This window comes from Carya illinoinensis, chromosome 11 (assembly GCF_018687715.1).
Source record: "Carya illinoinensis cultivar Pawnee chromosome 11, C.illinoinensisPawnee_v1, whole genome shotgun sequence".
NCBI classification, from domain to species: domain Eukaryota; kingdom Viridiplantae; phylum Streptophyta; class Magnoliopsida; order Fagales; family Juglandaceae; genus Carya; species Carya illinoinensis.
In genome coordinates, this window is record NC_056762.1 from 3,971,642 (window position 1) to 4,115,820 (window position 144,179).

The window sequence follows — 144,179 nt, forward strand, 5'->3', positions numbered from 1 at the left end:
AGAATGTTTGTAGCTGAAGAGATGTGGATTTTTGAACAAGGAGACCAAAATTTAATGTATGCTTAAGGTAACGAAGTAGTCTTTTGGCAGCTTGCCAATGGGACATTTTAGGATCATGCATGAATTGAGACAACTTATTTACAGCAAAAGCAAGGTCTGGATGGTTTAAGGAGAGGTATTGTAGATTGTCCACAATACTTCTGTACAAGGTTGGGTCAAAAAAATTTAGGGCATCAGTGATGGATAAATAAGAAGAGGCAGACATGGATGATGTAATACCATTGGCAGATAGCATGTTGGTGCAAGAGAGGAGATCACGAATAGATTTCTGTTGGGAGAGATGGATTCCATTGGATAGGTAAGACACCTCCAGACCAAGAAAGTAGGACAATTTTCATAGATCCTTTGTTGGAAACATAGAAGCTAGAAAATTAATAAGGTGCTCAATTTGAGTAGTATGAGAACTAGTGACAATAATGTCATCCACATACACGAGAACATAAACAAGAACTGAGTTAAAGGAATAAACAAATAGAGAGGGATTAGACTTGGATGGAAGAAAACCATATTCACACATCTTGGAGCTCAGCTGTGCAAACCAAGCAAGAGGTACTTGCTTAAGGCCATAAATGTCCTTTTGTAATTTGCACACGTAGTGAGGGTGGTCAGGGTGAATGAAACCAACTGGTTGGAACATGTAAACCGTTTTAATTAAGTCACCATGGAGAAAAGCATTTGAAATGTCTAGTTATCTCAATGACCAACCAAGAGAGACAGCGAGGGAGATGACTAACTGAATGGTTGTGGGTTTCACAACTAGGCTAAAGGTCTCTGAGTAGTCAATGCCTTCTTGTTGATGAAAGCCCTTGGTGACAAGTCTCGCCTTATGACGTTCAATAGAGCCATCCGCTTGATGTTTTGTGAGATAGATCCACCTGCAACCAACAATGTTAGAGAAAGGGGGAGGGGGAACAAGGGTCCAAGTGTGATTTTGTATGAGGGCTTGAAATTCTGAGGTCATGGCGTTGTGCCATTCCGTGAATCGAGAAGTTGTGGTGAAGGACCTTGGTTCCTCAAGTATTTCAATGGAGGAGGTTAGAGTGTGACATGGTGTGACGCCCTCAAATTCCATTTGGGATTGGACGGACATTTGAAGCGTCGAGACATGCAACACAAGGTTACCTGCCCCCGTTTATGACATATAAGATGCAATATTCCTAATATGCATCTAACAATATGCAATATTTGCAGCGGATAAATTTTTTCTTTAGCAATACTATGCACCAAATTGAAAATATCTCAAATACTTAAAACATACTTCATACATAAAAATCCATTGAACAACTAAGATCACAACACTAGTCCAAAATGGTTATGATCCAAAAAGTACTAGAGATGCAACTCAATCGTACAAGTAGTAATTTACGTTAATTACTATATTAACATTTATGTCGCACCGTTGCTTAGTCAACTGTGTTTAGTTGATCAGCTCCTGATTCTCCTTCAGATCCTGTAACAAGATCTACCATTCGGGGGGAATGGTAGTTGAGACTACCAAAGTGAGATTTGATTATAAATCTCAATAAGTTAACAAAAAACTTCCACACAAGCTAATAATGCATGGATGACAGTAAAAGCATAAATGCATAATCAAATTCATAAGTAATTAAAGCATAACTTGGTGTACAACATAGCATAATTGACATAACTTAAATTGAAACATGAACTGAACTTAACTTGACATGAACTTGATCTGAAACTTGACTTAGCATGAACTTGCTTTGAAACTTGAATTAACATGAAAAATACATACTCCACAGTTGTTGTGGCCCCATGTATTCTACGTGTAAATACATACTCCACAGTTGTTGTGGCCCCATGTATTCTACGGAAACTTATTCTTTAACTGCTTAAATACATACTCCACAGTTGTTGTGGCCCCATGTATTCTACGTGTCACAATTGCTGTGTCTCACGTAGTGTATGCGCCACAATTGCTGTGACCCACGTAGTGTATGCGCCACAATTGCTGTGACCCCATACATAAGTAATCAAGATGAAACGTGACTGGAATACGAAATGACTGAAGTCCTGACGTAACATAACGTTACTTGAACATAACTTGAAATACATGTCCAACTTGAGATAGAAACATTTCGTAACATGGCATAATATATAATAAACAACATATTTAACATGACATACTTGCAACAATGAATATTACATGACTTGACATACATGTAATAAATGTCATACTTAGCATGACGTACTTGTAAGGTACAGTAATACATGACAGAATATATTATGTAACAGATAAAAAATTGATGACAGAATAAATTCTCTATAATAGACAATTACGTGATAACTTGACATGGCATGACATATATGATAACACACATACATACATTGTAGTTCCTTTACTTAGCACACATACACAGTAGACTGCTAGTAAGTTAAAAGTTAACTTACCTCGATCTCCGCGTTTCTTATAAAACTTCAAGTGCGATCACGAGGAACTGTAATTAGTGATTCTAAAAGTTAGAACTAAATCACTAATAATTTGAAATATGGAAAATACTAACTTAAAGAGTAAAATTTTCATTTTACTCTCTACATGTGGGAAAATGACCGTTTTACCCATAACTTAAGGATTTTGCATACTAACTCCAAAAGTTTTCAAAATTTACATTCCTCATGTAAATTTTGTCCTAAACTTAAATATCAACTCAGAAAAATTTAAAACAAAACACAACTATGAAGAACACACTATGGCCGAAACATCCATAGGCCATTTCCCTTGATTTTTGTTGCAATTCCTTCCAACTTCAAAACTCATGCTTAAACCAAAATTTTGCAACAAACATCTTCCAATTCTAAGTTCAAAACCATACTTAAAACATCCATTTAGAAAAAACTAATAATTAACACCAAACTTTTTTGTAAAAAAGATCCAAGCACTTGAATCACAAGTTTTGACCTTAAATCAAAACATCTCCAAGAATTTCAAAAATCAAATATTACTTCTAACATATTCATAATATCATCCTAACATCAACCATGCTTTAAATCATCAAACTAAAGTCACCAAAATCACAAAATAACATTTGGAGTTTTTGGTTTTACACTTAGTCCAAAAACAGAAACTTTTTCCTCAACTAGTTTTGATAAATCTCTTGATCTATGACTTATAAATATATGATCTTCAAACCAAACCATCACATGGTTTAAAAAGATGTCCTAAAACATATATAAGCTTATAATTCAAGATCACATGGTTAGAAATTAACCAAAACATAAATTTAGCCAAGAATATCCACACTTTGGCTTATTTGAATATCTCTTTGCATAAAATTTTATATCTTTGAAACTAACATCAAATATCTTCAAAATAATAATATAACATGTATATAAGATACTTAGGATCCTCTAATAAAATTATTAAAAACATTAGAATAGGTTTAGACCACCAAAGAATTAAACTTTCTCAAAACAGAAACTGTTTTTCTTCTTCCAGTTTCTAAGTTTCTAAATCTAAGAAAAGCTTTCATCAAAACCTTTAATCATGCAAAAATACTCAACCAATAGTCACATATACATGTTAACAATACTCTATAAAAATTTCGGACCAATATCTATCCATTAGCTTGGTCAAAAACTCCAAACTATAACATATTCTCCAGTTTATCTCCCAGAATGACCTTTTTATAGTTTACACAATATTTAACTGACCAAATGATCTTCAAATGGGGCAAATAAGATATCTATGTAAACTAGACTCAAAAAAGAATAACTTATATGAAGGAAACTTTATGATAAAACACCTACAAAAGCTTCGAAATGGGTGTGCAAAAGATCTCCTAAAAGCTGTCCGAGAGAGAGTGTTTGATATTCTTTCAATGGAAAGTGCAAATGAAGATAATTTCGTGGGGAGAGGTGGCTGGAGATACTTATGGATGAGATATGGAAGAGATGAGGCTGGAGTTGAGAGTTGAGTGTAATTTTCTCCTACCCAAAATATCTATAAAAGATTATCTCATAATATTATATCCAATAGTATCTACAAAAAAATCAACTTAAGATATTTTTATCTAATAATATCTATAAAAATCAACTCAAAATATTTTTACCCAATAATATTCATGAAAATTACCTCAAGATATTTCTTTTTATCCAATAATATCTACAGTTTTGAACAGACGTTTTGTCCGAAAATATGAAAAAATGTTATTGCGCCATAAGACTTTAAATAACCCTCCGAGTCTAATGGCACAAACCATAATACATTTTGACACTTCTAACTATCTCCAATAATCAAAAACACACTTCTGATACCATAGTAAATAATAACACTAACTATGTAGTTAGACAAAAACCTATACGATTAATGGATTCGTGAAAACTTATGGGGTTTTCACGAGGTTCCTAAAGTTAATAGAAATTTCACAATTGAATTTCTAGCGGGCTGTTACACATGGTGGGGGGTAAGTGATTTGATCATCTGCAAATAGTTTGGGATGGGAGGAGTTGGTCTTGAAGCGAGTAATAATGGGTGATCGAGGGAGTGGGTGCGATCGAGTAATCTGGAGAGGCAGATTGTCGTCTAGTCGTGATCTGGTCGTGGGATGGATGGTAGAAGAAGAGGAAAGCATGAGAGACGATGGGTTTTGGGTGGTAAGTGGACTTGTGTGTGGGCTGTGTTGTATGTTGGTGTGAGATGGGCTTGAAGTGTTGTGAGTGTAAGACGTGTCTTGAGTGAAAATGGGAAATAACGTGCAGGTGGGCTGAGAGTTTGATGGGGTGAGGGGGTGAGTTTGGCATATGGAAAAGAGGATTCATTAAATAGTACATCACGTGAGATGTATACTCGGTCAGAGACAAGGTGTAGGCATTTATATCCTTTATGAATGGGGCTATAACCAAGAAATAGACACGGTAAGGAATGAAAAGTGATCTTGTGATTATTGTAAGACCTGAGATTGGGCCAACACTCTGAGCCAAAACCTTTTAGAAAAGAGTAGTCGGGCTCTTTGTTGTAGAGAAGAAGATGGGGTGATTTATTTTGGAGAGATGAAGAGGGGAGAAGATTGATTATATGAGCAACGGTTTGAAAGGCATCGGCCCAAAATTTGTAAGGTAGAAAGGCCGTGGCTAGAAGGGCAAGGCCTATTTTAACTATATAACGGTGTTTCCATTCCACTACACCATTATATTGGTGGGTGTGGGGACATGAGAGGCGATGAGTGATTTTTAAGATTGGAGAACACGGGTGAGGTGTTTTTCATCGAGCTGTTTGGGACTTGGATTCGATATTGAAAATGCATGCCCATTTCTTGTACCAAATCTCTCTAATTAAAGCACTATAGTCTTGTTTAATTTGCTGACTAACTAATTATTTCTACATGGAAAAGCCTCTAACGTGTACTTGTTTAACAAAGAATGAGAATCTATAGACAACAGTCTCATCTGTTGTCCATGTTTGATCCTCCGCCGCGGTTCCTGATGTTATTGTCATCTTTCTTCGCTTGAGTTTGTTCTTATATTCCTTAAATCTACTCCCAGCATTGAGCGTTAGCAAATCAAAATGTCTTTGAACAGTATTTTTAAGTGTTAAAGTATCTAGAGGAGCTACAGAATCTTCAGCTCCAGAACCTTCAGCCTCAGATGAAGGCTTGACTGATGGCCCCATTCAAGGCCATATACAACTGGACAATGGAGCCTTAATCACTGGCCTGGACAGAAGGCTACATTCTTGGAAAGATAGACCACGATGATCAAGTCCTGTTTCTATATCAATCTGCTAATTAATTGTAGTTAATTGTAATTGATTTAGTTGACTTATTTACTCTTTCCTAATCATAATTATATACTTTCCTTTTCTTGTAATCTTCTTATTTAGAAGAGATACTAGTATATATACATCAAGCTGTATTGTAACAGATTTATCGAGTTAATAGAAAATATTCTTCCCTTTTGGTCCATTTTCTTCATGGTATCAGAGCCCCTCAGGGGCTAACACCTTTCTTCCTGGTTTCTTCTTCCCAGTCACTATGTCAAATTCTAGTCAGTTTTCCAACTCCTCTTCTTCCTCCACTCTTTCTCTACCTAGCATCACTCACTTTATTTCTATCAAATTAGATAGTAACAATTATCTCAACTGGGTTTCCCAATTCCTACCTGTGTTGCGCAGCCATGATTTAATGGGAATTGTAGATGGCACTGAGCCATGCCCACCAAAGTACCTATCTGATGCTTCAGGGACTTTGGCAACTGAAGTCAATCCCAGTTTTCTGGTATGGCAAAAGAAGGACCAATACCTTCTTAGTTGATTCAATACCACTTTATCTGACAGTGTTTTATCATCTGTCTAGGTCTGCACACCTCTAGGCTAGTGTGGAATTCTTTGGCAACACGATTTGCCTCACAATCCAGGTCTAGAGTGTCCTATTTGAAGCTACAGCTTCAATCTTTAAGCCAGGGTTCACAAACCTGCACCCAATACCTTGGTCAAGCCAAGACTCTAGCTGACCAACTCACTGCATCAGGAAAGGCAGTGGATGATGATGACTTGATTTCCTACATTTTGAGTGGCCTTAACCCAAACTACACTGCCTTTATCACCTCCTTTCACTTTGCCACTAGAGAGTCAGCCATGTCCTTTGAAGATTTTCAAGCAGAACTGCTTAACCATGAGATTCTTTTAGGAAATCAACCCAACCAACAGAACACTGAGTCTCAATCAGGCAACTTTGCTCTCTATACTCAAAAACCCAAATATTTTAATTACAAAGGGAAGAACACTGGGCAAGGACAGCAGAGACAACCCTTTGCCTCTAAGAAATCTGAAGGACAAAGACCTAAATCTGAGTCCAATCATTCCAATTCTCAAAGAGGACCTTGTCAAATCTGTGGAAAGTTAGGACACCAAGCATTGGACTGTTACAACAGAATGAACTACTCCTATCAAGGAAGGCATCCTCCTTCTCAGCTGGCTGCCATGGCTGCTAGGATGAATACTACAGTCACTGAAGCTGATGAGCAACCATGGTTTGCTGACAGTGGTGCCAATAACCATGTTACTGCTGCTTTGGACAATCTCACATTGCAAGAACCATTTAAGGGCGATGAAGAAGTGGCTGTGGGGAATGGTTCAGGTTTATCAATTCTAAACACTGGTTCATCATTCCCATAAACCTTTTAAGCTCAATAACATTCTGCACTGTCCTAATGCAGCAGCAAATCTTCTTTCCATTCAAAAATTTTGTGCTGATAACAAGTGTTGGTTTAAGCTTACTGACAGTCATTTTTTTGTAAAGGACAACCTCACAGGCCAGACTCTTATGCAAGGACAAAGTAGAGATGGGCTCTATCCTATTCAACTCTCCAAGTCAACCAATAAAGTCAGGAAATTCACAAGTTTTCTTGGAATCTCAGCCAATGCTACTATTTGGCATCGTAGACTAGGACATCCTGCTTTTCCTGTCTTGAATAAAATCAAAGAATTTGCTCATATTCCTATCATTGAGTCCAATAAAAATGTTGTCATGTGTGAAGCTTGCCAATTGGCTAAAGCAAAAACACTTCCTTTCTCTGATTCTGTCAATGTAACCATGGAACCATTAGAAATAATACATTCAGACTTGTGGACATCTCCTATTTTTTCTACAAATGGTTTCAAATACTATGTTGCTTTCATTGATAATTTCTCTAGGTTCACTTGGATCTATCCTCTGAAAAACAAGTCTGAAACTTTTGAATGTTTTGTCAAGTTCAAATGTTTAGCAGAAAATCTGTTGTCCAGAAAAATAAAGGCTTTTCAATCTGATGGTGGGGGTGAATTTCTCTCCAATCAGTTCAAAGAATTCCTCCTCTCTAATGGCATAACCCATCGTATTTCATGCCCTTACACAGCTTAGCAAAATGGTCTTGCAGAAAGAAAACACAGGCACATAGTTGAGATGGGCCTTGCTCTTCTAGCTCAGTCCAAACTTCCAAATACATACTGGGTTGATGCCTTTAACACCTCAGTTTACCTCATAAACAGACTTCCCAGTCCTGTGTTAAACAACAATTGTCCCTATTTCAAGCTACTCAATAAATTTCCTGATTACTCTCTCCTTAAAATCTTTGGTTGTGCCTGTTATCCCCTCCTCAAGCCTTATAACAATCACAAGCTCATGTATAGATCTAAGAAATGCATCTTCTTGGGTTATTGCTCAAATTACAGAGGATATAGGTGCCTTGATCCCTTGACTGGAAAAATTCTAATCAGTCAAAATGTAGTGTTTGATGAGCAATCTTTTCCTGCTCAGGACTGGAAACCATCTCTACCTATGCCTAATGTAAGAGTGCTTCCTCAACAGGTTAGACCTTTACATTTTAATGATGTTACTTTTCCTTTGCACCACACTGCATCAACACAAATTTCTGTGTCTGAAAATTCTCTCATTGCTGCACCACATTTACCTTCATCACAAAATCATACACTTAGCAATTCCCTTCCAAAATCATCACAAGAGGAAGAGTTAGCAGTCTCTTCAGTACCTGAGCCACCTCAAATCGAGGAAACAATCACTGTTGTTCATCCTCCTGAACCCACAACAGCACCTACACATCATATGACAACTAGGTCTATGGATGGTTCTAGGAAACCCAAGAACTTCTCAGATTACAAAGTTTACAAAGCCACTAAGCATCCTCCCATGGCCTTACATACACTAGCTTCAGATATCACCCTGCCAACCACACCTCATCTTTTTTCTCAAGCTATCAAATCACCACACTGGACACAGGCCATGCAAGAAGAATTTGAGGCTCTTTTGGCCAACCAAACCTGGATCCTATGCCCAAGACCCTCTCACAAGAATGTTATTCACAATAAATGGGTTTTTAAAGTGAAGCAAAAGGCTGATGGCTCACTTGACAGGTTCAAAGCTAGACTAGTAGCTAAGGGGTATGAACAAAAGGATGGGATTGATTATACTGAGACATTCAGTCCAGTGGTTAAGGTGTCAACCATTAGAACCATTTTGGCTATTGCTGTCCATTTCAGCTGGCCCTTGAGACAGCTTGATGTTTCCAATGCCTTTCTCCATGGCACTCTTGAGGAAGAAGTTTACATGGAACAACCCTCTGGTTTTGTGGATCAACAATACCCTCATCATGTGTGCAAGCTGCAAAAATCTATTTATGGACTTAAGCAAGCCCCCCGAGCCTGGTTTAACAAGCTTGCGAATACTCTCATTGCTCTTGGTTTTCAAGAATCCAAAGTGGACTACTCATTGTTTATCTTTCATCAGTCTAACATTCACTTGTTTCTACTGATCTATGTAGATGACATTATTCTTACAGGCAATAATGCTTCAGCTATGACACGATTGATTCATAGCCTCAAGTATCACTTTGCTATGAAAGACCTTGGCTCCCTCAATTTCTTTCTTGGTGTTCATGCTCAACACATGCCTAATGGCATGCTGCTCTCACAGTCCAAGTACACACTAGATCTTCTCTCTCGATTCAAAATGACAGAAGCTAAACCTGCAAAAACACCCCTTCCAGCAGGATCACAACTGTCAGAACATCATGGAGATCCCTTAGAGAATGCTATTGAGTATAGACAGCTTGTTGGGGCATTACAATATCTCACTTTAACAAGACCAGACATTAGCTTCTCAGTCAATCAACTGTGCCAATTCATGCACAATCCCACATCTGCACACTGGACAGCAGCTAAAAGGGTGTTGAGATATCTCAAAGGCTCCCTCAACCATGGTCTCATGTTTACACAAGGATCTCTCACCCTCAATGCCTATAGTGACTCAGATTGGGCAGGAAACCCAGATGATAGGAGGTCTACAACAGGCTATGCCATATACCTTGGGCCATGTCTCATCAGTTGGAGTGCAAAGAAGCAAAATGTAGTCAGCAAATCCAGCACAGAAGCTGAGTACATATCACTTGCACTTACCACTGCTGAGCTATTTTGGATACGAATGCTCCTTCAAGAGCTTCAGGTCCCTATAACTACTGCTCCTACCCTCTGGTGTGACAATTTGGGGGCATTGTCTTTGGCAACTAATCCTATTTTCCATGCAAGAACAAAGCACATAGAAGTAGATTATCACTTCATCAGAGAAAAGGTTGTCAACAGAGACATCACAACTAGATATATTTCAACAATTGATCAAGTTGCAGACATCTTTACAAAGGGACTCACCACAGCACGCTTCCTGTTGCTAAGAGGCAAGCTGAAGGTGACTACTTCACCCATCAGCTTGAGGGGAGATGTTAAAGTATCTAGAGGAGCTACAGAATCTTCAGCTCCAAAACTTTCAGCCTCAGATGAAGGCTTGACTGATGGCCCCATTCAAGGCCATATACAACTGGACAATGGAGCCTTAATCACTGGCCTGGACAGAAGGCTACATTCTTGGAAAGACAGACCACGATGATCAAGTCCTGTTTCTATACCAGTCTGCTAATTAATTGTAGTTAATTGTAATTGATTTAGTTGACTTATTTACTCTTTCCTAATCATAATTATATACTTTCCTTTTCTTGTAATCTTCTTATTTAGAAGAGATACTAGTATATATACATCAAGCTGTATTGTAACAGATTTATCGAGTTAATAGAAAATATTATTCCCTTTTGGTCCATTTTCTTCATTAAGAAGCACATAAATTTTTGGCTTTGTCATATTCTAGATAATCTAAACACGTATGCATTGATGGCCAACCACTACATGAGTCTCTTCCAGAATTAAGGGGTGGATTGCATCATAAGCAAAGCATCCTCTTTGAGCTCTGTAGAAGCCCAAAAAGAAGAGGCATCTTCTCGTTCTTTTTTAATGCTCCCGTCCCTCTTTAACAACTAAAAAAAAAAAAAAAAGGATTGTTATGAAGTTGATGGCCATGTCGAATCTTTCTCGATAACCCGATATTACTTGAAGAGGCTGTACTGTGTCACAACATCATCTCAGACCGCTCTAGAAAGCAAATAGCAAGAATAGGCATTCACTCCATAACTTATTTTGTTTTTCAGTTTTTGGCTGTCTTTGCGGGAGTGTGTAGGGAACAATGTCATCCACTTCGAGGGAAAACAGGAGAGCAGCAGAGGCTTTTTGCAATGAGATTGTACGCCGGATGGTAAGCCTTCCCAGGAACATTATAGCGGGTTTTTCAAGAGCAATGGTGGGTAGAAGAAATCAACATCTACCATTGAACCATCCAGCACAACATCCAGAGGAGCCCATCGTCGGTGCAGAAGAGTGGGAATTCCTAGCCAGTTTCGAGCAGCAATATGGATCCTACCATCCCTTTTTCTACGCTTGTCGGTTCATGGCAGCTCTGAAGTTAGCAGAAGATGATCACAAGTTCATGTTTATGTATCTCCACTCACCAGAACATCCTTTCACGCCCCCTTTCTGTAGAGAAACTTTGTCTTCTGAATTGGCGGTACAGTTTCTTGATGCTAATTTTATTTGCTGGGGAGCACTGGCAAACAGAGGAGAGGGCCTGCAAATGGCTACAATGTTGATGCCTACCAGCTTCCCATTCTGTGCTGTAATAGCTCCTGCCCCTGGTGATAGCATAGCAGTGCTGCAACAGGTTAGTTGGAATTCTGGGTTACATTCCTCTTTCATTTCTGTACAGAATCTGAGACTTTTGTTTCTTCGTGCTCATTTGACCTTCCAGAAGAAGCAGTAGTAATGGAAATATATATAAAAATAGAATAGTAATTGGTAGTGGTTATAGCAATATATAAAAACTGAAAGGTTGCAGTCATCAATGATAGATCACTTTTTGGTTGTGCTCTAGTAGTAGCATATAGTGGGGATGAACTCCTATCTCTCAGCTTAGTGCAAATATAGAATGTGTGCCATGGCTCCGTCGCACACACATTTTACATTTTTATGTTCCTGTCTGCCGCGTCTAATTACAATATATCCAATGATCGGTATGATGCTTGAGCTTCCTAACTGTTCTGTCCAAGTTTAGATGGAAGGGCCAATTTCACCAGCTGAACTGGTGGGGATTCTGCAGAGGACTGTGGAGGAGCAAGGTTTGGCTTTTGGCAGTGGAAGGGCCAAGCTGGAAGAAAAGATGATAGCAGATCGTCGCCTTAGAGAAGAACAAGACGCAGCGTATATGGCATCTCTACAGATAGACAGGGTGTGTATCTATTTAATATGCAATTAGGCCCAACTCAGTCACAATTCTAAGGCATCAAACTGACAGTTAACCCAACCTTCTTGCCCATCTTAGGAAAAGGAAAAACTCAAGAACTTACGTCCAGGAGAAAGAGTTCAGAAACCAGCAGAAGCTCCTACCAGAGCAAGTTATGTCAACCTCAGGAACAGTAAAAAACAGAACGGTAAAGTCAAGGAGGTTGCCATTACAAAAGAAACCCACCATAAAGAAGTTGCAAAGAGGGGAAATGATGATCCTCCTCAAGCTACCCAGGTATATACTTGTTCTGGAAAAATATTTATTCAACTGAATAGAGCGTTAATTAGGTATAATCATGCCTGTCATATTCAGATTTTGATTAGGTTTCCGAGTGGAGAAAGAAGAGAGCAGAGCTTTGCAAGCACAGACAAGGTCCAATCAATATACAGATACATAGATTCCTTAGGCCTTGCTGGTATTGGAAACTACAGATTGATATCAAGCTTCCCTAGAAAAGTTTATGGTGTGGATCAGATGGGCATGACTCTCAGAGACTCTGGCCTCCATCCTAGAGCAAGCCTGTTCTTGGAACCTCTGTAAAGATCAGCCAAGGTCAGTGCATGTACTGACCAAGAACTTATCCAGTATTTCTTTTCTAGACAATATGCTTTTCTTCACTTTTGTCACCTCATTGATGTTCTTTTGTAATATGGGCATTGCACGAAAGTCGAATAAGTGCCAAAACTGCTGATCACAGCTACAAAGAAAAAGTTCACCTTTAAAACAAAGGTCCTAGCCGACAATGAGGTCTAGGTGACATCATATATGCAGTCTATGAGGGGATGATAATCCCACCATATATTTAGTTTTATAAAAGAAGTACTTTCTTATATAGTTTTGAAGCTTCTAATGATTTGTGCAACATCTCACTTGCCCATTGAGGTTAGTCTTGACTTGAGATTTCTAATGATTCGTCCAACATGCCTTCTAATTGAGGAAAACAACCAAAAAAATAAGAACTAAAAGAAGTTCTTTATTGTTTAGAAAGAAAATAGCGTAGTTTTTTTCCTAATTTGGCCTCAAGGGCAAGAAAGAGATACAAACCAATTCTTCAGTCTTATGAGATGAAGTCCCAAGCATTTAACTAATTGTAAAGATTTCTTTACTTGCTTAGAAAAATTCAATCTAAGCTCAAGAGAACTTGTTCTTTTTTTTCAAAATAACTTCTTCAACCGAGCTGAAAGAAGAATCTCCCTTCATAAATAACTGATTTAACAAGCAGATATATTAATCTGTGATAGAGCTAAAACTTATTACATGGACATAAATCTCGTCCAGAAAACTGTTATCTGTACGAAGAGCGGCGCATGAACCTTTAGGTTCCATAGCATTGTGGTTTATCGCAACAGTTGCATCAATTATGAATTGTTCTTCAAAGAAATCTCTGTTTTTCTCTGTTCAGTGGTTATCAATTATGAATTGTGATTGGAGCTATGACTAAACCCACATGAAAAGTAGAAGGGAAAAAAGAAAAAAAATATCAGCCAACAAAATGGAACCAGAGTGGGAATATGAAGAATATAGATATCATCTTTTTTTCTTGTCTCTAGAGGAACATAAATATAGCCTACAAAATTAAGCAGAATGCTCAAACTTTCCTAGAACGTAGAATTTCACCATCACTTTGATGAATGCATCGAAAGCCGCACAAATGAACTACTTGGAATCCGCCAGTTGTTGTGGGAATCCAAATGTTATTCATTTATTTATATTTATGGTCTTCCCAATTAAAAGGCAGTAGAGATAGGAACTCCAATCTGTAGGGCAGGCTTTCGACATAGAGATGAGAAAAATGCTACGTGCCATCAATTGATATTAAAAAATTAATTTCTTTTCATGTGAGTCCTACATTTATTAACTTTTTTTCAAGATGATTGCATGGCGCTTGCGTACTCACGACTGCAACTATCATTTCTCGCCACCAATTTTCTTCACATATGCCAATACTTCTTCTAATCATAGTAGTTTAGGGTTCTTTTGTTTTAAACAAAAATTGATGAATTAAACTCAAAGATCCTATTATGTGACAAATAATAATTACAAGAAATGTTTAAGAAGGCTCCATAGAAGCCTAGAGGGCATATTAACAAGTGGCAAACCAAAATATACACATACCAAAAAAGAGCCGTGTCTACTGCACAAATGTTTATTGATACATACAGACAGATAGTTCAAAACACAGTAACTTAATTTACGTGTCATTAGCTCCAACCACATAGGGGGGAAACTTGAGCAGTCATGCCCACCTATGCCACAGTTCAGTATGTAGCTAATCCACTGGATTTACAGCCATCTAATCCAGATGCATCAATATCCACCCAAACCTCATTTACACGCCCGATTATGCGGAATGGGGAATTGTACTGTGCAATCGAGTAGGCATTACTTCTCTCAGAAGAAGTTGAATTTGCCCATGGAGATCTGTTCAAGCTAATGCCAAGTTTCTCTGCCTCTTCAACAATGTTATTATCCCTAGCAAATCCAGAGAACTTCCTAACAGCAATACAACGACTATCCCATGAACGTGGTCTCAGGTTCAGCTCTGAGAGCGGGAGTGGAGGGCTAGCTTGGAACTTTACGGGCAAGTAAAATCGTACGATATAGGCTGATGAATGTAGGGGGCCAGCTTCTCGGACTATGCTTGTCAAAACTGGAGCTGTCATTGCGATCCGGGAAAAATTCAGATTGGCACCTTGGATTTACTGGAACAGCCTGTAAGATGAACAACCAGTAAATATCTAGTAAAATGAAAATATCCAAAACTAGAATAAACAATACAAAAGGATTTTAGAACATAATAATGAAATGGGGACCCAAAATCACCATCAACACTAAAACTGTAAACCTGCACTCTCATAATACCTGCAGGACATTTTTGATACCATGTTAGAAACAAACCACATGTTCCCTATTGATATATTCTATGTTCATTCTGATGTCACACAAAATCTGCACAATTAAGGTATCAATTCGGCTGAAGTAGGTTGTATCTCGTTGTTATGACTAGGGAAGAGGCTGCTCTTGACAGCTCCAGTCCTGGTCATGGATAGACGAGAATTAAAATGCCCATAGTCACCATTGAAGTAGGATATCGTCACCGTCATTTTGTGTGTCCTTAGGACAACATTTAAAACCATCTCCAATTAGCTTACCTTTTGTTTCAGATTTCTAAACCAAACAAGTACATATAAAATGCTTGTTCTTTCCCCAAGTTTCTGCACCATAAACTTGGCTGTTTTTAGGGTTGACTTGGTTCTGGCCAAAAACAAAAGGTTGGACTAGCAATTTGAATTTAGTCAAGTTTGAACACAGTGATAAAATGGCAAACTAACCTAAATAACTTAATCGAGAAAGCTGCAACTCTACGGCTAACATGGTTCTCAGTAGCTACAACATTCCACAATTTTGGATGTGGTTAAAAAATAATAATTTTTGAATTTGTTACCATCCCTTGTCAAGTTTCAAGAGCCAAGAGCTCATCATCCGGGAGTACCAACAATAATAAAACATCACAGGCTAAAAGACTGAGATTCCCTAAATATAGACACATATGGCGCAATCAAATATACAAAATGATATTGGCGAGAGAAACATATAAAACGATACATAAAAGATGAAATTGACATTAATGCTGTGAGAGGCACGCTTTAACAGTTTTTTCTTTTGCTAGTAAATAATTTACAACTACTTCTTTGGTTTCCGAGAAAACCGAGTCAGAGAAAAGGAAAGTAATTCTTGAATTACATGACTTATCATTGATTGGGTCCCTGAAAATTCAAACCTTATATCTAGACGAGAATTAAGATTCAATTGAGAAACCAAAAACTCAAGTCAACCTACAGAACGACAAGGAGAACTACAGAAACAGACGGAATTTCCTCCCAATAGTTATATATTCCTTAATCTCCATCAGCAACCAAAGAAAGGGAATTAAAGTAATCACCTATGGAAACCCAGTTTGGTGGCCTTCCGGAAGGAGATGTCTTTAACGGGAGCAGACATCCAAGTGGAGTCTCTGTAGAGTCTGATCTCGAAGTCCGATTCCGTGTGAACCACCGTGTACTGCGGCGATTCGATTGCGTTGCACAGACCCAGAGACACCGAACAGAGCAACAGTACCATCCACCTCCGGATCTCCATCTTCCTTTGATTCTCCAACACGACGAAGTGAACAGAAGCAGAAATATATGCGTGCACTGTGTATAATGCTTACTAAATCCGATATATTGATCAAAACGATCTAAAACAAATAGAATAAATTGTTAATTTAAAAAAAATTCAAAAAAAAAAGAAAAGAATAAATTATTGATCATTCTAATACACATTGATACAAAATATTTTTTTAATGTTTCAATCACAGAAAATAAATTAATAATTTATGTAAACAATATTACAGACCACAATCGGAACTGTTGAAGTGAATTTTTATTACAATTAATTTGATATAAAAATTATTTATCAGTAATAGATATGCAAGTCAAATAAATGAGTAAATATGATATATATATGTAAAAAAATTAATTTTTTAATAATAATTTTTTTTTTTTTAAATACACCGACTTGCACACACACTAAATTTATACTTAGTAATACTCTAACAATGAATATATTGGACTAGTTTGATTCAAAATTAACTAATTTTATACTTAACTAATTTGAGTAAAAGTGATCTATATTGGACTAGTCAAAATTCAAAGACTCTACTTTTGAGTTATATTAAAGTCATTTCTTTCTCTAAATTTGGCCAGCTACTATTTATTTTTAAAAGAATATTTTATTCTAAAAATATTATGTTAGATAATTAGATTGAGGAAAGAAATAGTTGTGAAACAATAATTTTAAATGAAAAGTAAATGCTTGATTAATATATGAAATGTATTTATAAAATATAAAAAATAATTATTAAAAAATATTGTTATTAAAATATATAATATTATATTATTATTTTAAATAATACAATATATTCTAATTTCTTCAATAACTTTCACTTTAACAAAAACCCCATATTTTATTTAAATTTTAGATTTGAAAATAGTTAAACTATTATAAATGCTCATAGCACTAGCATTGACTTCATCAAAAGTCAATGCATTTTCAAATTTTAATAAATTTATTTAAAATGAATCTATATTAGATTCATCAAAGAGGTATTTAGAAAGTTTTGAACTACAGTAATTATTACTTTTTTTTTTTCAAATTTAAAGGTATACTATTTCACATTTCAACTAATATTTTATTCTAATTTTAATAGATAATGATTTTATTTTATTTTATTCTAAATTAGTTAAGAATCAATTATTTAAGTACTAAATTAAACTATTAATGTCCATATAGTTAGTATAATTACAAAATATGAAAAAAAATAAAAATATTGTTATTAAAAAAATAATATTATATTATTATTTTGATGAATCTAATGGCTAATCTAATGTAGAATTATAGATATGAAGATTTTAGATTTATGAAAAATATATACTTTTTATCAAAATTTAAAAATAATGATAAATGTATCTCATGTTATATAATAAAACGAAAATAAGATTGTGGTATGGTATATAGAATTTTTCTTTAACAAAATATTCAAAAACTCTCTCTCAAATACATTTCTTGCAAAAGCTTTTAGATATGCAAAATTAAGTTTCAATAGGACTCAAAACTTTCATAAAAAATTCAATAAAACATCATCTTCAAACACTTCCCCATCCAAATAAAACTCATGATATCCACGCATGCCTATGTTTCGCTTGGTTAAGCAATTAAATCATTTAGCTCCCAAATAAAGAAACCTTTTTTATTTGAGAAAAATAGAAAGAAAATTAAAATCACTTAGATAAAATGTTGTGCTTGAGTAAATAAAAGGCATATGAGAGAGGATAGGTGTTGTCCAACTACCGTGGGAATGGCGATGTGCTTGCACTTAGCCATATCAAAGACATGTGTTAGACCAAACGAGGGCCATTGGTTTGTGGTTTAGAAGGATAAAAAAAAAAATGGAGGAATTGTGACGACCAAACACAGTAGAAATTGGTTATAGGAATGAAATCAAGCTTGAGGAGCTTGTTTTGAGCCATACATGGCTTAGTGGAGTCTACATACATAAGGGTAATCCATATAGAATTCTTAGTGGAACTATCAATTAAGTTAGGGAGGATCAGGCCAACCATTGATGGTAGCGTTTGACAATATTATTTGAATTATGACCGTCTTTTCCATGGGATTAAAGGTTTCATCAAAATACACAGGCAGTGAAATCAAATATTCCCTAAATTGTTGCAGTGAAAGTTCTGGGACAAGTATATAGTTTTGTCTCGTTCAGTTTTGCATAACTTTTCATCTCATATTATTTAATTATTATAATTTTTTTAATTTTTCACACAAAATATAATAAATAATTCAACTTTTTTAAATTTTAATATAAAAATAATATTAAAACAATATATTCCAATAATATTTTATTTAACTTTCGATTTTGATTTCAACGTATCTTATCTTATCTTTAAATACAAACAAGGCTGTATGAGAGTTTGATGTACTCTCTTTAAAAAAAAATTGGGTCTATTATTTACAAAAATTTTTTTTTACGTATATTTAAGATTTATTTATTTTTTTAAAGAGAGTGTGCGAGATTTACGTAATGTAAGAATTTCTCTTAATAATATTACTTCATAAAAATAATGATTTTTTTATTTAGTTTTTAAATTTTATATAATTAAATTATATCTAGTAAATATAAAAGTCTTCTAATAGGATTATTTCGATAATATTTTTTGGAATCTTTTCTTTATTTCATATTCCTTTAATTACAAAAAAAAAAAAAAAAAAAAAAGTAGGTTTGATCTATATTTCTAATTTAATTTTGTGAGAGTTCGACGTTACTGTCACGGGCAGAGGGTGATACAAATTAAAATCCTCGAACTCTTCCTCCTCCAGCTCTGTTCCTCCCAGAGTCCCCTTCTCCCCCGTCCCCCACTTTTTTTCTTCGATCTGAAGCTTCTGTCACTTTCAACTCTCTCAGAGATCTCTCTCTCTTTCTCACTCTCTCTCAACCTCTCTTGCGATCTTCACCAACGAGCGAGGCTCCGATCGTGTTTTCGTTTCTTTCTCCTCGAAGAACTCAAAATCTTTTCTCGGATTTCCTTTCTCTCTAGGGTTTCTTCGACTCACCTGAAACCTATCTTCGTATCAGGCTAGTCGAATTCTCTCCCCTTTTTTTAGTTTCTTTTTATCGATGCTATTTTATGTCCATGTTCTTTTTTATTCCCGACAAATCGTATGAGAGGAAAATTGCACGCTCTGGCATAGGAATGGAATAGATAACTCACTGACTTTATGATACTATCATTCTGCGAAATGTGTTACGAGATATTCTCGTGTTCTTATTTGGGTTTTTCGTGTCTCGTATGTACCCTCTGCTTCCTCGGCAGCTGAGCGGACCATTCCGGGTTTTGCTACATGTTACTTTGGGATTACTTTTTCTTTCCAAATCAGGATTATCGATTAATTTTTGGTTTAGATACGTATATTGTGTTAAACATGATATGTATTTGCGTGGGAAATGAGGGATTTTGTATGCATGGTCGGTAGGTTTTTCTTTTGGAGGATTGATTTCGTAGCTGAGTAAGAATCACGACTGGTTTAGACATGTTCTTTGTTTTTGTATTTTTTTTTGTGTGAGTGGTGGTGTGTGGATCAATTTATTAGTCTTTTTATAATTGTAAGGGTTGGGATAGTGATCAATATTGTAAAGGTGTTTGAATAAATGTTTCTTTTAATTATCTTATGGTTTAGTTTGGCGCTTTAAAATTTCGTGCAGTATGGAATGTGAGTTTCAAACTGGGAGTCTGTTAATCACACTGCTAGTAAGTATCTCTTGGCCATAAGAAGAAATAAAATTTAAAAAATGCTAGCATAGATGATTACTATTATATAGGTTCAATTTTTTTGAAGGTGTGGGGAAAGACCATTGTACGGGAAGTGATTAAGGACTTAGGGTAGAGTTTAAAAGAAAGGTTAGTCCTGTATGAAGCGGAATTGCTATACACAGGGTTTGAGATGAACCTTGTATGATGGAGACTATTGTTAAGTTGAGCTTTGTCTAGCTAAAAGGATGTTGGAATGAGATATTAAATAGGAGTCCAGGGCATAGTTGTTTATGCATGACTGGGGAGGCCGAGATTGTAATTGTGTGCCCGCCAAACTGGATTGAAAAGAAAGTTGTTGCTTCTTCAGTTGATCAGTTGACTAGAATGGGGGGAATGATTTTGAAAGTAATTGGGAATTGAGCTGAACTTAGAACATCATATTCTCGAATCATGTTTAACATTTGAAATGGTATTGAATCCTACTGCAGCTGGTTAAATTGAATCCTATTGCGGCTGGTACTTTTGAATATCAGAATAGAATTTTTCGTTTTAATGTGTGACACCCCATAGGATAAGGATAAGGGTAGGTGGTGTATGAGATCCCACATTGTTTGGGAAGGAGAAGTTCTTGCTCTTTATAAGGTTCCAATGTGGCTCCAATTGTATTATTGACTAGTCCTCTTGGAGTATAGGCCATGTGCTTTGAGCCTTCCATTTGCGTTACACAATGATATGTAATATGATAAATAAAACTATGTATATCTTTTGGCCCAATAGAGCATCTAAATGGTATGGAAATCTTTTAGAAAGTGGGGCAGTTTCTGGAAGAACTGAATGCCAATGAAGAATTTAATGAATATTTAGCTCTTGGCTTACATGGAGGAAGCCTACCTTAACTAGTTTTCAAGACTATGGATAGAAATCGTTCTCACTACAATGGTTTCTGCTTTAGTTGAAATTTGCTCATATAATAGGAAGAGTCGTAATTTATGGATGATGTCTATAAATATCCATGTAGTTGCTTTAATGAGGTTTATATGTATCCCTGTAAATGCTTTGAATGTTCTTAACTTCATATTCATAATTGGACCATCTTATATTGACCAATCTGTTTTTCTCCTTTCCTCAGGCTGAATCAAATTGTTTGAATGATTGTGCAACAGCAGTTAGACCATGACGTCAAGTATGTTGAGTGGAGAGAGAAGGTATCATCTTCATCTCTGCATCCTGACCACTTTTGCTATGGGACCAGTGGGATCTTTTCCCTTCCTCTTAATATTGTCAGCTTTCTGTTTCGAGGATCCATGTTGCTCCAAGAATCCCAGACATTTTAGCACTTCTTTAATATCATTAATGGGTGAAAGTGCAACATCAACTGTTTAGGGGTGAAATTTTGGCTATTAACTGTTGATAAGAAACAATATACAGTTAATGGATTATATATCTTTAATGCTTTTTTGTCAAAAAAAAAAGAAAGAAAAGAAAAGAAAAAAGAGAGAGAGCTCTTATGCTTTTTACATATATATGATGGATGGGAATAGGGTTTTTCAGTGTAAAAAGGATTGGGAAGATCCAGTAAATACTCATTAACCAGGGCTGTGCTTATAGGAGTGACAGATGGTAATAGCTTTTAAGTTCAGAGCAAAAAGCTTCTCCAATTGTTTGAGATTAATAGTCTCAAACCTCTGCCAAATTTGTATCATCAATTTAAGTTGCTATTTGTTTATTCATTTTTGAGAGTTTTGTTTCTTTCTTCAAGACATGCATGTCAATGGGTTTTATATTTTTAAATAAATCTCCACGCTAATGTTCTTTTTTGTGCATATATAATATCTTGTTAGATCCGTCGGGATGCAACTTAGTATTAAAATAGTGGGCTTGGTATGAGTTGTAGACCCTTACATCTTGGGTTTGGTTCTGCACAAGAAGTTTTATTGGATTACTTGATGCGCAGTTTTGAAAGGTGGAATTATGCATTCGGGGTTTTTTACCCGAGGATGGGTCCGAAAAGGCCCTACCTTGGTGAGTTTCCACCTCGTCAATAAGTATTGTTAGAACAAGGCACTGGGCAATTTAGTTAAGTTTTTTAGGCATAATGTTTTCAAGGCCTCTTCATTTTAGCATTGCTTGCTTTAAAGATGAGCCCGTTTTGCTGTTTTTTTTTTTTCATGGATTTTGTTGTTTCCGTTGTTGTTTTGGTAATTTCTTTTTTGTTTTTTTGTGTGTGTGTGTGTTTATTCATCCTGGCTGGTTGTTGAAAAGAAGAAAGTGTGTTACAATTGTATCTATTGTATTTATTTTATTTGTATGGTTTGTTTATCTCTCCCTCCCTCTCTCTCTCTCTCTCTCTCTCTCTCTCTCACACACACACACACACACAATTTTGCTGCCCGATTTCAGTATAATGTGTCCTTTGTATCCCATTCAGTGTAATTGATTAGTCGGACTAATTTTTTGGTCTGCTTTATGTATTTAAAATCAAATTATGCAAATTGTATATGCCGTGCATGCTTGAGAATGCTTCGGACAAATTTGGTTCTCAAATTGTTTGACACTGTAACTGACGTGTATCCTCAAGTTGTCATCTAATGATCCCAATGCTCTTGAAGATGGGCTACTTCTACAAGAAGAGGTGGCAAGACGGTTTTGGGGAAAGTTGCAGTTCCAAAACCCATAAACTTACCGAGTCAAAGGTATTTGTTTGCCGCCGCCTTCTTTATCGTTCTCTTTATATGGATGCATGGTTTTTTGCCCTAAATTGATTGTTTTCTCTCTGTTGATTTAAGGTTGGAAAATCATGGTCTGGACCCAAGTGTGGAAATTGTTCCCAAGTAAGTTGTATATCCATCAGCCTAGACAACCTGACCGTATGTGTTTGAGTTATGATTTCTACCGCATAAAATTATGATGCTGTTACTTCAAGTCTTGATTATGAATTCCTGTGTTACTTGACTTCATTTTATGCTTAACAGGGGCACCCATAGCTGGGGAAGTAGACCATCTTCTTCCACATCAAATGCCTGGGGGACAGTGTCTCCTGGAACTGAAGGTGGTACAGGTTCACCAAGCCATCTTAGTGGCCGTCCTTCATCTGGCGGAAGCAACACAAGGCCATCAACTTCCAGTAGTGATAGGGCTCATGAACCTAATGCTAATGCATGGGGCCCAAACTCTAGACCATCATCAGCTTCTGGTGCATTGACTTCTAATCAGACCTTGCTGACATCATTGCGCCCTCGCAGTGCAGAAACTAGACCGGGTAGCTCACAGTTATCCCGGTTTGCTGAACCATTGCCTGAAAATACAGGGGCATGGGGTGCTGCTGGGACTCCAGAGATATTGGTATATCTTTTCATAAGCTCATTGTTTGAATCTGTTTATTACCAATAATTAAAGATAAATATGTTTACTTGTCAGTTCTCCTACTGTAGGATATGCTGCAGCAGCAGTATATCATTTCCTCATTAATTTATGCACAAAAGTTTGGACGTTAATTTATTGAGCATGTTATATTGGCAGGTTGTGTATACAAATCATTTTCAACACCCTTCACTGAGGTTGTAGATCCCCAAAAGAATTTCCAAAGCAACTCATATTTAGGAATTCAATGTGAAATAAATAAAATACATTTTATATAAAATAAAATTATCTAATAACATGATGACACGTTTTCACTATTAATAAAATAAAAAAAGAAGTCGGATGGTTTTTATGAATGGGCATGATGCCTCTTTTCTTTTCCTCTGCCGTCTGCACGCAATTTTACTGGTAAACGAAAAGTTTTTTCCTTGCAATATGCCAAAAGGCCAAAAAGACACTTTAAAGCTGTCATCTGCTGCTCTGCAGCTCTTCTAGAGACTACAGACCAACAGTTACATACATAGGCTCAGGTGTGACTTGTCTCTTCTTCTATTTTTTGTTCTTTTTTTGTCGATTTTCTTCTTCTTCATATATATGTATATAATGGTATTGAACTATTGATGTAGTGTTATTTGGATTTTTTTATTTATTTATTTACATTTCCCCTTCTTTCATGTATTGATGCAGTTGTATTTTTGTTTATAATTCTTTTTATTTTTGAAATAGATTGATTACTACTTGGTTTGGCTTATATATAATTATGTCTATTGAATGGTTATTTATTATGTCTATATTGAAAGAGAAATAGCTAAGAATTTAGATTTAGATTCAATACTTAATGCTTTTGTTTCTTTAAAAGAATGCAAGTTACAATTTTAGACATTGTGTTTCTTTTGTTCGATATATTTGTATGAGTGTCTTTATATTATTTCAATGATACATTGTTCTTGACACATGATATACTTTTTTAATACATAGGTTATATTAAACGTTTTTTATTTTTATTTTAGATCTTACTATCTGATTGTTCTATATCGCAGAAAAAATTGTATAGAAATAGAATAAAAAAATCTTAATTATATTTTTAGCTTTACCTGGCCCCCCTTGAAACAAATTCCTGGTTCTGCTACTGGCCCTCAGTGGTGAGGAATTGTTCAAATCCCTTTTAGAGACATCTGTTATTGTCTCCCCCACCATCGCCCTCTAGGCCACCGTTGAGGGTTCCTTGGCTGGTCTCGGAACAAATGAAACCTTTGCCAACGAGTTTGCCAGGCTCCCGCCGGTGGAGGGGCCTAGAGCACCAACCTCTCTAATTCTCCACATTGGTTGGGTCCTTGGCCTCCATCCGTTTCCCTCCATCTCTTCGGGTATGAAAATAAAACTATGCCTGTTGCCAACCCCATATACCACTACCGCCAAGTAATGACCATGAGCATTTGAACATCGCTGTGCTATGAAGCTGCAATTTCCTTCCCTTGCCGTGGTGTAGAAGTGCCTTTTTTTTCACCTTTAGAAAGCCCTCTAGTGATTTAGCAAATCACTGCATTGTGGACAACCCCATCCTCAGCTCATTCACCACCTTCCAGCTTCTCTTGATTACTAGCAAGAGGCTGCCATCCTTTGCTAATGAAAAACTTTTGATTCTATCACTAAATGTTTTTATAACCCGATTCTATCAGTCACTAGACTCACCCTAACAAACACAACACTCAACCGTAACCTCGCCATTAAAAACCACCAAGCATCATCGGAGAAAATATTTTCCTCATCTGAGTTATGGATGTACGGAGAGAATATAATAGACACACACACACACAGACTGCCTCTTTTCTTATTTTGAATATATTCTTTGACTTAATCCTTTTTTCCGTGACATCAAGAAGTCAATAACCATATCATCATTAGCCAGAGGTGCATTGGGAGATCGTCGAGGATCACTTGAGTTGTGGAATATTCTATATGAATTTACATTCTACTGGTTAGTGTCAAAATTATCATTGTGAATATATTCCGACTTAATCCTATTTTTCCGTGACATCAACAAGTCAATAACCATATCATCAATAGCTAGAGGCTTATTGGGAGATCGTTGAGATTACTTGAGTTAACTCAATTAGTAATTTAGTATGGTGATCTTGATTTCTTGTTGGTTATATATTTTTCATTTGTTGGTCTAGACTTATTGGAGGACCATTGAGGATATCTCAAATTAACTGTTATTAGTATGGTGGTCTTGATTATTCTTTGCTAATATGTTTCCCTTTATTGGATGCTTTCTCTCTCTGGCTGATGCCATTTGGAGTGGCAGTAGTTTGAGAGCATAAATTATGAGATAGTCTCACACTGAATGGTAGGGATTCAATATTGGGCCACATTTTTAACACTACATGCTCTATCCATAGCCAGTCTGTGGCTTAGTTTTATTTTTTATTTTTTATATCTCTGTTTATTCTCTCTCTCTCTCTCTCTCTCTCTCGGATAGTCGGATATATAATTTTTATCTACTGTCATACATGCAGGGGGCAATGGCATCCAAGAATGATGGGTTTTCTCTGTCTTCTGGAGATTTTCCTACACTGGGTTCAGAGAAAGATAATTCTGGCAGGAACATTGACTCACAAGGTTATTTTTAACTTCGGATGGCTTTTTTAATTTTTATTTGGTTTCATGTTTATGATTTTTAGTACTTTCATGACAGGTAGGGAGAGTACTTTTCTCTATTTTTAATTGTTTTACATCATGCCTTTACCTACTGTTTTAAAGCTTTAAGAATAGAAGTATTTTTATTTCATCAAACTGAATTTCATGGAGAATTTCAGTCATGTTGGTTAGACAAGTTTTATTTAAATCTTGCCTTGTTCGTGAGATGCCTGGCAGATGACTTATTCTCGGTTTTATGTTATTTGTTGCTTTAGTAGAATATTCAAGTGCAATGCTTTGATTGCTTGGCCAACTGTTGATTACAGACCACAGTTCTCATGGCCGACCTGTCTCATCTTCTGGTGGAGTAGCATTGCCGAAAGAGGGGAACGGGGCTTCTATAGTTGGTTTGTGTACATTCATTCAATTCACATGCTTTTCATGAATATGTTGAGATTCTGTTCCTTACGCCAATTTTTGTTCTGATGTCTAGCTTTGTCTTATTTTATATCAGGTGATGTTTCTGTAGATGCAAATGTGAAAAGTGGTAATGCAAATTCTTGGAGAAGAGATAAGTGTGAGGACGCCGTCCCGTCTGGTGTGGAGAAGTGGCAGACTGATCCCCAACCGTACCCTAATCCTAGTATTCCTCATCATTTTGAAGCTTGGCATGGTCCTCCAGTAACTAATCCTCCAGGTGGTGTTTGGTTCAGAGGACCTCCAGGAGGTCATCCATACGGACCTCCTGTTGGTCCTGGTGCATTTCCCATGGAACCATTTCCTTATTATCGTCCTCAAATGCCAGCTACTACTCTTGCCAATCCACAGCCAGGGCCCCCACCTGGTGGTGGACCAAGGGGACACCATCCTAATAATGGAGATTTGTACAGACCTCATATGACAGATGCCTATATTCGGCCAGGTATGCCAATCAGGCCTGGCTTTTACCCTGGTCCAGTTGCATACGAGGGTTATTACGGTGGTCCGATGGGATACTGCAATTCAAATGACCGAGATGTTCCATTTATGGGAATGGCAAGTGGCCCCCCAGTTTATAATAGGTACTCGACCCAAAATGCTCCTGAGCCTAGCAGTTCACAGGGAAGATCTGGTGGATATGGTTCTGCTGGCAAAACAATGGTTCCAGAACACATGGAATCTGGTCGTCCTCATGATACACGAGGACCATACAAAGTTCTTCTGAAGCAGCAGAATGGTTGGGATGGGAGGAATAAAGAGAGAAAATGGGAGGGTACAATTTCCACTGATGCTGCATATATTGAGAAGGCAGACCAACCAGGAATGTCTTCATGGGAGAATGACTGGAGGTCAGATTACAGAAATGATGTGGAAATCAGTTTAAGACAGATGACACCCAGTCAAGAAATTTCTAGTCAGACTTGTGATGACCGACGCTCTTCTGTACCTGTCAAAGTCAACTCCCCCAAAAGTGTGGGAAATATGAAGGTAAGTGATGACATTCCAGCAAGTAATTTGGAATGTGCATCCTCTGGTTCACCAGAAATTCCAGGTTCTGTTTCAGCTGTTCCAAAAGATTCCACTCTGATTAAGAAAATTGAAGGACTAAATGCAAAAGCTCGGGCTGCTGACGGACAACATAATATTGCATCTGTTTCTAGTTGGGAGGGGCAAAAGAAAAAATTTTCGGTTCATAATGCCAAGGCTAGCCATCCTGCAGATGAAGGTGGTAGGGGTTTTGTGTATGCTGAGAGAATCCATGCCACTGGAATCACAAATCCTGCCTCTCGTGAAACTGGTGTTTCTGTTGGAGATAAGAGCCTTGAATCTATGGCTGCTGGTGGAACAACCATCTCCAGGTTTCTTATGCTTCTTGTATACGTCCACCAAAAATGTATTACTTATTTCTGATGTTTGTAAAAGACTAATTTGCAGATTTGCAGATCTATCCATGATATGCAAGGCAGAGGGGGTAATCATGGTAAGGGAGGGCACAATGGCCTGGAGGTTGATGGGTGGCGGAAAAAGGCTCAAGTGATGGAGACTAGTGTTGTATCAGCTTCACGGTCCGACACTAATTCTACCGTTTTTGTTCATGACCACCATACATCTTTTGAGGCTTCTAAAAAGTCTCTGCAGTTCCCTCGAGCAAGGGAAGAGAGAGAATCTGCTCCTCCTGTGTTTGATCCAAGTGATAATCAGGCACAGGTGAAATTTTTGTTTCATTTATGTTCCTGCTACTTTCTATTCTTTCAGAGATTTATGTTTTTGGTGTATTCTGTCAGCATACTAAGTTGAGAGAACTTGAGCAACGTGCCAAACAACTAAGGGAGGAGGAGGAGGAAGAACGGACAAGAAAGCAAATGGCCAAGGTTCCTGTGTTTGATCCAAGTGATAATCAGGCACAGGTGAAATTTTTGTTTCATTTATGTTCCTGCTACTTTCTAGTCTTTCAGAGATTTATGTTTTTGGTGTATTCTGTCAGCATACTAAGTTGAGAGAGCTTGAGCAACGTGCCAAACAACTAAGGGAGGAGGAGGAAGAACGGACAAGAAAGCAAATGGCCAAGGCTCCTGTGTTTGATCCAAGTGATAATCAGGCACAGGTGAAATTTTTGTTTCATTTATGTTCCTGCTACTTTCTATTCTTTCAGAGATTTATGTTTTTGGTGTATTCTGTCAGCATACTAAGTTGAGAGAGCTTGAGCAACGTGCCAAACAACTAAGGGAGGAGGAGGAAGAACGGACAAGGAAGCAAATGGCCAAGGCTCGTGCAAAACTGGAGGATTTGGATAGGCGTAAGCAATCAATGAAAGGGCCAACTCAGAAGTCAGAAGCTTCAAGTGATGCCATGCAGAGTAGCGAGGGCAGTACCAGCAGAGTTGTACAATCCCCTGATTTGTCCAGTGAACTACCTCCGGAGAAACCTAAGAGTGTTAACAAGGAATTTGTAGTGCAGAATCAATCCGTGTCATTTCAGCATGGTGCTGATAGTGCTGATGTTACTCGTCATAATAATGCTCCCCACATTCAGGATGGTGATGCCCCAAGGCAGAAGCGTAATGGCTACAGAGAAAAGCAGAGTCTGGAAAAGAACTCTAATGTAAAGTCAATTTCTACAAGCAATAACGAGGCACCAAAAAACCATACTGATGCATCGGGTAAGATCACAGTGTCAGTTGGTGAAGTTGCCATTGAAATTGCCCCAAGCTGCCAGTCAAACTTGCCTCTGAACTCAAATGCAGTGCCTGGGTCCTCAAGCTTTCCTATGAATGCAAATGCAATGACAGAGTCGTCTGTTTCACAGAGAAAGAAGAATAACAAGGGTGGCAAGAACAAGCACAAAGTGGAGGTAGCATCATCTGTAGCTACTTCACAATCATTAGAAGCAAAAGAACCAAATCTTGTGAATGCTTCTCTTGAACTTGGCAAGCCAATTGTTTTTCAGACTGAATTGGATTCTAACTCAGTTCAGTCAGTAACCATTTCGAAGGATGAAAATCAGTTATTTGAGCATCAGTCATCTTTACCATCGGAAGATTCGCATGGTAGAGCGAATAGCCAGTGGAAAGCTCAGCATTCTCGTAGGATGTCAAAAAACTCACAACTTAATAGATCAGCAGAGAAATTCCATGGGGATGCTGTCTGGGCACCCGTAGGGTCACAAAACAAAGCTGATGCAGATGAAGCCAGTCATAAAAATGTAGTTGAAGCCATTACTCCATTCATGAAGATTGATCATCAAGCGCAGGGAAACCCCAAAAATAAGAGGGCAGAAATTGAGAGATATATACCAAAGCCTGTAGCGAAGGAAATGGCTCAGCAAGGAAGCATTCAACAACTGGTGGCATCTTCAGGCAATCAGACTACATCAGACGAGGTCATTGAGGGAGCAGATTCTTCTCCAGGCACCAAAAATAGTCAACCTGCTGGCTCAGCTGTGGGAAAAGTGGGGCTTGCCTTTGAGTCCCGGAATAGGGATGGTAGACAGAATAAGCAGGGAAGAGCGCATGGGTCATGGCGGCAACGAGGTTCAACAGAGTTGGTTGGTGTGCAGAGTTTGCAAGATGGACCTTCATACCCTGGTCAAAATGTTCAAAACCCTGTCAAGGATTACCAAACTCAGAAGCTGGATGTAGGTTTGGTGAAAGAGCAACAAACATATTCTGATGAATGGAATGCCCCTGATGGTGGGAACATTCCCGACAATTCTGATTCTGTTGCACACGTTGCAGTTACTGCCATAACAGATCAGGGAGTGACAGGCAGAGCAAAACGCCTTCCACTCAAGGGGCATAAAGGTATGGGGAATAATAATGGTCTTGATCAGAAGGAATGTAGTAGTGGCGACGCGGACAAAATTGATACCCAATCTTCCTCCCTTGAGATGAGTCACATACACTTGCCTACCACTTCGAAAGATAATCGAGGTACTGGGGAACGCTCAACAGCTCATTGGCAACCCAAATCTCAAACATTTCCTGCTAATAGTCAAGGAAGCAGAACCAATAGTGTTCGAAGTGGAGGTCCTGGAGTTGTTTGGACTAACAAAAAGGAGTCTACTCCCCAGGGTGCTACTGTACCACTAACACCACTACACGACAAGAGAACTGGTGAAGGTGTGTCCCCACCTTGCCACGATCAATTTCCCTCTAAAAAAGTTGATGCAGAAGAAGCATTAGGTGCTGGAGGGCATCGAGAGGCTAAAAGAGGGAAAAAAGTAGGTTCCCTCAAGGGACGTCCCCACTCCCCGAACCTAGTTCCTGTCAGCCCAGTTGAACAAGCTCCTGGAAGTATGGATGTTAGACAAGAGCAACGGTCATCATCTGGATTCCGGAAGAGTGGAAACCAAAATAATAACCGTTTCAGCAGGTTGCATGAATCTCGTGGAGATTGGAACTCATCTGGGCATGATAGCAAACATAATAACCCATCCTCAAACTGGGACAGACAGAGGCCCAATTCACATTACGAGTACCAGCCAGTTGGCCCGGACAACAATAACAAATCAAACATTGCCGAGGGACCTAAAGATGGAATCCCTAATACAGGTCCAAGGTTCAGGGAGAGGGGTCAGAATCACTCGAGGCATGGTGGGGGGAGGTTCTATGGACGTCAAGGTGGCACTGATAGGGTAGATGCCGACTACGAGTAGTGGGAACATAAATTCTGCAGTGGTTTTTGTTTGGTGATAAACGACTCAACTCAGCAGTGTCTGGATCCATGATGTTTTCAGGTAATTGTTGTATTTTAGATGGTAGTATCTCTAACAGAATATTCAGTCGTAACGCTTGTAAATGTTTTGATTAAGATTTCAATTATTTTGGGTTTCAGCAGTCAATTATCAATTCATGGCTTGTGTACGTTGAGCAGGGCTTGGAGACAAGGTGATGACGATGGGGCAAAATATTCTTGAGATGGTGGTACTACTCGCATTTGGTTAAATCTTTCTCATACTTTTGAAAATATATCTTATCTACCCATTGTAACTTGGTCACACGGTTGGTTTGCCGTGGAACCATTGATACCTTTCTTTTAAGCCCTGTATTGTAGTGACCGTTTATATTGTTGATATGGAACGCCATAAAGGAATGAAGTGAGGTTTTCTGGTTCCTCGTGTATATATCTCAATTTCTGGTTTGGGCTTTGCTACATACAGTCGGGAAATGCAGTCGGCGTGCAGTCGACTGTACGGAATGAATAAAAAAAATTATAAAAAAATTGTTTTATATTCAGGGGGAACTACATGAATTATAAAAAGTTATAAAAATATTTTTTTTTTTTTTTTTATATAGGTCTCGTATTAATTTTTTTTTTACAGCCGACTGTACGCCGACTGCATTTTCCGACTGCACAAATCATTTCTGTTTCTGGTTTTGTATTGTGACCTGTTGTGCCAAAAATTCGGTTTTCAATCTGGATTTTTTTTTTTATTTTTTATTTTCTTAGGTGCAATCTCTTGTCAGTTACATTAATGATGAGGCTTCGGTTTGGAGATCTAAAAGTTAGGGGTTTGCGGCAGCTGGACGGGGGCAACCGTCCTCCCATCCCCCACCAGCTGCACCCTGCTTGGTCGGCAATGCACCCTAGGCCGTTAATTGTTGGGGTATGGGCCCCTTCCCTAGGGGGAGTTTGGTCCGGTCCCGGGAAGTTTTGTGACTGGACCGGACCAATTCGGTCTAGGGTTTTTCTATTATGGACCAGATAGAGCATACTAAGGACTAGGTCAGTCTGGTCGGTCCATTTAGTTCAACATTTTTCTTCTTTTATATTTTTTGATTAATTGATTGATAAAATTTTTTTATTTAAAATACTAAATTAAAATTAAGTAACTTATTAAATGCAAATTTCATAATAAATTGTACAATTATGATACTAGTATTATATATTATAGTTATAGACTTAGTACCAATATTATAACTAATAATTATACTAGTAGTATTACTAGTATATTATATGTTAGTGATAAATTGGTAATATTATATTAAATAATACCTTATATAGTTATAGTGATTTAATATGTTAGAGGTTAACTATATTAATACCATTATAAATTTATACATATATTATAATTTATACTATAACTCTTATAATATATTAATATATTAATATATACTAGTACTATATTATATAATTATATATGTAATATTGTGATATATTAATAATTAATTATATACAATTATTTATATAAATAATAAAAAAAATATTTTTTCATTTTCCTTCAGTCTGGTTCGGGGTGAAAAACTTTTAGACAGTAGACCGGATCGAATGAATTTGGTCTTATATAATTTGGATCGGACTGGATTGAATTTTTTCGATCCGAACCGGCTAAATCTCTCCCCTACCTTCCCCACACCAGAACACATGGGTGGGGGCACCAAAACACATGGGTGGGGATGCGTTTTGGTGCGGGAAAGGGCCCACATCCCACCCTTGCCTGCACCAAAACCTTAGGCTTCCTCTGTCTGCAATTATATATATATTAAAAAAATTATTTTCTTTAATAAATCACATTGTTTTACTTTAAAATAACGTTGTTGTTTTACTCTAAAATGACGTTGTTTGGAGTTTAGCCAAGTATTATACAATGAAAATGAGACTCTGAAATGCTGTTTGGATAGCGAGTTGAAATAAAAGTTAAAAAAATATTATTATAATATTATTTTTTAATATTATTATTATTTTAAAATTTTAAAAAATTGAATTATTTATTATATTTTATGTAAAAATTTAAAAACGTTGTAATAATGAGATGTGATGAAAACGAAACTCTAACTTTCTATCTTCCTCTCTTCTCTTGCTCCCTCCGCCGTTCTCTCTTCTTCACCTCCTCTTCTTCTCCATTTTTTCTTCTTGAAAGGCTAAAGCTTGTAAAGTTGAGTGGTGACTACAAGACACCGACAGAATGTTTCAAACACCCTCAAGTCATGGGCCACGACATGGTCGTGGGTTTGAGGTTACAAATGGTCATGGGTTTTGCAAAGAGACCTATGACCATTTGTGGATGTGGTTTTTTGCTCAGACTCGTAGCCACACTTTGGTCTTGTTGGAGTTAGGGCTGTACAGAAAAACCGACAAATCGGCCGGAACCGATCAGACCGGCCGCCGCCGCACGGAACCGGCCGAAACCGTCAGAGAACCGGTCGGCCGGCGGTAGGATTTAAGCCAAACCGACGTCGGCCAGTTCGGTCGCGGTTCGCCCAGGGAAAAACCGCTGAACCGGCCGACTATATTATTTATATTTTTTTTGAAAATATTACTTATCTAAACGGCGCCGTTTCACTCATTTAAGTGGAACGGCGCCGTTTAAATCCTGTGCATTAAAAACATCACCTATGGAACGGCGCCGTTTAACTTAAACTTAAGTGAAACGGCGTCGTTTTAGGACTCAGTAGTTGAAAAAAATAATAAAAGGAACAGCGCCGTTTAACCCTAGGGTTAACACAGCGCCGTTCCTCTTCCCTTCGTCTTCTTCTTCTTCTTCTTCGTATCTCTCTCTCTCACCAGCCGCCGCTCCTCTCTCTCTCTTCCCTTCGTCTTCTTCTTCTTCGTATCTCTCTCTCTCACCAGCCGCCGCTCCTCTCTCTCTCTTCCCTTCGTCTTCTTCTTCTTTGTATCTCTCTCTCTCACCAGCCGCCGCTCCTCTCTCTCTCTCTCTCTCTCTCTCTCCCTTCGTCTTCTTCTTCTTCTTCTTCGTATCTCTCTCTCTCGCCAGCCATGCAGTCACCGTGGTCTCTTGCTCTCTCTTACGGCGCACACAGCCATCGACGACGCCGACGAACCGATCGGAGTTACGCCAAGACCGAGGACGACGGTTTCCTCCCCCTTCTCTGGCCGGTTTCGGTCGAGATTTTCATCAGTTTCATGAGATCGGTTCGGTCTCGGTTTTTGTCCAAAACCGAAACCGATATGTCGGTTTTCACCCCTAGTTGGAGTAGTTGGGTTTTTTTTTTTTTTTTAATTGTTGTTTGTATTTATTGGATGATGGATTTGTAGATTTTTTGTTGTCTTTGGTTGATTTTGATTTTTTTTTTTCTCAATTTTGGTTTTGCATTTGTAGACTTTTTCGTCTTTGGTGGGCGCTAGATGTGGAGGGAGGGGGGACTAGGGGGCCAATTTACGCCTGTCAGCCAGAAAGAGGATCCCACCCACAAGGTGTGAGGTCGGATTTCGGGAGGCAAAACTCCTCGTCCATTTTGGTGGCGGGGTGCGAGAAGAGGGCACTCCTAACCCACACCCTTAATGAAAGTTTTGTGAATCACATGAAGATTAGCACATTAAACACAAGCCCAACAGGCTAGATGTTTAGCCTAATGATTATCTCCCAAATTATTCATAAAAGGGAAATTATTATATTTGTTGATCATCCATATACATACATACATACATATATATATATATATATATATATATATATTTTAATATTTTATAGGGCATAACAAGGGTAGGAGATTGCAATTGGAGGTGACCTCCAAACTTGAGTGTGAACATATATTAGTATCGTATCTACTAGGAGCTTGACATAAGGGATTATAATATACTCTATTTTCATTAGAAAACTTAGCAAATCTTTAAACAATTAATATGAATAGTTTAAGGTGAATCCTTAAACAATTAAATAATACCATTTACCATGCTGTAGGGAAATGATAATTGGCTCACCAAATGACAATCCTCTGTTCAATTTCTTTTTTTTTTTAGATTTTCTTAAATATAATTAATTTCTGTAACTAATTTAAAAAACATTAACAAAAAAAACAAAGAAAATTATATCAAACAAGTGGCGCGATCTTTTTCAAAATGACCTTCTTTTTAAATTTTACTTTAAAAAAAAAAATTATTATTATTATTCATTTAATTTTCTCCCCTTAAATTTACCTGCCTTTATTTTTTTTACCATTAAATTTAGGGTCAATTCATAAAGGCCACCAATTCCTTTTTCGTTTGATTTTTATGTATTTAAGTATTACAATTTTCTATTTTTAAAAAAAAAAAAGTACTTAAATTTGCCATTTTAACCTCTTTCCTAACCTTACTGTCTGGTTCTATCCAAAAAAAAAAAAAAAAACCCTTACCTTCTGGTCTGGTGATTTTTTTGTGCTTCATCAGCATATCCTCTATAAAAACCCTAAATTCAATCACCCAAAAGTCTATCTTTCTTTCGTCTCTTTCTGTTTATTCCATACGTAGAGACTCAATTGGGGATAAAGATAGAAGGGTTTGTTATTCATTCCCATAATTACACCAAGTGAGGACTCTAGAATGAAGAAGATTTGGGTTTGAGGAGCTAATGAATTCACGTTATCAGGTTAGTGAAAATTCGTACCTTTTCCGGTCATTATGATGCTCTCTTATGGAATTTAAGCCTATTTTGTTGGAACTTGTGGTTTTTGCTTTGTCTCAGAGGTTTGCTTCCTTTTTCTTTTTCCGTTCTTTTTTTTTGCTGGGATTGTATTTTACTCTGTTTGGTGGCCAAGAAAATTGAGGTAAAATGGAAGGAAACATATTAAGTGTTACGTGTTTTGGGGTTTAAGCCCAGATTTCGTTTCTGCTTGTATAATGGGCTTGGATAGACGTAGGATATACCTGATGCCATGTTGCCACCAATCCTCTGTTGGGTCCTCGAGTGGTTTTTTCCTTTTTCTTTTTTGCTTTCAAGTCAACGTTGGGCGTTCCATGTATTTTGCTGACTCCAAGTTTGTAATTTTGTTACAGATTTTAGAATATGTTACTTTGAATGATGTTTGTGTTACTTCAAATGATGTTTGCTTTATACTGTCGAGATTGGCTAGTGTTAATTATGCTTTATGTAAAGCCTACTACTGGTGTAATGATTTTGGGGTTGTTGTGGTGAACATGGTTAAGTTTTCGTTTTTATTTTTATTTTATAAAAGCTGTTTTATTCTATAAGTTGTTTGTGAACTTCGACCTATTATCTTACCTCTTGGGATTAATCCAATGTTTGGTTTTCTCTTGAACTAGGCCCTGCTGCATAAATGATATGGTGGCTAAGGTTGAGACAATGGCATTGGTAACCTATCAAATGCAGGTAATTGAGGAAAACCTTGACTACTACATTTATGTAATTGTATGGGTTTGAGAAGAGTGCCACATTAGTTCCACTCTTTCACCATGTATCCTTCTTTTAACTAAATGGATTTCATAAACCCAGCATGTACAGCAGTTTTCTATTTTTATATTCTAAACGTATACTTCACGAAGGGAGTGTAAGCAGCCCAAGAATGCAATTCTATTGTTTCAAAGAAGGGTGGATTGCAGTACCAAATGGAGATGGGACCCAGTTTTATGCGGGTTCTAATTTTGAAGTTGAAATCATTTATGTTGGGCATGTAGAAAAACTTGCATCAGTCAATTAATTTTGGTTTAACACATTTTGAATAAAATTTTACACTAATTAACATTTTTTAAGACAATAGGTTTATCCACTTGGTAAACATGACAAAAAAAAATTTCAAGCCATGATTTGTTATTTTCCTAGTTCATGGTTTGATTAAGCTTCTGAATCCCTAGGTCAGTGGTGATGCTTGTGTTTTTATTGGTTATCAGTTCTACCACTGGTGTCTCCTTTACTTTCTGTCTTTAGGCAGATCCCATTTAAGCATTTGATATTGTTGTCTTGCATTAGCATTCTATGCACCATTGCTTGGAAAATTTGGATTCTTGTTTTGTTCTCACATGCTAGATCCATATTATAAATTTGATGCATACTTTGTTGATGTTGTTTTGTTTATACGTCTAAGGTTTCATATTCTACATTCTACTCAAGACCTCTATCATGGGACAAAAGGTTGAAGTTGAAGCAGAGTGTTAAAACATTACACATGGTTGGGAAAACAGATAGGTGTTTCTTATTAAAGCGCAATGTTCGTTTAAGGTGAGAGTTTTCCTTCATAAGTCTGCTGCTACCAATCCAGAGTATAATTTGATACATCACTGTTCATACATTTGTTGATTTAAGTAGTCTGTCTATTTAAATTGCTAATTTGTTGGGTTTCGCACAATGGTTATGAGATTTAGAGAAACTTTTATATTTCCTGTTATTTTGATAAGGGTTCACCTGGCCAACAATAACCTTGCACTGCTTAAGGTTAGAACAAGATATGTGATTCTGTCTCACCTGTTCAAGATTCCAAAGGTTAATAATACACGTTGCTGTGGGGACCTTGGTTGAGCTAAGAAAAGCATTGGCTTTTTAAAGTATATAATTTAAGGACATGTATGGAGGGAATGGCACAATCTTGGCAACGAGATGATTTAAATTGATTGTAATTTTAAAACATATGTATTTAGTTGAGTTAGAGATTCTCATTAGCAAGAAAATATAATATTTACTTTCAAGGGCTGAATTTTTTTGGAGGAAGATCAAAACACACATATAGACATGCGCGCCAGACATGTACTTCTTTAATATTTTAATATATAGTTGAATTTTACTGTTGTTCGTGAAGTGAATGTCATAGCCGAGATTCACTGTGCCACTTGCTTGAAAACATAATATTTGAAAGACCACTTTTACTAGATGGTGGTGATAAAAGCTGCTTTGAAGTACCATCCAAGAAAAGAAAAATGAGTCAAGAGTCCTCTCCTTCTTGCATCATGTCTTGGTGCAGATAGTCATAAAAGTTTCCTAGAAGGCTGGACCTGATTAAGTGAAACTTGTTTTCTGTAATTAGGAATATGCTTATTTTAGTAGTTCTTGCTGTACTGGGAACACTAGCATGCATGGAGCCCGCCTTAATGTCTGTTGCACACAGTGTGCAATGCATCAGTTTTACTTGCCATCCATTTTACCCCTGTTCCATCTTATGTATCTTTGTATTGACAATAGATGTTTTGTATGCTTCGACGTGGTTGAGTGGTACTTGTTTGCAATTTTGGGGGAAAGAGATTTATTTCAAGTATTTTTTACATACGGATGCTTAGTGGGTGGTAGGCTAACCACTTCTCCTCTCATCATCACATGCAACTGCTTTAACCAGTCTTTGGACAGTCTATGGAATTTGAACAATTCCTTTGTGTTTTGCATATTTTGAAAATAAGATGCAATGTTCAGCATTATGCACAATCGTATTCCAATATACAACCCATGGTTGTTTTTAGATATTGAGCAATGGAGATTTTTTTTATATATATGTATGGCAAGGGAGGTATAGATGCTTTTTTGAATTATTTTGGAGGAAATAGTTTTTACCTTTTAAATTTTGTGGTTTTCTCGCAGTTAGATTTTGTAACTGCTACTTGTTTGTGTCCATGAAATTCTCTCACACAAATATAAAGTTGTGATCTCACCCTCACATAAATTATTTATTTATCTTGGTCATTTAAATTCAGAAAACTTGTTTCCACAGTGTTGGGGCTCCTTGCAATCCTGGAAAGCTTAAGCCTTTGAGAATTTCAGCTTTCAAAGGCAGTGCCCAAAATGAAGAATCGGCAGGCAGAGCAAATGGCTCTAAGGTTCCGAAGAATTCTGTTAAACTAAAAGAGAGTGGGGACACAGCAGACTCTCCAAAGGCAAATGACATTCCACTTTCTTATACCTCCGAGGCAAAAGAGAGCATTGCTTCCTCCCCTGCAATTCATAATTTATTTATAAAATTTTTGACCTTGCTCCGCACACAATCACCACGGCAAGTAGTGAATGGAGTTTTGGGAGAAGAACCACCTCTAAGGGAGATATCAGAGACAGAAACTCAACATGGTACTGAAAACAAAGAAAGAGGTGAGATTCTAAGGGCAACTTGGTGCTACTTTCTGGGTCTGGATGCAACAGTAAAGATTCCCTTACTGATATTGTAAGTATATTGATTTTGCCTGCCACTCTATATTCAGTCTGCATGATTTGTGAGATATTCTCACTTATCTAGGATACTATTCAGTCTTATATGGATTCACTTGTGTTACAGCAGATGTGTTTACTACCGGACGTGTGTTCTCCAAAGTTTTTCCACCTTTTTCATTTTTTTCATTAGCCATATAGCACACACGATGTGTTAGCACAGCTTTCCAGGTTGGAGCAAAGTGTCCTGCAAAATCATTCATTTCTACAAGACCATTTATATTATACCAAAGGACGAAAAAAGGGAATGAAACACCATTAGGGTTCTGTTTTCTTCCTACTTAACAATGAATGGATGTGTACGGTTTAATCAAAATTTCTTAAGTCCATCTGAGTTCTCAACTAGTCAAATTTTCAGTCCAAAGAATTTGGTACTCTTCACTCGGAGCTTTTCATTGTCTGAGTTATCGTTAAGTATTACATGCATGAAGACACATCAAGACTAATACATCTTTGTTGCTTCTAATTGCTCTATTTAATCTGCAGCGTCCCTTTATACTTGGCAATTAATGTGATTTATGGAGCTGAAGTTTCAAAAGAGTTGACTCCTCTTTGGGTTGTTGGGCCCCTTATCATAGCTCTCTACATCAAGATGTTCAGGGGGTTGTGGGCACTCTATGTCTTCAGCTTCAAGATGACCGTTAAAATAGTTAAGAATTTGCCCACTTACTTTAGGGTGGCCTATAGCTATGTTGCACGCGGGAAGCTTAAAGAAGATGTACTTGCTCGTTTCTGGCAACCTGTGGAGAACATAAAGAACCTAGACTACAAAGAGCTAGCAAGAGAAAAGCTGAAAGAATTGCAAGAACGGGCGGTGGAGTGGTACCTCGATTATGTGGAATCAATATGGCCATATTACTGTCGGACAATCAGGTTTCTAAAGAGGGCTAATCTCATTTAAATATTAGAATGTTACTTGCCTCTGAATATGTTCCAAAAGGCTGAGATTTTTTAGGAAGATCTGGTCGACCCCATTTTACACTGGGGTGTACTGTGCAAGTGGAGGATTAGAACAGGTTGACTGATATCTGTCACTTGTATTAGGCTGTGCGCTTATTCTTGGATGTAATCCGTCAAATTTGTTGTTTTTTGCACTCGCTGCTGATGTTTCTGAGGTAGATGAAAGCGATTTCAAACTTCTGGTAATGATTGATTAAAGAGTTTTGGGTGTTTTCATTTGTTATTCTTTTTCCTTCTCTCTTTGGGAATCATTCGTCACTTGCATAGGGTTGATCAAAATTTCCATCTAATCCCATTTCTCTCCAGCTGTGAAAAATTATTCTCAAGTGGTGTAGCATGTACTAGGTTTGGGGTTGAGTCCAAATGTTGATTTATCTTAATCTATTAGTATTAGCCATTTAAGGATTCATTGAAATAGTTTGTGACATCTCTTAAATAAAGCGAAGTTTGTGAAGCTTGAAAATCAAATTAACCAAAGATTTAGGGGATCAAAGCATGAACATTGAAACTTTTTCGAATGATAATAAAATAAAGATTATAATACATGTATATAATTCATGTAGAACTTATTCTATAATTTTTCAAGAATGTTCTTTTCATTTAATAAATTTAATTAATCTCGAATATTGCCTGCATATTTTTTATTATTAAAATGGTAACAACATCCGCAAGAAGAAAGTTCATCAGTAAAGATTAATGACTTGAGTTGAGACTCAAATAATTGAAAAGGCAGACAATGACTCTTGGGCCTCTTACAACCAGAACAGACTTCAGGTCTATCATTTAATGCAATCAGAAGTCGATGACTTGACTTTATTTTTCTTGCATAAGAATTCTGGATTCTAAACCAATATCAGTTTTGGGAAGAAATCAGGTTGAGAAATGTTAATTATAATAACTTACAAAAAACTTTTTCTTTTCCATGTGTCAGCTATTGATAGGTTGAAAATTCAATGTTTGAATCTAAAAAAAAAAAAAAACTGACAAAATGAGTCTAAAATTATAAGTATATAGCACAATTCAATCATTTATAGTGAAATATGACGAGTGCAAGTACAAAATGACTATGGATGTAGAGTTTTGAGAATTATTTAACAAAAGGTAGTTTACACACTGACTTGACAAGTCTTGGTTCAACAAAAAAAATGGCTAAAGAATTCATGGACTCAAAAACAAAATGGGGCTTATACTTACGTTAGCGTGTAAAACTACTTTCAGAGGATCTTTGTCTAGAAGAAGGAATTTCGCTTATGGAAATGGTATGAGACGCTAAAATTGACTGGTGAAATGCAGTAACCTATTGGAAAATAGATAAGAGGGGTTGCATGGTCGATACGTACATTCCCACTAAGGGAATACGTAGGCTTCTCTACCACTTGAGTAGATGTAATGACAAAGTAGACGTTGATTAGCAATATATTTCACGGTAGATACTCAAGCATCAAGACACTTCAGAACCAAGATGCATGTGAGGTTCCTTAAAGGGAATGCAAGAATGATGGATATTTGACGAATTTTCCGCAGTTGTGATTAATTACCCTCAAGAAAAAAAGGAGAGAGATTATGCTATTTTTCATCTATTTTGTCATCTGTAGTCAGGATTGATGTGACATATTTTATGTTGTTTCTATATATATTTTGTATCAACAAATGTGAGGACGAAGAACAGTAATTCTCATGGAAAGAAAAAACTTTAGTCCCCAATTGAACTTGTTTATCAAAACTTTGCGGCTTGCAATTCAGACCAACAAAGGGATTGTGACCATTTCGAACATATTTTAGATGAGTAATGAAAAATGCAATTCGGGATGTGTAAATTCCGTGCACTTTCTTTGAAAAAATATAGTGTCTATTAATTATTATTTTTTAAATGTGGGTCCATATTTATCTAATTTTTTTAAAAAAGTGCATTAGACTTACGCACTTTAAGAATATGGAAAAAATTTATTCATCATAATTTTTTTTATCATTCTCTCATCATCCTATGATGTAGTATTAGATGATAAGTTCATAAATAAAATATAATAAATAGTCTCCAATCATCTAATATTACATCATGAAATGATGAGGAACATTACTCTAAGAATATATGATCTCCTTTTGGACAACTCACAAGTGGTAGGAAAGTCACTTGTCTCATCTCAGTTTCGTCAATATATAGGAATTTGGCCCGAGGGACTCTATGGGTGCGTCTCTTTGACCTTAATTTTATCATCAAAATGCATTGTACTTATCTTCACTTCTCAAATTCTCACATGGGAGGGAAGAAAAAGGGGCTGATGGCTGGGGGGCGCCGTTTTGTCCACTCATCCATTCTCATGATCTCTAATTACTCACATATTCCAGTGAACTCAATCTAATAATTACTGACCAAGTTTCACATTCCGTTTTTCATAGACACGCTTGGTGTCCTTTTTTATACCTCAAACGAAGTATATTGATGGATCAAGCTTAAGATCTATCAAAAAGAAATCTTAAATAATTCATATATTCTGATATTTTTTTCTTCATATTTTCAAAGCCTGATTTAGAGGCACTGAAAATAATAGGTTCCATTACTAAAGAGCATTTGGGTCCAAAATCTTGTATAAACAAAACAATGGTGATGTCCTGCACATCCAGGCAGATTAAGATAATGAAGTCAACAACAACTGCTGCAAACAGCTAGCGAATCTCAAGGAATTTTTCACATAATTGACAAATAGTGGTTGGGATTTGGCATTAAATAATACTGAGGCAGTCTTGCTGGCTAGGCTAGACTAGTCACTTTTCAATTAAGGAATGCTGGAGGACTCGTTCCTTTTCAACGAATTTAGAATGGATTTACTGAAATATAAGCAGAAGTTCATTAAAAAATTTACTTAGATTGTAGAGGCAGTCCATAAAGCTAAGTTGTATATGTGCAGCATAGTTAGAACTGCGATGAAGTTTTGCCACCAGATCATTGTTAGATGATTTATCATTATGCATGCTTCACAGATTGTAGGGTCGTCTGATTCATAAACAGCGGTCCATGCATATAAAATTTTGGCATCAGCATGCAGGGTTGCTAGTGTAGTAGAGGTCTAGTACAGAAACATCAAAGTACTTGTTCCAGTGGCCAAGTGGGGAAGGGGTCCAAGACTGAGATTGAGCTGTTGAATGCAAGTGGAGGTCCATGCTTGCCAGTGTTCCTGACTGCTTTTTTTTGTTGTCAAGAGGAGCCAAGTTGATGTCTTTTGACATTGCAGCGAATTGAAGGAAGTTTGTAGAGAAAATATCTACTTCTTTTAATAAAATTTTTTGTAGCTTTATGGCATCCTTACGGTTTTAATTGAAAAATGAGAGAAAAAACACAGAAAAGTATTGGTTTCTTCTTATCAATATCTTCAATAATGTACCTAGCTTCTGTTTTGGCTGTATGTATTTGTAATGTTATTGCCCTTCAACTCTTTAACCATCCAAATGGTTGAAACCGACCTTCTCAGTTACTTTTAAATTCTCGGGCAGGTAATGTTTCAGCATCAATCTCCTCTGAAGATGGGAGAAACTTCCATACAATAATCCTTTTTGTCTTTTTTAGTTTGTATAAGATGATCTCTCTTGCTAGATGATGACCTCTATTCTTTGAAAGAGATGCAGATAGAATTTAAAGAGAATGTCATGTGTCTATATAACACATCGAATTCGATGGCATGCGAGAGAAAAAGGAAAGTCGACATATCATGAGCATGTAGATTTGCACGCATGAATATGTTTCAAAAGAAAACAATATTGCTTGTGGAAAGCAAGTAGTGAGCACTTGGGTAACAAAATGGTCCAGGTAGTAAGTACTTTGTTTTCCTTGTCTGGATGTTGATGGGACAAACCTAGTTGGTTTTTTCATCCATGTTGGCTGCCTTTGATTAAATCCTGAAAAACTAAGCAAAGGTGAAAGAGATAAAGCTGTAAGTGAAAGCTAAGTGGATACAATTCTCTATCATATCCAGTTGAGGGGTGAAACTCTTTGTCCTGTTTTGTTTGTTCTGTTTCCTATAGGAATCCTCTCATTCCTTTTTCTTTTCTGAAGAGGAATCTCTCTCTCTCTCTCTCTCTCTCTCTCTCTCTCTCTCTCTCTCTCTCTCTCTCTCTCTCTCTCTCTCTCTCTCTCCCCAAAACCTTAGGCGTATTGGGCCAATGAAGCATCTTTTGAACGTGTTACACCAAATCTCACATGCTCATGGATCTGTCTGTACATGAACATGATTGATGCAGCTGGTAATTAATTGTGAGTCTTGTGGGTTGTTTTGCTCTTTATGTTTTCTTCTTGTATTTAATTTGGAATTAGGTGGTTTAAGACGAGAGAGTAGATTTATCATTTATGTGTTAAGGAGAGGAGGGGGGGCGCCCACAGTGGACATGCACCCTCCCCTTTCAATGACATAATGCCCTGACCATATATATGTATATATATAACCTCTCATGCCTTTGGTTAGAAAGAACCTTCAACTTTTGTGAGAAAACTCTATCCAAAGTTGTCTCTCTTGAGTATCGACTTGAAGTTCTTAGGCTGTGGATATCGTGAGTGTCGTTTTTGTAGCGAGTTCCATCGTCGAGAAGAAATCTTCGAAACCGAACACATGGAACAACTATTATGATCACGATCCTAGTTTGGTGCAACCAAGGTACGTACGCATTAACGTTTTATGTTTGAACAGTTTATCATTTGATTGAGAATTAGAGCTAAAGCTCTCATAGAAGGAATGGAGATTATAGCTTAGGAAGTGAATAAATCCATAAAAAGACAATTCTAAATCAGGTTCGTTGATTGTATGCCATTTGTTTGCGATCCAATGGTTCAAAACCTGCCTCAGCCCTCCAGGGTATGTAGTGCTCAATCGTCATCGTTGATGCAACATTTCGGTGAGATAATGGTTTTGTACCTATTTGGCTGACAATCCATTAGGTTATGCTGACCACATCTCTTACAACGTCAAACAAATAAACTATTATTATTATTTTCAACAAATTCCACTTGATCCTCAAAACAAAATCTTATCAATGACATAATAGCTAATACTTTTCTTGACTTTTTTTTTAATTGAATCATATCAAGGGACGTCAGTTCATAAGATTTTTTTTGTAAAATTCCTTTATCGGTAAGTGTTTTGCATTATTTATTAGTCATATTCTTGCATAATATGCAAGAATAACCAACTTTATTAAATTAAAAATACTAGATGATGAGTTATTGTACAATAAATAGAACATTAAGAGAACATTGACTATTTGGAAAAATCTAGTTACAAGCACAACTGCGTACTAATATGTGTACCAATCTAATGTGATTGGTCAAAAAGTATATTTTATTTAAAATAGTACTAATTTAAATTTTAAATATAAAAGAATCAGAATTGATACGCAGATTAGTACGCTACTTTATTTGTACGTAACAAAACTCTTGATATTTTTCCTACCTAGTTGCCTTTTTTTTTTTTTTTTGGAATAGAGAAAGGGAGTAACAACTTTTAAATTTGTATATAGTGTATAGTGTGTCAAAATAATTCTACCATCATCAGTTAAAACTTTTAGTTTTAAGTTCTTTAAAATTAAATAAAATTTATGAATCCATTCGTTTAAAAAATAAAGAAAAAATGCATAATTAATAGGGCCAAGAAAGACATGCAAAAGCTAAAAGCTTTACTAACTTTAATGGAAGGTAAATATCCTAATTACAAAGAGATTATACGAAATTAATATTATAAATTAATGTGATTTGTCAGATTATAAAATAATTTTTATTGTAAAATAAATTTAACAGATTAAATGTAGTCACGTTAGTTTGTAAGATTATTTTATGTAATTATTTTGTAGATATAACAGTAATATTTTCAAAAATATATATTTACACAAACTTGAAGATATACTTCACTAGCATAAGTATGGTCACTTTCTTAAGTTTCTAGTCCCTTCAGCATGCCCATGAAACTGTCCAAACTCTCTGCACTTCCCCATCTCACATGCTACAATTAATAAGCCATCATTGGCTTGAGAGAAAAATGAGAAAAAAGTGAGATATCTTTTAGCAAAATTCTAAGAAGAGGAAGACAAAGAATACAGGCAACCATAGAAATCTTTGAGGTAATTAAAAGCCCCATTACTTTATGATTGCTGGCTTCCTTCACAAATTGATTAGGTAGGCCTACCTCTATTTTTATCTGATTTGCTGGCACCAATTCCCCATAAATAACATCACCGCTAATTTCGGAAATAAAATTTTAACTAATTCTACTTATTTCTATTTAAAAAATCTATTCATCATATATTTTTTCGTCATTTTTTCATATTCTATAATATAAATAGTTCTCAATCATCTAATATCACATCATCGGATGATGAGAATTAAAATAATAAATAATATTATTCATTTCGATTAAGAATATGATTCATTATTACGAAAATAATCATTTAAATTTAGGTAAACATTTTTAATTTAAGAACCTCCTCATATTTTTGTTAGAAAATTCCACATAAATCTGACCTAGCTACCATATTAGTCAATTCTATAGATTTTCCCTTGTGTGTGTTTCTTTATTTTCTCTATGTATATCCTTTTACTTTGACATACTACCATCTAGTTAAGTGATCTCTCTTTCACTCAAGCAAGGTCTATGAAGTTTATCATTACTAATATAGAAATAAGGGAGATCCAGGGTGTAAAAGAGAAAATTACACAACCAAAACCAAAATGTTCACATTGGCGCTCCTTTAAATGATATTTATATAATACATTAGAATAATATTACGCGTATTAATAATTTTACGCACAATATTATATCATGTATTGAGTATCTGTCCCATTTTATTATTATTTTTTTAATTTGAATTTCGAATTTTAAATTTTAAAAATCTTTACAATTTCAATAACTAATAGGTTTAGAATAATGTTACATGTACTTATAATTTCACATACAATATTATATGTATTGAGCATATACTCTATTTTATCGTTTTTTTAATTGGATTTTGCTACTCATCATCCTACACACTATACATATTTTTATTTTCTTTATTTTTTTATTTATTTCATTTTATTCTTTCAAATTAATTGAGTTATTCTGCTAATCATCCATACACCATATATTTAGTAAAGGAAAAAAAATAAAAAAAATAAAAAATTATGTATGATGTGTGGTGTGAGATAATGAGTAGAATTTTTCTTTTCGATGTAATAGATTTCGGTATTCTTGGACATAATGCAAGTTTATGACTAATTTTTCTTTTCTAAATGTTAAACACCTGGCATGTCACCTGTTCGTTAATATTGACGTGGCAGGCCACAATAGCAATGTTTTAATATTAGGTGTGTAAATGGAAACTTGAAGAATGGCTTTAATTTAAAAGGAAAAAAATAAGTCAAACCAAAAATTTAAAATGATAAAATTAAAATTTAGAGAATAAACGTATAAAATCCAGGAACCGTTTTAGTTTTTGATGGGTAAAATATTTAAACCCCTGCCTTCCATCCTAACAATTTAAACCTCTGTCATCTCTGATTCAAACTTTCTTCTTATGAATTTCCATTGTATCTCTGTGTACTTGTTCTACTAAACTCTCTCAAACTTAGCTACTTCATGTATTTCTTGTGTTTCCTTTCTTTCGAATCAGGTATCTGATACTTGGAACTTGAAATCAATATTGGCCATACATATTCAGTTTCCAGATGGGCAGTATTCAAATGTCTCATTTGATGCTGTTGTTGGCAGTATTGAGCGCCGGTTTTGCTGTTACTCATGCAGACAATGCATCTGATTCTTTTTGGCTTCTGAGAGTTAAGTCAGAGATAATTGATCCTGCAAGAGTTCTTGAGAATTGGACCCCCAGAGCTCACATATGCAGCTGGAATGGATTAACATGTTCAGATGATCAAAGCCATATTCTGGGGTTGAATCTGTCCGGTTCAGGACTTTCAGGCTCACTCTCACAGGAGATTGGGCACCTTTCTTCTCTTGAAACACTTGACATGTCCTCCAATTTTCTCACTGGTTCAATCCCTTCAGAGCTCGGGAAACTTCAAAATTTAAGGATACTACTTCTCTATACAAATTCTCTCTGTGGTAAGATTCCTGCAGAGATAGGTCTACTGAAGAATTTGCAAGTTCTTAGAATAGGAGATAACATGTTAACGGGTGAAATTACATCATCTATTGGAAATCTGAGAGAGTTGAGAGTATTGGGTCTTTCTTATTGCCAATTTAATGGAAGCATTCCAATTGAGATTGGTAATTTGAAGCATCTGACCTCTCTTGATTTGCAGAATAATAGTCTCAGTGGCCTTATACCAGAAGAGATTCATGGCTGTGAAGGACTTGAAAACTTTGCAGCATCTAACAACCAGCTCCAAGGAAACATCCCTTCATCAGTGGGATTGCTTAAATCACTTCAAGTTCTTAATCTGGCTAACAACAGTCTTTCTGGATCAATTCCTATTGCATTAAGTCGTCTCTCCAATCTGAAGTATTTGAATTTGCTTGGGAATAAACTAAGCGGAGAAATTCCTTCAGAGCTTAACCAGTTGATCCAACTTGAGAAGCTTGATTTATCGGAAAATAACATCTCAGGAGCCATAAGCCTTCTCAATACCCGGTTAAGAAATCTAGAAGCCCTTGTTCTCTCTGACAATGCTTTGACAGGTAGCATCCCAAGCAACTTTTGCCTAAGAAATTCTACTCTGCAGCAACTTCTTCTGGCTGGAAATATGCTCTCAGGCGAATTCCCCTTGGAGCTACTGAATTGTTCCTCGCTCCAACAATTAGACCTTTCGAATAATAAGTTTGAAGGAGAACTGCCATTCCTCCTGGACAAACTTGAGAATCTGAAAGATCTCTTACTCAACAATAACAGCTTTATCGGTGCTTTACCTCCTGAAATAGGAAACATGAGCAATTTGGAAAATCTTTTTCTGTTTGACAACATGATCACAGGTGGGATTCCGGTGGAGATAGGGAAGCTACAGAGGTTGAGTGTCATTTACCTCTATGATAATCAGATGTCAGGACATATACCTAGAGGGCTAACAAACTGCACGAGCTTGACAGAAATTGATTTTTTTGGAAATCATTTTACTGGGTCTATTCCTGCAACAATTGGGAAGCTTAAGAATCTAGTTCTGCTTCAGCTGAGGCAGAATTACCTGTCAGGCCCCATACCACCAAGCTTGGGTTACTGCAAAAGGCTTCAGATATTGGCCTTGGCTGATAACAGACTCTCTGGATCACTGCCACCCACATTCAGGTTCCTTTCAGGACTGAGTAAAATCACTCTCTATAACAACTCCTTCCAAGGCCCTCTTCCCAATTCTTTGTTCCTTCTCAAAAACCTCAAAATCATAAATTTTTCTAACAACAGGTTTAATGGAACCATCTTTCCTCTCTCTGGTTCAAATGCCCTGACTGCATTAGACTTAACAAACAACAGCTTCTCAGGTCCCATTCCAGCTAGGCTAGCCATGTCAAGAAATCTAGAACGCGTCCGCCTAGCACAGAATCATCTTACTGGCACCATTCCTTTTATATTTGGCCAGCTCATAGAGCTCAAATTTCTTGATCTATCTTTCAACAATCTCTCAGGAGGACTGCCATCTCAACTCTCAAGCTGTGAAAAACTTGAGCACCTTTTACTCAACAATAACCAGTTCAAAGGCACAATGCCTCCATGGTTAGGGAGCTTCCAAGAACTTGGGGAGCTAGACATTTCATCCAACTATTTCTTTGGAACAGTGCCTGTAGAGCTTGGAAACTGTTCGAGGTTACTCAAGCTTTGTCTCCATAGTAACACTCTCTCGGGAGAGATCCCACCGGAGATCGGAAATCTGACTTCTCTCAATGTCCTTACTCTGCAGAGAAACAATCTTTCAGGCTCCATTCCGTCAACAATCCAAAAGTGTAAGAAGCTCTACGAACTGAGGTTCTCAGAAAATTTCTTGACAGGTTCAATACCATCTGATCTAGAAGGGCTTACTGAGCTACAAGTGATCTTGGACTTGAGTAAAAATCTCTTCTCTGGGGAAATCCCATCGTCTCTTGGAAACCTGGTCAAGTTAGAGAGACTGAACCTCTCTTATAATAAACTCCAAGGAGAAATACCCCCCACACTTGGAAAACTGACCAGCCTCCACATGCTCAATCTATCAAATAATCATCTCCAAGGCCATATTCCTTCAATTTTTTCAGGATTTCCACTAAGTTCTTTCCTGGGTAACGACAAGCTATGCGGCCCACCATTAGTAACTTGCTCGGGATCAATGGGGCAAGGAAAAAAGCACCTTTCCAACACTGAAGTGGCGGGCATTATAGTGGTCATTGTCTCTACTTCTACAGTGGTATGCTTGATAATGCTTTATATCATGTTCAGAATCTGGTGCCATTGGAGAGATCAAGTTTCGATTTCAAGTGCAGATGGTGTTGTCGGAACTGAAAAAAAGAGAGGGGAAGGGAAATGGGTATATGGAGATGAGAAGAGTAGGAATGGTGACTACTGGAAAGTTAACTCCATGGTACTAGTTTCTTCACAAGATAAGCCGGCGAAGTCTACAACAACATGCGTCTTCCACCTCAAAACGGATTCAGAAGACATGGAAGCTGATACTTGTTCAAAAGTTACGTAGTAATTTAATTTTTTATTTAATTTTTTTAATTTCTATTTTTAAATTCTTGGTTGGGCATTAATTTACTCTTATGATTTTCTACCTTTCTTGTTCGTATAAAGTGATGTGTTACACGGTTCTCTACTGCCATCTCAATTATCAAACGGTCAAGCAGTTGTCGAGTTCTGATGATTTTTGGGTACAGTTCTTTGTTCAAGGAAAGATGCATGGTTGGTGTTAAAATATAACAAAAATAACTAAATATATCTTTATCTCAGTTTAATCTTTTGAGATAAATAGTAATTTTATATAATATTAAAGTAAAAATCTTGAATTCAAATCTTAACTCTAACCCATATATAAAGAGAATATTAAAAATATAATATAAATAATTAAATTTACATCTTCAACACCGTAATCGGAAGAGATTATTTGAAATGGCAAATGCTTGCGTGAAAATCATTTAGGGTCGTGTTTAGCAAACGACCTAAGATCTTGGGAGCAGTGATTTAACAATTTCTAGAATCGAGATGTTGTCTAATTGCTTGACCAAATTGGATAGTCTAATACATGAGATGATAAATCTTACGTGTATGTACGTAGGTACTACAAGAGTCGAGAGCCAAGACATAGTTTTTAGCAATCTGAATTGAGAAATAATAATTATAATTGTAAATATATAAGTATGGTGTAATTATTTAAAAAATAAATAAATATGAAATTTACGTAAAAAAAATTAATTTTTAATAATAAACTCTAATTTTTTTAAAATAACTACATAATATTTAAATATTTTATAACTGACTCGTCTAAATTTGGGTCAAGGAAGTTAATTTGGTACGTACTTGGTCTGGCTAGAAAATAGGCACATCGTTTGTTTAAGTTCGGTCTAGATGACTCCTCTTTTGAATTGGGCTGAAAAACGGCACATTTTCACAGTCCTAAGCTATTGCGCGCATTAAATGGTTCGTCCCTTGTATTAATATATAATTCCTAGTGGACCCAGAAACTTCAAGACCTTTTTTTCTTAAAAAAATTTAAAAATATCTAAGTATTGTAAAATAATATTATTGTAAAATAAATTATATGATCACCATGAGCTAGCCGTAAAATGTATAGTGCATAGTGCTAGCATAGTGAGCCAGCTGCAAAATGCATAATACATAGTACTAGCATAGTGAGCTAGCCGCAAAATACATAGTGCTTGTCGTAAAAGACATAGTCCCCTTTGTACTCCTATATATATCATTGAATCCTTTAAGAAATTCATAAGTTTTCATAACCTCTCTGAACTCTATCTCTTTCTCTCTTCTTTTGAAAGTTTTATAACACGTTATGGCTCTCTCTTTTCAATGATTTCATAACACGTTATTAGCACGAAAGTTCTGACGATTTTGAAGCTAGTAGTCCTCTACTTCAAGTAAGTTTTTCAATATATTTTTGTAGTTTCTAAAATGAATATGAAATGTTACATTACTTAACGAAAACTCTATACTTATATTCCTGATTTATATATGTAAAAAATGTCAAATCTTATAAAATTGGAATTCGTTGCTCTTGACATTTTTGGGAAAAATTGTTTATCTTGGATCCTTGATGCTGAGATCCATCTGGATGCGATGAACCTGAGAGATACAATTAAAGAAGGAAATCAAGGGTCCCTGCAGGACCGTGCTAAGGCAATGATTTTCCTTCGGCACCATCTTCATGAAGAATTAAAAACTGAGTATCTAACGGTGAAAGATCCACTTATTTTATGAAATGATTTAAGGGAGAGATATGAATACCAGAAAACTGTAATCCTCCCAAAAGCTCGTCATGATTGGATGCACCTGAGGTTGCAAGACTTCAAGAGTGTTAGTGAGTATAACTCTGCACTCTTTAAAATTAGCTCGCTATTAAAATTATGTGGTGAAAAAGTCACTGATGACTTGTTAGAGAAGACATATACTACTTTTCATGCCTCGAATGTGCTCCTGCAGCAGCAGTATCGAGAGCGAAAGTTCAAAAAATATTCTGAACTTATATCTTGTCTTCTATTAGCTGAGCAAAATAATGAACTTTCGTTAAGAAATCACCAGTCACGTCCTACTGGTTCTATATCATTCACTTCAGTGAATGGTACTAGATTTACATCATTCCTAAAAGCGAATGATGCATATTTTCAAATAAAACGAGGAAGTGGACGTGGTAGGAAAAATTATAGAAGTGGAGGTCCTAGAAGTAACCACACTAAAAAGGACAATAATAGATATACACCGTACCACCAGAAATGGTTCAACTCAGAGAAGGACAAAAGTCCTCAAAATAAATTTTTAAAAAAAGATGAAGATGGATGCCATAGATGTGGTATGACTGGACATTGAGCTCATGTCTATCGTACAGATAAGCACTTGGTTGACTTATACCAATCTTCTATAAAAAAAGAAAACAAAGAAATTTGAAACAAATTTTGCTGAGCCATCATATGCTTTAGATTCTATAGATGGAGAAGATATTACAAGCCTTGATGTTTCTGATTTCTTTGAGAATTCTAGTGGTAGAGTTGATCATGGAAGTGTTCATTTTTAATTAATGTATTTCTTTTATCTTATTATAAAATATTTTTATATTCTGCAATGTTTTGTAGTAATGAAAGTTTTATTTATTCTTTTATACTTGTTATAAATTATTGATGATATGATTTATCTGAGAATGGAAATGGAGCATCCCTAAAGGATCCCTAAAGGATCGCCTTAAATCAATAATTTTATTGAGTATCTCATATGAGTGATACTTGTATAAAAGCTCATTATGATTTATGCACCTGAAGTTGCATAATTGAAATTGTGGAAAGAATATATATTTGAATGAACGTCTCGAATGTGCTCCTGAAGTAGCAATATCGAGTATGCTCCTGAAGTAGCAATATGAAATGCAAACGTTCACAATGTATTCTAAATTTGTATCAGGTCTTTCAGTGACTGAGCAAAATAATGAGCTTTTGATAAGAATCATTAGTCACGTCTTACTAGATCTATATCATTCCCTGAAGTGAATGATAATGAATTTATATCATTATATTCCCTGAAGTGAAAAGAATGATGCGAAATTAAGAGATTGGACGTGATAATGAATATCTTTTCGGGCCAGAAGCTCGTATTGGAAAATCTGTAAGCTTTCTCTTTGAGATGATATTATACAATTATTGAATCAAATATTATGATGCATCAAAAGGTGATATGATTCAAAATATTTGTATCTTTTCATCGTTATCTTGATCATCCAAAATCAATTACGATAAGTCGAATGATTTTCATATGGACGTCCATAAAAGAACTAGAAGATTCTTTTACTATAAAGTCTTACCACCAGAAGTGGAAAGAAAAATTTGCTTGAAGCAAATAATATGAAATTATTCGACGTTATCTTGATTATCATATGTGAACCAAAAGTTCAGATGATAATTAAATTTTGAATGCAATAAGATAAAAATGTCTTATATTCTAGCTACTAAAATCCCAGTGAGGATTGAAGTCCCTGTAGGACAATTAAGAAATTCAGCAGTCTGAAAGCATGTGAGACCTATTGATACAAAAGGTACTGCATCTCAAAAGAGAAAGGCACAAATAATTTGGTACTCCTGAAGAGGACATACCTATAAAACAAGCAATAAAGTCCATCCAAACTCTCTGTATAAAATTCTCCTATATAAACTCTTGAAGAGTGCCCCCTGAAAAGGTTTTTCATGAAAATGTCTTCCCTTGAAGAGGGACATGTACCTGAAAATAACGAGATCTCGTTACATTTCATGAATAATAGAGAAATTATGGATAGAAATAAAATCGTTGTCGGCAACGTATTTCCATATGAGATGGCAATTGACATTACCAGAAGTAATGATGAAAGTGAATCAAGAATCGTCAAAGAATACGACGTAAAATATTGGCCAAATTTGAAAGAAACAATTCCTGCAGAATTGATTCACTAGTAAAATATGATGCATCGGGACTTATAGTCCAAACACCTAAAGAGGTGATGCTTGTTGAATGTCAGTGGGTATTTATGGAAAGGAAATAAAAATGTGATATATAAATCACGAGTCAGTTTCTCAATTCCTGCAGAATTGATATCACTAAGTAAAATGTGATAAATATGGACTTGAAATCCAAACACCTAAAGAGGTGATTTTTGTTAAATATCAGTGGATATTTATATACATGATATAAAAAGCGTGAAACTTTTAATATGAAAATGTGATATAGAAATCATAAGTTAGTTTCTCGAAAAAACAATATTGATATGATTTTAAAGTGGTTGAAATCATATTGAGATTTTTATTAGCTTGAAAGTTACCGAGAGTTTAGATATGCATGATTAACTGCATATTTATATGGATCATTGGATCATGATATATATATGAAAATCCCTGAAGGATAGAAAATGTCTGAAACTTCTAATATGAATACATCTGGAAATATGTATTTTATCAAGTTTCAAAGATCCTTATATGATTTAAAGCAATCCAAACGCAAATGGAAACAAGCTATTATTGCAGTTTATATATATGATTTAAATGTCATTAAGACTCTAGAATAACTCATGAAAACTGCACACATTTGAAATATAAATCTGAAACCATTGCGGCTTCAAGGGGAAGATGGATGATATTATTAGTCATGAAATACCATCTTTTAATACAATTAGTATTTCAGATTCATATTATGAGTTTGATATGAAGTGTGCATTATTAAAGAAGAAATAAAATGGAGCACACAGAACATATACCAAAAGATAGAAACACAAATATAAATATTTGTGAAATATTATTTTATTATCTTGAAGCAAGAATTACAGAAATTTGAGACACTTTGCCTTACTCTTCAAATGCTCTTGTTTTTCAAGAATCTGCATGGCATCCCTATCTAAAGGGGTGGGCAATCGAAAAGAAGATTTAAATAAGGATTTTAAATTCCTATTCTCTTACTTTATTGATTCTATCTTCATGTTGGACTCCAGAAGAAGTCGCTGAAGTATAGCAATATTCTCGTGGAGATTGTCAACTCCACAAGTTCTGGATTGCAGTCGCTAAGAAAATGCGATAATGGATGATGAGTATCGGGTACCGAGACTCACAAACTCATAGATAGCTTCATTATCTGACCTATGAGTCAAATCATTATATTGCATGATAGCACCTATGGTAGAAGCAGGAACAGCTGATGAACGAGGTGCAGAGTACCTCATATATTGGCCATGAGAAGATTGCTGAGCCATTGTAGGATAAGAATGCAGAAAGAAATTGCAGAGTAAAAATGCAGTATGATTACAGAAAAGTGAAGAAAATGAGATGCGAATGAAGATGAGCTGAATATCTCTTTTATAGAGAAAATTATGATACAACATCTCTCGTGAAGCAAGAGAAAAGAGACGAAATATAGCTTCATAGCTTTGCGGCGCCTGATAGCACGCCTGACACCTACAGAGGAGTTGAAAATCCGCGGTACTTGTCTGATCTTAAAAGGCTGGCCACCGTTTTTATTAAAAATGAGGTTAGCGGTTTAATGTTGATGAATTCTCCACTAACTGTGTTATTTACAAGAACTCCATAAGAGTACAACTCCAGAAGAGTAGTGATGAGTAGAAAAATCCAGTTGTGATTATTTTATCAACATAGATCAAGTCCACAGTTAGTTGGACGTACAGATGCAAGTTATCTTTCAGATACACACAAGAAGATCATTGCAATTCATGAGGAGAAATGTGAAATTAAAGTCAAGTAGATACGATCAAGTGATAATCTGGCAAATTTATTTACAAAAGCATTACCAACTGCAACATTTAAGAAGATTGTGCAGAACATTAGAATGCGGAGACTTGAAGACCTTTTATCGTGCACTTTTCAGGGGGAGTAATGTCTTGAAAACTTATACTGATTGTACTCTTTTTCCTTCGCTAAGATTTTATCCCACTGGGTTTTCCTTTGCAAGGTTTTAATGAGGCAATCTTAAAACATTTTACGGTACACATGAATATTGTACTCTTTTTCCTTCGCAATTGATTTTTTTCCCACAGGGTTTTTCCTTGGCAAGGTTTTAACGAGGCATATTCTTTATATGTGGTCATCCAAAGGGGGAGTGTTGTAAAATAACATTGTTGTAAAATAAATTGTATGACCACCGTGAGCTAGCCGCAAAATGCATAGTGCATAGTGCTAGCATAGTGAGCTAGCCGCAAAATGCATAGTGCTAGTCGTAAAAGGCATAATCCCCTTTGTACTCCTATATATATCGTTGAATCTTTTAAAAAATTCATAAGTTTTCATAATCTCTCTGAGCTCTATCTCTTTCTCTCTCATTTTGAAAGTTTTATAACACGTTATGGCTCTCTCTTTTCAACGATTTCATAACACTAAGCAAGTAACTTCATAAATAAAATTAAAGGTTGCATGATATAAGTTTCAATAGGGTAGAAGTCTCTAGCAATCATCTCAAAGCAAACAAAATAATATACCAATAAAAATAAAAAGAGGGATCTAAAGCTAAAATTTAGCTCCCACCTATTTTCTACTAAGGGAAAATTGCTTGTAGTAATTTTTGAATAATCTGATAAACAGATTATTAAACTACAACTAAAAGTCACAATGAGATGATGTGTGTTATAGTTTGCTTGTATAGACTGACTGTAGGAGTCTTCTACACCCACTTTATATTGATCGTTGGTTAGAGAGAGTAAGAACATAAGAATGTAGTAACTGAAAGATGCATCGATTATTCTACCATATCAAAATTTAATTTTAATTTTAGTTTATACAATTTATTAAAACTTATTATATTATATGCTTCCTAAAAGTATAGTTTTCTTGCTACATCCGTCCATATATATAGTCATGGATTAATAGTTCATTAAATAGAATAAAAAAATAAAATTATATATATTATAATTGTCCTTTACCGAATTATATATATATATATATATAAAGTTTAGTATGATTTTAAATGAATTCCAACTACTAGTAATATATTCCTGTAAAATCACATCATTCTCTCTCAACTCATAAATTTTGGAAGCTGAACTGGTCGGTTGTCTTTTTCATTTTAAAATGAATTATATATATTGTTGATCTATCTAGCCACATATTTGGGTTATAAACTTTTTTTTTATCATTGTAAACATGAATTGTTGTGCTTCTAATTAATTAAAGCATGAATTAATGTTCTTCTACCTATTCATTTAATTAGAGATTTTTTTGTTCAATATAATTATTTAATATCTCCCGTACAAGATTTGGCCACGTTTAGTTACACAGTTCTAGTTCAAATAAGATGAGATGAGATATTTTAAATTAGTGAAATTTTTGAGTTAAGATAAGATGAGAAATTTGTACTGTTCATTTACTATTTTATACTATTTATTTATTGTTTCTGTCAGTTTACATTGTTCATTTAAGAATTTTTTATATTTTTACAACGTTTCTTTCAAGTTTCACCTTTTACTGTTCCTGTCGAATATTTTCAAAACTTAAAAGATGAAATTCGGGTAATGAAATGCCATTTGGTTGGGCAGATGTCCTCATCCGTGCAACTCCAAATGAGACGAAAGCATTTCATCTACCCAACCAAACCGGCCTAAATAGCTAGCATACTCTTCCAAAAAAAAGCAAAAGCCAAAGTGGGCAGGGGCCCTCTCCTCTCCCCCTGAGCTTGTCATTGATTGACTTTTGTGATGAGATCATAATAATCGACCTTCCAAAAAAGCAACCGGCCATTGGTTTGGTTATGTGGTAAACGGTACTTTACTTTTCGAATATGCTGCCCAAAATGCCTAATCTTTTGAACATCTTAACTAATTTCTTTTCTTCCTCTTTTTTTGGTCAATAAAACTACCTCATCAACGACCAGAGATATTAGATCTTTGCAAGAAAATCAATATTGTCATATATATGTGTATATAGCATTAAAAAGGAGGGTTTTGATCACATTTTCATGATGTGTATATGTACGCTGGCAAATAATCTAACAGAGGTTTTCATGTGTAGCAAAAAGATCACATGAACCTCTTATAGAAGCAGCAAAAAGCACTCAAAATCTCAGTCTTGGCACTTTCATTTTCAGTCGTTCTGTGCAAAATATGGCCGCTCTGCTCACAATATATGTCACAGACGGATGGAAGTTTTTTGCACTATATGTATATGCAGTATTGTAAACAAAGCTAAGCTCTTCATGATCCCAAACTATCATCATGTAGTATTCAAAATGCATTTTCAAACCCAACCCAACACACACACACACACACCCACTTATATAAATTTTGGATGCCTGCAGAGTGCTTAACATGTTCAGTATAATCATGAGTAGGAGAGATCTTAACTAAGAAAGAACATGAAGTTTTTGGAAGAAGAAATGCTAACTAAAGAAGAGATATATATCTAGCTGCTAGAACATACCGTAGATATATAGATCGAGAAGATCATGAGGAAGAAGTAATAATGGTGGTGGAGGAGATCAGATTTGAGGGTTTTGATAAGGGCATATATATAGAGGCTTCAGCCTCCAAGCTCTTCTAAGGGAAAACACTTTGGTGCTAGGTAGCTAGGGTTTCGGGCAGCGGGCATGGTGGAGTCTGGAAGAAAGAAGTTTGGGCAGTGTTGGTTGGGGCTGCCCGGCCGAATATATATTAAACAAACATGCAAGTTGCAGCCATGTAGGTCGAGCTTATCTTGATCTGCAATTACAAGTTTCCCTGTCATGCTTGTAACGTGCATTACACATGATGTGTCTTCACCTCCATGCACCACATAATTACCACCTGCCAAAAGCAAATCATGATCAGAGTGTATATATATAAATATATATATATCATTTTTATCCAGTACGCCAATCGTATATATTGATATGTTGGAACTATTTTAATTATGAGATTGTTTTTATATGTTATGCACAATAATTTCTTTCTTATTACGAACACTTAACCTTAATAAACCTTAATTAATAGAAATGTTTTGGAAGGACATCCGCCCCAAGGATTAAATGACGCAAATGGAGGATTCAATGGATCATAGCAAGGAAAAAATTATTGAAGAAGGGTGGATTGGTGATGGAAGGAAAGTTAGAATTTGGAAAGATCAATGGATCATAAAACCCCACTCTGAGGATTCAATCTCTCCCATGATGAATGCTAATGAAGATGCAAGGACAATGAAGTGAATGCTTGGAATCTAAGTAAGCTGAATCCCCTCTTCTCATCCTAAGAGGTTAATCTAATTCAAATAATTCCAATTTGCATTGGAAGAAAGCAGGACATACTTGTGTGGCATTACACAAAGGATGACATTTTTTCTATTAAAAGTGTCCATCACTTGTTGACGGTGTGTTTCGTATACTTAGGGGCCTGGCCCTTGATGACTCGAGTCTTCTTCTTGTATATTGCAAACACGAGGCAACTCTGGGATCCGGCGATTATGGTGGTGACTGGACGGAGTCTCCAATACCCAAATCAGTAATAATAAGAGAGAGTAAGAAAGATTGTAAACATTTCGAGTAGATAGAGTCCAGAGAGTCCCCCTTTTCGATGACTGGGGGCTACCTTTAGGATGATTTGGCATAGAAGAAATAATTTTATCCATGGTAAAAATTTTGGACATCCTACCTTCATCCTCAACAAAGCAAAGGAGAGTTGGCAAGCTTTTAAACATGCTCAGATTCCAAACAAGCCTCAACAGTAGCAGATTGCACAAATTTAACAGTGATGGAAAAGCCTCCTAATCTATTTTATAAAGTTAATTGGGATGCATCAATAAAGAGAAATGAAAGATTGGCATAAGACTAATTATTCCTGATGGAGAATGGCAGGTGATTGAATCTCTTTGTGCTCCTGGAGCTATAAATGCTACACTTTGGGTGGCTAAGTCTTATGCATTTATGGTAACAGCTAATATTTGTAAAGACATGGACATTAATTCACTCATATTAGAAGGATATGCTTGGCAAGTTGTGAATAATTTGTCAAATGCAAACTCAGATTAGAGTCGGGCAAGTTAGTTAATTGAGGATACCAAAGCTTTGCTCAATTCCTTTGGTAAATGGTCAGTTAAACACACTAGAAGAGTCAACAAACACGCTGGCTCATATTTTTGCTCGAGAAGCTTTATCTCTACAAGAGGATCTTATAGATGTGGAAGAAATTCTATTTTGCATTCAATCGATTGTATCTCAAGAGCTGTTGTAAGGCTTTGTTGAGGAATAAAATTATTCTTTTTATTAAAAAAAAAAAAAAAAAAAAACTGACGCAAATGGAGGAAAAAGTATAGTAGATTATAAGTTATCTAAGGCTATGTAACCAAGAAATATAGATCTGATCAATCATTCCATCATTGTGGTACGAGACGGTACGTAATATATATATATATATATATATATAAATTGTGTATCTACTTAAATAAATTCTCAAATCCACTCATTCTTTCACAGACAGGAATGAATAATGGTCCCACTAAAAATAATGTTTCTAAACTGTTAGTATTGTTAACAAGTTTAGACGAATTCTCGATGAAATTACTACAATTTCATGAATCTTAAAATCACAAGAGCAAGAAATTCAATTGAAATAAATGAATAATTGAATACTGCTAAATACAATCATTAGTTGTAAAAATACCAAACTCCTTTCAAAAAAGAGTTAAATTCGTTATTAAAAAATTAATTTTTTTTATGTAAATCTGATATTTACTCATGACACTTGTACATTCCATAATTACAAATATCATTTATTTTAATATTTAGACCTATTTTTCTTCACTTGATTGTTCATGTACATCCGCAAGGAATTTATTTTCCCTTTCGTTCATTATATACCTTTTCCAAGTGCTTGAATTTCTATTATATATTGATCTCTCCGGCCCTCGGAAGATTTAATGGGGGAAGGGGGGGCATTTTTTGGACCACTAGTGCCTCGGCGAATACCAAAAAGTGGCTCCTCGAAGTCCAGATTAAACCATCTTTCCCAAGCAGAAAGACTGTAGTTGAACTAGAAAAGCTCTATTCTCGGGCATAAACTGCAATGCACCTTTAGATTCCCTGCAAGTTGAAGTTAAAAGCAATGGCTTACCAGAAAGGGGCCGAAATCAATGCCCCTCACATGTTAGTAAATCTAACTGAGAAACATTGATAACATATAACCCGACAATTTATAGTGTGCCCGCATCGATTTTGTGATCGATGTACTGTTTGTACTTGCCATTGTTTGAAGGTAGAGAAGTCTTCAACCATTGGGGCAATCTTCCAGCTGTTTAAGTGGTTTAAAAAATGGTAGGAAAAAAGGCAGCGCAAGTGCAACAGTGATAAACATAACCTGGCAGTCGACCACTGCTGGAATGAAAAAATTTTCAACTCCTTCATAGGAGGGCTAAAGAAATATAACCTTGTCCAGGAAAAAAGGAGGGCTAAAGAAATATACAACAACAAAACTTCGGGGGAAGAAAAAGCCCTGGTACCCAGGCTTTCACTTGCAACTACCCCATCATTCTCACCCCCACTGTTTGTAGGCTACACGACTTCTACATTTGAAATAATTGAAGAAAAAGGGCAAAAAACTACATTTATACTTTGTTTTCCTCCTTGACTGTCTCCAATGATTCTAATTCGCCCAACATCCGATTGTATTCCCGATAAACCTCCTCTATTGCAATTTTGATATGTGTCACCTACATATGCAAAGAATGATTCTTATCAACTGGTGAAAGGAAATTCTTCCTAGAACACACGAGAACAGAAATCACAGAGAGATCAAGAATACAGGTAATGACATTTTTTGCCATTCAAAGTACCTTGAACTTAAGTTCTTCTTCCCTCTTCTCATACTGCAAACATCTGGAAACATAAAACAAACTCATAAATGAAGGTCTTAAATGAGCATGAGTTGACTGCAACTGTTAGATTTTTTCAAGACACGAAACATGATGCTAATATGATCTCTCAAATTATGACCAAAATGTGAACCCCTGATATCTGAATTCTCGAATTAATCTAGTCAAGAAGCTCTATCAAATGGCAGAGTCTCACAATTTAAGAGGAGAGGGAAAGGGGAGTTCATGTGTTTTAAGTCCAAGCAGGTGCATACGGGGATTAGCAATAATAATAATCATAATAATCATCCCTTGCATCTATTCTGTGGCTAAGTGCAAGTGAGATATCCATGGACGACTAAAATTTGTCATACTTACTTTGCTCGGAGCTTCTTGTTTTCTTGCAACAAGTTGACAGCCTCCTGATCTTTTGGTTGGTTCCCAGCAGTAACTAGTGGCTACCAATACATATTAAATAAGTCAGCAACATTTTTCTCTTTTTTTGGGGTATGAGATCATGCTATGATAAAAGAGTGCATGACATGGTGCATCACTGGTATCAAATTAAGCAGTTAAAGAAAATATAAAAGTCTGCTATCCAAGCTGTAGTATTCTATACAGCAACGAAATTGTGCATTTTGGCTCCAAAAACGGTGCTGGAAATGTAACGAAAGTAACAGGCAGGATTAAAATGGAGGAAGATATAGGTTAACGTTTTCCATTCTGCATGCAAAAAGAGGGAGGGAAGGGATGAATTTTCATAATATCAGAATTTATATAAGGTATTCATGTTTTTTTGGACGCTGAGGATCATTAAAATGGAACCCAAAAATACTGTGCATTAAATTTTACATCAAATGAATGAATATTTAGATTATTCTGAAAATATTTTGGGTACTAAAGTATTCTGAAAATACTCCACTACTATTTATTATTTTATCATTACTTTTCACCTGCTTTTCATTATGTTTTACTACTATTCACTACTATTTAATATTTTATTATTACTTTTTCATTATTAGTTACAGAATATCTGAGATCACCTTACTACCCAAACGCAACCTAAGCTGCATCAAAGCAAATAGGAAAGAAGTCTAAAATTTTGAGCTGGAGTGAATGAATCATGTACATTGAAGGTCAGCGAAAATAAATATAAAATTTAACCACCCATACCTGTATCTCCTGATTGTACCCAGCATCAGTTACATTGGCCACTTCCACCGCCATCCTTTTGGCCCTTTCTACTTCTATTAAATCAACGTGTTCTTTTCTCTTCTCTAATAACCCTACAACAATAAGACCAATCATATGTTGAGCAACATTTATTAGGTTTAAAAATAATGGGTTTTCATTTAAACTTAAATCACCATGCTTAGATCCGAATTGAGACTTGGGAATGAGCTGTTCTGAAATTACAAGTCCGGCTTTTGCACTACCAATTGCGGGGGAATGTTTACTATGAGATGAAATCTGCAGTAACTCTGGTGCACGGAGCTTTTTTTTGACCTGATATCCAATGAGTCCACAATGATAATCCCTGCCAAAGGTAACGTTCATCACGTAAACATTACAGATCTCCTCTACCTAAAACTAAGCAATATCTCCACCATAGAAATGACAGCCCATTCCAGTTTTCCAATGCATTTAACCAAAGACCTATTTAAACACATGATGACAATGAGGAGCTTCCCGCAAGTGCACCTCGGATAATTCAAGGGGAAATCCCCCAGTCCGATGGCCCCTAAAGATTGTTTGCACTCAAGGGGATTTAAACCTTAGACCTAGAGAGAGCATATCCCTAAGCCCAATGCCTTTACCACTTGGGCCAACCCCTAGAGGTTTACCCATCCATCATAATGGGTGGTCTATTTAGGAATCCCCCAGCCCGATGGCCCCTAGAAATTGTTTGTGCCCAAGGGGATTTGAACCTTAGACCTAGAGGCAGCATACCCCTAAGCCCAAGGCCTTTACCACTTGAGCCAACCCCTAGGGGTTTACCCATCCATCATAATGGGTGGTCTATTTAGGAATCCAACTTTTTAACAAGGCATTAGTTAGAGCAGTGTCTTTCAAATAAGATATTAAGTTTTCAAAACTATCCTCAACTTAATCTCGAATAAAGCAAATTAAATACTAAAAAAGAATTATGACTTCTCAAATAAAGCAAAAGCACGGAAATGCATTTAAACTTTATTTATTTATTTTTCTTTCATAGGTATTTTTTATTGATTTTTCAAGGTGGACAATGTTGTTTGAGGGTAACATTCTTTCATGCTATAAGAAGCTTACCAGTACTCCAAAGTCATTTCCTTCAACCGAGATTCAAGCTTCTGGAAAAGTGAAGTTCTCTCAAAATCTTGTTTGTTGTGAGTTGGCTCAATGAACTCAGCTTGTAGAACACCTAAAATGATACCATGAATCATTAATCATTAGGCACCTAGCAACTGAAATTTCAAAATAATCAACCTCTAAACAAAAATAATAGTAGTAATATTACAAAGAGGGATCTAGCAGTATTTACCAACAACTCCTCGGCCCCGACTGTCAGAATAACTCACAACCTGCCAAAACGGCTGCAAGGAAAGATTAAATAGCAAAGACTTAAGTGCACTCATAAATAACATGGTGTGGTAAAGGATCATGCGGGGAGGGGAAGAGCTGACAGAATGTACATTCTTACAATAAAATGAAAGAGCTGCTCCATGTCTAATTGCAACAATAAACAGTAAAATGTCGCCATGATTACAACAGCAAGAAGAACAATAGCCAATGACTTTCCACCTAATAGAATTGCCTCTCACTATAGAGTGGAAAGTGAAGCCAAGGATGCCATCCCGAATGGATGCTTGAGTTGCATTTCCATTTCTTAGTAACAGAGCAAAACCAACATAAGAAACTTATTTATGCAAATAATGATTACCAGTATTAGACGGTTCTTATGGTAGACGTTGAAACCATGAAAGCTGACCTGTGGAGCTTCTTTAAGAAATCCAATTGTAGTTATAACTTGACCCTGCATGGTAAAACAAGAGAAAGCTAACGTACTCGATAGCCACTATCGATATCAGCCACCAAAAACTGAGAGCCTATATAAAAGTGTATCCCCTGTAGGTTCTATGCACAAAAAACTTAATAATTATAACAGAAATACACGCATGTAGACCAACCAAAAAATTATTTTTTCTTAATAAATAGCAAGCAATGTTTTTCTATTTTGATAAGTAAAATACCAACCAATGTAAAATTCATTAAAAACCACATCAAGTAAAAAAAAAAAATAAGGCTGAAAGAGAGGTCAACCATAGGGGTATTTGAGTTGCTTTTAACTGGGAAAAAAAGGATATAAAAACCATCAACCAGGGGTTAAATGAAAAAGGATTTCCTTCAAGAACAAATAGACCTTTATGCAATGGCCTTTAACAACAAAGAAACCGTCGTAACAACAGCCAGGCCAGAGAATTAAAAAAATGGCTCATTTTTGGAAGATCATTTGGCGGACAAAGGTCCCATTGAGAGCTGCATTTGTTGCTTGGACAATCACTCTTGGGAAGATTCTCACCATGGACGAGTTAAGGAAGAGACATAATCATGATCGATTGGTGTCCATTGATCATTTTCCACTTCATCGTGAGATTGCAAATTCACAGAAAGTTTCTTCAATTAGATTAGATTGGCTTGGGTCATGCTCAGAAGGATCTTTTTTAGTCTTAGAGAAGGCTAGGTGGCAACCTGCGAATTGTACCAATGCAGAAGATGGTCCTATTTATCTCATTTGATGTACTTGGAAGGAAAATAAGACAACTTTGAGGACCATGAACGGATGATGAAAGAGCTCAAGACCTTTTTTTAATCAATATCCTTTTCCTTTGGCCTACCTCTATAGAGTTTTAATGAACTAAGCATGCCGATCCCATAAAAGAAATAGTGAACCAAGTATGACTGATTTTCTTGTAAACTTTTTCTCCTAAATAGGTGTCTCTCTTGTATACTTCCTGCAACTGACACGAACCAATTCACCCCCAAGAAAATGGACACTCACATTTTGGTACTGATCGTTTACTGTTCATATGAACAGTAAATGTGACAGTTTTCTTGGGCATGAATTGGTACGTATCATCATCAATTTCCAAAGATCTATGTGAGTACTTCTGTTAGACAACTAATAAAGCAGTTAATTAGATACCATCAACGTGTCCTGGAAACTGGAAAGTGATACAACATTTCAGATATAAAATCCACAAAACTCAATACTTTCAGTGAAGACCATGAGAGTAAGCAGATAAGAAAGAGTTGGCTAAAATTTAATAAACCTCAATACATCCACCACATTGAGGTCTATACAAAATGAATTCTGGAAATTTGAGATCATCGGCAATATTATGATGCTCAACAACTCGTCCACGCAATATTATGTTGAATGTTTGAGGTACTCGCAAGTACAAGATGGACAAGTATACCTGTAGAGAATGAAGAACCAAGCTAAAACAAAATTGACTTCCTAGATATCTGATTGAAGTACATAATCTTATAGCAGGCTTACACGGAGAGAATAATGGAATTGATTAGCAATGTGCTGCTCATTTGTAGCCTTCCAAGCATGTAATGTCTCAATTCTTTTGGACTCCCCACTAATACGAATATCCTGCAGCCACCGAGTCCCCTCATTGGAAATTATACTAAAAAGGCAAGAAAAAGGATAGTGGACAATTGAAGTATTAACCTGAGGATCTGATTCAAAGTCAAGTTCCACATCCCCATCAGCATTGAACCACAAATTGTAGATAATAACCTTGGTGCCATGAGGCCCAATGTCATCAAACTGCCATCATATTGAAGATCAAACAAAATGAAGCTTGTAAAGAATTCAGAAAGCTAAAAACTGCAAGAAAAATCTATGCAATTGCCTTCTACTACAATCAGTGATGAGTGCAAAAATTTGGTTATCAAACTTCATAAAATGAGCCCACCTCCATAAACATAAATTATATTGTGGTAAAACTCACCAATGGCCATTCCCTATAAGAATGGGGTGGAGGGGATCAAGACCTGGGTGCATGGGTAATTAATCAATCAAGAAAGAGAAGTGCAATTCACCATTATGAACTCATTTGATAGCTCAAAGTAAAACCACTTCAGTTAACCAAATGAACATATTTAAATATTTAAACACTAACACAATGAATATGTGCAGAAAAGAGCAAGATATAATGGAAGGGAAAAAAAAAAGTCAAATGATCTTACTTGCTTCAAAAGCTCTGATTCTGTTGAAAATGGAGACCACTGCAACATTATGGAAAGATTAGACATAAAATGCTCTTTAGCACGTAGTATTTCCCGAGTGCCAGTGGATGTATTAAACTTGTAGTCCACCTGCAATAGCAACAATGGTGGGTACCAGAGTAAGAGAAACGTCAACAGCAAGGGGATAACAGAACATGCAGCACCATAACAGTCCACGGAATCATAAAACAAAATAATTTTATATAAGTAACAATTATTTCAATAAAAACATTTCTCATCTAATTATTGCAACTTTTCCAAACTCCCACACAATATAATAAACAGTTCAACTTTTTCAAATCCCAAAACAAAAATAATATTAAAAATAATATTCTAATAATATTTTATTCAACTTTCATCTCATCTCATCTCAACTCAGTATCCAAACCTCACCTAAATAAGCCCACTAACACCTATGGATGCTGTCCAGAGGCAATAGTGTTGAAAAAGAAAGTCTTGAGCTCCTCTATCATTCATTCTTGATTCTCAAAATTTTTATCATTTATTTCCCTCCAAATTAACTACACGAGACATTAAGGAACCATTTTCCACACTCCTAAGATTTGTGGACTACCGCCAGACCCTCCACGAGTTAAAAGGTTCACTATGCTTCTGGCAATGACTCCAACTAAGCCAACCCAACTAAATCATTCTATAGAACACTAGCCACCTGGTAATGTAACAAAAGATGGTCCACAGACTACCCACTCCTCTTGCACACAGAGCATCACTCAATCACATCAATGTGTCTTTTCCTCCTATTTTCATCTGAAGAATCTTACTGAGAGATGCAAACCAATAAAAAAATGAAGTTCCTAAAGGTATCATAGTCTTCCATATTCTCCATATTTTCTATTAAGCAGAAGGTTGTCATCACGAGGGACAAGGACACTAAAAGAATGATCATTGAACCTCTCTTTCTTGGATGGGGCCAAAGCAACTTGTTTTAACCTCTTATTCTCAAAATAGTGGTGTACAAAAGATTAAAACTACAATAAACGCCTCAACCTCCCAATCATGTTCTGTTTTGATGAAGCTAACATTCCATCAAGGGAGTTCACCAGATAACTCCAAAAGATCTCCCACTGAGGCATCCTTCACACGAACCATCCTACACAGCCGAACAGGCTTCTTTGAGAGCCATACCACTGCATCACTTCATGCTAAGATCAGATCCTAGTACCATCTCCAACTTCAAATCTATTACGCTTAGAAAGCATCCCCACCCTTTTCTTATATTCTTCCCAAATCCCATCCCATATAGTCGTTGGACCTCAATTTCTCCACCCATCCCAAAAACATCCTTACTTAGCGTCTACATCATTCTCCACAAGGTCTCCCTCTCATTCTGATTGCGCCAGAGCCACTTCCACAAGAGTGCACAATTAAAGAAAATCAAGTTCCTAACTCCTCACCCACAAACGTGGATCGAAGAGCATACTTTCACCAAAAGAAAATCAAGTTCCCAACTCCTCACCCAGCTTATCAGGTGAAATTTGAACACTTCTCCTAACTCACCCCAAAAGAAGTTCCCCTGCACATTTTCTAGGTAGTTAGCTACACTAGCCGAATGTGAAAATAAATACATGAAATACAGAGGCGGATTCAAGAAAGTACTCTTGATCAAAGTAATCCAACCAGCTTTGGACATATACATCTTTTTACAGCCAACCAGTCGTCATTCAATCTTTTCAACATACAAAATACCTTAGCATTGAAAGTGGCCCCACCAAAGCAATTCTACCATCTTTTTTTTTCCCCTCAAAGTACACCCCAAAACCTAGTTAACTTTGAAACCTTAAATTTACTAGCATCTAAGATTATACTCCAGGCCAATAATATGTTTTGAATGTTTACTTAACAAAAATATGTTTTTGGATCATAAGTGATAACCTAATTCTTTCATGAAAAATCTCAAAGTACTACAAATAGTGAATCATCTTACCTGAATAAACAAATTTTGCATGCTCAAGGCACATTGCATGGACATACATAATATTAACACATTTATTGCTCATAAAATGACCAGCTAACATCTACAAGTTCACAATTCTTGACCACCTTTTACAAATTAGTGAAAATAGATTAACAATGTTTGGTTACAACAAAATGATCCAACTAAAACCTTGACTTAAAGCAATGAAACTCACCATAGGCACTACTATTCTGTCATGGCCTGTTCGTGTCAAAAATGTATAAGAGAGGAGACCGATGCTTTGTGTCAATATCCTGATCATGTAACAAACTAATATGAGTAGACAAACAAGAGATTCATATAGGCAACATCATTAAGAGAGAGAGACAGAACGAAAATTGTTTTACCTTTTCACATATTATGTGTATGCATCAATAACTATATTTAAAAAATTAATAAGGATGTCCTTTCAATAAGTTAAAAAAAAAAAAAAATCAGAGGATTTCACATGCCGTAAGAGGTAAGAACTCCCTAAACAAGACAAAAACTGGACCAGATTTAGGTAGCTTACGAGCCACTTTATCTTCACATGGAACGTGTCTTTAGGGAAGTAATTAGAGTGGCTGATTGTTGGGCCAAGCTAGGGGCAAAATGTGTTACATGGGAGTGTTTCAAGTGGCTTGATGTATTGAGAAAGGTGAGGTGTTTTGGTCCTTTCTAGAGCGGGTTTCCCTATTTGCAGTAAAAATGATTTTGCTGTGTATAGCATGGAGGTGACTTTCATTTCTTTTTCCTTACATTACGTCGGTAGTTGCTCACTCCCAAAAGTTACCGGCCAGGGTTTTTGAAAATTCGTTGAATACATGGTACTTACATGATATAAAGTACTACTTTCTTTATTAAAAAAAACTGATACATATTATTCAAAGTATACACGTGTATGCATGTGTGTGTGTGTGTACAAGCAAGCTAGCATGGCTTATAAATGGGTTACTGAATATATAACCAATAACAAAATATCAGTCCCTTTTAAATTCAAACCTGTTACTCGTGTGACAGCTGAAGACAATAACATCTGCACCAAGTCTCATTGTACTAGTCTTGAAACCATTTCCATCTGGAAGGCTACAAGTAAACCAATAAATACAAAAGAAAATAATAAGAACAAATTGTAGAGTGAACGCCACTATCCATACATTGTCCAATGGCTGATTTAGATTTCTTATCCGAGAACCCAAAACTCATGCACTGCCTCATTGCTTCAGGATCCATTCCACCACCATCATCTGTGGCAAGTCATGAGGTTTTTTTATACAAATGAGTCAGCAAATGTATTATGGAATAAAATGTACTGATGCAGACTCCCAGAATATGCTAGATAACATTCCAATTACACACTACCTTGAATTAACAATGCTGGACTTCCATCCCTTGGATTTGTGGTTTTGTCTACAACGACAAAAGTGGCCCCATTTCGGATCTATCCAATCAAAGAGGGAAAAAAGAAAAAGGAGAACTCGTGAGAATAGGATGCAATTGTTAGAGCCAAACATCAAAAACATAATCACACAATAGGCAATGAACACCTGGAGTATATACAATCCATGCAGTAGCCATAACCAAGATCATTCTATGTGATAAAAATGAACCTGACTGAATAAATTAGTCTTTCAACCTAATAGTTTATAATTTTACATAAACTTGTTATACAAACGAATAAGAAAATATTCAATGTAACTAAGTTTGCTACCTTGAGGCGTCATAAAATACATAGAACCCTAAGAGGAATGCCAATATCAGCATTTTGATCTCCAATATTTTGGTTCAACAACTTGATTTTCTAACCCCTTTGTCTCATTTATTTCAATGTTTGCGATAAGCAACCTCACAAACTTTGCTGAAGGAAATGGACCAAAAGCTACATATATAGTGTATCAAAATAGCCATGGTCCTCAAGAGTCTCTTTAACTTTTTTGAAATTCAATAACATTTATTGAAGTAATTATTTGATCTAAAAAAATTGAATATTTGAGCTATTCTACTGAAATAGATGAAGTCCACCCAAAACAATTATGGTGTAATTCCATTCCAAAATTATCTTTCAAACAATTTGCAACTCGAGAACACACACAACCCCAGTACCACAAGTTTAAAAAAAAAAAAACAACAATATCAAGTAAGATCGAAATAAGAAGTTCACCTCATCAACCGCATTGTCAAGCAGTTCTGCTACAGCTGCAAACAGGAAGCAACCAAAAAGGGCTAGTAATGAAAATTGCCATAGCTTCACCAATAATATATGTAATTGCAATTAGTGAAACAAGTGCATACCGCCAAAGGCCCACTTATGTGAAGTTGCATTTGAATGAAGGAACATTGGGTGAACAAGTAGATAGTTTTTGCCATCTATTACAATAAAAATAGAATGTTAGAGAACAAAAGATCAAGCTTTAATGACCACTGATGCAGATATTTGCATGCACAGCAAATAGGGTTTATCACTATCATCCAACTGAAGAGCCAAACCAAGGAAATATCTAAAACAGGGCCATGTTTGGCAACCAAGGGGTTTTTGACATCTTCATGTTTTCTTTAAGAAAAATAAAAAACAATTACACAGTAGAAACTCTCTAGAATTTTCAAAAACATCCAAAAATTAAGGCCTGGTCCGGATAGCAAGATACTCCCATCTCATCTCAATATCCAAACACCACAAACACAAACACTTTAATTTTAAATATTCAACTTTTTCATCTAATCATTACAACTTTTCCAAATTTCCAAACAAAACACTAAAAACAATTCAACTTTTTCAAATCCCAAAACAAAAATAATATTAAAAATTTATATTCTAAAAATATTTGAACTTTATAACATTTTTATTCAACTTTTTCTTTTTCCTTTCCCAAAACCCCCATAAACATCTTAACTCAAACCATTTCACTAATATTCACAGATCATCTCATCTCATCTCGCTATCCAAACAAAGCCTAAAAGACAAAACATAAATTAAAAAAAAACGTAGCCAGCCAGCCAGCCTGGCCACCAGAGCCTAGAGGGTGACTATGTTCTTGCTACCACATAGTGGCCAGAGTTTTTGGCCACCAAGGGCAGCCTGATGGGATCAGTCATGTTTTTTTTCAAAAAGTTAGATTATTTATTATACCCTCCATGAAAACTTATCTTAAAAAATTTTTACATCTAAACATACTCACAAGGGGTCCCACCACATAATGAAACTCTATTAAAACCTTATTAAGAAAGCTCTTGCAATTATTCATGAAGTTTTTGCTACGATTCATAAAAACATGAGCTCTCAAGTCTCAGTGCTCCCCCAGATGGTGTGTTAGGAAGCACCAATTTTTCTTTTACAAGTAATTTAAGTCTCATTAGACAAGCGTAGAGGGTTATAACAAATAAATTATACGAGAGAACCCCCTGAGCAAAGGGAATTAGAACACTATGAGATGCCCACACAATTTCCAACATGTCAAAGACCAAAAATTCAATAAAGCACCACATGCATGTCAAACAAAAATTAATAATTTTTTTTTTTTATGATGAAGAACCCTGAGACCATGCAAATGCACATCTTCTACCTGGTTAAACCCTAAACCCGTGTAACAGACATTAACAAGTTATATGCAACAACAACATACTTTGAAGTGAGACTTTAGAACCAAGCCCATCATTGTAGTTCCCAGCTTTCCAGAACTGCCGACAAAGCGGTGCAGGACATGTAGGTGATGTGGAAGAAAGACTTGAATCATCTACCGGAGAGTGCCCTTGATCCAGTATACTAGAGCAACTTTGGCCAGTACTCAAAACATTTGAGCTTCTATTTTCTTCGGATTCTTGCCTTTTAAATTGCGTTTCCGACTGGAGCTTCTGTTGAAACTTACTTTCTTCTTGTTGTATCCTATTCCCAACAACAGGAGGCTCAGACTTAACAGCTTTCAAATGCAACTCTCCACATTCATCATCGCTAGATAAGTCCACAATGTCTATAGAGGTCATCTTGAACACTGTAAAACAAATCAGATGCACATAACCGGTTACACTAACTAAAGAAAACAGAGCTTCAACGAGCAAGCAACATACAACGTACCCTGCCAAGGAATTAATGGGTCAGTATAGACTAAATCATAGTTTTATCCACCAATAAATCTTTCTTATCATAACAAGTAGTGGGCCCCACATGATGTGAGAGAATATTTGAAGTTATTAAATAAAAATAATACAAAATTATCACCCCCTTAATCTCTTTATGCTCTGATATTAATGATGATACACCTTACAAATTTTGCTTAAACGGAAGAGGCACCAAAGACCTTTGTATGATGATAAAAATAAATCTATGATCAACAATAATAACTTATCGACTCTTCAACTTCCTCTAAAATTCAATAATCTTTATAAATCCACTAGTTATAAAACTAAAAAGCAAACTTATAAAAATAAAACAAAACTAAGAAACAAATTAGATCCCAAAATAATTAATATACAAGTACTAAATAACTTAAGAGAACCAAATAATATAAGCTAGAACTAAAAAACTCTTATTATGTGGCCAATTTAAGTTATTTAGACCTTATCATGAGTAATCAATGCAAGAATCAAATGGAAGAAGAAGCTAGTAAACATTGCCTGTTTCATAAGCAGTGGGGGAGAAGATAGGAAAGAAACAGCTGGCTGACAACGATAACAGAAGCAAAACTCATTCAACACTATTGCTTCCACAATTAGATACTATAATTGATAGGAGATTCGGACCCTATTTTCTAATGCTATGATTTTACCGAATAACATGCTGTCTACAATCAGCAGCAACCATGTATATATATATATTTAAACATATTAATACATTTTTGAGAATTCATGGAATGAATCCAACAATGAAATCAACTCCAACCTAGAAATGCCTTTACCTACATATGACACCTTTAACACCCACTTCCTGAGTGTAAATACACTTCAATTAAAGAGATTTGCCTAGTTTAATTATTTTTTGTACAAAAGAGTTTAATTAATGGTATGAAGCCAACATAAATTTTCATCAAGGCAACGAAACCTTAAATCTGCATACAACTTTTGCAATTTGGGGAATTCCCGAAAGATCTCTCCAACAGGCAAGTAGTTCCACAACCCTCTCAAGCATATTACCCAAGCAAACTAATCCTGCTAAAAATATCAACCTAGATGGCCCTTCCACCTCACAATGAAGTAATAAATGCTCCGCCACCAAAGCATCCCAATCAAACGCAATCAGAAAGAGTCAGGAATGCAACCTTGCGAGCCCCTTCTCCACACCAAGTGTCATGCCAAAATCTAATCTTGGAGCCATCACCAACCACAAATTTGAGATGACTAAGAAAGATACCCCAACCAGCCCTGTTTTTCCACAATCCCACACCATGTGCATCCTAGATAGACATCTTTGGAGCACCAACCCCCCACTCACACCCATACTTGGAATCAATAATAGCCCTCCACAATGTCATCCTCTTCTTTATGGTACCGTCAAAGCAACTTGCCAAGAAGAGCCTTGTTGAAAACCCACAAGTTTCTAACTCCCAAAACCACCACTAGAAATTAAGTAGCAAACCTTATCCCAGCTAACCAAATGGAACTTAACCTCCTCCTCAATTCCTCCAGGCAAGAAATCTGGAAATATCCTTCTCAATCTGATTCACCACATCCACTGGCAAAGAAAACAATGATAGGAAATATGTAGGGAAGTTAGAATGAGTACTTTTTATCAAAGCGGTTCTGCCTCCTCTTGATAAATATATCATTTTCCAACTTGACAACCTTTGTCTCCAAGTTTGCCATCTATCCTTAAAGCCACACCTTCCAACAAAATAATAAAAAAATTCCCAGTTTATGTGGTCATAAGCCTTCTCCATATCCAACTTGCATAAAATACCCCACACTCTAGATCTGATTCTAATCTTCAGAAGCTCGATGGCAATGAGCATCGAATCCAATATTTGTCTCCCCTTGTCAAAAGCATTTTGATGCGTTGAGATACATTCTTCACCCCGCCCCCCCACCCCAAAAAAAAAAAAAAAATACAAGACTAAGAGGACGTTTGGATTGAGAAACACTCGCACCTCATCTCATCATTACAATTTTTTCAAATTCCCACGCAAAATATAATAAACAATTCAAGTTTTTCAAATCTCAAAACGATAATAATATTAAAACATAATATTTTAAAATTTTTTATTCAACTTTCATCTAAAGCCATACCATCTCATCTCATCTCATCTCACTATCCAAACAACCTCTAAAGGGGCAAAAGTCCTTCACATCCAGAGTCTTAGGTTTCTAGAGATAAGTGCAATGAATGTGGCATTAAGGCCCTCAAATTTCCCATAAGCATAAAACTCCCAAAATACCCTCATATTATCCCCCTTTACTACATCCCAACAAACTATAAAAAAGCCATGGAAAAAGCCATCCAATCGTCGGGATTTACATTAGCCATCTTACTTGCCACTAGATGGACCTCCGCCTCTTCACAAAGAAAACATTCATAATAGAAGGTAATTTGGTCCTTTTTTTTTTATGTCGGGGAACTTCTCCAAGGCAAGACCCTTTAGATCCACCCCTGCAAAGTAAACTCCGGTCCTATGCACCGGTAATTTGGTCCTTTATCTCAAAATGATCCAAAAAACAAGACGAACTATATAGAGCACCTCATTGGCATCATTCCTCTTATGTGAGTCGGCAACACGAAGAACTCCAAAGAACTTTGTGCACTTATACCTTCCACGAGCCAAAGAGCACGATTTTCGTCTCTGTGATTTCTCTTCCATTAAAGTCACCTTTTCAAGCTCCAAAGTAATTTGGCCTTTCCTTAGTACCTCTGCATTCGAAAGAGCAACAATCTCCTTACCCTCCAAATCCAAAACTCTACAAATAGAGACTCCTTTTGGCTATCAACTCTCCCAAAAGCTGGCACATTCCAACATGATAGCAAAATAGTCTGAACATACCCAAGTAAGTCAATTATGGCACAAATTAGGAAAATGCGCCTCCCAAGAAAAAGAAACCAAAACTCAATCCGATCTAAAGACCAAACATGATTGTTAGACCACTTGAAAGAGCCCCCAACAAGAGGTAAATCCAAAATATCCAAATCAAATATAAGCTTGGAAAACTCCTCCATAGCATAACAGCAATGAGACTCTCCCAATCTTTCACTCGGAAAACAAGTGTCATTAAAATCCCCATCGATACACCAAGGCAAGTCCCACCGATAGTACAAGCCAACAATCTCATCCCACAAAAGACACCTTTAGCTATCCAGATTTAGCCCATATACCCGCAAAAGCCCACACGAAACCACATTCAACACTCTTAAAAGAGCACGCTACCGAAAAATCCCCAATACTCCTTCAAAAACTTTAAGACCCTCCCATCTCGCATTACAAGTACACCATCCAAAGCCACTTAGAGGAAAGGTAGGTCCATCCCACATAGGAAACATCTCGAGTGCTTCTAATGATACCTTTTTTTATGGCAGGAGAACCACCCCATGGCAAAGTCCTTAAGACTCACCCATGGAACCTAAACCCCTGAGGAGACTAGCACAACAACCCACCGCCATGGTCTCCCACTTAAATCGCAATTAGATCCCAAGGGGAATCGAACCTGTGACATAGGATACATGCACACAAGTTCACCCTTACCACTTGGGCTACCCACGGGTGGGTCTTGATGAACTTATTTTTTTCTTGCAAACACACCATATCAACCTTCCAATAGTATAATAGATTTTTGCCATCAAGGCGCTTGTTAGAGAGGTTTGAATACTGAGTTGAGATGAGAAAAAAATTGAAAATTAAATAAATATTATTAGAATATTATTTTTTAATTGAGCTGGATTGGTGTTATATGTGTAAGAGCATGGGGAATCAGTAGATCATCTGCTTTTACACTGTGAAGTGGCCACAATCATGTGGGATGATTTGTTCACAAGAATCGGATAGTCATGGGTCATGCCTATTAGATTGGTGGATTTCCTCGCAAGCTTGAGAGGCCTTCATCGTAATTCACAAGTAGCAGATACTTCGCGAATGGTTCCTATATGTATGTGTTGGTGTATTAGGAGGGAGAGGAATGCTAGAAGCTTGGAGGATCAAAAGAGAACAACAAATGAACTAAAAGTTTTCTTATTTAAGTCCTCGTTCTTATGGGCGGGGGCCATAGTTTGTAATGGATTAAGTGTCCATGACCTTCTACTTTCTATTGTAACCTCTAGCTAGGTGTTTCTCATGTATACTACCTGTGTACTTGGACTTTGCCTATTTCTATGAATATAATTTCTTGATTACCTATCAAAATATATATATTATTTTTGTTTGGGATTTGAAAATGTTGAATTGTTTATTGTATTTTGTTTAAGAATTTGGGAAAGTTGTAATAATTAGATGAGATGAAATGAGTTGAGTCCTAAATTCAAACTAGAACTTAATGTTGTTCAGCCCCAAAACACTCCATAAAAGAATATTAGGCTTCATAAAGTTGTCACCCTCTCCCTAGTCCTACCATAATCTATGCTCACTTCCCTTGCATCGTAATTTATCGAACATGTGAGTCTCTTTAATTCCCAATTTCTTACATTGTCCCCATTCATAGGAACCAACGATATGTCCATTGCTGTGTCTAAACAGCCATCCTTTTGTAACTAATCATCCCCTGCCAAAAGTCTCGACTTCATGTTGCCTTCAAAATTCAGTTGCACAACAATGTCATTTGACAGCTCAAACAAGAGTACCGAGGACACCTCATACCCACTAATATAGGGCACCTAAGTAGGAGAAAAGGCCATCAGTGACTCGCTAGCAACCACCAGGCAAGAAACAACCTTATCTAGGGTTTTAATTGAGCCAATCTTTTGGGCCAGGCTCGACTTGATTCAAATTACTCGAACAGGGAGCGAGCTGAGCCAAGGCGAACTTAGGCCAGTCAAAACACAAGCTTGAGTCAAGTGGAGTTATTTCTCGAGCATCCCTGGTGCTTTTTTTAAAAATATTTTTATTTTTGAATGAAATTGAATAATTAAAAAATACAAAATTACAAAAAAAAAATTAGATTCTAACAACTAATAAATAAATCCTATATCGAACTATAAAATTCTAAAAACTTTACAAATGATAAATATTTGGAAATGATATAATTGTCTAAAACCTTCATAAATTTCAACCTCATAATTACAAATGGGATAAAATAATAAAAACTATTAAAAATGAAAATTAATATTATGTAACTTTCAAGATTTTTACAACTCTATATAATCTATCTGTTACATATGTAACTAGTCAATATTTATCTGTAATAACAATATGTTACAAGTCTATATAAGTTTCTTATCTGTAAATATAAAAATATATATTAATTTTGCAATAATCTTCAATATAAGTCTGAACACTTTCTCTCCGTACACTTTCTCCTAGTGATGGTTCGCCTTCCTTCAGTCTTTTAGTTTGGGTAGTTAACGACGGTTCTCACAACGGCGTTTACTGGGTTATACTGATACACTATGCAGTGGTTTAAGTAGTTAGTTATAGACTCAAAATGCTTCACTCCTGAAAAGGAAGGGGGTAGGGTGGTTATCACAGAAAAAACATGGAAGAAGGTGGCAAAGATAATCCTGGGCCCTTCAGCAGTGCAGTGGTTGGCTAAGGCAATGGAGGTATGCTCAATGGAAGAACAAAAGGAGTTCTACACTACAAAAAGGGTAGGCAGTAGTAGATTCATAGTTCAACGGTGCTCAAACTAGAGAGGGCGTTATTTGGCAGTGGCAGAATATGGAGGTGGAGGGAGGAGGAATTTCATATTTGTACCTGGGGAAGAAGGAAATGGATGGAATAAGATAGGGGAAGCGTTATGGGACCTCTCCGATGAAAAGAGGAAAGTGCACAGTGATAGCAATCGGAAAAGGATGATAATCAAGGCACAACCACAAACTTTGTCTTACAGGGAGGCTCTGATGGTGGAACAGCCACGGGCACAGCAGACTGAAAACGAAGGCAGGCTAGTACAAATGGGTAACGCGATGGGTAAGGCCCCTGATAGAGAGACGTGCAATGTACAGAGTCAGGTAGGTAGAGTGTCAGACGAGGGGAGACGTTGAAAATGCTATGGGAAGCAAAGTCGCAGATTGAAGATCTGCGTATGACTATAGAATTATTAATAGAAAAGGAAATGGGGCAGGATTATAATGGGCCGGGTGTGGGCCTGGAAGGGGGGGTGAATCTGGCCTAGAAGTCTTTAAATCTCGGCAGAAGTGGGCCAGCGGTAAAAGGCCCAAGCAAGAGGCTAAGTGACCCAGCCTCAAGCCACGGGCCATTAGTAACGAAAAACTGGAGGATCCGTAACCCGAGACCCGATCCAGCTATGTTGGGAGCAGAGATTACGCGGCCCGATCCTTCTACGTCAGGAGTAGAGAAATCGAGACCCGATCCTTCTACCCATGCGCAGGCCAAACTAACGACAGCAAAACTTGGGCCGGTACCACAGACAGCGCCGGCAAAGAGGGTGGAGCAGATCCTACCGTCATGGGTGGAGGAAAACGAGGAGATCCAACCCCCGGTGGCACTTTTCTTGGATTTCTTTGCACAGAACTCACTGATAATTAACATGGTGAAGTTTGTTGCTCAGTCGGAGGTTCAAGGTACAGAGGATGATCATTTAAAATTATTTTCTGAGTACGGGACTGAAAGGAATTAGGAGACAGTGGAGGAAAATGAAGATAATCAACTCCCGAGAGTATTCCCACCTACGGGTTGTCGACAAAACTCGGATGATAAAATAGTTTCATTCGTTGGTAACCAAACTAATGAAATAAGTTTGGTTCCTGACTCTCAAGAGATATATCAGTCGAATGCCATAAGGGAGATCATTGGTATTCCATCTGAACACATATCAGATGGTGTGGAGGCAGTGAACACTATGGCGGAATGGGAAGGTCATAATCAGGGTGTAGGGCAGGGGGACAAGAATCCGATTCCTCTAGACTATCTTTTACCAAATGAGTGTGAGATGTCGGATTGGGTTTTCAATAAGGTGAAAGATATTCAGCATATAGTGGGTATGAAGTGTGTGGGCTATGAAGAACAATTTCTGGCTCTCCTCACGGCCATTGAGGCGGGTCACTCGGATTCTAAGAATAAAGGAGCCAAGAAACGAAGGGAGCTTAAGAGATTGGATTGGTCATTGAAAGAGGGTAGTTCAAGCCGAGATAGGACCAAAGGGAAGGGTATGTTTGTTTCGTTATGAAGCCAAAAATAGTGTCTTGGAATGTTCGGGGGCTAAATGAATATAGTAAGCGCTCTCGCATAAAAAACTTATTACGGGAATGGTGGACAGATATTGTGTGTCTACAAGAAACCAAATTTAAACTGGTGACCAGAAAAATACTGAGAAGTGTGTGGCATTGCCCATATGTAGATTGGGTCTATATGGCGTCGAATGGGGCTTCGGGGGGCATCCTTGTGATCTGGGACAAAAGGGTGGTTATGAAGATGGAGGAGGTTATAGGGGAATACATGGTGGCTGTTTCTTTAAAGATGGTGGAGGATAACTTCTTATGGGCTTTTGCAGGAATCTATGGACCGAATGTTGACAACATCAGACACCATCTATGGGAGCAACTTGCAGGGGTTCACAGCTGGTGGGACCTTCTGTGGTGTATAGGAGGGGACTTAACATCATAAGGTTCCCCAGTGAAAGATCAGACGACAGTCATCTACGGCAAGCAATGACAGAATTTTCCGATTGTATTTTTGAATTGAACCTGGTGGATCTACCACTCATTGGTGGCCCTTTTACTTGGTCCAATAGCCAGACGTGGTTACAGTTGGACAGATTCTTAATATTGCCAGAGTGGGAATGTCAGTATCTAGAGGTCAGTCAAAGGAGATTGCCGCGTATATGCTCATATCACTTTCCAATTTTACTGGATGGAGGAGGCATTCAAAGTGGGAGGCGGTACTTCAAGTTTGAAAACATGTGGCTTAAAAGCGAGGGCTTTGTGGAAAGGGTAAGGCATTGGTGGTCCTCTTACCAATTTAATGGTACTCCTTATATTCTTGCAGGCAAACTAAAAGCTTTAAAGGAAGATTTAAAGCTCTGGAATTTCCAATCTTTTGATGATTTAGGGGAGCAAAAGAAAAACATGATGGAGGAGTTACAGGTTCTTGAAAGGATCAATGAAGGTAGATCTCTCACCACAGAGGAAAGATCAAGAAAGTCAAAATTGACCTCAGAGCTAGAAAGAGTTTTATCACTTGAAGAGATATCTTGGCAACAAAAATCAAGAGCATTGTGGTTGAAAGAAGGGGACCGAAGTACAAAATCCTTCCACAGAGTGGCAAACTCTCGTAGGAGAAATAACACCATTGAGATGCTGAATATCAATGGTAGAGAGTGCAATGAGGCACCTCTGATACGGGAACATGTGCTAAATTTTTTTGAACAGCTATTTACAGAAAGAGAGGGTTGGAGGCCAAAAGTGGATGGACTTGTATTTGATTCCATTGAGCCACAGACCGCGGCATGGTTGGAAAGAGCATTTGAGGAAGAGAAGATATATGAAGTGATCAGACCTATGGGGCAAGACAAAACACCAAGACTAGACAGCTTTTCGATGGGGTTCTTCCAAATTTGTTGGGAGGTGGTAAAAGAGGATTTATTGAAGGTTTTCCAATAACTATTCTCGTCTGGGAAATTCATGAAAAGTTTAAATATGACTTTTATTGCTTTAATTCCAAAGAAGACCAAGGCTGTGGAAGTGAAGGACTTTAGGCCCGTTAGCCTCATTAACGGGGTCTATAAAATAATCTCAAAGGTTCTAGCAAACAGGTTGGGAGCGGCCATTGGTAAGATAATCTCAAAACCACAAAATGCATTTGTTAGGGGTCATCAAATACTGGATTCGGTATTAATAGCCAATGAGCGTTTGGATAGTAGACTAAAATCTAGTATTGCAGGGATTATTTGTAAGTTAGACATGGAAAAGGCATATGACCATGTAAATTGGGACTTCCTGATTTACCTACTGATGAGGTGTGTCTTTGGGGAAAAATGGTGTAGGTGGATCAAATGGTGCGTTTCAACGGCAAAATTTTCAGTTCTGATTAATGGCAGTCCAGAAGGATTCTTTAACAGCTCGAGAGGCTTAAGACAAAGGGATCCATTGTCCCCACTCATCTTTGTTGTCATCATGGAGGCCCTAAGTAGAATGTTAATGGCGCTTGTTACCAATGGTATGCTGGCTGGATTTTCAGTGGGTGATTTGAATAGGGGCTTTATCTCGATCTCTCACTTACTTTTTGCAGATGACACTCTAATTTTCTGTGAGGCTGAACAAGAACAACTAAGGACACTAAAAGTGCTACTGTTATGCTTTGAAGCAGGACCGGGTTTGAGAGTGAATTTTGATAAATCAGAACTAGTTCCAGTTGGGAATGTTAGTAGAGCTCGTCAGTTGGCTAGCACACTGGGGTGTAAGGTAGCCACCCTTCCTATAACATATCTAGGTTTACTGTTGGGGTGGCTTCACGAGCAATAGCTATCTGGGATACAGTTATCGAGAAAATAGAAAGAAAATTAACTAGATGGAAGAGATTGTATTTATCGAAAGGAGGCTGAGTGACCTTGATAAAGAGTACGCTCTCTAACTTACCCACTTATTTTCTATCTTTATTCCCAATTCCAACTTTTGTGGCAGCAAGGATGGAAAAATTGTACCCTGATTTCCTTTGGAGTGGTTTGGGGGATGAATTCAAGTTTCACCTAATCAATTGGGATAAAGTGTGCAGACCAATTTCTTCAGGTGGATTGGGGATAAAGAACTTGAGAACCTTCAATTGGGCACTCCTAGGGAAATGGTTGTGGAAATATAATATGGAACCGGAAGTTTTATGAAAATTAGTAGTGGATAGTAAACATGGCAGTCTATGGGGGGGATGGTGTACTAGAGAAGAGAATGGATCGTATGGAGTGGGGATCTGGAAGCAAATAAGAAGAGGGTGGGGGACGCTTGTCAATCATACTAAACTCTTGGTGGGGAAGGGCACACGTATAAGATTTTGGAGGGACATTTGGTGTGGGGAGGAGGCACTGAAGGATTCTTTTCCATCGGTATACCAAGTGGCTTGCGATCAAGAAGCTTCAATGGCAGACCTAGTGATTCGCTCAAGGGATCAAGTTGGTTGGAATATCACTTTCTGTAGAGCAGCACATGATTGGGAAGTAAACACTTTCGCGGTATTCTTTAACCTACTGTATTCTATGAAGCCGAATGGTTTGCAAGAAGATAAGCTATGGTAGAAACCTACAGGTAAAGATACTTTCTCGGTTCACTCTTATTATAAGGCTCTTACAGTTATACCAAACTCTCTGTTTCCATGGAGAAGATTGTGGAGGAATCAGGCGCCTCCCAAATCACTTTTCTTCATGTGGACAACAGCTCTGGGTAAGATATTGACTACCGATAACTTGCGAAAGCGTCGGGTAATCATTACTGATTGGTGCTGTATGTGTAAGAAAAATGGTGAGTCAGTGAATCATCTCCTGCTACATTGTGAGACAACTAGAGTATTGTGATGTGAAGTATTCAGCCGAGTAGGACTAAATTGTGTGATGCCGAAGTCAATAGTGGAATTATTAGCCAGCTGGGCGATACCAAGAGGCGATCCACAAATCAAAGTTGTGTGGAAGATGATACCGATTTGCATTATGTGGTGCATTTGGCAAGAGCGTAATGAACGAACATTCGAAGATAAGGAACGGACTACGGAGGAGATTCGTATCTTATTTTTCAGTACTTTATTCCTGTGGTCTCTAGCTATAGACTTCAATGGACAAAATCTACATGACTTTCTAGTGAATACTACAGCCACCTAGATAGGTCTTATCTCTTGTATATCATCTTGTGTACTTGGGCTATACCTATTATTATTAATAAGATTGTGATTACTTATCAAAAAAAAAAAAAATTTGCAATGATGACATGGTATCTATATGGTAGTATATGCTTATACACCAGCATATATCAATCTTTATAATATAGTTCCTACTTAATAGTCTATGAAACCACTAATTCCCATCAACCAACTACTATATTTATATTATAAAATAGCTACTATGATTTAATCACTTGAATACTTAACTAACATATTATAAAAAGTCTCAATGCAATTTTCATTGCTTTTGTTCCAAAAAAAAAAAATGGGTTATATAGGTAGAAAGTGGGAATGTCACTCTCTATAGAACTGCACAAGATGGGGAAGTCAATGCGTTCACCGAGTTTTACACTCGTCTACTTTACCAGAGTGAGGGTGGCAGAGGCTGATAAGATAGACTAGTGGCCTTCAAAGAGAAATTTACCATCCATTCATTCTACACGTCCCACATCATGTACAACGCAAGCCCATTCCCATGGAAGTGGATGACCACATTGGGAAAAATCATTTCTAGTTGATCCAAGAAAATGCAAGTTCATTATTATGGATTGGTGTTGCATGTGTAAAGAAAAAACAAGAATGTTGATGGTATACTACTTCATTGTGAGGTGGCCATGACACTATAAATGAATTCTTTGCTAGAGTGGAATTTGCCCATGGAACATCTTTGAAGGAAGAGGAATGAAAGAAGCTTCAAAGATCGTGAATGGTCAATGGACGATGATAGAACTTTTTTTAATATTTTATTCCATCAGTAGATTGTAATAGATTTAAATGGCTTAAATAGCCATGATTTTCTTATATAATTGGGCACTCATACTTAGGTGTCACTCTTCTATGTATATCTCACTGGACACTACAAGCATCACTCCTTTGCATGAACATTGTGGCTTTTTCCATCATTTGAGGCAATCAGACTAGAGCCTCCACCAACCACTACAACTCCTGCACAAAAGCCATCATCATCCCTAGAAATTTTAGAAGCCTGGAAAGAAGTTGGCTTCACCATCATCTTATACAACACCTTTTGACCCACATTGAATCCCACTTGAAGATGGTAGAATTGTATCTAACCACCACTCAACCAAAGTTTGCCACCTGAAACTCCCACTTTGTTTACACACCAAAATCATGCCTTGGAGAGGGCCACATTCCAAACTAATTCAACAAAACTTCCCCGACCCATCCCCTTTACACCCTCAAGAATGAAGTAAACCCTTGCCGAGCACCATCTCCATATTCTGCTAAAACCAAGGAGTGTCCAAAGGAATTTGAACAACACTAAGCCAAGAAAGCCCACCTACCTTCAATACTACCAGCCAACACAACACACTCCCACCATGTTTGCCAACCAACCCAACATCATTTTACCAAATAGAAATGAATTTGAGCACCTTCAAACTTCTTTCAGTGATCCGAAGAGACAACCCACCCACCCTAGAGAACTAACACCTTCAAATCAACCAAAAACCTCCAAGAGAATATCACGCTCATCTAAATAGCCCAAGAGTGAACTAAAAAGATGAAAGAGGTACTTATGACAAAATACGGGAGAAGAGTGGGCGATAAGGAGAGATTTTCCCCAAGTGTTGAAAGTCAAAATAAAGGAGACAAAATGAATAGAAACAAAATAGAGACATCAAGAAGGTAGTGCTCTGAAACAGAGAACTATTCCCGACAGAGAACTATTCCCGACGAGAAGCATTGAAATAGTCATAAAGAATGATCAAGCATTTATGAAAGCCCTTATAAAAATGTCAAGACCACTCAATAACTCTTTCAACAAATATCCTCTCAAAATACAATTCAGACAAGATTGTTGTTTTATTTTTAATTTTTTATCGTTATTTTTCACTTATCAAAAATAAATTACAGTTATTTTTCAATAAATGCCACTTTTAATGTGTCTTTACCATGCACGTAAGGTGTTACACCCCATACCCTGAACACTACTAAAGAAATTAAACATGCACTTATGCCACTCGACACTTATCTTACCTTCCTCTTCTAATCCTTCATGTGCAATCTATTCCAACTGTCACAACCAACATAGTCATCTGGAAAAAAAAATGGAGAAGATAAACGGGTGAGTCCACTGGAACTCATACTAATGTGTAAACATGAGCCAATTACAAAATGCAGAACCAAACAAAATCTCAAGATAACAAAGCGATATTTCATAAACATTTATTTACACTACTAATATAAACAAAAGACTTTTGGCAAAAGCATAACTGAAACAATATTATAATAAAACAGAGACCATGTTTAAACCCCATGGCAGGGTTGTGTTACCCCTGGAGGCCAGTACGAGCAAAAACATAAGTGAAATCTCCCCTTTTAAACTCGTTGCCCCAATTGTACACACAAGAAAGACCACGTAGAAAACCACTTTGTCTTCAAAGTGAATGCACTCAGAAACAGAGATGTTGGTACTAAAAAAATAACAGAAGCCACAATTTTACACTCGCAGTAAGGTCAAAAAAGAAACATAATGTTATGCTAGAAGATTTTAAGATGCAATATCATATCATAACAAAGTACTAAGTAGATAAATATCATCTAATCATATATAATTTTAAGAATTCATAATCACCCTTTTTTTATGTAGTTGAGAACAAGGTACCAAAGTTGCTTATGTCTACACCAGTCATAACTAAAAACCATTTCATTTTCTTGTTTAGATACAAAGAATAGTGCAGAAAATGACCAAGGTTGTTTTCATAATAAAATATGCAAATTTTTCATAAAAACAACCCTAGTTAGTTTTTAGGCAAAATCTAGAATAGAAGCACCGCTTACCTGAACCTTTTAACATCTTTAAGTTGCCTCATATGGTGCCCAGCAAAAACCAATCAACACCTAAACATAATTACTACAAACTATAAATTAATCCAGCACAAATAAAATAAGTCGACAAAACTAAATGACTCCACGAAGATAACCCCATGGTTCCAATTCTACTAACCCGGTTATTACTCACTCAACACCAAGCCAACCAAAATAACTTCCGAAACTACTCCAATTATGAATATGTCCATTCAAATATTTCATAAGCACTCGTTACTTAACAAGCCAACCCATTTAATCAAATCTAACCACATCAAATCAAATATGTCTATACCACAGACCAAGTCTTGCATTAAGTTCCGATTGAGGTACTAGAACATAATATTTCAGTACCAATACGTTTCAGTGTACCGTTCGGGATAGTCATCGCAAATCCACACATGCATCCAATAAAAAAGAAAATATTAGAATTTATTTTATGTGTGAGACTCAAAATTTACTGCCAACTTAACTAGCTAAGTGAGACTAAAGTTGTGTGTGATTGTTGAACCAAACTCAACTCGTTTCAATTCCTCTCAAACCAATCATTGATGGGATCCACTACTTTTTCAAGCTCCCATAAAAAAGTTGAACTCATATCAACCTACTTCATACATTTCAACCTAAAAAGTTCAATCAATCTTAACCTAAAAAAGTTAAACCTATTTCAATGGAATCCACAAAATACTATTATTCACAACTCAACTTAAGTCATCTCAACATCCAAGTGTAGCCTAAGAATTTTAGGGTGAAAAAACATAATGGAACTTGTTGGTGGCCACATGAATCCATGGAGTACTTTTGAGGAGTATCTACCTACTCACTTTTGAGCCTCATTTTTCAACAATTTACTATGGAGAAAATATAAATTAATCCCAGCTATTTTTTAATCAATTGAAATAGGACTTGAATAAAGAAAGAATAATTGCTTGAAATTTTGTGAGATAAAAATTCAGGCAAGTATTGCTTCTGTCAATTTTTCAAAATTTGTAATGTACGTCCTTAATAAAAGCAAAAACAAAGCAACATTCTAACAAGTGGATCATATAAAAGTCAACACAACGTTGTACAACCACAACATTGATTACTTGCATCTTCATATCGATATGAAGAAGCCCAACCTTGAGCCAACCCTAAATAAAATAATATTTCTTCCAAAATGAGCAATATCATTGTGTCTTGCCAGTAGCCTGTATGTTGGGAGCTTTCTCGTAAAGCAAAGGCTCACCTTCTCACAAATTCCATATTCCACTCAGGGAAAGGGGAGGACAACATATCAATAAAGACAAAAAGACTCCTACACACATTGTCTACAAAATAGCCATGAACAAGACTCAAGTCTTTACAAACAAGATGGTAGCTTTAATTAAGCCAAGTTGAATTTTTCCTGTGCTACAAACAGAGGAAACCCTCAATCCCCAAAAAACCCATAACAACAACTCCGTATTCTTAGAGAGAGATTAGAGAAGCAATCTCCGAAATTCTCAAAGGGCTCTATCTGAGTTCTTGATCAATTACAAAACCCAATATAGATTTTGTAATACCCATATGATAAGGATAAGGGTAAGTGATTTATGAGATCCCAAATTGCTTGTAAATGAGAAGTTTTGCTTTTTATAAGGTTCCAATGGGGACCCATTTGTATCATTGTCTAGTCCTTTTGGAGTATAAAACATGTGGTTTGGATCTTCCATTAAAGCATTACAGATTTGGTTGTGTTATAGTTATATAGTTCTGGTTCTAAATATGTACAAGACGAAGGAAAGATGGGGGGAGGAGGAAAATTTGGATACTCTTCAGACATGAGTTTTGTGCCCCTATTGTTCAAGACACTCCCCATTTTCAACAACCAAGACCCTCATACTAAATGAAAACCAATGGAAGAAAAGCCAAAACAGTGGAATTACCAAGCTAACGAACAATCTCAAATACTTATAAATAAAAAATAAAAATAAAAAGGAACAATCTCTAACCAACGTAAGGAACACAATATGAACAGAGTGGATCACGCAACACTTGCGAGCGGTCCAAGCTTCGACAGAGCGACAGGAGTTGCAACGACATGGGTTGTGTAGGTGGAGCCGGTTGTCAGTGTGTGAATTGTGAAGAGTAGAAACAGAGCTTAGAAGTTAACTCAGGTGCGGTTTGGATAATTAGTTGAAATGAAAGTTGAAAATTGAATAAAATAATTAAAATCTTATTTTTTAATATTATTATTGTTTTAAAATTTGAAAAAGTTGAATCGTTTATTATATTTTGTGTGAATGTAAAAATTTAGGAAAGTTGTAATGATGAGATGAGATGAAACACTTCTTGTATCCAAACAAGGCCTTAGAACTAGGGATTTGTTATTTTATAATATGATTTCACAGGGAAGGGGAGGGGAGAAGTCAATGGAGGAAGGGGAATTATAAATGTCCCTCACTTTTAAAAATGTCTACCAAAATGCAATGAAGGTAAATTTTGGACTGAAGTCCACATTCTAGCAAGAATACCGAGATCCGGCCGGAATGGACCAGAACAGGCTAGAACAACCAGAATTTAATTCAGGATGGAACCCCTAATTTGTGCTAGTTACTATTCTGACACTGCAAATTTCAATCGTTCCTACCAAAATAGAACTGAAATAAAAGCATTGCCACATACTCCAATTCTGAACATTTTGACAAATTACATACATACTCCAATCAACCCTCCATAGTTTAGGATCCTGAAGCTGAGAGACAGTGGTCATTGAGCGGAGGAAGACGGTGCTGTTGTGGCGTGGGGGACATTGTAAGCAACAGCAAGGACAAAGGTAAGGGCAACGAGCATAGACCGAAAGCTGGAAAATGTGTGGGCAACGGTGTGCGACAAACAAGGTAGGGGGCTGGACAAACGGTGTAGGATAAGGTGGCATATGTGACAAAGCTGTAGCTGAAGACAACAAGGAGCATCAAAGGAAAACTCACTGAAGAGAGAGAGAGAGAGAGAGAGAGAGAGAGAGAGAGTTGGGAGGAGAAGCATACCAACATGACGAGCGGCAACCAGTGCCAGTAAAAGATTACAACGACACGAACTGTGGAGCAAGGCACTGGCAGCAACAATGCCAAGATAGCAGTGGCACAACGTGGAAAAGGGAGTGCGCAAATAGAGAGAGAGAGAGAGAGAGAGAGGCTGGCTCTGGGGTAGTGTTTGCTCGCAAGAGGAGAGAACAAAGAGAGGCATCGGGGTTTTGGGTTGGGGCAAAGTTTTGAATACCGTACAGGATGTTGTACTGGTCAAGGCACTAAAATGAAATATTTCGGTACCAGTACCATTTCGTGTACCGTTTCGAGAGAGTATATATATGAATAAATTATATATATAAATATATATACAAATTATATTTCAAAATAATAGTCTATATATAAATAAATTATAAATAAATACATATATATAAATTATAAATAATCTAGTTTGAATTGAGAGTCAAAAAATGAGCTTACAATTTGAAAAAATAAAGGGAAAAAAAAAATAAAGGCCGAAATACGGGCTGGTACAGGCCAAAATATTAGCAGTACGGCCACTATTTGGGCCGGTACAAAACAAGTATAATAATTGTACCAGACCAGTGGCCAGTATGATACATACCGGCGGTCATTACATAAGGGTTTTAGTGTATGTTTGGGTAATAAAATGATATGAGATTATCTCAAAACTTTTCACAATTTCCTTCCCAAACATCACTCAAACATAAACACATTTCAATTTCTAATTTTCAACTTTTTCTTATAATCATTACCTAATCATTATAATTTTTATAAATTTCAAAACAAAACAAAAAAACCAATACAACTTTTCAAACTTTAAAGCAAAAGTAACATTAAAAAAACAAAAGTAATATTAAAAAATTACATTTTTTTTTATAGGTGATATTAAAAAACATTTTTTTAATATTAAAAAATTACATTCAAACAATTTTTTGATTTTATAATATTTTTTCAGCTTTTTTTCTTTCCTTTCTCAAACTCAATAAAATATCATAACTCAAAACCATTTCACTACTATTTACGAAACATTTCACTACTATTTACGAAACATTTCACTACTATTTACAGAATTCTGAAATACTCCAAACGTCCAAACGAGCCCTTAATATATTATTTCGTTTTTAAATATGTTTCTCAATGCATCCATCAACCTTGGTTTTATAAACTTCAACTAACTTCACAGTGTAGTTAGCAAGCTATGCTCCATATATCTAATTATGATGTGGTTATTTCAAAAGAAAAATATACCCAAAAGAAAAGAGATCAAGCATCGACTATTAGCAAGCAGTAAGGGTTTTGATTTTGGCGGGTATGTTCCCTTCAGGTCTAAAATTCAAACCCTTGGATACTAACAATTTCTATAGGCCACATCTCATTGGTAAAAAGCCAATAATTTACATGATTTGTGTACTGGAACACATTACATGACTCCAAGGTTTCAACGGATTCATGACATGTTGCATTTGCACGGTCCCAAAATTTCTCGTCAAAAAAATAGGATAAGCATTATAGTTATCTTTGTCTCGAGTTAATTTAGGTTGCATCCCTTTCAACATAAGATGAGGAAAACAAAGGGAAATATTGTTTGGTGGATACCAAAAAATCAAAAGAAAAACACACACATATGCATGCAAATTATTTGTAGGCCATCACCGCTAAACAATTATGTCACTACTTTCTAGTTCTACAGTCATCACAACATCGTCGAATACCACCCTAGTCCTAAACCCCAAACTAAACCAAATTTGAGATGTCATCAAGGGAGGATCTAAGTTGAGTCACACCATGGAGTGGACAAGGTTATACTCTATGGAATGCTTGAGGTTAGAGTGGGAAGGAAAGATGACAAAAGAGGACGAAGTTAGCATCAATCAAATACATAACAAAGGGTAGTTACAATAAGACAAAATGATAGCATGCGAGAAGGGGTAAAATATAAAATCATGTCTTTCTTTTTTGATTGGCATCGGGTGTCCAGGAACAGTCCCAACTAATCCCAAGGGTGCACAAGCTCTCGACAAGGAGTTTTCCGCAAGTGCATCGGGTAATTCAATGACAAAATCCACCAATCCGATGACCAATAGAGATTGTTTGCACCCAATAGGATTTTAACCCTAAATCTAGGGGAGCATATCCCCAAGCTCAAGGCGTTTACTACTTGAGCCAACCCTAGGGGTTTACACAATCATATTTGCTTGTTCCAATAACTGTCCATCCATCCAAGAAGGTCAGAGGCCAGTTGTCTCTTTCAGCATAGAAGCTTTCTTAAATTCATGTCCTTAGAATTTGCCCATAAACCCACCCATTTTAATTTTTTGTTCGATTCGCCATGTTTCCTAATATTTCAATATCAATTATGGATTTGTGTTCTTTAGTTAAAGAGAGAGAGAGAGAGAGAGAGAGAGAGAACAATAAAGAAGTCTCTCGTTTCCTTGTTCTCTTTTTTTTCAGTGAATAAAGGGAGGGAACGGTAGTGGATATTTTCAAATGTTGGACAATTCTTAGGGGTAATGTTTACATCTCCGAAAGTGATCACTTAATATATTATAGAGAAATGATATTTGTAGTCATAAAGTACGCAAACGCAACACACTTCTTATGAAAAAATTGAGTAAATATAAAATCCACATGAAAAAACTAATTTTTTAATAGTAGACCTCACTCTTTTTCGAAAGAAGTACACAACGCTTGCACAACACATTATTGTATATAGCATTACTTTATATTATGTGATATTTGTGAATAGAGACAAATGATAGGTGCTTTGAAGACCAGGAGCGTTCCTTGGACAAGTTGAAGAGATTATTTTTTAACACACTATTTTCCTAGGCTTCGGTCATTATTTTTAATGAGGATAGCTTTCATAGTTTGCTTGTATCCATCACTAGTGCTTTGTGGTTATGAAGTGTATTCTATGTATACTTTCAGTGTACTTGGGTTATGCCTTCTACTAACAATAAAGTTTTACTTTTACTTCTCTTTTTTTTTTTTTATACATAAGTTTTACTTTTGCTTCTAAAAAAATGAAGGGAGGAAAGAACAAATGAACCAAATAACAAAATCTTAAAAACAACAATAAGATATCGGTGAACATGGCAAAATGGAACAACAAAAATTGCACACAACACAAAGGAGCCCAATCAAAGCATTGTGAGAATACGAAGATATACAGATACACTTAAGGGTGCAAAATCAATACAACATCCAAACCTGCATTTGCATTCAACGGACATGGAGCTTTGTTGCTATCGCAAGCAGTTGCTCTGCAAAAGATTACGTATATATATTGAGTGAACACACAGGGAGAGGCAGGTGGAATAGATTGGAGATATTCAGAAAGAAGAACCAGACAAATTGAACCTAAAAGAGGAAAGGAAATAATGTGAGCAGGTGGAGTGCGTAAGCGACGGATGTGAGGGACGGAGAAGGATGCGACGAGGTGTTTGTTTGCGTGAAAAAAAAAAGACAGACGAAAGGGGAGACTTAAACAGAACCCCAAACAAAAAATTATGCTAACATCCCTACCAACAAACAATTAACGTAGCATTCTCAATTTTTAATTAAAGAAAACTCGAAAGAATATGCTTAAAAGCAAGTGAACTGGACAAAGAGAGAGTTCAGAGAAAACAAACTAAAGAGGCAGATGACAAAACTGCCAGAAAAGAAGATTGAAGACAGTAGTACAATAAAGTTGAGACCTTTTACCTTCTCAAACTAGATCCCAAGAATATCTCCCTAACAAAATATTCTCCAACCAACCAAAATTGACCCAAGATCTCTAAAACCCACATAAATGTTTTCAAAAAGATTTGAGATCTTCTAACACTTGCACATAAGGAGAAGAAATTTTCAAATCTATTTCAACTTTCACTCCCTGTTATGAGTTGTAGAGATCAAAGAGATTGTGAATTTGTCTCAAAATCTTCTCACATTTGCATATAGAGTGAGCAAATTTTTAAATCTTTCTTCAACTGCTATTGTGGCTGGCAGATATTAAAAAGAAATTTAGCAAACCCTAGAACAATTTTCTAAATCAAAAAGGTAAAAATAAAATTGAACTAGGGATAGAAAAGGGTGTGGCTTGGAGTCCAAGGTAGGGAGATTTTTAAAGAAAATGACAGTTGTATGACAGCTGTCTATCGATTGCGTACAGCTTTGAAATTCCAAAATTTCCGAATTTGGCTCCTATTGGTTCGGTGCGTCTCCTTGACAAATTTGTCTCATTTGCTCATTTATAAAAATTAAAAAAATAAATAAATAATCTAGTTATTACATAGATAAAAAGAGTTCAATTTATTTTTTATTATTTGATTCAATTATTATAAATTTTTTAAATTTTTATATAAAATATTATAAATAATTTAATTTTTTTAATTTAAAAATAAAATTAATATTTAAATAATATTTTATTTTATTTTTATTTTATTTCATTTCATCTCATCTCAACTCACTATTTAAATCTCCTATTAAATTATTTCATAAAAAGTAAATAATTGTATGGAACATAATAAACATCAAGACTTGAAAAACGGAAAACTAGTTCGAAATTGAATAAAGACGAATTCAAGAATCAGATGATTTAACAAATTGATGATAATTTTGAATCAAGTATTTCAATATTAATAAAAATGTATTAAAAAACATTTGTTGCGATTCAAACATATTATATTATGTATAAAAGAGTACAAAATATAAATTTATGAAAAATGCTAGTAGAGCATTTCAAAGATATCACTCAAAGTTATCACTTAATTATTATTATTATTATGTTATTTAATGATTAAGAAAATAAAGATCAATGGTGATGTGTATTTTTTATATTTTTTTTAATGATTAAGAATATTAAAAATTTGTTAAAGTTGAAAAACTAAATAAATAAATAGATTAGCAATACACCCAGCACTAACCGTTGGGCGACCCGTTAGCACTATCATAAATTCATTGACTAGTTTCAATATAAATACGATATGAATCTAAATAATTTCAATAAATATGTAATTTATGTATTTAACCTTCATTATTGTAATTTTTTTATCTTATATATGGAAAAGATAAAAATCATTAAGTTTTAAACACAAGCCAAATGTAGTATTCTATGTATAATCATAAACTTAATATAAAATATTCATTTATCTCCTTAATTTTTTATTCAACTAAAAAATTAAAGAACTAAATATTTTATTTTTCATTCTCTCTACAATTCTTATTGAATACTTTAGAGTACATTCAGTAGAGAACAAAGGATCCTATGTAGCAGCAATTGAAGGATTAGATGGGGGCTTAATGAGTGGCTCGACTGGAGGTCAAATGGACAACAGTCTACAAATATGGAAAGACAGTCCAAGATGAAAAATTTCAACTATCCTGCATTATTCTACTTTATTCTTTCAATTCTTTCCTAAATTCTAGTTTGTATATTTTCCTTTTTAATGTAATACAATATTCTCAATTACTCTTGTAATCCCATTAATTATGGATGCACTTATAAATGAGCTCCACTACAGGTATCCGCCCTTGGGTACCCTTTGGGCACTCGCTGACGTGGGCAAATATATTATTAAAAAAATTAAATTAAAAAAAAATGATTTAGAAATAAATTTCAAATCGAAAGAGAAATCAAAGGAACCCAAGCATTGCCAAATGGCCTGATTTCAACCCTTTGTTATTCAACTTCTCAAAAGCACTGTAGCCCAAAATCCATTTTCATGGTAGCCTCCTCGACAGTCTCTAATAGAATCTTCACAAAAAGCTCGCAAATGTTTTACCGTCAAATTCCTTTATATTTAAGTTTGCACAATAATTTCTAAACTAAATAACCCTAGGGAAAAAGGAGAAGAGGGGATTTCCATGGAAGACGAAAATGAAGAGGTTCTGAACTCAGCTTCCGATCCCAGCAATTCTAGTGAGGAGTACACGGTGGACCACGAAGAAGAAGAGCTTGAAGACGCTAACAAATAAGACAAATCATCTGTGGGTCGTTCTACTCCCTTGAGGTACCGTCTGATTTGTTTTTAATGGTGGGGCAACTTGTTTGAGCAGAAGAAGATGAGAAGCACTTGCAGTCATCAATGGGGCAACTTGTTTGGGAAGCTTGTTGTGGGGGTATTCTATGGGGTTCACTTCTATCACATTTCAGAAACCAAAAATCAAACGCACCGTTTTACTATTATATACGTTGACGCTCGGGTAAGCAGGGGGCTCCCAACCCTGGGTGCAAATAGATTTTCTCCTTATAAATATATATATACACAATGATGTAATGTAATTATATTATTCAGTGAATACAATATATTTTTTCTCCATATTCATATCTTTGCATGATAACAAAGCCCCTCTGTAACATCTCCTTCCCTAAGGTTAGAAATGTCACGTCCATATGTAACTTAAGCCATGTAAGAGATTTGCATGAAACTAAAAACATTGTTTGTGCCAACCATGTTCTAACGCAAAATATAATAATAAATATTAATAAATATTTCAATAAAATAGTAATAATTATGCAACCTCCAACAACAACATTCTAGTGTCATCTACTAAGAGCTATAAACACGTTATTCTATCTTAAAAAATATCTTACTAACTCTAGAGTTGGCCAGGAGCATCTTAGGTGATCTTATTCTTTCCAAGAGTCTGCAAAATCTCTAAACCTAGGCTTTGATATCATTTTCTAACATCATCTTCCCTAGGATTAAGAATGTCACGTACATATATAACTTAAGCCAGGTAAGAGATTTGCATGAAAATAAAAACATTGTTTGGGCCAACATTGTTCTGATGCAAAATATAATAATAAATATTAATAAATATTTCAATAAAATAGTAATAATTATGCAACCTCCAACAACAACCTTCTAGTGTCATCTATTGAGAGCTATAAACACTTTATTTTATTTTAAAAAATATTTTACTAACTCTAGAGCAGGCCAGGAGCATCCTAGCAACCAACCATCCGCATTCATAGCATTTGACCTACCATCAAAGGTTGGGGGTGTTGACGAGAAAACTGCTCCAATGTACAGCCAACTTGCGGTGCCTTAGGTGCGTTGTATTGACCATTAACCATCGATTGGAACATAGTTTTTAGGCTTTGTTTTGCACGGATGATCAAAAGTTGATTTATGCGACATACAACGTAACAGACCTAGCTAACAACTAATGGAAGTCAACTCGAGCACTCTTACAGATAAAGATAGGGGAAGGAGTCCCCATTACTTGGGAGCTCTTTAAGGAGGTATTCCTGGATTGCTTCTTTCCACAGTCCCTACGAGAGTCTAGAGTACGTTAGTTTATGGACCTTACACATGGAATAATGATGATTGATCAATATGCCACCAAATTCATGGAGTTGTCTCGTTATGCCAGTTATTTGATTCCAGATGAGGAAAAGAATGCTAAGAAATTTGAACATGGACTGGATTGTAGAATTAAAGATCGAGTACGTGCCCTCAAGATTCGAAATTTTTCTGAACTGGTGAATTGAGCCACTATTGTTGAAGAAGGTATTCTGGAGAACATTGAATATAATAATCAGAAGAAGCGCCAGCAGCAGTTGCAACCGCTCCAATCTGCACCAAACAGGAATAAGAAGCCTCATTGTGATAACCGTTCAGGGCCACAGATGGGAGGACAGACATATCCTACATGTTCAACATGTGGGAAAAAGCATTTGGGAAAGTGTTTATATGGTTAGAACGTGTGTTTTAAGTGTGGGAAGCCGAACCATTTAGCTCATGACTACTCTGTGAAGAAATCTAGAGAACTAGTAAAGAGTGGAGGGCAAAAGATGACAACTACGGCACGTGTTTATTCCCTCACTCCTGATGACGCTGCGGCATCAAACGATGTAGTTATAGGTACATTGATATTGTTTTCTCGTTATGCATCTGTACTATTTGATTCCAGTGCCACACTCTTTTATTTCGAATCATTATGCATCCTTGTCTGAAAAGTAGCCAGAACCACTAGAGACTAGTATGTCTGTTATTACACCTTCGAGAGAACACATCAATTGCAATTCTATGCTAGTGGGTTGTCCAGTTGAGATTCAAGGGAGAATTCGTTCGGCTAATTTAATTATATTTAACATGTTTGGATTTGATGTAATTCTGAGAATTGACTGGTTATCAGGAACCATGCGTACGTAGATTGCTTCAGTAAGAGGGTGGTTTTTAAATCTAAAGACAGGGAAGAGTTTAGTTTCCAAACACCGCGAGAAAGTTCTCCTCCACGTGTTATCTCGGGACTAGTATGTCTGTTATTACACCTTCGAGAGAACACATCAATTGCAGTTCTATGCTAGTGGGTTGTCCAGTTGAGATTCAAGGGAGAATTTGTTCGGCTAATTTAATTATATTTAACATGTCTGGATTTGATGTAATTCTGAGAATTGACTGGTTATCCCAGAACCATGCGTACGTAGATTGCTTCAGTAAGAGGGTGATTTTTAAATCTAAAGACAGGGAAGAGTTTAGTTTCCAAGCACCGCGAGAAAGTTCTCCTCCACGTGTTATCTCGGCAATGCAGGCTGCGTAATTATTGAGACAAGATTGCACAGGATTTGTAGCGAGTCTAATTTCACCACCAGCGGATGGACTCAAATTGGAAGATATAAAGGTGGTCAAAGAGTTCAAAAATGTATTCCCATATGATATTTCAAGACTACCTCCAGATAGAGAAGTCAAGTTTGCAATTGATCTCGTTTCAGGGACTGCACCAATATCTAAAGCACCTTACCGTATGACGCCAATTGAGTTAAAAGAACTTAAGGATCAGTTACAGGAGCTACTGGATAAGGGTTTCATACACCCCAGTGTTTCCCCATGGAGTGCTCCGGTACTTTTTATGAAAAAGAATGATGGGTTCATGCAATTATGTATTGACCATAGAGAGCTAAATAAAGTGACTATTAAGAACAGATACCCTTTACCTCAGATTGATGACTTATTTGATCAGTTACAGGGAGCACAAGTATTTTCCAAGATAGACTTGAGATATGGGTATCATCAGATGAAAGTCAAGGAAACAGATGTTCAAAAGACAGCTTTTCGTACACAATATAGGCATTATGAATTTCTTGTTATGCTATTTGGTTTAACCAATGCCCTAGCCGCTTTTATGGACCTTATGAACAGAGTATCTAAAGACTATTTGGATCAGTTTGTGGTTGTTTTTATTGATGATATCCTTATTTACTCTTGGAGTCATAAAGAACACGAAGATCACTTGAGAATGACCCTTACAATATTGAGAGAAAAGAAACTGTATGCAAAATTCAAGAAGTGTGAATTCTGATTACAAGAGATCACTTTCTTAGGACACATGGTGTCAGGAAAATGAATTTCAATGGATCCAACAAAGATTGAAGCAGTGGTTAAATGGGCTAAGCCTAGCAATGTTAATGAGGTACGAAATTTCTTAGGCCTTGTTGGTTACTACAGAAGATTTGTAGAATAGTTTTCAAGTATTGCGACACCGATGACTAAGTTAACAAGGAAGAATGAGAAATTTTTATGGACAGATGAATGTGAGAAGAATTCCAAGAATTGAAGAAAAGGTTAGTGACTGCGCCAGTTCTTATAATTTCATCAGGAAATGGAGGATTTGTTATATATAGTGACGTTTCACTTAAGGGTTTGGGTTGTGTTCTAATGCAATACGGGAAAGTCATTGCATATGCCTCTATGCAACTGAAAATTATGAGCAGAGTTACCCAACCCATGATCAAGAACTTGCAGCTGTGGTATTTACCTTGAAGATATGGAGACATTTTTTCTATGGTGAAAAGTGCGAGATTTATACTGGCCATAAGAGCTTGAAATATTTCTTTACATAGAAATAATTAAATATGATACAACGTAGATGGTTGGAACTCTTAAAGGATTATGATTTTAATATTAATTACCATCCGAGTAAAGAAAATGTTGTAGCAAATGCACTGAGTCAAAAATCATCTTCAGGTACATTGACTATGATGTACACGTCCCAAAAGCACATATTGTTGGATATGGAACAAGCAGATATTGAGATGATCAGGGATACCCAAGCTAAATTAAGTAGTTTGACCTCAGGTTCAACATTGATAGATCAAATTAAAGTCGCTTAAGCTAGTGATACAAAATTGATGAAGTTAAAGGTAGATGTATCAGAAGACAAGAGGCTTGATTACTTAGTATCTGATGATGGCACTCTGAGGTTTAGAGGAAGATTATGTGTACCTAATGACAAAGGGATTAGAGATTTGATTTTGAGAGAAGTCCATTGTTCACTATACACAGTATACCTAGGTAGTACTAAAATGTATCGAGATTTGAAATAAGACTTTTGGTGGAATGGTATGAAACTAGAGGTGATGAATTATGTAGCACAATGTTTTACATGTCAGCAGGTTAAGGCAAAACATCATAGGCCCTCAGGTACACTTCAGCCACTACCTATACCAGTTTGGACATGGGATGAGTTAGGGATGGATTTTGTGTTAGGATTCCCAAGGGCACTAGGAGGTCAAGATACAACATAGGTGATTGTTGATTGACTTTCAAAATCAGCTCACTTTATCCCCATTCAAATGACATACTCCATAGATAGGTTGGCAGAGTTGTATGTGAAAGAGATTGTCAGACTACATGTAGTAGTGGTACCATCTAAGATTGTCTCTAACAGAGATACACGTTTCACCTAACCATTTTGGAGGAGTGTACAAAAGGAGTTGAGAACTTAACTAAGTTATAGCACCGCATTTCATCCTCAGACAGATGGCCAATCAGAAAGGATAATTGAAATTATGACAGATATGCTGAGGGCTTGTGTCATGGAGCTTAAGGCAGCTGGATATGATATTTACCCCTCATTGAGTTCGCTTATAATAATAGTTACCAGGAGAGTATTCAGGGAGCACCATAATAAGTTCTCTATGGACATAAATGTATATCACCTCTTTATTGGGATGAAGTTGGAGAGTGCAAAATAATGAAACAGGAAATTATTCAGGATATGTGTGAGAAAATTTCAATTATTCAGAAGAAACTTGCCTTTGCACAGCAGAGGCAGAACATATATACTAATTAGCAAAGACGAGAACTAGAATTTGACGAAGGCAACAAAGTGCTACTAAAAGTTGCACCGATGAAAGGGATAATGAGATTCGGTAAAAAGGGAAAGTTAAGTTCAGGTATATAGGGCCATTTGAGATTCTAGAAAGAATAGGAGTTGCAGCGTACAAATTGACACTTCCACCTCAATTATTGGTTGTTCATAATGTGTTCATGTATCTATGCTTTGGAAGTATGCCCCGGACCCCACTCATGTGTTGGGGCACGAGCCTCTTCAGATTCAAAATGATCTCACTAATGAAGAATTTCTAGTGAGAATTTTGGCACAGAAGAAACAAGTCCTACACAATAAAACTATTAGAATGTTGAAGATACTTTGGAGTCACCACACTGAGAGAGAAGTCACATGGGAATGCAAGGAAGACATGAAAGAAAAATATCCCTATTTACATTAAACGAGGTATGTTCCATCTCGATGACGAGATTTCTTTTAGGGAGGGGGATTTGTCACAACCATGTTTTTACATTATGAATTTTTTTATAATTTTTTTTTTAATTAATAGTATCATTATTATTATATTTAATTTTTTTAAATTTATTTCCTTAAAAAAAAATCTTCAGATTTTCAACCCTACATATCTTTCAGCCGTGGTTTCCGTTTCAATTACTCAAGACACCAATTTTTGAGACATTTCAACGTAAGGGTTGAATCATTCAATAAATTTCATATTCTCGATGTTTTCAACATAGTAGCAAATTCCCTAAACTCCTTATTTTTAGTTTCCGTTCTATAGCATCAACCAAATTTCCTCTCGGTAAATTCTTCCTTTCCTCTTCTTTGTCAGTTAAACAACATAAAGTCAAATTTTCACCTCCTAGATCTCTTTTTCTGTGCCCCAGAAAAATCAATTTATCACCTTGTAGTCTGTCTAGCCTTCAAGGCCCACAGCATTCTTCTTTCTCTAGCATTGAGCCTTAACGATTTACTCTCTATTTCTCTGTTGTCTTTTATATTCAGAGAGCAGTGAGACTAATTTTTTTTTTTTACTTCACTTTGATCAGAGCCCACTTTCAGTTGCAACATTATTGTATTTACCAGATCCATCGCAATTATTTTTTTTCTCGCGGTGAGTTCCCTATCGCATGATATCTTTCTTCTTCACTACGACTTTTCATTTCCGTTTTCTTCATAAGTTATCAGAGATCCATATTCTTTTGCTTTTTATTAAAACCTTTAAATATTTCAAGACAACTTTCTGTAGAAATCTCTAGAAGCCTTTTAATTTAGCGTATTTACAATTCAACCCTTGGTCATTACTGTTTAAGTTACATGTTAATTTCTTAGGAGTTTGTAAATGGGCTTTGAGAATGTGGGCTTTACTCACGATAAATTTAAGATTTGGTTTAATTGCAATTTTTATGGGTTATGCTAGTTGGGTTTTTTTTTTTTTTATTGCTAAAAATACAAACTAGTTTGAGGTGAATTAGTCTATTTAAAGAACTTCTATTAACTAAATTGTAAAAAAGAAAAGATTACTACAGCATTATATGAGAATTCAGATTTTAGTTCTTAGTTATTTTTATTACAATTAAATCTATTTTGTTAATTGAGTTTTCTTTGACTTCTTTAATAATTTGTAGTAAGTATAAATTATGCTGTTGAGTATAATTGAAAGATTAGATATGATGTTAGTGTTTACATATTAAATGAAATTAGTAGGCCATTACCAAATGTTTTTAATTGTTTTCTCTAAACAGTGGTTAATTTAATTAAATGTGATGACATGCTATTCTAAAAAATTAGTGATGAATATTGTTTTGTATAGGTAACGGTAACGAAGTACAAAGTGAGATTGTAGAAGCAACGCTAAGAGGTAAGTAATTTGATCATAAATTAAGATTAGCACATAAAGAAACCGTTACTATTAAAGCCAATTCTTTTATAGCCGTTCTTTTATGTACCATGCATGTTGTAATCTATGTAAGCAAATCAATCATCAAAGCATATGATCATTTTAATTTTTCACATCATGTTCATGTTCAACATGTCACAATTATTTATATTAGTATGACTGTCATGCATCTCACATCACATAAGACACGTAAGCTATCTTAAGTTCAAGTGCAAGATAAGATCAGATCAGTTAATTAGATCAGTTAATCAGATGGCATTTTAGTTCAATTTCAGGGTGAATGTGCAAACCACAGACTCAAGCGTGGTTCACCATAGTATGCTAGAATATTACTCAGTGGCTCCCCTTGCTACAGCGGGATGTGGGGTCAGTGTACAACCTTACACATGGGGTTAAGTGTGTGGGCCAATCAGATTAGTCAGTTAATCAATTAATTCTAATAAATTAAGATAGTCATGTATAGCATGAGCCTTCTTTCAGCAAGAAAAAAATTATGAAATGCCTTTTTATTTATTATGTTTACATTGTGGTGAATTCTTATTGAGTCTTCAACTCATTTTAATTTTTTTTTTTTTTAACCTTCCAGGTGAGAATAATGAGGACTATGAGCAGGCGAGCCAAGTTTAGAAGGAGCGGACTAATGAACCTTAGATTATATTTATGGTTTCGTTTTTATTTAGCCGGTTTGTAAACTTGGATATGACTATGTTTTAGATAATGGTTTTACTTAAATTTATTTTGGGAATGAACAAACAATGTTTTTATTTTCATGCAAGTCTCTTACTTGGCGTAAATTACATATGTACGTGACATTCCTAACCCCAGGGAAGGGGATGTTACACCCTCAAGGGCTAACACCTACTTTTGCTCATTCTTTCTTGGATACCATGTCAAACTCTGGTCAGTACTCTAATTCATCTTGTCTCTCTTCGACTCTATCTCTACCAAGTATCACTCATTTCATTTCCATAAAACTCGACAACTATCTTAACTAGGTGTCACAGTTTCTACTTGTGCTGTACAACCATGATCTCATTGGGATAGTTGATGGCATAGAGCCATGCCCCCCTAAATTCCTATCTAATAATTCAAGGAATTTACAAACTGAAATCAATCCCAATTTTTTGCTATGACACAAGAATGACCAATACCTTCTTAGTTCGTTTAATACCACTTTATCTGACAATTTGTTATCTTCTGTCTATGGCCTACACACTTCTAGGTAAGTGTGGAATTCGTTGGCCACAAGGTTTGCCTCACAGTCCAGGTCCAAGGTGGTCTATCTAAAGAGGCAACTTCAATCGCTGAGTCAAGTTTCACAACCATGCACTCAATATTTAGGTCATGCTAAACTTCTAACTGACCAACTCTCTGCAGTAGGAAAGATTGTAGACAATGATGATTTGATCTCTGATGTTTTGGGAAGACTCCACCCAAATTATATTGGTTTTACAACCTCTAATTTTGCTACCCGTGAGTCCGTAATGTCCTTTGAAGATTTCCAAGTTGAACTGCTAAGTCATGAAATCCTCATTAGAAATCAACACCCTCAACCAAACAATGAATCTGTTAATTTTACTATTTACACTTAAAAGTTCAAATCCTCTCATTATAAAGGGAGGAACTCAGGACAACAAATGTATGACTTAGGACAACAAAAGCATGATGTAGGACAATAAATACATCCTTTTCAATCCAAGAAACCAGAATGATTCAAAAGCAGAAGTGAATCCCATGTCAAATATGTGGGAAGCTAGGACATCAAGCATTGGACTGCTATTATAGGATGAATTATTCCTATTAAGGGAGACATCCTCCCTCTCAACTAACTACAATGTCTACTAGAACAAACTTTGCTGAAATTAAAGAATAGCCTTAGTTTGCTGACAATGGTGCAAACAACCATATCACTGCAAACCTGAGCAATCTCACCATTCAAGAACCTTTCAAAGGAGATGAAGAAATGGCAGTGCGTAATGGTGTAGGATTACCTATCCTATACACAGGCTCTTCAACCTTATTTCATTTTCAAAACTCTTTCAAGTTTAAAAATGTTCTTCACCGTCTAAATGCAGCAGCAAATTTGCTTTCCATTCAAAGATTTTGTGATGACAATAATTGTTGGTTTAAACTAGCTGATACATAAGGACAATTTGATAGGGAGGACTCTTATGCAAGGATAAAGTAGAGATGGCCTATATCCAATCAAATTGTCCAAGTCAAACATTGTCCAGAACTTCACCAGTTTTCTTGGAATCTCAACCAATGCCAAAGTTTGGCATCGTAGATTAGGACATCCAGCACCTCCTATCTTAGATAAAATCAGAAAATATGCTTCTATTCTTATACTTAAGTCTACTGAACATGTAGCAATGTCTGAGGCCTGTTAATTAGCTAAAGCAAAGACTCTACCTTTTTCTAATTCTGTCAATGTAATAGAGTCCTCTTTGGAAATAATACATTCAAATTTGCGGACATCTCATATTCTTTCTACAGCCGGTTTTAAATATTATGTTGTGTTCATTGACAATTTCTCTAAGTTTACTTGGATTTACCCTCTTAAGGCAAAATCTGAAACATATGATTATTTTATCAAGTTCAAATGTTTAGCAGAAAATCTTCTCAATAAGAAAATCAAGGTCTTTCAATCAAATGATGAAAGTGAATTTCTCTCTACCAAATTCAAAGATTTTCTCAGTTCAAATGGCATAAGCCATTGCATCTCATGTCCCTACATTGCTCAGCAAAATGGCCTTGGTGAGAGAAAGCATAGGCACATAGTTGAGATGGGACTTGCTCTTCCAGGACAATCCAAACTCCCAAATACTTATTGGGTAGATGCTTTCAACACTTCTATCTACCTTATAAATAGACTCCCTAGTCCAGTGTTAAACAATACTTGTTCTTACATTAAGCTACTCAATAAGGCACCTGATTACTCATTTCTCAAGGCTTTTGGTTGTATTTGTTATCCACTTCTCAAGCAATACAACACCCATAAACTCATGTACAGGTCCAAAAAGTGCATATTCCTAGGTTACTATTCAAACTATAGAGGGTATAGGTGCCTTAATCATGTGACTGACATAATTTTTATCAGCAGAAATATTGTGTTTGATGAGCATTCCTTCCCTGCTCGTGACTGGCAAACATTTATACAAAAGTTCTCGCATAAGTGCCTCATTTATGGGTTAGTTCCTCACTCTCAAGTGATGTCATGTTGCCTTTACATCACACTATTTCAACACAAGGTTATGAGAATTCCCTCACTGGATCACCACAACCTGAGCCCTTCTCTGATTCACCACGCTTGGCCTCACCACAACACCATATACATCCCACTTCCTCTTTAGCACCACCTCAAGCAGAAGAACCAGTGATCTCCACTGCAACCTCTTTACTCGAAACATCTCAGGCAGAGGAAACAGCAGTTGCTACTGCCCTCAACCTTGAACTCACAAGAGTTCCTTCTGTCCCTACTCACCCTTTGACCACCAGATCAATGGATGGCTTTAGGAAAGTCAAAACCTTTTCAGATTACAAGGTTTACACAGCTACCAAACATTCCCTTATGGCTTTGCATACCAAAAGCTCAAACACTACACTGCCACCTACACCACATCTCTTCTCGCAAGCCATTAAGTCACCTCATTGGACTCAAGCCATGCAAGAAGAGTTTCAGGCTCTCTTAAGCAATCATACCTGGACTTTGTGTCCAAGAACTCCCAACCAAAATGTTATTCACAGTAAATGGGTTTTCAAAGTTAAGCAAAAGGTAGATGGATCATTAGATAAATTTAAGGCTAGACTTGTAGCCAAGGGGTATGAGCAAACATATGGGATCGACTATATTGAAACTTTTAGTCCTGTAGTCAATGTCTCAACAATAAGAACTATTCTGGCCCTTGCAGTTCATTGCAATTAGACCTTGAGAGAACTTGATGTCTCCAATGCAATTCTACATGGCACACTTGAAGATGAAGTCTATATGAAATGATTAGTTGGGTTTAAAGACCAAAATAATCATCTCCATGTTTGCAAGCTGCACAAATCAATATATGGTCTTAAATAGGCTCCTCGAGCCTGATTTAATAAGCTGGGTATAACTCTACTTGCATTTGGATTCCAATAATCCAAAGTGGACTACTCACTTTTTGTATTTCATCATGCTGACATTCACATTTTTTTGTTGGTTTATGTAAATGACATAATCCTCACAGACAATAATGTCCCTATTATGACTAATTTGATCCACTGCTTGAAGCAACCTTTTTCTATGAAGGATCAAAATCAATTTCTTTCTTGGAATACATGCTTAGTATCTATCTAATGGCTTGCTACTCTCTCAATCAAAATATACATTGGATTTCCTTACTCGATTCAAGATGACTGAAGCAAAACCAGCCAAGACACCACTCCCAGCAAGTTCTCAATTATTTCAACACCATGGTGACCCTTTGGAAAATGCAACTGAGTACAGACAACTAGTTGGAGCCTTGTAGTACCTCACTTTGACAAGACCTGATATCAGCTTTATTGTCAATCAATTGTGCCTGTTCATGCAGAGTCCAACTTCTATTCACTGGACAACAGCCAAAGGGTCTTAAGATATCTCAAAGGGTCACTCAATCATGGCTTGATGTTCACTAAAGTCTCACTTACACTGAATGCTTATAGTGATTTAGATTGGGTTGGGAGCCCAGATGATAGGAGGTCCACAACAGGTTGTGCAATCTATCTAGGTCCTTGTCTCATTAGCTAGAGTTCTAAGAAGCAAGCTGTCGTGTCTAAATTTAGCACAGAAGCAGAATATAGATCACTTGCAATCACCACAATAGAATTATACTGGCTCAGAATGCTCATACAAGAACTCCGAGTGTCCTTAAACACTACTCCTATTCTTTGGTGTGACAATCTAGGGGCACTATCACTGGCAACTAATCTAGTTTTTCATGTAAGGACAAAACACATAGACGTTGACTATTACTTCATTCGAGAGAAGGTGATCAATAGAGATATTATCACCAAGTATTGTGATGACCCGCTTTTGAGTGTATTTTCGCTGAAATAATTGTTTTTATTTTAATTAATATATTAGTTTAATTATTTTAATTTAATTGCGTTTTAAAATTGGTTTTTAATTTATTTGATGTTGTGTTTTATTTCTTTAAGTTGTTTTGTGGTTTTAATCCTTTTTCGGCGGTTTGTTTTGTTTTCCCGGAGTGAGGTTTGGACCTCATTTCTCTTTACATCTTTTTCCTTTTTTTCTCTTTTTCTTTTTTTTTTTCTTTTTCCCTTCTTTTCTTTTTCTTTTCTTTTTCTTTTTTCTTCTTTTCTTTTTTCTCCTCTCCCCTGCGTCGACCCCCCCGAGCTCTCTCTCTCTCTTCTCTCTCCTCACCCACGGCCGGACTCCTCTCACCATCGACCCAGCGCCGTCCGGCCGCCGTGGTCGACACCACCGGCACCATTCGGTTCCTCTCCCTCCGGCGCACCACCCCACCGGTTTCCACCCCTATCCGGCCGGCCGTTTGGCCGGAAAAGCTCCTCAAAGCCCGCACGGTTTTTCGTCCGTTCCGCCGCCGTCGCTCCGCGGCCACCATTTCTTCACCACTTCATCACCGGTCCCTTGCCATCCTAACCCACCCATTTCCGGCCTCCAACGACCACCGGAACAACTCCTACGAGCTAGCTTTCCTTTTTGGGAAATCCGGCCTCTTTCCGGCGATTCCGCCGTCACCCACGGCCAACCACCACTTCCAATAGCTTCACAACCATCCCTAGACCATTCCCTATCAATCCCAAGCCCTAGTTTGTCCCCGTTCAAAAGTGGGTTTTTCACAACCCACGGCCACAGTGAATTTTCACTGTGACGTTGCTTTTTCGGAGCCGTTTGCAACGCCGCGTGTTTTCTAAAATTGCCATATAGCGCTGTAAGTATTTTCCAAACCCTATTTTTAGATTTAAATATATATTGCTCTTTCAATAATTTATTACTGCTGGTTGGTTGATTCCGGACTGAGTCCGGGGAGTTCGGGGGTCGGATGGATGGAGGACGGAGTTGCTTGATTTATTGTTTTATGTTTGGTTGTTTGTTTTGTGCGTTGATAATTGCATTTGCATGGGGCATGCACGTGTATTTTATTTTATTTGAGAAACCCTGTTTTGCTGGCGTAAATGGATTTTTGGGTGCGTGTGTCTCACGAGCCCAAGCCGGGATGGGTTATTATCTCGGTGGAGCTCCTCTGGTCACTCGGGAGTGGATAATACTGAGTGACGTCCCCTGAGTTGTCGCTGGGCGACGACAGGAGCGGAGCTAGAGGATGGCCCGGCCAGGTACGCGCGAGGCGCGAGTCTAGGCATCGCCCTACTCACCGACTCCGTGGCCCTTCGCTGGCGAGGGCTAGAGGATGGCCTGGCCAGGTACGCGCGGGGCGCGAGTCTGGGCATCGCTCGTTTAGGTGTCACATGCGCGGTCCTTACCTGCGGTGTGGCACATAGCCAGGGTGTGCGGATGATCCCTAGGGGAGATCATGGTGCATGCATAACCGGTGTGTTTTTATGGTTTTCGGATGCGGGCCATTTTCTGGGAAAATGGCGAGTTTTGGTTTCGTGGCTTTCGATCCATTTTCTGGGAAAATAGTGGTTTGGGCCATTATCTGGGATAATGGTGAGGCGTGGTTTTTAAGAATATGTTTTTATTGGGCCAAATGGGTTTTTGGCGTGCGTGGTAAAAATGTGGTTTTGCGGGGCATGTGCATTGGTTTTTCTTGCATCCATGTTGTTTGAGTTCTATGTGTTTTCATCTGGTGGTGTTTGGGTTTACTTACCTGCGGTACCATTTTTGGTTCCGTAGCTTTTGGTGCAGAGTTCGAGGAGGAGGAGGAGGAGGCTGAGCCCGAGGATGCGGCTCCGCCGGGTTGCTGATGCTTTGCTTTAAATTTGGTTTAAAACTGTATTTGTGTTTTTTTGTAATATTTTATCTTTGTACGTTTTAAACAGCTTGTATTACGTTAAGAAAAATTCTGGTACTTAGTTATGACTTTCGTTATCCGCTGCGTGTTATTCCGTGCACATTTGTTGCTTCTACACACACTTGGCACCGTCGATGGGATGGTGACCCAGGTTGTCACCATCCAGACATCTCGATTTCCCCGTGTTCGGGTGTGGGGATTTGGGGGCGTCACAAGTATCTTCCCACCATTGATCAGGTAGTCGATATTTTCACAAAGGGACTCACATCAGCATGTTTCTTGCTATTAAGAAACAAGCTGAGAGTGACTACCTCACTCATAAGCTTGCAGGAGGATGTTGAAGTACATTTAGCAGAGAATAAAGGATCCAATGGAGCAGCAATTGAAGGATCAGATGGGGGCTTAGTGAGTGGCCTGACAGAAGGCCAATTGGATTACAGTCTACAAACATGGAAAGACAAGCCAAGATGAAAATTTCCAATTGTACTTCACTGTCCTGCTTTAGTTTTTCAATTCTTTCCTTAATTCTAGTTTGTATACTTTCCTTTTTTAATGTAATGCAATATTCTCAAATACTCTTGTAATCCCATCAGTTATGGGTGCACTTGTATATATACACAGTGTTGTAATGTAATTATATTATTTAGTGAATACATTATATTTTTCCTCCAGATTCATATCTTTGCAAATACAACAATGAAGAAGTTAATATATTTTTAGTTCTATCATATTTTTGTACAATAAATTAAATAAAAAACTTAGTTGTTAGACAACTTCAGAGTAAATATAGTTTTGAATCAGTTGAAATCGAGTTCAATCGGTTTAAAATCGATTTGAATCTGTTTGAATCAGCCAATTAAAAGGGTTTAGTGAATGATTTAAAATGTTCACTAAAATTGATTGGATTTCTTATTGATTCAATTTGAATTGGCTGAACCGAATCCCTTTTTTAAACCTTGAGATAAATATTGTATTACTTTTTTTAAAGATTAGTTTTAAATGTTCTATTCTACATCTAATGGTGGGTTTGATCCTAGCAGTTGAATCTCTTGAAAAATCTTGTTTTTCCATTTCAAGTTTCATGGACATAGGGCAATGACCGTAAACTTACCTCTATCCCCCCCCCCCCCTTCTCTCTCTCTCTCTCACTCACTTTCTGTTTCATGCAATTTCTCTTTTGGATAATGCTAATCTCACATACAAAAGCCATAAATGGTGGCATCAGTTCTTTATTTTGTTCTGTTTTGTTTTTACTTCATAATTAAAGAAGTGTTTTTAAATAATGTTGTGAATTTAAAAAAAAATTAAAATATAAAATAAATGTATGAAAAAAAGTAAAAAAAAGAAAAGAAATTAAAACAGCCTATTCGATGGCTACATATGTAGCTTTTATATGTGGTTGTAGGATGATCCTTTCTCTTTTGATATTCAGGGCTCATTTGGTGAGTGAAATGAAAAGAGAATTTTGTGAATAGCAGTAAGATAGTTTGTGAATAGTAGTGAGATAGTTTGAATTAAATATTTTTTGAATTTTGAAAAATGAGAGAAAAAATGTTGAATAAAAAATTATAAAATTAAAATATTATTAGAATATAATTTTATAATATTATTTTTGTTTAGATATTTGAAAAGATTAAATTGTTTTCTATTTTTTGTTTAAAATTTTAGAAAAATTGTAATAATTAGTTTTAAAAAATTGTAATGATTAGTTTGAAAATTTTGTATTTGAATTATATTTGACAAAGAAATATGATGAGATAAGATGAAATTAATTGAAACTTTTGAGATGAGATCTATTTCCAAATAAGCCCTTACAGTTTTAAAATGTGTAAATCTCGCATGTTCGTTTTGAAAAATAATTAAATTATTAAATCTGAAATTCACATAAAAAATTATTTTTTATTTTGTTAAATAAAATATATAAAATTTGTACATTCTAAAATTGTATATAATATTATTCGCCAAATCTCTAAAAGCTTGAAAAGGCCATCTTTACCTATAAAAAAGCGGGATAAAAATGATAGCCCACCATCTCGTCAATGAAAATAATGGTGGGGAAGACAAAAAGTCGTTCATAAAAATTTAAGATGATAAAAACATATAAAGTCACATTTAATGTAGTCAAGAAGAAAAGCTAAGGGCATCAAGTCTCATTTAGTTATACAAATCATTTTAGTTTATCTATTCATTATAATTTTTTTAAATTTCTACACAAAATACAATAAATAATTCAATTTTTTAAATCTCAAAATAAAAATTATATTAAAAAATTATATTCTAACAATATTTTATTTAACTTTTAACTTTTATTTCATCTCATCTCATCTATGTAACCAAATGATACATAAATAAAAAATATTTTTTTATTTTTCATATGAGTTAGACAAAAAATATTTAAAATGCCTATTAAATGAGACAATATAAGAATGAGTTTTGTTACATAAGTCTACACACCACACTTTTTTAATTTTTTTTTTTTTAAAATTGAATTTATCATTCTTAAATTAATTGAATTTTTCTACTCATTATCCATATACCAAACATTTAGTAAAAGAAAAAAAAAAAAAAATATAATGTGCGGACCTATGTTTAGAATTTTTCTATAAGAATTCAACATCACATGTATCTAAATCTCAAGTCACCTTGTGGCCCTTGCCCATAGCCATTTGCCTGATAAGAAGTCTACTCGACTTAATATGCCAACAAAACTCATCCCTTGAGAGATTCAAGCATACGAAATAGGGTCTATTGAGTTACTTGTGCATGAGAGACATCACGCCCTCTGTGTTATACTCCATTGGGATCCCTCTTCGATATACGCCGACAAGAGCCAGCCTCCTCTTTAGAGTGCATCTTAAAATCTATAAAAATTTAGTGAGGTACATGTTACAGAGTTTGATGTAACTACCATTCCATAAAGAATGCTTAGTTAATTATTCAACTTAAGCATCAAAGCTTATATCCCACCGGAATCAAACGAGACTTTATTGTATTTTGCAAATAACCTTCATTGGAGTTTGGGAATGCTATTGAGGTTGTTGGAAATTGTTCAAACTGTTAGTGTCATTTGTGGGAACAGAGTTTGTCTTGCACAAAGAAATTTATTGTTGAGGCAAGATCCATATGCTGACAACCACATGTTCGTGTACACTTTGGGCAGAAGCAGACACGATAAGTGGATGACCAATGGAGTGGAGTGGTAGTTCTCAAAGCTGGAGGAGAAGCTGCAGAGGTGGCTATGGAAACTCTTCAGAAAGAAAACGAGGAGTTGAAGCAAGGCCTAGAGAAAAACACTGTTGGATTGGAGGGGAGCGAGGACCAAGGTTGTGACCATCGATCAGACAGGCCTTGTTTGGTTACACAGATTAGATGAGATAAGATAAGATGAAATGTTTTAAATAGTAATGAATAAAATATTGTTATAATATAATTTTTAAATATTAATTTTGTATTGGCATTTAAAAAAGTTAGATTGTTTATTATATTTTATATTGGAATTTGAAAAAATTGTAATAATAAGTTAAAATGAAATTAGATGAGATTTTTGATTTTGGTTAGCCAAACAAGACCGTTCCAGAGTGAAGGAAGACTAGACTAGACCAGATAGCTTGAAGAAATTGAGAAAGGGGCGAAGCATGTAGGGACGCTATCGACCGTGTACAACATGCTTAACAACGCATATCTTCCATACAACAAGAAAAATAATGATGTTCCCTTTTTCCCGAAACTGAAGGTCTCTCAAATGGATCTCTACAACGGGTCCAAAGGCGATTGAGCATTTGGAGAACTTCAAACCCATATAACATTACATTGGTTTCCAGCAGAGATAGTGTGTCGGACCTTACCCCTTTTCCCTTAAGAGGTATGACCAAAAGATGATTCAAGAGTTTGGAGACGCTGTTAGGGTCACCATAAATTGTTCCAGCAATTATTATAGTAATAATCATCATCCATAGAACCAAAAACCTTACAATACTATGGATTTTGATCCCCTAGCGATCGAACTCTTAAGACCTAGAAGAGAGAAATATATTAAGTGAACCCTATATTTATAAATTCCCAAGTAATTTTCTCATATATCATTAAATGCTGGGAAGTCCAATTCATGTATTTCTCTCTCACCATAAGCTCTAGAATTCGGTCAAGAACCCTAGAAGATTCAAATCCAAAGACTCTTCTAAAGTTTTGTACTAGTTGCTCATATATTTTGGAACAACAATGTATATGGATTCAAATTTGGCATAATTTCTACAAAATCAGCAAGTTATAGGTACTAAAAAATAAGAATATTAAGCCCCAAAATTCAAATAGGGTAATACTCTCATCTCGCCAAAGAATATTATATTATTAAAAGCATTTATTTAACTGTCAATTTTTTATAATACGACATTCTGTTTTAAGGTGAGAGTACCATGTCTATACTCTGGAACTACATAGAAATTATTCCAAAGATATGCCTCAACTCAACCTTATCGTCATCATGTTGGCCTACTTTTTCGCCAAAGATAGAGAAAGCTGCTTTACATTCTGCATCTTTTTCTTCTTTTCCGTTCAATTAATATACATGCAAGTAAAATTTGTTGAACCAGAAAGATAAGAAATATGCACACAACTCTTTGGTATTATTTGATTCAAGGCCGTCTTTCAATGCTAGGAGCACAACTGTACACGAAACTATGCATAGTACATGAACAAGCTATTGCCAGCAGCACAAGCAATTAAGTTTGTCGTTGGATGCCATGCCATATGTAGCAGCTTGGAGCTTAAGTTAGAAGAAAATTCATTAGCACTCGAGCTTGAGTTTTCATGCCCTGCCAAATCAGAGAAAAGAGAAGATAGGTATTAGAAATAGCCACGTTGGCACATTAGTTACATTCTATTGGTTGTAACATGTTCAGTTTAGTTAGTTCAGTTTTACTCTGTTTTTCTGATATAAATACTTTACATGTATTTCATAACAGTTGTAAGAAAGTATTCACAAATTCAATACAAACATGTGTTCAAGTTCTCTTTCTCATCTTCTACGTTTCTCTCTTTCTCAACTTCTCTCCCAGAAACTTCCATGGTAGAATTCATATTTTGTCATGGTATTAGAGAAATCTGATTGGTTGTTATTGAATTCTCCATGGATTTAACAATGACTTCTTCTTCTCATTCTTCTCAAATCCATCACAAAGATCCGTCGAGCCCTTATTTTCTCCATCATGGAGAAAACCCTGGGGTTATGCTAGTGACAGACCGATTGAATGGAGACAATTATCATTCTTGAGCAATCAATGTCTAAAGCCATCAGTGTGAAAAACAAGATGGGTTTTATCAATGGAATCCTCAAGAAACCCTCAAATGAAGCAGATCCGATTTGCCAGGCATGGATTCGCTGTAATATGATATGGTAGTATCATGGATTATCAATTCTGTTGCAAAGAACATTGGTTCCAACATTTTATACATTGATGTAGTGGCTGATATGTGGAGAGATCTAAAAGAGCAATTTTCACAAGGAAATCAGCCAACAATTTTTCAACTAAGGAAAGCAATCCGTTCTCTAAAGCAAGAACAAAAATCGGTTAGTGATTATTACACAGAGCTAAAGTTGTATTGGGATGAATTGGCTAATTTCAAGAAAAATCCACCGTTATGGTCTAGTGAAACCCTACAATTTTTTGAAGAGTCACAACAAGAGGAATGCGTGATGCAGTTTCTGATGAGTTTATGCGAGTCTTTCAATAGTCTAAGGAGTCAAATTCTGTTGATCGAACCATTTCCATCCATTAACAAGGTTATTGCACTTGTACTTCAAGAAGAGAAACAAAGAGAGGTGCCTGTCAATTTTGCCCCAAATCTTGAATCAATTGTTGTATTACTGACAAAACAAGCACTGAATCTTGAATCCATTGTTGCATTGATGACTAAATCTGGAAAACCCGATAACTCATCTTCCAAGCAATCTGGCTTCCGCAAAGATTGACCCATGTGCAGTCATTGTGGATACATAGGGCATACCTCTAATAAATGCTACAAAATTCATGGTTTTCCACCAGGCTTCAAGTCTAAAAGAGCAACAACTCACTCAGCAAATCAAGCATCTTCTTCTGATGCAGGTCAAGAAAGAAATGAAATTCCACAGTTGACATTTACTCAAGAGCAATGTCAGCAACTGCTTGCAATTCTTAAGCCTTCTGTTGCCACCCCTCACTCTGGAAATTTCTTCTCCAAAAGAATCAAACTTCACATCTCTTTCAGCTGGGTATTCTTCCAACTCCACAATCTTCTCCTTGTGAGAATTTCTCAGGTAAATCCACATCTTTAGCACCTACAATTTCTTCAAACAATACACCTTGGATAATTGACACAGGAATTACAGACCACATGGTCAATCCCACTCAATTATTTTCTTCAATTACCTCTGAAATTAAATCTTTAGTAAAGTTACCAAATGGTAATCTTGTCGAAGTCACCCATATTGGGATAGTTTCTCTCTCTAAGAAATTGGTCTTACACAATGTTCTTTGTGTTCCATCTTTCTCATTTAATTTTATATCAGCTAGCAAGTTAACCAATGATTCCTTTTGTTGTCTCATTTTCGTTTCTAATCTTTGTTTTCTTCAGGACCTATCTACACAGACAACAATTGGGATGGTGAGGAAAGAGCTAGTCTATATCATTTCTTGCAACAATCTTTGGTTGCTTCTTCTATTGCTTCCTCAGTTCATCAAGATTTGCTTTGTGGCATTATAGACTAGGCCACATCTCTTATTCTATATTGAAATTTCTCAATAAATCTGTATCAAATATACAAATGTTAGATTTCTTTCCTTGTACAATTTGTCCATTGGCTAAACAAAAATGCTTTCCTTTTACACCTAGTGATAATGTTTCTACATCTCCTTTTGCTCTCATCCATTGTGATATATGGGGTCCATTTTCTGTCTCTGCTCTTGATGGCTCTAAATATTTCCCAACCACTGTATATGACTACTCAAAATCTACTTGGGTTTACCTCTTGCAAAATAAATCTCAAACCAAGGCTTATTTGCAATCATTCTTTAATCTAGTGGGAACACAGTTTCAAACTCAGATTAAACAAACTAGAACAGACAATGGAGTTGAGTTTCATTTGCTTAAGTATTTCTCAACCAAGGGTGTAATAATTCATCAAAGAAGAGTGGAAAAACCTCAACCAAATGATATAGTTGAGAGAAAACACCAACATCTTTTAAATGTTGCCCACTCCTTACGCTTTCAAGCATGTCTACCATTGTAATTTTGCGGGTGATTGTGTCCTAATTGCAACCCACTTGATTAACCTAACTCCAACTCCTTTGCTGTCAAACACCTATAAAGTTTTACATTCCAATCCCCCTTCATATACTCATCTTAGAGTGTTTGGTTGCCTTTGTTTTGCATCCACCTTAACCATAAATCGAACCAAATTTGATCCTAGAGCCAGAAAGTGCATTTTCATTGAGTATCCATTTGCTGTCAAAGGATACAAACTATTTGATCTTGAGACTCATACTACTTTCATCTCTCGAGATGTTGTTTTTCATCAAACAATTTTCCCTTTTTCTTCCCCTACTTCTCATCCTTCCTTTCCACAACAAACTTCCTTTGTTCTATCAAAACCAGTACCAGATATTGCTGATTCTCCTTTTTATAATTCATCTTCTTCAACTACAAATCTTCCCCTTTCCTCATATCACTTCTCTTCCCATTCGACAGTCAACAAAGCCATGGAAACAACCAAGTTATTTGCAAGACTACTGTTGTCAGCTGGCTGCTTCTCATCCATTACAATCTGTTTCCTTGGCAGATATTTTCTCAGGGTACAAAGTTTCCTCTTTCTAATTTTCTTTCTTATCATAAACTCTCTCCCTCTCACAAACACTTTGCCTTAACTATTTCTTCACACACAGAACCTACATCTTTATCCCAAGCCTCCCATATACCTAAATGGCAAATAACAATAATGCTGAAATCAAAGCTCTTGAGGACAATGAAACTTGGACAATTACTTCTTTACCTGTAGAAAAGAAATCTAAAGTCTGTAAATGGGTTTATAGAATTAAATACGAGGCTGATGGTAGCATAGAAAGATACAAAGCAAGGTTGGTTGTCAAAGTATATACTCAAGTTGAAGGTTTAGACTTTCAAGAAACTTGCTCCCCAGTTGCTAAACTGACCACAGTGATATATTTGTCAGCTTTAGCAGCTACTAAAAATTGGCATCTATATCAATTATAAAGTCTTTTTACATGGTGATCTCAATGAAGAGGTTTATATGGATATTACCTCCTGGTTATGCACAAAAGGGGGACCATGGTGTTTGCAGACTCAAAAAGTCTCTTTATGGCCTACGACAAGCATCTACACAGTAGTTTCACAAATTAGCTGCTGCTATACTTGATTATGGGTTTCATCAAGCACATTCAGATCATTCTTTGTTGATCAAATCTGATGTTTCTTCTTTGTTGATCAAATCTGATGTTTCCTCTTTTATTACTTTGCTAGTTTATGTTGATGACATAATCTTAGCAAGCAATGATCTTCAATCCATTACTAAGTTGAAACATTTTCCGGATAACAAGTTCAAAATCAAGGATTTGGGGGTTTTGAAGTATTTCCTTGGTTTAGAGGTGGCCATATCATCCAAGGGCATCACTTTATGTCAAATAAAGTATGCCTTAGATATTTTGTAGGATTCAGGATTCTTAGCAGCCAAACCAATGAAATTTCCTATGGAGCAAAATGTCAAATTTTCTTCTACTGAAGGTGAACTCTTGACAGATCATTCCACTTATCATAGGCTCATTGGTAGACTCATCTACATTACCATATTTAGACCTAACCTTGCATATGCTGTTCAAGTTCTCAGTCAATATATGGACAAACTGAGACAACCTCACCTAGATGTTGTGCATAGAGTGCTTAAGTATTTAAAAGGCACACCTGGTCAGGGTCTTTTTTTCTCTGCAACTTCTAATCTTCACCTTAAAACTTTCTGTGACTTGGATTGGGCTGGCTGTGTAGATACTCGCAAGTCTGTGACAGGTTTTTGTGTTTTTCTTGGGGAATCTTTGATTTCTTGGAAATCAAAGAAACAACAAACTGTTTCAAGGTCCTCAGCTGTAGCAGAATATAGAGCCATGGCTTCTACAACATGCGAGCTTTCTTGGTTACTTGCCTTGTTAAGAGATTTTTAGCTCCAACACTCTCAACCAGCACTTCTCTTTTGTGACAACAAAGCTACTCTTCATATTGCAGCCAACCAGTTTTCCACAAAGAACCAAACATATTGAAATAGACTGTCATATATAGTCAAGGAAAAATTACAGGCCAATGTGATCAAGACTCTTCATGTTGTTTCTCACAACTGAGTGATCTTTTCACTAAAGCTCTTGGTTTTACTCAATTTCATTCATTACTTGGCAAGATGGGTGTTTTGGATATACACACTCCATCTTGAGGGGGACTATGAGAAATAGCCATGTTGGCACATTAGTTACATTCTGTTGGTTGTAATTGTTCAATTTAGTTAGTCCAGTTTTACCCTGTTTTTCTAATATAAATACTTTACATGTATTTCATAACAGTTGTAAGAAAGTATTCACAGCTTCAATACAAACACGTGTTCAAGTTTCTCTTTCTCATCTTCTACATTTCTCTCTCTCTTTCTCAATTTCTCTCTCAGAAACTTCCATGGCAGAATTCATATTTTGTCAAGATAGGTTTGAACTCCAACCAGAAGCAGGTTAAAAGCACTTTTTTTTTTTACAAGGAAATAGAAAAGAAAGGAAAAATCAGTGCAAATACTAACCAAGGCGATAAAATCCACGTGTCAGATTGCGTAAGGATGACCTTCTAGCCCTTGGAGCAGCACCACGAAGTGGCTTCCTGATTTCAAGTATTTTTTTTTTTTTTTATTTAGCTGCTGGGATTGCTGATACCATGCAACTTTTGGTAAAACAAAAGAGAAAACACAGATTTAACATAGTTTGACGGTGTGCCTACTACATACACAACATACAGCAACAAATATTTTACCGTGTCAAGAGAGAAATAGGGTTATGACATGTAGTTGTACTAAACCTAACTGGAATGGTAAAATTTCCAATTAACCCCCCTTCTTCTCCAACCTATTTGTCAACCCTCCTGGCATAACTTTAATTTTATGCCAATAGGTCAGATGGGCTCTGTTCCACTTTGCTCCACCCATCTGGCCTCAATCTCAGCTTCTTAATTTTTTTTATAGGTAAAAAGTTAACATGAGCTATATCTCCGAAAAAGTTCAATATAAACCAAGTCAAAAGTATCCCGAATGCCTGAGCAGCATGTAAATCTCAACGGTATCTACCATCCAACAGATTATTCATTTGCCATTTTTATAGAGATGATCCTCTAACATTCTAAAATAAGCAGCTTATGATAGGCACACATGCAGGGCATAAACTAAGAATTGCACTAAAAACTGATACACAGAAAAGGGCAAAACAGTTTGGTATACAAGGTATGTAAAGTAGGATGCGAAGGAAAGAACAAAAAACAATTTGCTCAAGAAATAAAACCATTTCGAAGTATTTTCTTTTCATATCCTCTTAGTTTCCAATAAGACTGTCAAATGAAGTTAAGAGTTCAGGAGCATCGAACATATTTAGATATATATATATACACATCATATATTAACACTATCAGATTAAAATTATATCCCTATGGGTTGAAAATACATTATATTAACTTCAAATTACTTATACACTGGGAAACAGAGAACATGATGTAAAGACAAGAGCTAACCTGTTGGGACTTTTGCTAGCTTCTATAGTGATCCCTTCTGCACCTCCAACACCATGGGAGAAAATACGTAAAAGATTGCTAAATCAAATTTAGAGAAGTATGGTCACTTAGACTGCTTTATTTTGGAAAAACATAAAAACTGATTTATGATGGCGCTTCCCTGACTTAATTTGCAAGTGCAGTTTGGGTAGAAAAGACAAACCTATAAGATCCAGTTGCAAAATGAATTCCATCTCCACTGACACAACAGTCAAATTTATCAAATATGGAGTCGTTATTATACAAGTCGCATAACTGCGCAATATATATGGCAACTGTCAGATACAGAGGTACATATAAATGCATATTGCACTATGCAAATTCAACATTAAAGAAGCCTACACAGAATACACTAAATCACAAAGTACGTTAACAACATTGCCAAGAAAAAAAATTAAGTTAAAAACATAGCTGGAGGACACATCCCTTGATTCTAGAAGAGGAAATACAAGAGACCACTAATCATTCCTTTGGAGCTAAGCTCATGATTTTGTGTAATTTGTACTCATTCCATTTGAATTTGCTTATTGAATGTGAAAATGAAATGTGCAAGAGCAGTTAATTAAATACAATAACAATTGAAGATCCATACTTAGAAAATGACAGTTCCAATTCACAATACTCTTTCCAACATAGAAATCCTAACATCCATGGGAAGTATCTTTTTAAGATGGTCATAAAGGATTCTGTTTGCTCACTTACCTTGGGGTGCAAGTGGTCATGAACCTTGAATGTTGCAACTGGTGATGAATCCATACGCATGTCCCACAGCTGTGACAAGAAATAAAGCTTTAATTAGTACAAGTTGATTCCATTGAGGGCAATCAGATATCAAAAACAAGAAGACACATTTGCCATCAAATTTATCATTTGAAAACCAATTATAAGAGAAGGATCCAATAATGTTTTTTAATCACAATGTATTGACATAAATTAAAAAAGGTGGTTCACGAAAGAAATTAGAAACTAGGTATGAAAAGAACAGGTGTAAAGGCACAAGGAACAAGAATACAATTGTGAGAATTCTCGTTTGGATAGTCAGATGAGATGATCTGTGAATAGTAGTGAAATGGTATATGAATAGTAGTGAAATAATTTGAGTTACGATTAGGGGTGTAACCGGTCCGGTTCGGTCCGGTTTTAGACAAAATCTAGGACCGAACCGGTAGGCACCGGTTTTACATTTTTCAAAACCGATTACGCACCGATTACCCTCCTAAACCGGTATTCCGGTTTTACCGGTTTCCGGTCCGGTTTTCCGGTTTTAATAAAATATATATTTATTATAAAAAAAATCTGTTTAAAAAAAAAAAAACTGCTATGTCAAAAAATTCTACTTAAAAAAAAAAACTACTATATAAAAAGACTGCTATGCAAAAAAAAAAAGTGCTATGTAAAAAATTTATGCTATTAGTATAGCTTTGGTATGACTTTATATAAATTATATGCTAATATATATAATTTATATTTATCTACTAATGTCTTATGTACTTATCAAAAAAAATATAAAGAGTTTTAAGTGTATTAGGCCATTAAAATTTAGTAATAATATTTGAGTGATTTTCTTTCTTTTTAGGTTCTTACTTCTTATGAATCTATGATAAAATGTTATTAATAAATAATATATATTTATAATATTATATATTTAAAGCATATGATCAATTAAATTTTCATGTTTGAGATTAAACTTTTATTTTATAAATTAAAATAACACTATCTTATATATAATTATAATTTATATTATTATATATTATATATAAAAAATTATATATAATATAAAATATATAACATATAACATTAAATAAATAAAAAAAATACACATATTAAATAGTACCGGTCCGGTCCGGTCTAAAAATGGCCGGAACCGAAACCGGACCGGTTCCGGCCAGTTTTTCATTTTATGAAACCGGTTTCGGACCGGACCGGTTCAAAACCGGCACAACCGGTCCAGTCCGGTCCGGTTTTCCGGTTCACCAGTTAAAATTTACACCCCTAGTTACGATATTTATGGAGTTTTGGGAAAGGAGAGAGAAAAAGTTGAATAAAAATATTATAAAATTAAAATTTTGTTAGAATATAATTTTTGTTTTAAGATTTGAAAAAGTTGAATTTTTTTGTGTATTTTGTTTGGAAGTTTGAGACAGTTGTAATAATTAGATAATGATTAGATGAAAACTTTAAAAATTTGAAATTGAAAAGTATTTGTATTTGTGGTATTTAGATGTTAAGATTAGATAGGATGAGATGAGATAAGAGCATCTTGCAATCCAAACGGAGCCTTAGTGTTCTTTCTCAGTTACAAAATCTATTATGAGATTATTCTTGTGTTAAAATAACTTGTCAAAATTATAATAGATACCAGAAAAAGAACTTACTTTCTTCAAAGAAAAGGTTTTGTCCCAAACTACTGAGGCTTTAGGCCATAGTTTTGTCGCATAATACCTAAACAGAATAATATTTAAGTCTAATAACTAGATCCAAAAGAGACGTCTTATATATAATCACCTATATCCATGAAAAGAATCATTCTTATATGGAGGATTTTAATTAAAAAGAACATTTTCAATTCAGTAATGAGACCTTTAGATTCATGTAATCACGACTTAAGATGTGTCGCCCATCATTTGAAAACTTTATATCAGAGATGGAAGCAATGATCTCGGTAAAAAATGATTTAAACCCGTGGGACCCTCCATCTTGTAATCTGCAAATTCAAACTCCATATCAAAGTATCAGATCATCCTCCCATGCATTCCTAGTAAAAAATATAGATGAAAATAAATTTGAGTTCATGATACATAAACCATGGAAATGAAAACATATACGAACATAAACTCACATTCTTGCACTGTGGTCACATAAGGCTGAACGCCGCATGTCAACCAGACGTATAAAACCTCTAGAGCTACTGTATGCAAGCAGATTGCAGTGAATTGGATGGAATTCAGCTGATGTTATGACCTCTGAATAAACATGACAGATTAATTAGTCAAAAGTAAAGGATTAATCTATGCCCTGGGGCCTTTATTTGCCCTTTTTGCATAGATAAAACATTGGGGTTGTTGCCAGTATTTTACAGATTATAAAATGACTTAATTATTTTCTTTGAGAAGCATGAAACAACATAATTAATGTAGATGATTTGTCTATAAGGACTTAGCCATATTAGTACAAGAAGGATTTTGTTTATGCAATCACCACGAAATCTATGACATCAAAATTATTTGCCACTTAAATCATGTCATATATATTTTGGGTAACCATAACTATATACATCTAAGAATTAATTGCACAATATGGGATCAAAATTATAAACAGGTTCGCTGAACATTTTTGTTGCTTTGAAAGCATCTATAGCACCACTTAAAAATGAATCATTCCCAAGGAAAATGTTTCTGCATTGAAACCATCAAGCCACGAAGTCGAACCGATTTCAGATGTCATGGCTAATCCAAACAAAGGAATGATTCATAACTATACAGAGTTTGAATTTTGCTTGAAGTTTAAGTCTGCATAAAGAAATGCATCCCAGCCAAACTCTGCTCAACCTAAACCTATTTCCCTGATTCTAAGCATCCAAAAGTTACGGCTCAGTATGGGAAAAAGAGAAGGTTCAGCATGTAAACAGAACAAACGAACATTTGTCAGTAGAATTGGTTAGTGGTGCAACTTCTTTCCTGCATCATTCAAAATTTAAAATCTCTCTTTTTTTTTACATTTCAAAATTCAATCAACTTATGATACAAAATAAGGAGAGGAGGAGACATATATATATATATATATATGTTCTACCACAATAGGGTATTTAAAAATATAAAGGTGGCAAAAATTATATTATATACTATCTAAAAGATGAACAGATTTACCAGTAAGGTCCTCCATGTTTGAGGGCTTCATGTCAATGATATTGAAACACTGATTACTAATCTCAAGGTTCCACAAGTTTATTCTAAGGTCGTCTGAGGAAATAAATGTCTCGCCGTCACTGTACAGAAATTACGAAACCATATTACATTTATTCACATTATAACATCTATGTTTTAAAATCTGAAGAAAGGTAAGGGTGACTAGATCAGGAAAAAGCAATGACTAGCTTATGCGTCAAACTAAAATTATAAAGCCTTCTCTTTTATCCTACTCATAGGCAGCAAGGCAATCTCCGTACCAGAAATTTAGCAAGGGTATGGTATGAAGATGGCGGAAATAAACTTACCTATTATTGGAGATGGAGTTGATGTTAAAATCATGAGCATGGGCATACACCTTTCGACATCTTGTACGAGTAGTGTCTTCAATATTAGCAATCTAGTTACATAACAGACTACTATAATTAAGCATATATACTAAAGAAAACCAATGCAATCAACTACTAAAATAGATATATCATAATCTAAAGATTACTACCTTGGAATACACTCCTTGAGATGGCAACATGTTTGTCGCCATCTTTTCAGTCCATTCCACATTATGCCCATTATCAACAGATGTTTTGTCATGTTCATTCATGAAACTCCTTTCAGCCAAAAGTGCATTCTCTGAACACAGAAGTGGATTAGGGTCCATTTCTTTTACTTTCTTCACTCTATGTTCCTTGACCTGGCCTCAAAACCACAGAAAGAACATGTTAGCATCCCCAACGTCATTTTATCATTTTCGCATAGCATGGTCCATTCCCTCCCCCCCCCCCCCCCCCCCCCCCCCCCCCTCTTTCTCTCCCACACACACAAACCTAAATCTTCAGTATTTTTTTTAAAGTAAAATTTTTCTTAATAGAAATCTAAGAAGCCCAACCACATAGGGCATATACAAGAGAAGACACCGACTTAGGAAAAAGAGGAAGAAATAGATACGAGGAACTCATGAACACTAAGCCCATTGAAATCTATAGCCATCATCCTAATAAATAACATGATGAAAAAAGACTTTTAAGCTCCTCCACCAAACATTTGTTATCTTCAAAACTTCAATTTTTGTTCCCTCCAAATACAGCACAGAAGGCATGTGGGAACCATCTTCCAAACTATTGCAATTTACTGAACACCATAATGACTTCTTTAGATGGCAAAAAGATTGACCACCCTTGCAAGCATAACCCATGCTAGCCCAACCCGGTTGAAAAAATCATCCCACAAAGCCCTAGCAACCTCACAATGAAGAAGCAAGTGATCCACCATTTTACCACTTTTCTTGCACATACAACACCAGTCAATTATAAAAGTCTACCTTTTCCATAGGTTGTCCATGGTTCCCAAATGAGGCAATCCGTACAAATAAAGCAGATTTTAAGGGGGTCTTTCTCTTCCAATTGTTCTTTCAAGGGAAAGAGTTGTTCTCTTGATTGGCAATGGCCCTATAGAAGGAGCAAACAGAGAATTTCCCTTTTCTGGCAGGAGTCCACAGCATATTGACTACCTGTTGATTTCTTATTCCCGTGGAGTACAATAGGCTGAAGAATCTTGAGAATATACCGACTTCCCAATCATCGGCAAAATCGATAAAGTTAACATTCCACTGAAGAGAACCACCCAAAATCCTATAAAATTAGGAAAGGTGTCCTTGAGGGCTTTATCTCCACACCAAATGTCCTGACAGAATCTAATCCTGAAACCATCCCCCACTACAAATCTTGTGTGTCGAGTAAATACACCCCATCCCCTTCTAATATTTTTCCATAACTCAACTCCATAAGCACCTTGCACCTCTATAAACCACCATCCTCCCCAAGCACCACCATATTTGGAATTAATCATCACCTTCCACAAAGTCTCCCTCTCATGCTGATTAAAGCCATTGCCCGAGATATGCTCGATTAAACACCCTCATATGTTGAATCCCCAACTTACCACCTAAGATTGGAGAGGATATTTTCTCTCAATTGACTAGGGGAAATTTGAACTCTTCATCTTGTCCACTCTAAAGGAAGTCACATTGAAGCTTCTCAATACAACTCCTCACGCCAACCAGAAGAGGGAAAAAGGATAAATCTTAATTGTTACAGAAAATTTAAAATGAACAGAAAACCAAAAGATCCACCTAATAAAAGCTTCTGTAATTGTAGTCGCTAAAAGGATAGAATGCAAATCCATTTCTAATTTTGGCACAAAGGAAACAACTTGATAGGCCATTAAGATGGCTTCCACCTTTTGTTCCTGGTTCCCTTCTTGAATGTGCCCCATGTTTTCCTCCCTTGATGAAGGCCATAACCTATGTTTTTTATTAATATTTATTGATCATGAGAATAGGCAAGAGTCCAAATTTTATTGACAAGGGGCCACACCCTATGTTAAAGAAACCAAATAAGTCTCTCACTTGTTCTAGTTTCCCCTTTCATCAATATCTGAATATCTAGTCCACCTACTCTTAACTCTCCAAATTATTCACTCTAAAGAGCATAATTGAAATCGGAGTATTAGCAAAGGACTAGTTTAATAGAGTGCAGCAAAAAATTCAACCAAAGGTACATCTTCATTACAATATAACTAATCAGGGGAAAAGGTAGACAAAAATACCAAATGTTCAACTTCTTCCCACAATGTACAAAATCTATAGTAGCACACTAACCAGCTGGGTTGTCCTTTGGGAGGGGAGTAGGTGGGCTTGCAAAGAACCTGCAAAGTGTGGTTAATGCAAAGAAGCCATAAACACTTCCTCAAGACGAACTTGAGGCATTGTCTGGCCCTAGTCTCACCAAGGGCAGCATAGGGATACCATGCCAGTGGACAAGTATTATAAGCATGATTCTCATCTCCTTAGCATCATGCCAATGGAGACTCAAAACATGAGCTCTCATCTACCAGATCACACGAGATAATTCCTCTTATACCAAGCCAACACTCTCAGTGGTAATACAAAATCCGGCTAATTATATGTTGAAAAGATCTATAGTGAAATAGCTAAAGCTTAAGAGAGAGAGATCTACTTATTGTGGAAAACTCATACCTTCCACAGTTTAATCGTCTTATCATTTGTTGAAAGGACGAATAGTGATCCATTCTGTGTTGCACACCATCTCACATTGTTGATTTTCTCTTCAATTTCCAAACTCTTCAAGTAATCAAACTAGATAAAAGATAATACCATCAGGATCTGCACCGCACACAGACAGACAAACCCAGATGCACCAGTACTGAAAACAGAAATAAATGTACCATAGATCCCAAATTATGAAAATTTGAGTACAAATCATACCTCAGGCTCATGACTCTGGAACTCGGTCTTATATTGGTATTGAGGATGGTGTGTGAAACTAAAATCCAACTGCTCCAACTCATCTCTAGAAAGGTGCTGGTTTGAGGTCTAATAAGCCAATGATTAATGAAAAATATATCACAAACCCAATTTTATCCAACATTAGATGCTAAACAACCAATACAGCTGCCAGGTAAACAAGAAGATAGACCATGATTACGAATTCAGAAAAGTCTTCCTAATTTCAACTTTAAACAAATGGAGAAAACCCCCCCAAAACGAATGGTTGGTTCTTACATCTTTCTCATCCTTCCTTTCGAAAATTACAACACGGCCACCCCGATCTCCAACAGCGAGGTAATCACCACTCTTCTGGAAAGCTATCGTGGATATGACATCGACTAAAAGAAAGTCAAATGCTTCTTGTGTCACAAGTGAACAAATTATACGAAACATTATATCAAAACAAAACAAAGCTCTAGCTTACCATCAAACATTTCAGAAATTAGTTAAAATTAAGGTTTGCATGGTTGCTGAGAAAATGGAAGGAAAACAAAAAACAAAAAAAAATTGTCCTCGTGTCATCAGTTGCTTTTGAAGCTCAACTATGCTAAGCCATGTATCGGACTAATTTCAAAAACCATCTTCAAGATGATATTCTTGAGTTTTTTGTTCCTTCAACTATTGAGTAAATAGCATAATCTGCCTGAACCGAAACGTTGTGCTACAAGACAACTTTCCCCGGCCGAGTAAGAATTTAACTTCCCCCAGGTCCGAAACCATAGCAAAGAAAGCTCAAGGTCAACTTTAATTTCGTTTGCTACAGTTCATCTCAGTAACCAAACACGCACAAACAGAGAGGTCCTAACCGTCTTGGACGTCCTCTCCGTGAGGTCGTTCGCCGAAGACCTGAGAGAACTTCCACTCCAGAGGAGTGCGGGAGTCGGAGCTCAAAGTCATGGATGCCGTCGAAGTGAGGCCGTTTCGATTGGTCTCAGGAGCCCGGCATTGCAAGTGCAAAAATAGACGACAGTGATTCTATGTGTGAGTTGGAGTGAGATTCTGATTCTCTGAGCTTCGATTCTCTCCACTCGATTAAATTGTATTATAGATCATGCGCCAAAAATATGCCATTCTGGGCTCCGCCGTCTTTCTTCGGGTTCTGAGATGGGCCTAAATAAATCTTCACAACTATTACTATGCTTTTGCTTTCTTTGGCAATACAATATAAAATGTTTCTCTTTCTAATCACGCGTTGATATGATGAATGTTATGTGATTTAATTTTAGTGTAATGATATATTCAATCTACATAAGTGTCACATAATCAGTTTTAAAAAGTAGAATTTATTATTAAAAAATTAATTTTTTTTATGTGGATCTCTTATTTACTCATTTTTAAAAAAAAATTATACAGACGTACTTACATGCTACACGATTGTAAATATTATTTCTCTTAATATTTAAGCGATACTACTCTTCACTCTTGATTTCTCATCTTTAGAAATCCTAATTAGTACAAGTTGTGAATGAGCATGCTCTCTTGGTTGCGAATGAATACAAGTTTGCAGTAGAAGAACAGAGAAAGGGAGTCAAATCTCACTGTAGTTGGATCCCTCCACTTGTTGGTACTCTAAAGTTGAATGTTGATGGAACACTATTTCATGATCAAAGTAGATCTGGTGTGGGAATGATTCTTTGAGATGAGACTAGCAAGGTGCTCTTTACAGCTAGCAAACCCGAGTATGGGATCATTGATCTTATGGAATTTGAACTTTTGGCTTTGTTAAAGGGTTTGCAGTTATGTTTTCCATTGGGAATTCATGAGCTTCGAGTGGAAAGCAATGCTTTGTTGGTTGTTCAAGAGCTTACAAAAGAGGAGTCGATATCTACTTGGGAAAATCTAGTATTTGAGATCAGAAATTTATTAAAAAGATTTCCTAAAATTGTAGTACAGCATATAGGCTGTATGGCTACTGTTGCAGCCGATTTTTTGGCAGAGCATTCTTGGCATCTACATGACTTAATGGTTTGGTGGAACTCTTTTCCTGATATTGTTTCACATATCATTGAGCATGATGCCCTGTTATAGTTCTTTTCTAATGAATGAAGTTATTTGCTTTGTTATAAAAAATTAAAAAAAAAATATCCTGTTTAGTTGAAGACGTCTGCAAAATCTTTTTAAGGAACTCAACTGTCAATTATTTAGGGCTAGTTTGGGTACTAGAGTATTATGAGAATACTCCACTACTATTTATTATTTTATTATTATTTTTTATTTTATCATTACTTTTTCACTACTATTCACAAAATATTTGAGGCCATTTCACTACCCAAATACAACCTTAATCGATGAAATCAAAGATAATAATATTTAAGATTAAAAAAAATTCCAAGTAACAATTCTATCTAAAAAGAGACTATTCTAATCAATCACAAAATTCAATCTTGCACAAACCAGCTTTCTAAGTATTTTATGTTACTTTAGTGAAAAAAATAAAGAGTAATGATATTCACACAACACATTTCATAACATATTTTACAACATATATTGAAAAATAAGGATTTTTTATAAAATAATATTACTTTTAATAGGTAGTTTACAAAAGTACTACTCCTTTTAAAATATTATTATGTAAAATGATGTGAAAAGTAATATGTATTTATCATTTTTCTTTTTCTAAAAAGCTGAAAATTAAAAGGTGCATGAAGATGTTTTGGTAAAAAGAATTTGAATGCAGACAAGATGGGTGTCCCAAAGGATATACAGCTGAGAGCACCAAGCAGAATTTTATGAATCCAATGCCATAAAGCATATCCTTAAGAGTGAGAATGTTTTGCCTTTCGGTTGTGAAGACCGAGTGTCAACCTTGTTTTTAACAAAACACCATTTTCAAAGAGAGTTTGTGGCCAACTGTTTGGAGTTGCCCATGGTCTGAGAAACAAAACAACCATTTCGCATGTAAAAAAGGCAAACCAATTCACTGCATTAACTGTGTCTTGTTGACAATCAATCATAGATAATCCGACTTAGTAATTTCTGTAGCAAGTGTCATGTCTCCATTATATTGATACTAAGGAAAACTATAACTACTATAATTTTTTTATGCAAATTTCTGTAATTCTAAAGGGTGTAATCACCAAATAGTGTACCCTTTAGAATGACACCATCTTCATGGTGATGGTTCCTATAAGGGGTGATGTGTAAGAAAGTGTCAAGAGGCACAACCTTTTGGATTATGTGACTAATAAAGTGTTAAAAGACATTAACATTATAACTAAATCAAAAGGTTGTGTCACTTCTTAAGGTTGTGTCATTTGCTAACTATTAAGTTATCAATGATTATGCTATTTGCTAACCAGTGCATGATGGCCTATAAATAGGGGTCATTGGTGCAAAATTTAACTTACTTAATTCCTTTTGTCTATCACTAACTTGTGAGATAAATACCCTCAAGGGAGTGTCACCATTTTGTCAATTTTATATTCAATTTCGTTCATTTTATTTCTCCATTTTTCTACAGTGGTATCAAGAGCTTGGTCATGTCAGAATGAATTTTTTCTCACATTAAGAAGACGATTAATAGATAAGTGCTTAATTTGTCAACCACATTTGCATATTACAATCATCTTCGAAAGCTTGAGAATCCAAGAGAAAAATTTTATCAAATCACTGTAGGAGGATTGGAGTATACTAGAAATCTTCAAATTTTGACAAATTGTTATTATTTTGAAGAAAATTATCAAAATATTTTTAAACAAAGAAATAGTATTTTTTTCAATTTCCCATCACCCACAATCACTATTCTGGGGGTTGTCAGAGTTCATCACCACTACCAGACTTTGTGTACCTCATAAGCATGTCGAAATCTTCAACCCCCATAACCATATCGCTAGACAGAAGTGAGAACACTGAGTTTGAAAACTCAGTCAGTGCCCAGCTCGAGGAAGGAGATGACCTGTACCTTTTCATTCAGTCCAAGGAGCCAAACGACAGCCTCGCTTTGGCCACACTTGAATCACAAGTCTTCAAGCCGAGCAATCAAGTCAAGCCGTGACTTAAGCCGATCCTTAAGCCATTCTTCAAGTCGATATATGAGCCGAGCCGAGATTGGATCCATTGACTGCCAATTTTCTGCTAGACTCAATTTGAGTAGGCTGAACCGGTTTGTGACAGATTTGTTTTTTCAGGCCATATGAGATCATTTCAAGCCCAATTTGGTCCATTCAAAAATCGTTGTGCTTCAAATTTTGTACCAAATAAAAAAAAAAAAAAGCATTTGTTAGTCAAAATTATCGTGGAAAATTCTTTAAAAGAGGTTAAACATCGAGGAAAGGTCGTGGAAATTCTCGATCGGAACATCACTTTCATTATTCTCCTTACATAAGTAAGAGAATTTCAAGGTTGCCTCCTTGGATTAAATCCAAGTATTATTATTATTAAGTTTGTAATAATTTTTAATTTATTCACAATTGAACTATTGTATCAAGTTTATTTACAATAACCTACATTTATTATTTCTACATTTTCTTGTTGTTAATTTTTAAGATTTAATATTTATGGCACTGAAGAAAAGTATTGACCCATCAGGGATAAAAAAATTGAATGGAAGAAATTTTTGGGCCTAGAAAAGGCATATAACTTTCCTTCTAACCCATGAAAAAACCTTATATACATTGACAACACCAAAGTCATTGAAAAATGTAGAAAATGGAAATATAAGTGACGTGATAAGTGAAGATAAATTGGAAGAACACAATGCTTGGCCAAAAGCTTTAATCTTGCATTGTATGAATGATTACATTATTTCTTTATTTGGAAACTATGAAACTGCTAAATAAATTATGGATGCAGTTGAGGTCAAGTATGGTTTAAGATCGGATACTTATATACAGTTATTGTTAGATAAGTATAATCGAAATTGCATGAAAGAGAATGATGACATTGGCGATCATGTACGTCAAATGGAGTTGATTGCAAAAGAATTATATGATGCAGGTCATCCTTTCACTGATAAAATGCAAGTTACAACTATACTTAATAGTCTTACTTCATCTTGGAATCATATTGTTACTTCATTAACACATAGTAGAAATGAAATAACAATGACATCACTTCCAGCACTTTTAGTACTTGAAGGAGAAATGATGAAAATGAGGAATAGAGATGGTGAATCATCTAATTTGTTAATGGTTTAGGACAAGCGTTCTACATAGAACAAGATCAAGCCAAAACAGTTTAAGAAAAAAAAATGGTTGAAAAAGAAACAAAATAAACTATTTAGTGAAAACTGTTTTAAGTGTAGGAATAATAGCCATTACAAATCACAATGTCAAAATAAGAGAAAAGCACAAGAAAGTAAAGAAATTGTGATGACAGTCTCAGAAGTAATGCTCGTGGAACCAGTATTAGATTCATGGTGGTTGGCTCTGTAGCAACAAGACATATATGCAAGAATAAATATATGTTTGTCAAACTTGAAGATAAACAAACATGAGAGCACAGAGTGTACATGGATAACAACACATACTACGATGTCTTGGAGCAAAGTATGTGCAAATTTAAAATAAATGATTCTGTGATTTTACTAAGTGATGTATTATATGTACTTAGTATTCATAGGAATCTAATATCAATACCTGTATTAGATCAAAAAGGCTACACAGTTGAGTTTAAGTCTGGAACTATTGTAATAAGCAAGGGTAATGTATTAGTGAAATGTGTGAAAGATCACAATACGTATGTACTGAATATTGATATCAATAAAATATCTATTTCTGATTATTTGAACATGTCTACTGATTGTGCATATTTATGACATTTAAGATTGGGTTATATAAATAAAAATAAGATTATCAGAATGTGTAAAAGTGATTAATATCACAAATAAACTCAGATAATTTTGATATATGTGAACTATGTATTGAAGAAAAAATGAGTAGTAAATCTTTTTCAAAAAGTTGAAAATCCACATATTTACTAGAAATTATACATTTTAATGTTTGTGGACATTTTAAAACTAAAACCCATAGAGGAATGGAGTACTTTATTACTTTTACTAATGACTATTCAAGATATGGGTATATCTACTTAGTCAAGTATAAATTTGAGGCAATTGAGAAATTTAAAGAATTTAAATCAGAAATAGAAACCCAGTTAGGTAGGCCCTAAAAGTTTGAATAGTGATAGAGGAAGGGAATTTGAAGCTTTGGATAATTTCTACAAATTGAATTGTATAAGATACATTTATACTATGTCATATAAATCTCAACAAAATGGTATTGCAGAAAGAAAAAATAGAATTCTATTAAATATGGTGCGATCGATGATGGCATATACTGATCTACCAACACATTTTTGGGATAGAGCATTATCGACTGCAATATATATATATTAAATAGAGTTGAAACCAAAGTAAAACCTATTACACCTTACGAGTTATGGACAGGACATAAACCAAACTTAAGCAAACTCAAAGTGTGGGGTTGTAAGGCACAATTGTTTATCCCAAGGCCATTAAGGGATAAATTAATAAGTAAAACCTAAGAATGCAGGTTTATTGGGTATGTATAAAACGGAAGTGGATATAGATTTTATTATTCTGAAAGAGAATTAATAGAAAGTAGGGATGTCGTTTTCTTAGAAAATACAAACTTTATTACTCCAATTGATCAGATAAATTTATTAAATAATTTAGAGAATCAACAGATCTCCATAGACACTGATAATGAAAATTCTGATATTATTCAAATACAGAATAATAAGAATAAAAGAAAGTCAGATAAAAATCAATGTTCAAGAATTGATGTTAGAGACAAAGGGAATAAAAGAACCATACGACCATCGATATTATTTCAAGATCATTATGCACTAAATACCAGTTTGGAAAATACAAAAAATGATCCTAAAAATTTTTCTGAGGCAATCAATAGTATCGATTCAGATAAATGGCTTGAGGTCATGAAAGATGAAATAGAATCAATAAACAAAAATAATGTTTGGGAAAGCTATTGGTTGCAAATGGATTCTAAGAAGAAAATTTAAAATTGATGGTAGTTTGAAAAGATATAAAGTAAAGTTAGTGGCTAAGGGATATACCCAATAACCAGGTGTAGTCTTTGTAAATACATATTCGCTTGTGGCAAAGTTCACATCTATAAGGATTATCATGTCTATTATTACCAGGATGAATTTGAAATTACATCAATTAGATGTAAAGACATCTTTTCTTAATGGTGAATTAAAAGATGATATCTTTATGATTCAAACAGAAAGATTCCAAATTAAATGATATGAAGAAAAAGTCTACAGGTTGAAGAAGTCGTTGTATGGACGTAAGCAATCTTTAAGATAGTGGTACTTGAAATTTCACCAAGTCATTTTAGAAATAGGATATGAAATGAGTCCACTAGATCACTGCGTATACATATGGAAAAATGATAATAAATTAACATTATTATCATTATATGCTGATGACATATTATTGGCAAGTAATTGTCTAGATATGATGAATGAAACAAAAAATATTCGTGAAATCTAAATTTAAAATGAAAGACATGGGTAAAGCTACCTATGTTCTTGGTATAAGAATTTCTAGAGATAGAAATTCAAATATATTGTATTTAGATCAAGAAAAATATCTAGGAAAAGTACTTAAAAGATTTGGTATAGAAAATTGTAAATCCTTAAGTACACACGTTTGCAAAGGTCATACTTTAAATAAAAGTACGTGCCCAAAAGATGAGAAAGAAATAAGTGAAATACTTCATGTTCCCTATAATCAAGTTGTGGGAAGCCTCATGTATGCAATGACAAGTACGAAACCAGATATTTGTCATGCAGTAGGATTGGTAAGCATATATCAATCTAATCCAGGTAAGGAATATTGGCAAATAGTGAAGCGCATATTAAGATATTTACAATACACCAAAAATTTAAAATTATAATTTAGAATCAGTGATCTAGAATTAATCGGCTATAGTGATACTAATTTTGGAAGTAATGTAGATGATTGAAAATCTATATCTGGATATATATTTTTGTTTTGTGGAACAACAGTTTCTTGGTTGAGTAAGAAATAGGGCTGTGTTGCTAAATCTACTATAGAAGTAGAATATATTGTTTATAGTAATGCAGTGAGTAATGCGGTATGGATGAAATGTTTTATTGAAAGTTTAAATTTGAATACATCCATAGAACTAATCAATGTGCTTTGCGATAATTAGTCTGTCGTCTCATTGATAAAAAGAGAAACACAGAGTTCCAAAGGAAAACACATTGATGTGCATTATCACTATATTTTAGATATAATGGAAAAATGTGAGGTCAAAAGTAATTTTATTTCCTCGACCGAGATGGTAGCAGATCCGATGACCAAAGGTTTATCTCTGAAAAAATTCATAGAACATGTGACTAGAATGAGATTGAGAGCAACCTAGGAGAAGCAATCTCATGGTCGATATGCATAACTCACGAGATTCTGGGGGCGCCTAGAAATTGGAATTATGGTAATATCCAAATAAAAATTTTAGCCATTTATAAAGTAGCTAATAAGGTGATTAAGGAAAGACTCAGGTGAGGAAGTACTTAACAAAAATTCAGTATCATTCACTAAAGTTTTAGTGAAATGTGATTTGATTACCCAAGTAAACGATTAATTATTTACAAAATCGTTGATAAGGTGATTAGGAAAAACCTCAGGAATAGCCCCTAGAGGAAGTACTTAACGAAAATTCAGCACAGGTCGATACATGTGTTATGTATTTGGCTGAAGTTGTCAATTGTGATAAGGATATTGATTATTGATCAAGTCAAGGAAAATTGATGTCGTTCACTAAATTTTTTTGTGAATTGAAGTCACTCATTATATGTGATCAGTGAGAACACATATAGTGAAGGGTGCGGTCAGATAAGGTAATGACAAAAACGTGTGCACATAGAGTCTTGTCATGTTTTGACACCGATCTACGAGAGTATGCAGATGAGAGTTGAGTAGTGCATAACTCATATTAGTACCAAGGTAATTTTACTCAACTGGATCATCATTGTTTTGTGTGATCGAGTGGGAGATGTAATTCTAATGAGTGTGATCACCAAACGGTGTACTCCTTGGAATGACACACTCTTCATGGTGATGATTCTCATAAAGGGTGATGTTTAAGGAAGTGTCAAAAGGCACAACCTTTTGAGTTATGTGACTAATGAAGTGTTAAAAGACACAACATTTTAACTAAATCAAAAGGTTGTGTCACTTCTTAAAGTTGTGTCATTTATTAACCATTGAGTTACCAATAATTGTACTATTTGCCAACGGGTGATGATGGCCTATAAATAGGAGTCATTGGTACACAAGTTAACTTACTTAATTCCTTTTGTCTATCGTCAACTTGTGGGATAAATACCCTCACGGGAATATCACCATTATGTCAATTTTACGTTCAAATTCGTCCACTTTATTTCTCCATTTTTCTACAATCTTTATACAAAATGACGTCCTGATTGTTATTCAGCAAGTTACGAACATTGCATTTTACGTAAATTTTTTTAAATAATGATGCAAACCATAGTCTTATCTTATTTTTATCTCAATTTGTAAAAGGTATCGCTTTTATCATATTATTGGATATTCTTTTAAATTTTGAAAAGAAAAATTTATGAGTAATGCTCCATCCAATCTCTATTTTTCTTTTTTTATACCCTATGTTATATCATCTTTTTTGTTTTAATTTAATTAAGTTTGCATTTATTTATTTTTAATTGAATTGGTTTTGTAGATACTTCGTGGTAGCCCTAGCAAGACTCTTGCTTCAAAATTAAACCAAATGAAAGTACTAAATACTGATGAGTCACGCAACATATAATCTTGTCCAATGGACCACAGCCCATTGTCATCTCTCAGGTTCCAATGTCTTATGTTCCCATCCATTCGGAGTTCGTAAATATAACACTGGAAAGTCTCTTGGTACATTTATCTTTACCTAAAGACATAAACCCTAGGAAACACCCAAATCAACCAAACCTAGGAATAATTCTACATTGTCTTCTACATTCTCCTTTTTTATATATTAGTCCTTGAGCTTGCACCCCTCTACAAAAATATAACAAGGTTTAAGAAAAAACTGTCCCTCAAATTTCATGTCTAAGAACAATGATTCATCTAGATTTCCATGTTTAGATTTCTATTTAAAACATAACTGATGTGGCATGCAACAATGTAATTGATGGTGATTATGATTTCACAAGGGATTATATATATATATAATATACAAAAACTTGCAATAACTTTTATATACTTTTTACGCTCTATACTAATATGATTGACTACTTTATTTTTTTTAATATAAAATAACTACTTTAGCCAATTATATAAATAGAATGCACAAAAGTAACTGTATATAGCTATAATTATGATGGTGAAGTAAAATTCAAGACTCGATACAACGAGTCACTACATTGATGAGCATCTTAGATACACACTTGCAAATGGGAAATGCAAGTCCAAAATACCGACATAGACGGATCGATACAATCAAAATCTCATATATATATATAACAACAAAAATTAACATTAATTAGCAACAAAAACGTTCGAGGAGTAAGATAATTAAAGGGCTTAGCAGCAATATTGGTCTTGTCGATGAATGTAAAGACGCAAAATGACGGGGATCCCATCTCAGTCATTCATGAATATTGGTCCATAGAGACTGTCCATGACAGCAAATTGCATGTTCTCTGATGGTTTCCAGTGACGCTTCCTTTGATTTATGAACCAGTTATTGATTTGCTTCTGATCTAGGCCTGTTAATTCAGCCAGTGCAACTTTGTCGACTTCCTGAGTAATTCAAACATAAAAGATCTGTCAATAATTTTTGAAATCATACCTGCTGTAAAACCCTAAACCCTAGCACCAGTACATTCGAATTCTGAACTACCGGCACAAAGAAAGCAGTTTTGCAGCCACAAAAGGGATGATGCTTACGGTTGGGTATGGCCATTTGTAGTGAATATTCCACCAGTCCAGCAGGATTTGCCTTGCTTCTTTTGGTAGCTTTCCCTTCTTCTTCTTTTTTGAGAATTCATGCTTCAAGCTACTGATATAACCACTATATTGTCGCAGGAGCTTGTCCTTCAGTTCATGATCATCGTGTGTAGGCTGGCACTCGTCCACCACTGCTCTTCCATCTTCATCCGATGACCCACCTACTTCCTCTGGTAAGAGAGAAAAAATAAGTGGATACCAAAAACCTCGCTTTTCAACTTGGACATGCTCCAGAGAAATGTGGTCAAAATCAAAACAAGACCATGGAGGGAGCATAAAAAATGAAGTCACCAAGGGGATCACATGCTAAGAACATCCTATAATGAGGCATTTAGTGGTATCTAAGCAAGAGAAGTTCAATCGAAGAAAGTCACAGGTACAAAAAATATAGGTAAATTTCAGGTGAACACGTATCAAAATATAGTGTCACCACATTTACTCAACATACTTATTTTCCACCATAACCTTTTTTGTTAATATTCCTCACTTTTGATGAAGAAATACCGATTTCCCACCATCATTGACACAAAAAAATACCCACTGAATCTTCTATTTTTCCAAACCATAAATGCAGGAATTTTTACAACATCTCGTAACCCTATTATTGACATTGCATAAGCACTCTAGGCCGAAGGAATTAAAACTCACAAAAGTTTATTTCAAATATAAGGTAACAACCAGCACACATGCAAAGTGGTTTAGCAAACCAAAGAATACATGGTTGTACAGACAAGATATCTGATGTTATATTATGGCATGTGATTGCTTTACTTGATCAAGCGTGGATTGTACAAGACATAGAGACCGGCAGAGTGGCAGTCATCATCTTAAGAAATAAGAAAACTATATATGCATGTGTTTATGTGTGTGAGCCTTTTGTAGTCACAAAGTTGTCACCCACTAATCAAGTTGCTTGCAAATGCTCCTATTTGTCAAATCAATTAATCTGTTTTCAGTAAAGCGTGACAACTTGTGAATACAAAAAGGCTCACACACATTACCAAAAACAGCTTAATTGATTGACAAGTAGGAACATTCACAAACAACTTGATGAATGTTACAAAACAATAGACTTCACATTGGCAGTAAGGATCACTCTTGCCAAAAAATTTTAAGACTTCGAACAATAATCATCTGTTAATTTGAAAAATAAGAACATGATAATATTAGAGAACACCAATTTTTTCATATAGGTCTGACAAAAGAACTTTGTCTGGTCAAAGAGAAAAAATATAAATTGGCAACATATATATATATATGGATGCATACTGATGTGTCAGTTCAGAAGTGCACGTATTTCTTTTAACCAAAAACGGCAAACCATAAAGAGTAATCAACGGGAACAAAAACACCATGTAATGACAACCCCGCAATGGTGAAAATAAAAACCTAGGCCCACAGAGGTTGGAGCACCATGATTGTCCAGGGAAAAAATTAAAAAAAAAAAAAAGTACAAATATGAAAAAATTAAAAATATAAAAAAGAGAAGAAGAGAGTGGCCCACTGGCACCGACCCACAACATAGTAAGCTAAACTCGTAATAGAGTCTACCAAACTCACCCGTCTCATGAGGCAGGTTTGCAGGTTTCCATGTTTCCTTGGATGTGATATAACAATATATAGCCAATGCTAAAAAGAGGGAGACGGGACCCACCAACATCATCATTTTTGTACGTAGAAATAAGAAAGTGTAGAAAGAAAGAGAGAGAGAGAGAGAGAGAGAGAGGAGGGAGATGGAAGACAGAACGCAGACAGAAAAATAGGGAAGTTCGTTGTGTCCTGTCGCAGTCAGTGGGAAATGGCGTCTTTGAAAGGTACGGCCATCAAGAACGAGAAAGAGAAAAGGAAAACAAAAAGCACAGCACGAGTGAAAGATTTAGGTAATCTCTGCAGGCCCTTGCTTTCTTTTCAACTTTCTGATGACAAAGCCTAAAGCTTTCTCACGTTGGCCTGGATGTATACGTTGCTTTCCTACCTTAAATCTGGGGATAAAGGGTATATAAAAACTAGATTTTTCGCCCATTTCAGCATATGGTCAAATGGATTCGAGTCTTCTTTCTCTATCTCAACCAACCATCCGTAAGTATAAAGAAGAGAGAGAAAACCCTAAATCCCGGCTGTACCGAAGTCACAGTTCTTCAAATCTTTTGTCTATGCAGGGTATTTAATTCCCTCCCAACCAACCATTTTTTATTCCAAAGTTAAACCAAAATTAAAAACCAGATAGTTGACCACAAGTGCATTGGACCTTGTGACAGAAACTATCGCAGGGGGAAAGAGCGGGTGACAGAGAAACTACGGGGCTGAGGACGACCGGTCACTGTCCAACAGAGTAAACATTCCTGGGCGGGAAGTAGTAGCGGTCATCGATGGCGAGAGGTGAGATTTCAACTGCAGGTAAAGTTGACAGCAGCGGGAAGTGCGGGAGCCAATACGAGGCCTCGGACAACTTCTCCACAACACGTTGCAGGCATACAAATTAAAAGGCCGGCATACTGGGAATTGAAGCAGCAGGCACGAAAAGATATATACAAATTAAAGACGAATGAAAGAAACAATGGGCTCTAATTTCAAGTTCCTCTTGCATCTAAACTTCTTGTTTCAGGCATCTCAAACAATACCATAATTAAATTGGGTTCATTCGCAGGAATGGAAAAATAAATCCCTCTACTAAGGCAAGCAAAATACCTAACTGGGTTCTAGTGCAGAGACTGTCGATCGAAGAACACATTAAACGCACAAAACAGTTTCTCTAGCATTTCGGTCTCATGCAGCAGAAGGATATAATAATATTCATAAGGTTTAGTCTCCTTTTTTTTTCAATTAAACCCACATCATGGTTCAAAATTTCAATCATGTTAAGCTGCTTTGTCTGTCTGGTACTTCAATCATGCATGTCAACAAATTCCATTTATGATTCATTATAACTCCCCCAGGAGATAAACGCTGCTAGGGTTTCATTTCTGCACCAAACACAGCCTTTTTTTTTATTATTACAAAATTATAATTATTGGAGAAATTATACATACAGAAGCTTTCTTTGCAACCCCTTTAAAAAAAAAAAAATGGACAGCAATTATGTCAACTTTTAAATTGAAAAAAGGAAATAGCTAGTAATTTTGATGAAGAAAATGTCACATTAGCTGATTGTAAAATAAGTGTCTTTATATCAATATTCTAATGCTTGTATTCATGCATTCTTTTGCGTTATGGTATTGGATATATAGTCAAGATACTGTGAGGTATGCATGAAATATAGTCTCCAGAAATTTTATTCAACTCGATATTGGAAACTTTATTTTGAAAATACGCATGAATTATATGAAACCTGCTCTCTTATTTGTCACATAATCCTCCAGACATCTATCATCTGAACTTCCTTAACCCTAACTATACATAATAAATATATATATACATATACACATACATATATACCATTGTGTAAACCTATAAAAATTCTACACAAACAGCAAAAATACTTGTAAAATTAGTTTAATGCCTTACAAAATCATTTTTGTAGGGATAATGATGCTTCCGCCATCACAAAATCCTTCTTTTTTTTTTTTCACAAACACAATTTGGAGATGGAAGAAAAAATAAATGAGGTAGCTAGGGGGAGAGTACAAAGGGATGGAGAGTTTAGTTATTGAAGAATAATGGCAGATCAATTTCAATTACTAAAGTTACCAAACCATAAGAGAAGATAAATACATGAGACAATCTATATTGTATATAGTGATACAAGTTAGTAAACAAAGATGTTAGTTCCTTGAAAAAGACAGGTTTCCACAAGATCAGAAGTGGAAGAATAATGGCTAAACCACCAACAATACATGACGATGCACAGCTTTCCCATATATATGAGAAATGAATCTATTAATAAAAATATTATTCATGGGAGACTGAATTATCAAGTTGCATATGTCCTAGAGAAAGGGGAAAAAAAAAACGTTTATCATTTGCAGATGGGCACAAACAAGTAAGTCAATGAAACACTGAAAGACACCCCCCCCCCCCCCCCCCCCCCCGCCCCGCGGTGGCATAGATGATATAAAAACCAGCATGTTAACTGTGACAAGGAGTGGAACGGGATTAACGAGGAGATTAATGTAGCAGATCAACCAGAAGATCATAGTTTAAACCTTCAAAATAGAATGCACTTCCTAAACAGCCAACAGCATGCAGTTAATGTAATGCATATCAATCCCATTTCTGCGTCAAAGTCCACATTGGGATAATATTTAAGATATACTAGTCTCTCAAAAAAATCAATGAACCTGCTCAAGCACACCAAAACTCATATCAAACCATAAAATTCAATATAAAGCCAACCATGTTACCCTTGTCTGCAATATATTCCTTTGAAATTT

The 144,179-nt window shown here is 35.9% G+C and overlaps 7 protein-coding genes and 1 pseudogene across 31 annotated transcripts in view; 4 read left to right on the top strand and 4 right to left on the bottom strand.

Moving 5' to 3' along the window:
* The first annotated feature begins 10,869 nt into the window (after nt 1-10,869).
* Nucleotides 10,870-13,057, top strand: LOC122281895 (plant UBX domain-containing protein 10-like). The gene is made up of 4 exons (XM_043093758.1): nt 10,870-11,606; nt 11,997-12,170; nt 12,264-12,461; nt 12,540-13,057. The coding sequence occupies exons 1-4, from the start codon at nt 11,076-11,078 to the stop codon at nt 12,765-12,767; spliced, it is 1,131 nt and encodes a 376-aa protein (XP_042949692.1). The 5' UTR covers nt 10,870-11,075; the 3' UTR covers nt 12,768-13,057.
* A 1,163-nt stretch (nt 13,058-14,220) lies between these two features.
* LOC122281896 lies at nt 14,221-16,438 on the bottom strand (annotated as a pseudogene).
* Nucleotides 16,439-19,101: 2,663 nt separating this feature from the next.
* LOC122282945 (protein MODIFIER OF SNC1 1-like) lies at nt 19,102-31,680 on the top strand. Of its 5 annotated transcripts, none has more exons than XM_043095036.1 (13): nt 19,102-19,413; nt 21,219-21,294; nt 22,699-22,782; nt 22,876-22,920; nt 23,062-23,431; nt 25,969-26,071; nt 26,416-26,496; nt 26,604-27,927; nt 28,012-28,276; nt 28,354-28,476; nt 28,554-28,673; nt 28,751-31,303; nt 31,402-31,680. In XM_043095036.1, exons 2-12 carry the CDS (start codon nt 21,263-21,265, stop codon nt 31,220-31,222), a joined length of 5,019 nt encoding a protein of 1,672 aa, XP_042950970.1. In that variant the 5' UTR covers nt 19,102-19,413; nt 21,219-21,262; the 3' UTR covers nt 31,223-31,303; nt 31,402-31,680. The 5 variants fall into 5 exon arrangements, with proteins under 5 accessions (XP_042950970.1, XP_042950967.1, XP_042950969.1 ...); XM_043095033.1 differs by having other exon boundaries at nt 31,405-31,680; XM_043095035.1 differs by having other exon boundaries at nt 31,441-31,680.
* Nucleotides 31,681-35,605: 3,925 nt separating this feature from the next.
* Nucleotides 35,606-40,607, top strand: LOC122282020. The gene is made up of 5 exons (XM_043093926.1): nt 35,606-35,875; nt 36,550-36,616; nt 37,329-37,462; nt 38,937-39,380; nt 39,911-40,607. The coding sequence occupies exons 2-5, from the start codon at nt 36,569-36,571 to the stop codon at nt 40,323-40,325; spliced, it is 1,041 nt and encodes a 346-aa protein (XP_042949860.1). The 5' UTR covers nt 35,606-35,875; nt 36,550-36,568; the 3' UTR covers nt 40,326-40,607.
* Nucleotides 40,608-44,489: 3,882 nt separating this feature from the next.
* Nucleotides 44,490-51,191, top strand: LOC122282720 (LRR receptor-like serine/threonine-protein kinase GSO1). The gene is made up of 2 exons (XM_043094718.1): nt 44,490-45,027; nt 48,011-51,191. The coding sequence occupies exon 2, from the start codon at nt 48,066-48,068 to the stop codon at nt 51,006-51,008; it is 2,943 nt and encodes a 980-aa protein (XP_042950652.1). The 5' UTR covers nt 44,490-45,027; nt 48,011-48,065; the 3' UTR covers nt 51,009-51,191.
* An 11,114-nt stretch (nt 51,192-62,305) lies between these two features.
* On the bottom strand, nt 62,306-94,902 carry LOC122281142 (protein MICRORCHIDIA 6). 13 transcript variants are annotated; one of them, XM_043092432.1, is made up of 23 exons: nt 94,527-94,900; nt 94,032-94,181; nt 87,784-87,843; nt 86,980-87,038; nt 73,663-74,028; nt 72,335-72,409; nt 72,204-72,238; nt 71,405-71,483; nt 71,200-71,289; nt 71,045-71,120; nt 70,239-70,317; nt 68,050-68,178; nt 67,529-67,627; nt 67,349-67,450; nt 67,119-67,265; nt 65,729-65,821; nt 65,330-65,381; nt 65,098-65,209; nt 64,176-64,345; nt 63,982-64,094; nt 63,187-63,266; nt 62,791-62,833; nt 62,306-62,667 (listed from the first exon to the last, which is right to left on the bottom strand). In XM_043092432.1, exons 5-23 carry the CDS (start codon nt 74,018-74,020, stop codon nt 62,563-62,565), a joined length of 2,037 nt encoding a protein of 678 aa, XP_042948366.1. In that variant the 5' UTR covers nt 74,021-74,028; nt 86,980-87,038; nt 87,784-87,843; nt 94,032-94,181; nt 94,527-94,900; the 3' UTR covers nt 62,306-62,562. The 13 variants fall into 13 exon arrangements, with proteins under 13 accessions (XP_042948366.1, XP_042948367.1, XP_042948363.1 ...); XM_043092433.1 differs by having other exon boundaries at nt 94,032-94,084; nt 94,527-94,557; XM_043092429.1 differs by lacking the exon at nt 86,980-87,038 and having other exon boundaries at nt 94,032-94,084; nt 94,527-94,610.
* A 20,357-nt stretch (nt 94,903-115,259) lies between these two features.
* On the bottom strand, nt 115,260-129,877 carry LOC122281386 (serine/threonine protein phosphatase 2A 55 kDa regulatory subunit B beta isoform-like). 9 transcript variants are annotated; one of them, XR_006230211.1, is made up of 15 exons: nt 129,641-129,877; nt 129,069-129,172; nt 128,772-128,879; nt 128,523-128,642; nt 125,988-126,179; nt 125,797-125,888; nt 125,450-125,568; nt 124,423-124,546; nt 124,164-124,287; nt 122,286-122,354; nt 121,747-121,838; nt 121,545-121,622; nt 120,571-120,647; nt 119,703-120,004; nt 115,357-115,564 (listed from the first exon to the last, which is right to left on the bottom strand). XR_006230211.1 is itself a non-coding variant. In XM_043092824.1 (14 exons), the coding sequence occupies exons 1-14, from the start codon at nt 129,729-129,731 to the stop codon at nt 115,428-115,430; spliced, it is 1,527 nt and encodes a 508-aa protein (XP_042948758.1). In that variant the 5' UTR covers nt 129,732-129,876; the 3' UTR covers nt 115,260-115,427. The 9 variants fall into 9 exon arrangements, 6 of the variants coding, with proteins under 6 accessions (XP_042948758.1, XP_042948759.1, XP_042948762.1 ...); XR_006230213.1 differs by having other exon boundaries at nt 121,545-121,581; nt 129,641-129,876; XM_043092824.1 differs by lacking the exon at nt 119,703-120,004 and having other exon boundaries at nt 115,260-115,564; nt 129,641-129,876.
* Nucleotides 129,878-139,189: 9,312 nt separating this feature from the next.
* Nucleotides 139,190-144,179, bottom strand: part of LOC122282681 (homeobox protein knotted-1-like 6) — an 8,772-nt gene continuing 3,782 nt past the window's right edge. Inside the window, exons 4-5 of the mRNA XM_043094652.1 lie at nt 139,750-139,979; nt 139,190-139,602 (exon numbers count right to left, since the gene is read on the bottom strand). Of these exons, the coding sequence (XP_042950586.1) occupies nt 139,444-139,602; nt 139,750-139,979 (389 nt within the window). The 3' untranslated portion in view covers nt 139,190-139,443. The remainder of the gene's footprint in view (nt 139,603-139,749; nt 139,980-144,179) is intronic.

What these genes read in the sequence shown, in the direction of transcription:
- LOC122281895 (XM_043093758.1), top strand. Translation starts at nt 11,076, where the DNA reads ATGTCATCCACTTCGAGGGAAAACAGGAGAGCAGCAGAGGCTTTTTGC. An exon ending in GCATAGCAGTGCTGCAACAG is followed by an intron (nt 11,607 to 11,996) that starts GTTAGTTGGAAT and finishes GTCCAAGTTTAG; the next exon opens with ATGGAAGGGCCAATTTCACC. An exon ending in CATCTCTACAGATAGACAGG is followed by an intron (nt 12,171 to 12,263) that starts GTGTGTATCTAT and finishes TGCCCATCTTAG; the next exon opens with GAAAAGGAAAAACTCAAGAA.
- LOC122282945 (XM_043095036.1), top strand. Translation starts at nt 21,263, where the DNA reads ATGACGTCAAGTATGTTGAGTGGAGAGAGAAG. An exon ending in AGTGTGGAAATTGTTCCCAA is followed by an intron (nt 22,921 to 23,061) that starts GTAAGTTGTATA and finishes TATGCTTAACAG; the next exon opens with GGGCACCCATAGCTGGGGAA. An exon ending in CAAGTGATAATCAGGCACAG is followed by an intron (nt 28,674 to 28,750) that starts GTGAAATTTTTG and finishes GTATTCTGTCAG; the next exon opens with CATACTAAGTTGAGAGAGCT.
- LOC122282020 (XM_043093926.1), top strand. Translation starts at nt 36,569, where the DNA reads ATGGTGGCTAAGGTTGAGACAATGGCATTGGTAACCTATCAAATGCAG. An exon ending in AAGCGCAATGTTCGTTTAAG is followed by an intron (nt 37,463 to 38,936) that starts GTGAGAGTTTTC and finishes TTGTTTCCACAG; the next exon opens with TGTTGGGGCTCCTTGCAATC. An exon ending in AAGATTCCCTTACTGATATT is followed by an intron (nt 39,381 to 39,910) that starts GTAAGTATATTG and finishes TTTAATCTGCAG; the next exon opens with CGTCCCTTTATACTTGGCAA.
- LOC122282720 (XM_043094718.1), top strand. Translation starts at nt 48,066, where the DNA reads ATGGGCAGTATTCAAATGTCTCATTTGATGCTGTTGTTGGCAGTATTG.
- LOC122281142 (XM_043092427.1), bottom strand. Translation starts at nt 94,612, where the DNA reads ATGTGGGTTTTAGAGATCTTGGGTCAATTTTGGTTGGTTGGAGAATAT. An exon ending in TCCAGCATTGTTAATTCAAG is followed by an intron (nt 71,290 to 71,404) that starts GTAGTGTGTAAT and finishes GACTTGCCACAG; the next exon opens with ATGATGGTGGTGGAATGGAT. An exon ending in AGCTGTCACACGAGTAACAG is followed by an intron (nt 70,318 to 71,044) that starts GTTTGAATTTAA and finishes TTACATGATCAG; the next exon opens with GATATTGACACAAAGCATCG.
- LOC122281386 (XM_043092824.1), bottom strand. Translation starts at nt 129,731, where the DNA reads ATGACTTTGAGCTCCGACTCCCGCACTCCTCTGGAGTGGAAGTTCTCT. An exon ending in CTCAAGGAGTGTATTCCAAG is followed by an intron (nt 125,889 to 125,987) that starts GTAGTAATCTTT and finishes TTATGTAACTAG; the next exon opens with ATTGCTAATATTGAAGACAC. An exon ending in TGTGACCACAGTGCAAGAAT is followed by an intron (nt 124,288 to 124,422) that starts GTGAGTTTATGT and finishes TTGAATTTGCAG; the next exon opens with ATTACAAGATGGAGGGTCCC.